At 38.2% G+C, this 117322-nt stretch overlaps 7 protein-coding genes across 13 annotated transcripts; 6 read left to right on the top strand and 1 right to left on the bottom strand.

Moving 5' to 3' along the window:
• Window positions 1-1588: 1588 nt before the first annotated feature.
• Window positions 1589-5986, top strand: alkbh6 (alkB homolog 6). The gene is made up of 6 exons (XM_065266814.2): window positions 1589-1847; window positions 1926-1994; window positions 2083-2143; window positions 3103-3254; window positions 3368-3466; window positions 5142-5986. The coding sequence occupies exons 1-6, from the start codon at window positions 1785-1787 to the stop codon at window positions 5409-5411; spliced, it is 714 nt and encodes a 237-aa protein (XP_065122886.1). The 5' UTR covers window positions 1589-1784; the 3' UTR covers window positions 5412-5986.
• Window positions 5987-6234: 248 nt separating this feature from the next.
• capns1a (calpain, small subunit 1 a) lies at window positions 6235-14209 on the top strand. The gene is made up of 11 exons (XM_065293521.2): window positions 6235-6383; window positions 7063-7135; window positions 7364-7400; window positions 9362-9454; window positions 9548-9605; window positions 9692-9756; window positions 10075-10143; window positions 10384-10462; window positions 11448-11564; window positions 13467-13525; window positions 13687-14209. Exons 2-11 carry the CDS (start codon window positions 7089-7091, stop codon window positions 13711-13713), a joined length of 651 nt encoding a protein of 216 aa, XP_065149593.1. The 5' UTR covers window positions 6235-6383; window positions 7063-7088; the 3' UTR covers window positions 13714-14209.
• Window positions 14210-14350: 141 nt separating this feature from the next.
• LOC135748848 (uncharacterized) lies at window positions 14351-17866 on the top strand. Its single transcript, XM_065267141.2, has 4 exons — window positions 14351-14500; window positions 15854-16027; window positions 16154-16618; window positions 16770-17866. Exons 2-4 carry the CDS (start codon window positions 15898-15900, stop codon window positions 17213-17215), a joined length of 1041 nt encoding a protein of 346 aa, XP_065123213.1. The 5' UTR covers window positions 14351-14500; window positions 15854-15897; the 3' UTR covers window positions 17216-17866.
• A 7979-nt stretch (window positions 17867-25845) lies between these two features.
• dlb (deltaB) lies at window positions 25846-37844 on the top strand. Its single transcript, XM_073814800.1, has 11 exons — window positions 25846-26165; window positions 26304-26543; window positions 26852-26918; window positions 27015-27272; window positions 27765-28126; window positions 28558-28774; window positions 29443-30094; window positions 31618-31888; window positions 35779-35859; window positions 36040-36072; window positions 37241-37844. Exons 1-11 carry the CDS (start codon window positions 26115-26117, stop codon window positions 37403-37405), a joined length of 2397 nt encoding a protein of 798 aa, XP_073670901.1. The 5' UTR covers window positions 25846-26114; the 3' UTR covers window positions 37406-37844.
• A 109-nt stretch (window positions 37845-37953) lies between these two features.
• Window positions 37954-60107, top strand: exoc3l2a (exocyst complex component 3-like 2a). Of its 2 annotated transcripts, none has more exons than XM_065293523.2 (14): window positions 37954-38039; window positions 42349-42565; window positions 44730-45265; window positions 47322-47542; window positions 47837-48629; window positions 48915-49029; window positions 49116-49226; window positions 49402-49502; window positions 49658-49768; window positions 53060-53195; window positions 53281-53403; window positions 53493-53648; window positions 53746-53867; window positions 56871-60107. In XM_065293523.2, exons 3-14 carry the CDS (start codon window positions 44745-44747, stop codon window positions 57187-57189), a joined length of 2829 nt encoding a protein of 942 aa, XP_065149595.2. In that variant the 5' UTR covers window positions 37954-38039; window positions 42349-42565; window positions 44730-44744; the 3' UTR covers window positions 57190-60107. The 2 variants fall into 2 exon arrangements, with proteins under 2 accessions (XP_065149595.2, XP_065149596.2); XM_065293524.2 differs by having other exon boundaries at window positions 37965-38052.
• Window positions 60108-76488: 16381 nt separating this feature from the next.
• Window positions 76489-101742, top strand: mark4a (MAP/microtubule affinity-regulating kinase 4a). 6 transcript variants are annotated; one of them, XM_065267075.2, is made up of 18 exons: window positions 76489-77181; window positions 79593-79790; window positions 85379-85432; window positions 87658-87706; window positions 87841-87906; window positions 88253-88323; window positions 88424-88480; window positions 90472-90708; window positions 92405-92524; window positions 92847-92946; window positions 93817-93926; window positions 94977-95151; window positions 95237-95448; window positions 95607-95710; window positions 95804-96088; window positions 99108-99194; window positions 99579-99623; window positions 100375-101742. In XM_065267075.2, exons 1-18 carry the CDS (start codon window positions 77131-77133, stop codon window positions 100715-100717), a joined length of 2364 nt encoding a protein of 787 aa, XP_065123147.1. In that variant the 5' UTR covers window positions 76489-77130; the 3' UTR covers window positions 100718-101742. The 6 variants fall into 6 exon arrangements, with proteins under 6 accessions (XP_065123147.1, XP_065123142.1, XP_065123146.1 ...); XM_065267074.2 differs by having other exon boundaries at window positions 76490-77181; window positions 99108-99190; window positions 99579-99633; XM_065267072.2 differs by having other exon boundaries at window positions 76490-77181; window positions 92847-92976; window positions 99108-99190; window positions 100375-100571.
• Window positions 101743-106541: 4799 nt separating this feature from the next.
• Window positions 106542-112485, bottom strand: ckma (creatine kinase, muscle a). Its single transcript, XM_065293532.2, has 8 exons — window positions 112329-112485; window positions 110924-111131; window positions 110670-110824; window positions 108770-108902; window positions 107713-107884; window positions 107411-107534; window positions 107134-107323; window positions 106542-107040 (listed from the first exon to the last, which is right to left on the bottom strand). Exons 2-8 carry the CDS (start codon window positions 111114-111116, stop codon window positions 106862-106864), a joined length of 1146 nt encoding a protein of 381 aa, XP_065149604.1. The 5' UTR covers window positions 111117-111131; window positions 112329-112485; the 3' UTR covers window positions 106542-106861.
• Between the last annotated feature and the right edge of the window lie 4837 nt (window positions 112486-117322).

Genomic DNA, 117322 nt, shown 5'->3' with positions numbered 1-117322 from the left:
TCACATTTGGACATTGAGTGGCTTGTACGATGTAGCAGCAACCTTACAAAAGCTCTGTGCAGCATCGCTGAAATTACTTAGTGTAGGACTTCTAGATTAGTACTAGATGGATGTAAACAACAAAATATTATTTTATGCATTTATAACACACTGTATATAATGGCATTAAGCATGGACAGAATCAATACTGTACACTTAATATGAAATCATTGTGGTGATCAGTAGGCCATATGATGCACTTTATCTGGACAGCTTGGAAGTAATTGGGATTAATTTAAATGAAATGTACCGTGTCACCTTCAAATTCAAGGTCATATATAATTTTTAAGGTTATCAGATGAAAATCTGCTGGGGTAAGATGCCTTTTCCTGGTACATCTTTTTAAATGACAGAACAGTGTCTTGTTTAACCGTAGCGGAAGGCCATACCGAAGTAATCTGTGAGATCACTGTAGCTTCGCTTGCTGCCTTCTCCTATAGAGGTGTCTGTTTTTCAAAGATAGTTGTGGAGGGGAGGATCTCATCATTAAATCATGTTGTCAAGGCGACAAGTTTGTGTGGAGCATGGCTTTGAGCAGTGTGTCAGAACACAGGCGTATTCCTGTCACGATTTCATCACCATTTCGGCGTAACCTTGGCAACCCTAACTCCCAGAAAGCCACACCAGTTAGGTAAATACATAGTACATTTACTCATACTGCTTTGTCAAGAGATTTAAGGTGCAAACAGTCTTAAACTGTAAGCAATTCCGATGCTTTGGTTGGGGCTATGCACAAAACATCTGTAAATGTGGTTTTATCTGTTTAAGCTGATGACTTCAACATGTGAAGTAAATGTTGGTTAGTCACATTTTATAATTTCGCAATGCTATGTATCACACTTGTGGGTCTTGCTTGATTTATTTTCCCTGTATCAACAGCATATTCTAGCCTATATATAAAAAACTGCAGTGGCCATATCAACATTTGCATGCTGTTTCTTTTCTCTTTCGGCTTCCAGTGGTCAATAGTGACGAAGGTATATGCAGTCCTGCACTGTGCCCCTGAAGTTGATGTTGTTAGCATTATTACACCTGATCAATAACTATTAATGAAGCAAACCATGGCTGATTCAAGATGTGGCTCTTGCTCTGCCGTTGCCATGGAAACCAGAGCTGCAGCGCTGCAGGCTCAAATTGGGAGTTGGAAGAAAAAGACAGAAAAGGAGAGTGGAATACGGATAAAGATAAAGAAGGAGGGAGTGTTTTAGCTGGTGAAGCACAAAGGGGGAGAAAAGTAGTCTCTAGAGTTTTAACCACTAATGCAAGTGTATTATTATTATTATTTAGTGTATTGACCACCACAGTATTTGCAAAATGCATTTCTAATTTCATTAATAAAAATACTTTATCTTTATTCTATACACGCATAGTGCAAATCATATTTTTGTGTTCATTTCCTTTTGCGTTTCATGTACTTCCTGTATTTAAGCATACTGAGAGCACCATGAGATTTATGTTGAATGCGTAGATTCCTGACGAATCATTTCGATGCTTGCAGCGCCCTCTGTAGTTGCAGTGCCTCTCCAAACGAGTAGGCGGCGACGTTGAGTCGTGTGTGTTATGCCAGGGTAACCGAGGAAAATACTACAGAGATACATCAATGGACGTTCCTGCAACTTTATCACTATATAAGCTATTTTTATGTTTTATGTAAAGTCATCTTTTGTTTTAGACGTGCGTTTCAAGGGTGTCTGCAAAGGACTTAACTATTAGAAAGAGTACAGCATGACAGGGTGTTTAAAATAATGGCATCGATGCCAAATCCATGTGATATTGTTGCAGATCTCGAAAAATATACGGTGAAAGAGGTAAACGAGATCATTTTTATTTGTGTTTAAATATAAAGGGAACGTTTTTATTTATTTATTTAAATGTTTGGTACCTAGGCTCCTCCAACTGTCTATTACATTCCTAACTTTATCACGGAGGCTGAAGAGGAGAGTCTCCTGCAACAGGTAGGACTTTACAGCTTTAGTCTGTACGTAAAGCTTCTTGACAGCCATAACATTCAGTCACTTTGCATTTTGTGTCTCTTACATAAAGGTATACAGAGCTCCTAAACCCAAATGGACGCAGTTATCAGGACGGAGGCTCCAGAACTGGGGTATGTAACTGATTTAAAAAAAAAATACTTTTATCAGTGGTGTTGTCTAGCTTTTTGTGATTTTTCCCTGCCAATCTTATACTTGTCCATCCCAAAGTGACACCCCATACGCACACTCACTAATGCATAGAGTATATATCTACATGTAATGAATGTATGTGTTGTCAACACACGTCAGTTTATTACACCCAACACAAGACTTTTACAGTTAATGACCATTACAGCTGGACTGATTCTCTGGAGTGATTTTGTGAAAATCTTACTCAGGACCAAAATGTACTCAAAAGTATTTAATAAACTGTTTACATGTTTTACTTAACACCATATCTAACAAATGTATGAAAAGCAGGCGAAAGGAGAAAAATGTTCCACTCTTTCAATAGCAAATTATCTCGGCTATATATAACTAAGATTACAATATAGTAATTTAATGATGTTAATGTTTTAAATTATTCCGCACATTAATAATGACCATGAATTACCTTGCAGTGGTTTGACATCCTATACATTAAAACCTTGAAAGTAAATAATAAGGAAAATAAAGGAAAAACTAACAGTGAAGCACAAGCAAACTTGCTAAAAGAGAAAAAACAGCTAGTGGATTATATTTAAAATCATCTGAACACATCAACATGGCCTTATTTTAGTGCATTTTTTATTGAATGTTACTTGAGTATCATGTAGACTTTATATATCAAAGTCAAATTCTCATTTTGATCGTCTGTATCACTCCTAATTTGTAATATCAAAAATCTTTATTTTGAAAATTTTTATTTTCATAATTGTGAATATCCAATATCCTTCAGAAACCTTTTATAAATGTTGTGAGTTTGTTGCCATGCTTTTTGCAGCTGTTGTAGTCGGTTAGCATTAAATCTCACATTTATAAGAGTTAAGTGAAAGGTGCTCAGTTGGAGAAGTATGGTTGATTGATTTGATCGATACTTTTCTTTTATCAGGTGGATTGCCGAATCCCAAAGGAATGCTTGCTGAGAAACTTCCTGATTGGCTACTGACTTACACAGAGAAAATATCTATGCTTGGAGCATTTTCAGGAAAAACAGCCAATCATGTTCTTATAAATGAATACAAGCCCGGAGAGGGTATCATGGTACGAAAATGGGCATTTTTGTTAACTTTATATGAGTTTAAGATTGTACATTCTAATTAAAAAACCTTTTCTAACCCATCCATCCTTTTAACATCAACTTTTCTATTTTTAAGGCTCATGAAGATGGACCATTGTATCACCCCACAGTGACAACTATCACACTGGGCTCTCATACACTTCTGGATTTCTACAGGCCTGTTTGTCAGAATCAGGTACCAACAGAAAACTTGCATTGTTATTTACTGACAAAGGCTCTATTTACACCAGACATTATGGTCCATTTCCACTGAAACAGTCAGGTGGTCAAATTTTTTAAATTTCACGAGTTCGCATTAACATGTAATCGATAGGGAATGAGATAAAGCATATTTGGCTTGCTGTCTGAGGGCAGGACTCAGAGCTTGGAATTTTAGCCCGAACCCAGAGTACTCCCCGCTCTTTTACTGGGATAGATGAAACTAGCTGAGAGTGAGTTGATGGGGTGGAGGAGGGATGCGAGGGACACGGGACAGAGATGAGGGACGGCTATTTAAAGGCACCTGTTTGATTGGATTCTCAAGACCATGCTCCTTCCGAACTTCGTTAAATAAACTTCATTTTTGGAGCAGGTGCTTATTTTATTTTAAATCAAAGACGTAATTGGCAAACTTGAAAACCCTGTTTTAGCTCAGCTGATCATTTAAAGCTGGGTGGGTGTCTTTACTGTTGCCTGGAATGCACAGAGGCAGATTAGTGTTCATACTAGAAATACAATGTTGTCAAATATGTTTTCGACTATTTTCTATCCAAGTCTGATTGTGGTTTAAAGTGGACATATTATGAAAATCTGATGTTTAAGTGCTATAATTTGGTCCCCAGTGCTTCTATTAACCCAGTAAATGTTAAAAAGATCAATCCAGTAACTTAGTTTTGGTAAACCATTCTCTGCAAGCATGTAGAACAAATTGGGCTCCCCTTGTGATGTCAAAAGGAGATCTTAGGCCTTGTCCACGCGGACACAGGTATTTTTATAACCGTGACTTTTTCCACACGGAAACGCAGTATCACGTCACTGAAACCGAACATTTTTAAAAAACCCTACCAGGGTGAGGGCAGTTTCCAGAAACGGCAGTTGCAGTGTTGTCGTGTAGACAGTACAACCAGGGTTTTTGCTTCTGATTAAAGGCCTTTCTCTTTCTCTCAGCTTTTCTCTTGTATTGGATGCCTTTTGTGCAAATGTGTGTATCTTTAACGGCGCCTTCCATGAAGTGCCATGTCCGGAGAAGGCACAGGATTTTGGGTGCATGAGCAAGGCGTGTGGACAAACTCCTCTTCACCTCTGTAACGCCACCGTTTTGCCACTTACCACACGTCCCTATTGAAAAGGAACTAAACACTTGTGGTTGCCGCATACCGTGTGAAACGGCCTTAAGGCTTCTGATTGGCCAACGTGGCTTTACAATTAGGGTTATATCACCTCCTGCTGGTGTGGCATGCACTTGACAGCGCATGATCATGTGTTTTTGCATGTTCATGTAGGCAGAGATTTCTTTTAAACCGAGCATGTGTGAAGGGGATTTTTTTTAAAACACAGGAGGAAAAACTCAGGTTATAAAAATACCTGTGTCCGTGTGGACTAGGCCTTATTATAATATCACCACTTTATCTGCACTATCAGCCACGGCTCTGCCATTCAGTGCAGAGAAAAAAATTCTTGACAGCAAAACTTAGTTTCAATTTTAACAAACCAATTTCACCATTATGCCAATCAGTTTTTTTGCATTTTATCAACCCATTTGCATTTAAAAGGACACATTGTTGCCTGCATCTACAAAGTGGCAATTTTAACATGTAATAATAAATGATCTATATATCTATATTAATTTCTTTCTTCCCATCTCCTTCCAGACTGAAATTCCTCAAACAGAAGAGAGCCGATACATGTTGTCACTGTTGGTACAGCGGCGAAGTTTATTGATTCTTCAGGATGACATGTACAAACACTACCTGCATGGTATTCAAGGAGTTTATAAAGATATTTTGTCGGAGCATGTGGTAAATCTTTCCTCAGCGGGGGCTCAGGTTGGAGACACGCTGCCCCGGAGCACCAGAGTTTCCCTCACCATTCGTCACGTTCCTAAAGTCATCCGGGCCAATTTGTTGCTTGGAAAGAAGTGACAAACTCAAGGGCTTGCCTTAACTTTATACAATGCAAACAGGTTATACCTGTAAAAACTCCCAAAATGTGTAATTGCCACAAACAGATGTGTCCACCATGGAGGGTTTTATTTTGCACACTGAAGAATTACATTAATCTAAAGCAGTAGTCACCAACACTGTTCCTGAAGATCTACCCTCCTGCCTACTTAAGATCCAACCCTGCTTCAGCACACCTGCCTGTAATTTTTGGGTAGGCGTGAAAAGCTTGACTAGCAGGTTCAGGTGTGTTTGATTAGGGTTGGAGGTGAACTCTGCAGAAAGTAGATTTCCAGGAACCGGGTTGGTGACCACTGATCTAAAGGATAACCAGTGACATTTTTCATTTTACAAAATTGGTAAGGAGGAGAAAAAGTTATGCAGTGCACTGTCAACACAACATAAAACACAGATTGTTGTAGTATTAAAAAATGTCACAATTGATGAGAGAGCTGTTGGTAAAATTGTTTAAAAGTTAAACGTTTATTTTCTTAAGGAAACAAGAACTTCAGTACAGTAAAGCAATTGGCTAAATAAATAAAGAAATGTGTGTTTGACTTGTTTTTTTTGTGTGTGTGTGCCTGCGCGTGCGTGCTTGCGTGCGTCTGTGTGTGTGTTGTGACAGCCACAATACATTTCAAAGCAGCACCACAAATGTTTCTAAGTCTATAGGCCCCAAATTCACAAGAAACAAGAGAGAGCGTCAACGTTAATGCCCCTGACATGCAAACTAGTCGGCCAGGATCATCCGCCCATTGTAAAATTCCTAGAATTGTGGGTTGGTGTTTTTGCTACTCTGTTTGCGCATCGACTTGACGGTATGATGGTAGATGATTTGCCTCCGTCATTACGCTGTTTGCGTAACTCACTTTTGGAATGAGTCGTATCCTGTCAGTTGCGTACTATACTACCGTTTGTCAGACAATAGTTTACATTATCTTCAGCTCTTGACTGGTAAGTTAATTTATCTACGCTGGTTTCATAAACATTGAGTTTATACATATGTTAACATTCAGAGTAGCGCAAATGTGGTCCATTTATTAAATGGTTTTGTAGTTATAATCGGTTTTGTCGTGTCGTGTGTTATGTTTAGCGTGTTAGCATGTTTTCGCAGCCTAGTGTACATTAGCATCTAAAGCTTACGTTCATGTTTTATTTATACAGGCACATTATTTTATTGCAAAGTGTTTATTAAGAAAAAAATAAAAAGTTGTACAATAAGTCAATATTATTCGGCAAAACAGTGCCTTTTATTTTGCATTTAAAGCACTTTTTTTTTCAAAAAAGAAAACGTCTTAAACTTGAGTAAACTTTTATTTTATTGCAAACATGATTACTAAAGAGCACACGAGAACAGTTTATACATTCATTATTTAGTCAACTGGATAGGTTTTGTATTGGTTTGATTAGTGTGGGTGGTGGATTGGGAACATTGTTGCAGTGGGTGTGTCACCTTTCTGTCAACACTAAGAGATGAGGGACATTTACAAAGCCCCTGTATGCTAATATTTATCAACTTGAGTTTCGATCAAATAAGAGTTCATAATATCTATTGTGTTGTGCTGCTATTAAAAACGTGTGATATATTGTGTAAAAGATTACTAAAGTGTCTCTTATTCTCTCTGCCTCTTAGACTGAGTGTACCAGGTGTGCCATAAGATGAATCTTGCCAAAAAACTCATTGGTGGCCTTATTGATGTGGTCAGGTAAGAAAATATTTTATAAAGATGACCCACTTTGTATGTGTAGCTTCATTTAACAGCTTATTAGACGGTCACTCTCTTATGGTTCAGTACTAATGTGGTGGTGTTACATTTGTCTATTCATTATATGGAAATATTGACCCCATAGGACATTTATAGAGCTGTGACTTCTGAATCGAACAAGGTCTGAATGATTTAAAAGCATAATTAAGTCTCTTTCTGCTTCCACAGCAACATCGACCCTAATCAGTTTGTGCCCTCAGAACCTGTGAGTACAAGGAGCTCTCATTGATGATTGTTGTCATTCATTTCTATTTCAGAAAAGAGTCTCTTAATGTTATACTGCCAATATCTCTGTTTTGCATACGCATATATACTCAAACTGGCCCCAGGCTATTAAGCCATCTTTACTGTTGAGCTTTGTAGTAATCAGTAATGTGAAATATTCATGCTGAAAAACAGGACTAGAGAAATGCTGTGCAGTGTCTTGAACAACTTTGTCCAATGTTTTATTTAAAATAAGGTATAGTTCATTAACATTAGTGAACATAAAATAAAAATGAACAATACTTCATGTACACTAGTCAACATTTGAAGTGGATCAAGACCTTTCCTAAAAGTTGTCTTAAAACCAATACCCGTTCTTGTCTTAGGACAACTTTGATAAACGTTTTTGATCCACTTCAAATGTTGACTAGTATATTTTGAAGGTAATTTTTTCATTTACAAAGAAAAATACTATATTTATTTTAAAAAAGCCTATTAATCAAGATAAAAAATTTTGTACAATGTTTTTCATGATATCTAATTTAATTTACTAAATAAATGATTGAGGTGTACCAGTAGGCATTTTTTGACACGGGGCTGTCGTGATGATTGCTTTCTAAACACTGCTTCACAAAGCTTTACAAATCTTTTGTTTTGAATCTTTTGTTCTGAGAGTGTATCAAATTGAGCGAGTCCCGTGATTTCGGTGGAAAAGGCTTTGTTACATCATTAACGTTTTTTAAACGTTTCAAAAGTCTGGTGTCAATCTTAAAGTAAACCCATGAACTAGTGTCTACTATGGTTTTCACAGATTTCTGGTCAATTTTATTATGAATGTTAATAAAAATGAAATGCGTCAGTTGTGTTTGCAGTCCTCTCTGCAGGGTGCCTCGAAATTACCTGACGTTCTGCCAGCATGTTATTTAAACAACTTTTGAGATTAATTTGCGATGAGAATGTTAAGGCCTGTCAGCAGAACATGTGCACACACGCACACACATCCAGACTAGTCTCTCTGCTATTTCCATCAACATAAACATTTCACTATGCCTAACTTTTTTTAGTATCAAAGTCATTTGTGGCCCATGCTGGCAAAATAAGTCGGAATGCACACTGTCTGATTTTAAGCTACAGACGAAAGAAAGTATACATAACGATTTTGGTCGAAATTTAGGTTTTCATTAAAATAAATACAGTAGTCCCTCGTCAAGCGATTCCAACACTGTAAATAGTCATTAAACATCTAAAATGATCTTTATTTGTATGTTTTCTGAGAGGTGTAAGTGTACATCCTATATACTTAATCTAATATGAAGATGCATTCATCCACATGCGCATCTGACATTTTCATTTGTGTTTTAAAACATGCAGTATTTTGACAATAAATTGCAGGACTTGCTTGATGTTAAAGAAGTTATTAGGAGAGATCAATTTCAGGACCTGATTGATGTTTAAAAAGTAATTAAAAGCGACAAGAATCGAAATTGATCTTCCTTGCGCTGTCTGACTGATCAGAAGCATGCACACAAATGCTTAAGCTCACGACCCCATACAGAATTAAAGTTTTAAAAATATCTGTTTTGACAAGAATTCACACAGATATAATCATGTCATAAGTGAAATAAAAGAGAAATAAAAGTTTAACATATATTTTACCTAAAGATGTTATTTTTGACTTTGTGTGTGCCAAATCTTTATGTTTTACCAGTGATTTTAAGGTATGAATGCAGTGATTTTGTTTTTGAACCTTCAAAAGTCTTTAACTCAATTGATTTTGCTGTCTCTATCAACAGCATTATTTCGCCAGCACGGGTCACATTTAGTTATTGCAAACCATTGAGATTTGCATTTTGCAATATGCACAATTGCTATTTTCCACCAATTTAGATATATTGTGCAGCCTTGTTGAGACAAATATTAAATGCGTGCAATTAGGCTAATAGCTTTTACTTCCCTCCCCAGCCACCACCTCGCAGACCACTGAATTATGCTCAGTCTAATGACACAGAGGAAGAGAAACAGTTCCGCAAAGTATTTCAGCAGCTAGCTGGCGAAGTCAGTCTTATACAAACACAAACACATATAAATATTCACATATAATTACATATATTATGGACTGGCCATTGTAAACGTTTTGTTTTGTTTTAGGATATGGAAGTAAGTCCCAATGAACTGATGAACATTCTCAACAAAATCATCTCCAAACGTGAGTGATGTCTATGTTTGAGTAACGTGATGTGTGCATTGTTTGAAGCATTATGCTCATTGTCTCTGCTTTATATGTTATTGCAGATAGTGATCTGAGGACAGATGGCTTCAGCATCGAGTCATGCAGAAGTATGGTGGCTGTCATGGATGTATCCTGCTTGTTTTTATCTATCTGAACACTTAACACACACCACACTGCAGTACGTGCACATGTACAATTAGAGTTTTAACCCGAGATAAATGTGATGGCCTTTGGGGGGAACATCTGCTGAATGGATTTATGGATAAAATTTGATTTTGATTAACAAGTCAAATCTGTTAAATAGAGACTGCTAGACTTTGATTTGTAGCAGAAACATTTTCAAATTATGCAAAGTATTTAACTTCCAGTTCTGTGACAATCTTCTGAGTACTTTGAGATTCATGTTTCAAGATTATTGGTGTTTGATCTTGACACTGGGCCGCAGAGTGACAGCACAGGTAAACTGGGCTTTCACGAGTTTAAATACCTCTGGAACAACATCAAGAAATGGCAGGTGAGTAAAAGACTTACAATAATACTCTACTGCTTACAAGTGAGCTTTTATGAGTTCATAAACAAGTGGGCTTTCACTTGTTTATGAAGCAAGTGGGGGAATTCATTTTTTATCATATTAAGCTTGTGATCATAACCATGGAAAACCTTTTAGTCAAGTGACCCTAAACTTTTGAGTGTCCTTGGTTTAAGGGTTTAAGGAATGTAACCCTGTTAACACTGAAACCCATTTTTTTTACAGGCAGTGTATAAGTCTTATGACAGGGACCGTTCAGGAACCATCGGAGCAGATGAGCTTCCCGGAGCCTTCCAAGCTGCAGGTAAATACCCATATTACATTGCATGATGAATTGACTTCATTGTTTGGCACCTTGCTGATTTTGTGGGCATAATAATTCTCATAAATTACCATTAATGGATTCACCAACATTATTGGACTTGGCAGCGTTAAGCTTAGGAAATGCTTAATTTTTTATTTTGGAGTTACATCTTACACAGCCAAACATCCTAGACCAGTGGTCACCAACCCTGTTCCTGGAAATCTACTTTCCTGCAGAGTTGACCTCCAACACTAATGAAACACACCTGAACCTGCTAATCAAGCTTTTCACGGCTACTTAAAAATTAGGGCCAGGTGTGTTGAAGCGGGGTTGGACCTAAAGTATGCAGGAGGGTAGATCTCCAGGAACAGGGTTGGTGACAACTGTCCTAAGCCCTATTCGGATGGTAATTGTTTCTCATGAGGATGTCTGTACATGAAAATCCCTGACTACCTGTAAATGTAAAAAAACCTTAGGCCTGCACGAAAAACAATTACCGTCCAAATAGGGCTCTAGACCAGGGTTCCCCAAATATTACTTTGGAGGGCCGGAGCACTAAACAGTTTAGGTCCAACCCTAACCAAACATACCCACCTATGATTTTCACAGGTGGGTAATTTTGATTAGGGTTGGACCTAAACTCTGTAGTGCTCCGGCCCTCCAGGGTAAGATTTGGGGAACCCTGACATAGACTGTAAGCTTGTACGAGCATGTTGAATGTATGCACAACTATGTTGCTTTGTGTTATACTCCATCTGACCAGCAGAGTTTAAAAAAATAAGGCAGATAGTCTGTGCCAACCCTGCTGAAATTTAGCAGCAAATTAAAAAACAAAGCATACTTCTGGCCTTTGTTCAATAATTGTTATGGGTTTATAAAAACAGGGTTCTTAACCTGTTTGATTCAATAGCTTAGTTTTTATATCAAATCAGATTTTTCTGATTTATGTACATGTTTATCTTGTTACATCTTTTGTCTCATGCAGGTTTCCCTCTGAACGATCAGCTCTTTCAGATGCTTATTCGCAGATACAGCGATGAGAACGGAGACATGGACTTTGACAATTACATTGGCTGTCTTGTGAGACTTGACGCTATGTGTCGTAAGTTCATTTGAAAACCTTTTGGGTCATAATAGAAAAAATTGCTTTTTGTTTGTTAGACATTTGGTTTCTTTAAATGTTTATTATCTCTATCCACTCCTTGTGACTATAGGACCCTTATCATTGATTATTTAATGTCTTGATTGGACACACTGCAGAGAGAAAGGTCAGAAAATAATTAAAGGGGTGACAGGATAGAGCTGGGCAAAAAGTATTTATTTTTTATTCTAACTGGGATTAGTCTCTGCGGAACAAAAAAGGGGCGTTTCCCAATTTTGCGTTGTTTTCAAACTGGGATCAGGCGTCTCTTGAGGAAACAAAAAAGGGGCGTTTAAAAAAGTATGGAAGCCCTGAAAAGCCATACATCATTATTTTTAACACCAATTTCAGTTTGAAAATGCCCCAAAATTAGGAACCACCTATTTTTGGTCTGCAGAGACCCCCGTCTCAAAAAAATCGTCTGCAATTCTAATGTGTGTCTCATCAGTAAAGCCAGTTTGGTGATTAGGAGTAAATTGTCATCACCTGCTTTCAGATGGAGCGGCATTTACTACACGGAGCCGCACAGAGAAGCTAGGCAAAATCGCATACAATATCGGAGCCGTTTTTCCACGATTATGAACGCGATTTTGCGATCTTCTCTTTGAAATTCGGATCTGAAAATGTTAAAATCAGAACAAATGTATGTAGTTCACATGAGCACTACAGAGCATACCACAACACCAAAGCTCTAAATCTAAGATTTAACCTATTTTGAAAGACTCGCTATCACCTAAATTCACCTATTTCTATACTAAATAGTAGGCAAGAAGCAGTTGGTGCGAATTCATAGTATTCGAAAAGTACCCGAACAACCGACTACTTCCGGCAAGATTTTGAAGTGTGCAGTCGATGGACACTTTGCTATCCCTTGAGCCCCAGGGAAAGGAGTAACCCGATGAAGGAGAGGGGTTGTCATATTAAAAACTGTCGGAAAGCGGTAACGCTGATACAGAGAAAATAAGTTCTCTGTATCAACTTGATACATCAATGTCGGAAATTTATTCATATTATTTATATTCATACTGTATAGAACTTATGGTTTTAACCGTCGATGAGTAGGTACTTCATCTAATTCAGTATGTACTGTCACAGTGTTCTTTTGTGTATTGCTATAAGGCATCCATGTTTTATTTATACGTATCTATTTATAAAACTTGAAGTAAGAATTTTAAGTGTTATGGCTTTTGATCCACCCTGTTGCCATCTGTAAGTGTATTTCTTAGAATTCAGTAAATTAACATTTCAGTATATGCATGCATTTAAAATCTCTCAAAATAGACTAAATATCTTACATTTGTTTGTCTAATTAAATGCTCTCTGGAATTAGATTTTTGTCCATAGTCCATACCGTGTCTTTAGCAAGAAATTGCATCGAATCATTGTATCAAATTACAGAGCATCGCTGTCATAAACCAAAGACTGTGTTCCGCCCCAACTTCCAGATTTATAGGAGTAGGAAATAAACCAACAAAGATAGTGGCATTTGTCAAGCCTAATCATAGGTCCATCTCTTGAGGCTACTTTTTCAAGGCTTAGTTTGGTACATTGCTCCCCCTACAGGCTCAATGAAATTTTCTGTCCATTTTGTTTGTTGGATATTTTAAAGGGGTCATACAGTTTTTGTATCACTTGATTGTTTTTTCTGATCTAGCCCAAGATAACTTGGAGCATTAAACGGCCACCTCTCTCTGACCCCTACAATTCAATGGATCGTTGTTTTAACATCTACAGCTTGGCATTGCCAATCTTTGGGTTTTATGTGTATGCCATCTTTGCACATAAACTAAAAGTTATTATCAAAAATGTTTAGTTTTTATTTGTATTTAAGATACTAATTCATTCCATATGGATTCATACCAGGTGCCTTCAAGACTCTTGACAAAGACAATGATGGCACAATCAAGGTCAATATTCAGGAGGTAAGGAAATCATGACTTACGATTATTCAAACCACAAAGCTGTGTTCTCTTAAGTATTTTCTTTTGTCTCTTATTAAGAGTTTAAAATCATTAAGATAAGTTTTCTTTAATATATATATATATATATATATATAAACAAAACTAAATCTGTCTCTTCACAGTGGCTACAGCTGACCATGTACTCCTAAGATATGTGAAGGTCTCCTATGCTGTTGAAGACGGTCATCCCAGAGTTATTATGCAATTATGATATGCTTTTAAAAGTTCATTTTATGTTCACATTATAGCACTATTGCTCGGGAACCTCTGGCATGAAGCTGGTCTGCCACTGTGGGATGCATCATCACTTGACTATGACATTCTGTTTATAAGTTACACTTTTTCACCTATCTTTTTACCATCAGTAGCATTGTACATTAAAAATTAACCAAAGAAAATAGAAAGTTAAATAGAAAAATTAACCAGTTTACTATTATGAAGAGTCTAGTTTTAATCACAAATATGCAAATCTAAGTTACATTTGTATGTGTGCAATAAGTGCCATTTTTAGTTTGTGCCAGTTCTGCATGAAACGAATGGGAGATGTAAGATATGCAAATCATAGCCATCAAAACCGAGCTCAGTATGAAAATCAGGTGCCTGATAAAATTTTATATTGAATAAAAAGATATGAACGTGAGAAAATTGTCTGTGCCTTATTCATTGTCTTTGTTTTGTAACTCATACACACAAATGTGTTAATTGTATTTACCGCCATGTTTAGTTAAAAGTGTGTTTAAGGTAACGTTAAACCAATATCATGAGCAATAGCGCCACAAATACATAAGTGGTCAGACGTAGCAACTGCACCCACCCATGCACGCCACAGAGAACAGGCGAGCCAGTGCGACTGCGCGGCGCATACGCTGCTTTCTACGAAGTTTCGGGATATTTGCTTTCAACGCAAAATACTAATTGCATTTGGACTGCTTTGAGGTATTTATGAAATACATTTGCAATCATAAAGTACTTTAACGCGCTTATACTGTTTCGGGATCTAAAGAATAGATTAAAAAACACCGAAAAAGTGACTGTATTGACATAAATAGCTAGCTAGCAGAACTAGCTAGACTGTGATAATTTAGCTCCTAGGAAAGCGAGGGCAAACGCGTAAGAATTTTTGTTTAAAAATAAGAAATCTGTGAAGATTCTCTAAACAGAAAAGCAAAATGATATGTTTACTCGTAAAACATCTAACTTACGTGCCGTTTGGGCATGTTTGTGTTCACGTTCATTCATATGCGTTAACACGATAGCGAAACAAAGAGAGAAACTGTGAACGTAATATCGCTGAATTTACAGAGCATGCACGTGTACAGACACTTATTAGTGTAGCAGCTGAAACACTGAATGAATGAATGAGCCGGTGTTTTTATTTGAGACAACAAGTGTTGGGTTGGACATCAAGTGAATTATGCATCTGATTGGTCTATTAATCCATAACAATATTTAAAATGCTTCTAAAGATGTTTAAACAGGAAAACACGTAGATCCATGTGAATTTATGTAGCATTAAGGAGTAAATAGTGCTGTAACTGCATAGGAAAATCAATTTCGGTTTTACAACAAATTAAAACAAAAAGACCATCAACCACAAATTACCAATGTTTTAACCATAAATTTCGTTTTCTCACTGGTAATCAATACGCCAAAAACGTGGCTCCTACTGAACTACTAAAAAAGCAAGGTTAATTTTCATACGTGTGAAAAAATACATATTAGTAACCAAGTTCCTATTGTTCGTTACAGTATCAAATGGTAAAGTTTGATATTCTGCGTATTTTCATATTGTGATACAGTTTAGATAATCAAAAACTAACATGATTCAAATCAGTTGTATTTACTTTTTACGTAAGCAATACGGTAAGAGAGGCTGTGCTGTATCGTGAAATAAATAACGGCTGAAGGGCGTTGTTAGGCACGACGCAAATAGGGGTAACACGTTAAATATTTATAAAAACACTTTTATAAAACGGTTACCACACAATATTAAAGTAATAAAAAAATATATAAGTGCAACTTTCATTAAGTTAAATCAATAAAAAATTCCTTCCGCTAGATAAAAGTAGTCCCTGACCTTGAACAACATGACCTTGAAGTTCCAATGTGTAATATGCATGAAAGCTCAAATAAAACAACAAACTGTTGCTAAGGGCGCAGTGAAAAATAGAACCGTTGGGTGAAGCTGTCCTAGCAGTGTTTTATCGTCAATAATAATATTGACCAATCAGAATCAAGGATTGAAACTAACCGTTTTATAATATTTACTATTTAATTGTTTTTGCGCAGACCACTCACCCCCATAGCAGGAGAGAGTGGAATTTGGAGAAAAAATGTCGGAGTCTACGCTCTACCTCAACCAAGAAAACCTAGTGCGCTTCAAAAAGAGGAAAGCACGCTTCACCTTCAGTGAAGTGCACATACTGCTGGATGAAGTACGGAAAAATCGCAAAATTGTTGTGGGTATGTTTTGCCTGCATTTTTCACCCATACACCCAAAAAATATACCACATAAACTTGGCAAACTACTTTTACGTACCACCATTGCAGGTGAAAATGTTTATAACACTTGAATCTTTGTCTACATAGGTAAGTTTAATGGAGGCGTTGCATCTGATGTCAAGAGGAGGAAGTGGGCAGAAATCACAGCACGTGTTAATGAGATCGGAGAGTGCGACAGAGAGATCATGGAGGTGATTAAGAAATGGTCTGACCTTAAATGCGACACAAAGCGCAAAGTGGCTGCCCTGCATAGCGGTGGTGTTCTCTCTCAACGGTTATCCCGTAGCAATATCGAACTCTCTCCTGTAGAAGTCATAGTGGAATCCATTCTCGAATTGGACAAGAGACCATGGGAAGCTACTCAAAGATCCAGATCTCGTGGTTACAGTGATGAGCAGGAGGTTGGGGGCGAGGAGGAGGAGGAGGAAGACGGGGCGTTTATGGGGATGGGGTCAGTACAGAGTTCGCCGGGCGGAGGTATGGATATGGGAGGAATGTCTGGTGCAATAAGCGGAGCTCCTGAGATTCAGTATGATGGCACCAAAACTGGAGGTAAACAAGCTGAACATGCATATATAGTTTTATTCTGTAGGGAAAATATGTTCTCACAAAACATTTAAATCTGCAATAACAACATGACAAACAGTAATACATATTTGATTGTTAATTTCTATATAGATTTCATTGCATTGTTTGATTACAGATCCCGAATCCCACTTGGTTGAATCAGACGAAGATAACCGTGACCTCCTTCCATCATCCTCTATGGCATCTGTCAATAACTCTTATTTGGAAAAGGATGGAGGTGCAACAAGAGGAAATACTGGACTTGTCTCCTCCACAGCCATTGCGCCTACTAAACCAGCCTCTTGTTTCTCAGGGGCGGAGTCAAACAGTTCTCGTGAGCAGTTAGCGCAGAACGCGAGCCTAAGTGTGCAAGAGCAGCATGCCACCAATGAACTTCTGTCCACGGTATCCCGTTCACTAGAGATCCTTGCAGAGTCAATGCAGCAGCTAGCCGAAACACAGCAGGAGTTTGCGCGCGAATCGCTGCAGCTGCAGAGAGAAACGGTGCAGGTGTTACAAGACTTTGCCTCTGGCGCATTAACGTTACTTCAAGAGAAAGTCAATGGAAAACCGACATTATAAAAGTTGTGTTTAGCATCACAACAATACCCTTTTTGTCCTGATGATGACCAACAAACATCACAGTGTTCAGTTTTGTTTGCTGATGGTCAGCAATTTTTTCTATAATTTACAGAAACAACAAAAGTACAGCTTCTTCCTGAAATGCTTGTAACGATTTCGTTGGATAGAAGGAAGTTGCATGATAATAAGCCAAAAAAAACATTTGTATCATGTATCTGTTTAGTAGTATGTTGAAATTTTGTTTTTTTTAGTGAAAGATTAAAAATGGAACAATAAATAGATTTCAGAGCTGTTGAAAATGGTAATATTTTATGACTACCATAGTAATGTGATCTTCCACAACAAAACATAATAATTATTTCAGGTTGTCAGGTTGTTGAGACTTTTATGTGAAAATTCACATTATGAGGACCGACTTGACATGTGTTATGCAACACAAACCATTGGTTTACTTTGTAGCTATTACAAAGTCCATCTCATAATAATAATAATAACAAAATCAGGTATTGTGTTTGTAATCCTGTGATAATATGATGATGATGATCTAACACTTCTGCAGTTTTGAAAAAAGTAGATGTATTGTTTGTAGCAAGTTTATCCTCTTACTGCTAATGTAAACTAAAAAATAAATTTTCCTGGGACATTTACACACATCATGTATGTTTCATATTATATATGCGTTGAGATGCTTTGGTCTTATTTTGAAACTTTTAGAGACAGGTTGCACTACATAGGAGTTTAGTCACATTTTATGACGTTTATGGAGAATTTAAATAATTTGTGGTTTGGTCAAACAATCAGTACACAATTCAAATAAAACGTTTTGAATAAAAAATAGGATTTTGTTAAAATAAAGGATGTTATATAGTCTTTTAGGAGATTCATGTAATGAAACGGAATTCCTTTCATGAGGAATTTTCTTTTGGTATTTCATGTACAGTACGTTTATACATTAATAAAGTGTCACAATGTAGACATTTAGGGTGTTTTTACACCTGGTTCGTTTGAGCCCTCCAAACGCTCTTATAGAAGTTCAGGGTGTATTTGTGAACAAACCAAGTGATCTCAGACCCCCCTAAAAGGACCCAAAAGCGAACCGAACTCAGACCACGTCTGGAGGTGGTCTGAGTACGGTTTGCTTTTGGGTTCTTTTGTGGTTCGATTTCTTTTTGAGATGTGAAATCAATGAGGTCCCGGTCCTCTTCGCGTATAGTTTTGACATAGTATCAAAATAAACTGCTGCACAGAAAGCTGGGGTCTGAGTTCTTATGAAGTTGTGATGTGAACAAGAAAAGGTCTGAGATCACTTCAGTTCTGAAGAGGACTAAAAAAAGAACTGGGTCCTCTTTTGAGTCCACTATATTGTGAACACCGAAAGGACTGTGGTCACATTCGGCTAGTTAGTTTTCTGGTTCACTTTAAGTGAACTGGGTTTGGTTCTTTTAAAATGAACTATATGTGAAAACACCCTTAATTTCATATTTCGAGCTGGTAATGTTGTTACTCTGTCACTAGAGGGCAGCACGCCATTTCATTGAAGCTATGTTCCTATTGATTCTATTATCATTTACTGCATGTGCTTGTTGAGTCCTTTTTCCTGCTGTCAAAGTTGCACGTTTGTCTTACAAATAAAAACAGCTCAACAGGTGAAACAGATATTTGTACATCTGCAATTGTTTAAACATCTGCTGATGTTCTGTATGGATATCATGGCAGGTGAATTTTGTGTTGTCTTTGGCTGTACTTTGTGTATAAAAACTTTACAAGAAACCACAACTCTTTCTATCTAAGTTTAGGGCAGGATTGAAAAGGAAGTGATTAGATCATAAGCATTGTTCTCCGGCTATCCAGGATTGCGGGGTTCTGCTTAAACAGCTGCCGGTGTGTGCATGTTTGTGTGTGCGTGTGTGTGTAATGAAGAGGGCTATCTGGTGTGTGTGCTGATGTAGAGCTGCGGTTGGAGAAAGCTTTGTGTAGATGGCAGCTGGTAGCTCTATTGTGTGGTTAGGGACCTCTGCTGAAAAGAAATGTACTATATTGTGTCTGTGTGGAAAGAGATTGTGAATATGTCTGTATAATGTATCAGCCATTTATCATAAGCCATCTTGAGTGGACAGACACACAGTATCACCTGCAATTTTTATACATTTTATTTTTAATTTTAGAAAATACAGGTAAAGAGAAACATGTTCTGACCATTTTTTGTTGCCATTGTTTAAGAAACAGTGAAGACCCTCACACAATACTTTAAAAATCATCAAAATCCTTACTGTGTGATATATCTACAAAAAATAAACCTGTGCCAAAAATAACCTGTGCCACTTTGCTCATTTTACCTGTTTACCTTTTTAACCTTTAACGTACGTTTTCACGCTCATCCTTCTTTTGTTCATGAAAGACAAAGTAGATTCTGCCTGACAAAATCACTGTTTGTGTGCATGGATGTTTTGATGTGATTGCTTCATGAAACCGGCCACACATCAGCTGCTATCTGGAACAAAAGAGACGTTATTGTGAAGCAAAAGCGGATAGATTTATCGATCTTTGTTTTTCAAGTACAACTCTGTCTTTCCTCCCCTTCTTCTGTGGGTCTGCTGACCTCTTCACCTTTTCTTCTTTCTCTTTCACCCCTGCTGATTCTTCTGCCCTCTCTTTTATTCTGCATCTGTCATTCTGGGTTCTTTAATAGCCCAACGCTACCTCTTCTGTGAGGCCCTCTTTTCCTTTTCTGAGGTTCAGATAAACGGCAGGGCCCTGTGTAACTTCACCTTATTTACCCAGAACCAGCCAGTGTAGTTGTTGTGTATTTAATGCAGACCAACATTTTGCCATTTAATTTACTTTTTCTGTAAACATTGCTAAAATAACAGTGAATAGATTTAACTATATTGTATTGATTTATACACTCTCAGTAAAAAAGGTACAAAAGTTGGTCACTGGAACGGTACCTTTTAAAAAGGTCCAAATATGTACCATTTTGGTACAGATATGTACCTTTGAAGTATCAGTATTTACCTCTTAGGTGCCAATGTCTACCTTTTAGGTACTTACATGCATCTTTTAGGGACAAATGTGTGCTTTTTGAAAAGGTAAGGCCCCAGTGACAACTTTTGTACCTTTTATAGTTTTTAGCTTTTCGTCTTATTTTATTTTTAGCAGTAGTATAAAGAAGCAGAAAGTCAGGGGGAGAATGTAAACACGACCCAAGCCAGGCTCAAATCTACATCTCCCAGCCCAATATATAGCAAGCCAGTCACACCGACAACAAGTCTATATTTTGTTTTTAGTAGCGTCTGAATATAAAATATCAGTTTCTGTAAGATTATTCTGTGCACTTGCTACCTTTTGACTTTGAAAACAGCAGCTGCAAACACATGCACCCAGTCCTGCACACATTTAAGTAGTTTGATCATCATCGGGCAAAGGTCAGTATTTCCCTCAAGGCCAGCAGATTTTGTACGCGTGTGTATATGCATGTGTGTGTCTATGAAAGCTCTGGTCTGTCGTCCCCAAGGGCTCAGGGGCCAACAGATGTAGATGGACATTTAGTGTGTGTGTGTGTGTGTGTGTGTGTCCTAAAGATACTGGTTTGGTATGGTTCACTAATGCAGGCAGATACATTTTGTATGCGAAATGTCCTTTGGGAGCGAGTCTCCTCGACAAGCAGATGCCATGACGTGTGGAAATCTTTTAGTTGAGTGTCATCTATCCAGTCCAGTGAGGATATGGCGATGTGGAAATGTTCTGTGTGTATGTTTACGTCTATGTGCGCATGTGATAGCAAGGGGTTTTCTTTTATTTGTGAACAGGTGGGCAGCCATTCTCTTGTGTCATTTAATTGTAGTAATCATCTTAATTTAGCTTGACGCTATGTTGATTGATGGTTTGGTAGAGGAAAGTTTGTATTTGTCTTTTGCGGGCCTGTTTGCATGGGATGTATATTTTTCTGAGGTATCTAGATACAGGTTCATAAATATGGATGTATGCATGTGGTGTGAGGGGTGTTCTGGAGTTCCCATGCTCCTGTTACGCTTGTGTCCCACCCCAAGGGACCTCCATCCCCCAACCCACACGTTACGAGACACAAATCAGTCACTGCCCATCTGCACTACACTGACATTGAGTCAACATGCGCACATGCAATAACTTAATGAAGACCCAAACACAAACGTGTTTATTACATTACTCAGTTATGGAAAAACTTAAGACATAAGAATGAACTGGGATTGTTAACCGGTCAAATATTTAAAGGGCACATATTTTATTGCTAAAACAACATTATTTTGTGTATTTGGCATACTGTACATTTTTGTAGCTCCAGATTTCCCAGTCTTCCTGAAATGCATGGATTTCATACAAAACTCATTGAGTTGAAAAGTGCTGTGTCCCTGTTTGGCCAGCTAATCTGTACAATGTGACGCTCCTTACCATGTTTTAAAGATTCGCGCACAATACAATGCTAACAGTTAACTTACAGGCTTTGAGTCCGAAGCGGGAGGAATTATGATAATGTCTGTCTTTACTACATCACCAATCCCAGGAAGTAAACAGTTGCCTACAGTCTGTGTGCTTTTTGTAGTCCAAGAAAAGAGATTTACATTGGAGACGCGTAACTTGCATCATCGTTTACTTTGGGGTTTGTACCTTTTGCATATTGTTAACATGTACTAAAACACTTATACACCAAAGGAAATGTAAAAACGTGAGTCGGACCATAGGTGCTATTTTATAACTAACTAGCTTTTGAGACATGGCATAAAACACAATTCAGCTGACATTACAATCTCATATCCTCAGAATCAGAGATAGTCAATGATATAAACACAAATGTTCCTTTTCATTTAGTGTGTGATGCAAGTTTACCCACATAATCTGTCAATGGATCTCATGAACATATACTTAAATAAATATATTAACCCAAATAGTAAACTGTATTTATTAATGATTATTAAAAAATGTAGTCTGTCTAGCGCCAGTGTAGTATGAACATTTACTATTTAAAAGTAAATGGCTTAGAGTCTCAATGAACTGGAATATCATCTATAATTACCACTTTCATAAATCTTGAGTGTTTTCAGTTTTGTTTAGCCTACTTGTTTGCCCTCTTTACCCAAGCACTTTTAAATCCTCCTTTGGAAATTCTCCCTTTAGAGAAGTGGTCTCCTTTCTCTCAACTCTGCAGATGTCAGGAGTCCTTAATCCTATCCGCTTGTTTAATCTGACGTCAAACTGAGCTTTCGGGTCCAAACGATCTCAATGCCATTGAGAAATAGCAGAAAAATCACTCTAATACACGCAAAATTACCAAAAATGTGATTGGTCGAGCCTGGTCAAGTAAAAAAAAAATGGCGCCCAAGAAAGCGGCTGGATCACAAATTTTGTGTAAATAAGATATATTTTCACTTTTTACATATTTTGATAGCATTCTAACATGTATGGATATTTATTATCACAAGACGCTTTCTGTTTATATTTCAAAAATTATTCTATTACACTGCCCAGTGCCCATGAAGGCTGTCCAAATGCGTTTCCCAGAGCTGCCTTCATGCCGCCGAAGTCACTGCCTCATGAGGTAGTGAGGCAACAATTCGGCTGCAATCGGTTTCGGACGCAGCCCAAGTGTGACTTCCTTTTTTATTGAACCTAAACTTTGCACTTGCTACATTTAACACTCTTGTAAATTATTTTTTTTTATCAGACTCTTAATGGATTCCAGGATCCATTAAGGCCAGGAAAAGCAGATTTGAGGAGATTTGATGATCGTACATGTCGAGAGCATTCAGTTAAATGAAGTGCCGTGGAGTGTGCAGCATTATTTGATATGGTGACGTCACGGAACTATCGAGAAGACTCTTCGCCTTTTTTTTTTAAATAACTATAGCGTTTCATTTATGGCACAGCCCAGCAAAGATGCACTATAACAAAACGTAGAGGGTGGGATGCTTCCGCATCTAAAGAGCATTTGACTGGACAGGAAATTTGATGAGAAGTTGAAGTGTAGGTGTGATGTCATCAAAATTCTAGACTTTTTTTAGTGCATGTGCCAAACTAAGTTTTGAATGCTTTGTCTATGAGAATATTGTCAGTGTATTGGACCATACCAGTTTATATTAATTCTTAAGTCTAATGTATTTATACTAAACGGAAAAAGTAAAATTTTAATTTCATGGGCACTTTAATATAGTTGTCTCATTTTTGGCGGAGGTGGCTTTTAGATTGCATCTGAGCTCCTCAATTTAAATCAGACAAAATAAAATACTAAATATTTGTTTTCGATTTGATTCGAGATATGTTCTTCGTATAACAATTTAAATTCAATACCGAAAAAACATTCTTTTTTATAATTTAGAGACATTTAAATGATATATATTAGGGATGCAACTATACCGATACTGGTATCGGGTATCGGCCTCGATACCACATTTTCTAAATTACTCGTACTCATTAAAAGTCCCCCGATACCTGGAATCGATACCACGGTCTGATAAATGTCTATGTTTGAGCGGCGTGTAAGGGGTTAATGTCTCTTGTGTTGTCCAAAGAGGCAGAGTTTACAACAAACTGGAAAACTAGTCCTTTGTTTTTTTTTGTTAAATGACTAAAGCTGTTACCTGTAAATTTAAATCATGTTTTTTTATTAAGTACTCGGTATCGGCAAGTACTGAAATGCAAGTACTCGTACTCGTATTTCAAAAAAGTGGTATCGGTGCATCCCTAATTTATATATAATGATTTACAGTAAGTGCAAAAATAAAATATGAGTAAAAATGTGATATGATTTCATTAAAAGTACAGGACTGTTAGCGTTAACTTAGGATACATCACCCAAGATATTCTCTTATTGTCTAAAAATATACATTATTAAATGTTAAAAAGAAGACCTACACTTCGAAAAGTTTAATAAAATGTTATTTGTTTCTCAGAAATGAGGTCTTCTTTAAGACCTTTGACTGAAGGGCTCTTTGAGTAACGTGAATTGGTTCTTTTATGGCATGGCCGCCAATAACCCCTTATAAAAACCTTTAATTTTCAGAATGTATGCATCTCCTCACCCCCTGTCTCACATATCCACAGAAATGATCCAAGGTGTTGCAGACTGCCTTAAACATATCTGCCTGCTGTAGAATATTAAATCTTTCTATTATTATTCATCTCAAACTCCTAATCATTTTATGCTTATTGTTCATCTGCTTTCCCTTCTACCAAAGACAACAAACATCCATAAAAACAGAACTCACTTTATATCTGAGAAAACAAAGAAAACTGAAAGCAACACTGTGTCTTGAGATAACTCTTCCAACACAAATAACATAAAAAAATAATGCAGTTTTAATAATGCCTTTTTCTTGCTTTCTATATTTTGACTTCAAGTGTCCACGATTCACTGTTCCTTGACAGACTACTGTCTATACACACTTTATATGTTTATTTGCAAATGTCTGTGGTCCTTAAGTCATTATTTATGAGGTCTTTCTTTGAAGATGCGTTGTGGATATGGCTCAATGAAAAGTTCTGAGGCACGCGTCGCTAATTACCATAACAACAGCACAGCGAGCACGAGCGTGACCGACCTCCTTAAAGACGCGCACACACACGAACACTACAACATCTGCTCTGTCCTTCAAAATTAAATCAGGTTGTAGGCCTATACGAACTGATAAAATTGTAGGATATAGTTACATCTGTTAAAATTTTTTATTGCTTACTTTAGGCACATAAATAATAAACTTTATAGATAAGTTATTATAATCAATGTAGAATAGCTGTAGGTGTTTTCCCCACCGCAACAGATGCCGGTTGGGTGCGTCCGGGCGGTTTGGGGCGGACAATAAGTGACCATGTGCCGCCTGTTAACATACAGCTGTTGGCTGACCCCCACAAAAGCGTCATAATGATATTTCTCCACCCATCCTCCAGTCTGCGCGTTTCTGCATGCAGCATTGCACAACAAAACACACACACACACACACGTTTGCCGCAACAGACACAAAGAACGCTGCACATTAAAACTTGTGGCCTCCTTTGCCCACACGCGCCAGTTGGTCACGTGGCCCAAGATTATGTTGTGTGAAGAGAGGAAGAATGGAAAACTGAAACCTGCGATGGAAAAGTACAGCAAACTTATTGAGTCAAAACTTATTTTTTATTAATTCATTGAGGATATTGGTATACTCAGGGGCTACCTGTTTAATTTAAAACACATAAAAGTTATTTATTGAAGGACCTAACAGCTGCAGTTTACAATTGATCTATAATAACAATGTATAAATAAAACACTATAAAATATTAAGTCTTATTCAGTGCTTCTTCTGTAATGAATATGCTGAATATTAAAATTACATTGTGAAATGTACATTTTGACGTGCATATAGTGTCATTTACAAGCAATTGGAATTTTCATTTGTTGCCATCAAGAAAACGAGGGGATTGATGATTAATAAACATTTTCGTACAATATTTTAAATAAAAAATGGGATTCATCAAGTGTAAATACTTTTCAAACTCTGTGCCCAGCTGGTCTAAATAAGTGCAATTAAAATTTCCTGTAATAAACAGCAATGTGGCAAACTTCAACTCCATCAACACCGCTGCCACATCGAGCGGATCAATTTAATCAGGCCAATATTATGGCATATGCTGCATGTGACGTCATTCAGAGGGGGGCATGATGTATATAACGGTGCCCATTCATCAAGACATTCAATGAAGACGAACCGCACCGCGCAGAAGAACGAAGGTGAGAGACGAAGACCACAGCGGATTTTCATGGATGTGCCTAGGATTTAACAGAAACATATTTTCCTTTTTTTTATCTCCGGAGTCTACGTTACAGTTTGGAAATTAACAGATGAAGATACCTGCGCGTAAAGTTTTGGACTAACAGAGACACTCAAGCAGGATGGCACATTTCTCTTTGTACTGTCTTCTGGCCCTTTCGTTTTTGCATATGGTAAGGCTTACATTTAATTCATAGTTTCGCTTTTCTTAAAAGTAGCCTCGTGTATTGTGTTTATCACAATTTGTTGTGTGTTGCTTATGTTTGTCAAAAGAGGCTGCGCTCACCTGTGGTTTCTCTGTTGTTGGGCAGGTGGCTTCATCCGGAGTGTTTGAATTGAAAGTTCACTCGTTCACAACATCACGGCGCTTTTGTAGGAGAACGCGAGACTGTAACATCTTTTTCAGAATTTGCCTTAAGCATTCAGAGGACGTGATCTCCGCCGAACCGCCGTGCACTTTTGGAACCGGACAGACGAGTGTCCTCCGAGCGGACCAGAGCTCTATAGCCAACAGCGCAGCCATCCGAGTGCCTTTTCACTTCAAGTGGCCGGTAAACTTTATTGACTTTTGGAACATTATACAAACAATGCATAATTATTACTGTACATGCTGCATATGGTGTGTAGCCTGCTGCCTATGTAGTATGCTAATCTGATTCAAACATTACATTTAATAACTACATCGCACTCAACAAGATGCAGATGTATTTATATTAGAGCGTAAAGAATATGAAGCAAGTATTGTTTAGATGGATATTTGTAGTTAAGGTTTTGTTTCTCTTTCATGCTAAGTAAGCAAAGATCATGACCAAAGTATTAAAGATGTGCAGTGTTTTTAATAATCCAATTTTGTTTTTAGGGAACCTTCTCTCTTATTATTGAGGCATGGAATGCAGAATCGCCCAAAGAGCATCATGACTACACAGGTGGGTCGGCCTGTTTCAAAGATGCATGACAGAAAGCATGATGTTAACTTTTACAATTGAAGTACACTGGTCTCATAGCAAATTTGTTCACAACAGAGAATCAAAACAACCTGATCAGTCGTTTAGCCACACGAAGACGCCTGGCGATTGGGGAAGATTGGTCACAGGATGTTCACTTTGGCGATCAGAGCGAGCTGCGTTACTCATATCATGTTTTCTGCGATGAATCTTACTACGGCGATGCATGTTCGGATTACTGCCGTCCCCGTGATGACACACTGGGACATTATACCTGTGATGAGAATGGAAACAGGGAATGCTTGGAGGGATGGCGGGGAGACTACTGCTCTGACCGTGAGTGCCACCTGTGTACATGTCTTTGTGTCTCTGCGTCAGATGTCTGTGCAGTCCCTTGGGATAGTATGTCTGGTACGAAAGAAATAGCCCCACCCCTTCTTGATTACTCTGTATTTATGTTTAAGTGTGAATGAATATGATGGTGTGTGCTGGAACCTGAGCAGCAGGGATACATCCCCCTTATCTGATTCTTAATGTGTATGTGCCTGATGGAAGCTGAGCAGCTTCTCCAGAGCCTCTGCACTTCTTTTGTTAGGGAGAACAAAGAAACTCAACAGATACATGCTAGAGAGTCATTCTGTGTGCGTGCGTGTGTGTGTGTGCACGCTTGTCCAAAGCTCACATACAAAAGAGTGCATTACCTCTGTCAGCTCACCAGCTGCTGGCCCGACACTTAACACACCCATTCATCTGCCTTCTCCGGGGGGGCGTGGTTTGTCTGTGTGTGGTGTGTGTGTTTGTAACCCCCCTCTTTCTCTCCTCCCACAGCCATCTGCTCTGCCGACTGCAGCGAGCGACATGGTTACTGCGAGTCACCTGGTGAGTGCAAGTGTCGTTTGGGGTGGCAGGGGCCGTCCTGCAGCGAGTGCGTGCATTACCCAGGATGTCTGCATGGGACCTGCTCGCAGCCGTGGCAGTGTGTGTGTAAGGAGGGCTGGGGTGGCCTCTTCTGTAACCAGGACCTCAACTACTGCACCAACCACAAACCCTGTGCTAATGGCGCCACCTGCACCAACACTGGACAGGGCAGCTACACTTGCACCTGCCGACCGGGGTACGGTGGCACAAACTGTGAGCTGGAGATTAACGAGTGTGACTGTAACCCCTGCAAAAATGGAGGCAGTTGCAATGTAAGTCTAACGTCACGACATATGGTCATTATGAGATGGCCATATGTCCTTTAAAAAAATTGTGTACAATGGAGTTTAGATAGACAATGTCATACATTTGATGGCCTGATTATTAACCTATAAATAGTGCATAATTAAAAACGTCTTAATAACATATATTTTTACTTTTTTATTAAATCAATACATTTTAGGCTTTTATACACCACTGATTATGTCTATTATTCATCATAGAAATACCATGTTTGCATTTAAGGTGCATATCCATATTTTAATCCAGGATACTTAAAATGCGGCATCTTAAAATTTATGTTTCATGGATCTAGTCAAATATGTACATTTTGAATAAATACAGAAGGTCAGATGCGGTTTATTTGCAATCATCAAAGTTATTGAAAACCTAAATATATGTATTTTTCTCTCTTTCTCTGTAGGATTTGGAGAATGACTACTCCTGCACGTGTCCTCAGGGATTCTACGGGAAGAACTGTGAGATCATTGCGATGACATGTGCAGATGACCCTTGTTTTAACGGAGGGACATGTGAGGAGAAATTCACTGGTGGCTATGTTTGCCGCTGCCCCCCGACCTTTACTGGATCCAACTGTGAGAAGAGACTGGACCGCTGTAGCCACAAACCATGTGCTAATGGTGAGATAGAGGGTTTTTACACTTTTTTTTAGCAAAAACATATTTATTTAATTATAAATTTAATAATAAATTTAACATATTTATTTAATTATTAATTTATAATTGAAGACTGAATTCACTAACAACACTTAATGGTCTCGGTTCGAAAGATTTTTATACCACCACACAGTGGCGGTTCGTGACTGCTCATCCAAGGGGCGCTAATTCAAAATAAGTGTTCGGAGTGTCATGTGTGTGGTTCCTTTTTCCAAAATATGTGTTCTGCGCATCCAGAGATCCTGTGTGCATCACGTGTTTCTTCAAAATAAGTGCCTGCTGCACACCGTTTACGATAAAAGAGACGCTCCTGTTCACAAAATACACGCAAGACACTCCCTTAACAGTAAACTTTGATTACGCATGAGATTAAGTATCTGGCAAACGCAAGCGTCTCTTTTATCATAAACCCTTTAGACGCGTCTGCAGCAGGCACTTATTTTGGCACTCTCAAAGCGCAGAACACATATTTTGAAAAAAGGAACCACACACAACGGCTACATACATGTTGTGACGAACTTCGCATCGAGCGCCCCCGAAAAAAGAAGTCACCGGCCCCCACCACACTTTTCAGATGCTCGGTGATGTTCATCTCTTACTTTGATGTAACGTTGGTTTCTTTTCTGTTGTAGGTGGCGAGTGTGTGGATCTGGGTAGTAGTGCTCTGTGTCGATGCCGCCCTGGTTTCACCGGCTCCCGGTGCGAAACAAACATTGACGATTGCGCTCGCTATCCGTGCCAAAACGCTGGTACCTGCATTGATGGCGTTAATGAGTACACCTGCACCTGCACGCTGGGCTTCACCGGTAAAAACTGCAGTCTCCGAGCAGATGCTTGTCTCACAAACCCATGCCTAAATGGGGGAACGTGCTTCACACACTTCTCAGGGCCGGTGTGTCAGTGTGTGCCCGGATTCATGGGGCTGAGCTGCGAGTTCCCTGTGCAGGGAAGTTTGGAGCTGATGTCACCTAGAGCTGCACGCGCCTCGCCTTCAGCGATGGCAGTGTCGTGTGTGTTAGGTGTGCTGGCTGTGTTTTTGGGAGTATGTGTGGGGCTTGTGGTGATCAGAAGAAGGAGACACAGGCTTCGTAGACAGCAGCTGTGCGATTCTGTGTTTAACGATTTGGAGACGGTGAATAATATGGATAGGCAGCATTATCCTTATGACAGAAATTCATATAGTCAGGGGAAACCCTGCAACACTGAGGGCAGACTCAGTCTTTCATTGGGCGGCTCTAGCACGCTGCCTGCAGGGCAGGACTTCCTGTGGAGTGCCGGAGGAGGGCTTAGATGAAACAACACAGATGTGTATTAATACGAAACTAAACACAAACACTCTCGTGCATACACATGGGTAGTTGACTAAAAGAAAAGTGGAAAGTTGACATGTCCTGTGGTCTGACCTACAATACTCCATTTAAAACTATATTAAACAGTTTTTTTTGGTAAACAACAGTACACTATATTAAACAGCATTAAATTATTTTATAATTATTATGTATTATTATTATTATGAAGGTACTACATGGCTTATCTGTATATAAAAAATAACTCGTCACATTGCAGGATTATTTAAAATAAGTTAATAAATTGGGGAAGAAAGTCACTGAACACATTATGTGTCAACTACCCACTTACTAATGTACACACATGATGCACAGACACACACAAACATGCAGGGATAAGAATTTGGATGTAGCACTTGCTTTTGTCTTAATTTTTATGAATGATTGAATGAATGGATGGATGGATGAATGATGTATTAACAACCGAATAAGGGATCTTCGCCATCTGTATGGGTGGACAACTCTGTAAACCAAAAAAGAAGAAACCAACATGCACATGTGTGCATAGCTCTGTAAATATCTGTTTTTATGAATACAGACATAGAGCCCAGAAAGTTGAACTGCCTTAGGTTACAGATCTCTATAGACAGAGAACTAATATCTTTATACAAAGATTAAGGGATTAATGAACTCTGTACAAAGAGAACTAAGTAAAGGAAATACCTCTATTCAAAGAGACATGAAACAAAAGTAAAACAGAAGAGCATTACTGGGTTAACTGCATTTCAGGTGAACTCTATTATAGGCTCAGTCTGTATAAAACTAATGAAAAACTGTCAAAGACCTTTTTCTTAGAAGGATGAAAATATCACCTTCATTTTTTTATTTTACTCAAATTTTGCCCGAATGTTCCTCTTAGCTTGATCTGCCAATGTTGTCATTCTCAAAAATCTTAAAAAAATTAATAAAAATATGTAGAGAAAAGAAGCAAGCAGAACACAGTCAGGAATATGAGAAAACGTATGTTCTTAAGACCAAATGGAAAGGTTATGCTTCAGTTTTGTATTGCGTATTAAGCAGTGTGTTTTTCCTCTAATGATACGGGGAATCGTTTGTCATTGAATCTTGTTAAATTACATAAAAATCAGATTTTTCAAAGGAGTTTATGTCTATTTCTTTTGCCAGATATTTCCAATTAATTTAATCCTAAGTTTACACCTAAGTTTCTATTTTGCATTTTTGTACTTTTGCTTTCAATCATTGTCTTGTCTTTGTAAAAAATTTATGTTAATTTATTTTGTATATCTGCTTTGTTACTTTAATGAAAGTCTGAAATAAATTATATAAGAAACGTCTGATTCTCTGTGTTCTGTCTACACCCAATATTTGATTAAAATGTTGCAATTCATCATATTTATTGTAGCCTAAGTTTACATATTTTGTTTATTATCTTTAAAATCCGTTTCTAACTTTATATCAGACAAAGTGCTGAGTAAGCAATGAATTGTTGTCCCATTACAGTGAATGTCCAATCATCTCACAGACCTCGCGCCACTCTGAGCTCAGCCTCATTCCGCGCCCTCCTCCACGCGCTCGCTCATTCCCGGACAACATGGCAGAGAAGACACATGACAGTCATTCCCCGGGTTTAAGTACCGCTCGAGACCACGGGCTGCACCTGCAGAAGAGACAAGCTCGCGTAACGGTGAAATATAACCGCAAACAGCTTCAGAAAAGGCTTGACGTGGAGAAATGGATAGACGAAGCGCTCGAGGAGCTGTACGAGGGGAAGGTGAGTACCCAGGTACAGGTGTGTTGTTGACGCCGCCCTGGATTGGAAGATGGTTGATTAGATTTGATTAACCGGGTTGTTTTGTAATGGAAAACTTGGAAATGTATACGAATACAGATACATCCATAGGTGTCATTTAAACTGGGGACGCTGGGGACATGTCCCCACCACTTTTTGAAATGGCTGATTTTGTCCCCACCACTTTTTGAAAGCATTTGGTTAAAATGTTCTGAAAAATCAAATACCTGTGCGACTTACACTGCAAAAATGTCTTTCTTACTTAGTATTTTTGTCTTGTTTTCAGTAGTAATATCTAAAAATTCTTAAATAAAGATGATTTTCTTGATGAGCAAAATGACCTAAGAAAATAAGTCTAGTTTTTAGACAAAAAATATACAATTTAAGTGAATTTGTGATTAAAACAAGCAAAAATATCTGCCAATGGGTTGTAAAAAAACACTTCATTTAAGCAAAATTTTCTCACACCATTGGCAGATATTATTGCCTGTTTTAAGCACAAACTCACTTAAATTGTATATTTTTTGTTTAAAAACTAGACTTATTTTCTTACGTCATTTTGCTCATCAAGAAAATTTATCTTGATTTAAGAATTTTTAGATATTTCTACTGAAAACAAGACAAAAATACTAAGAAACAAAGTCAGATTTTCAAGAAAAAAATTCTTAGTATTTTTGTCTTCATAAAAAATATCTAAAAAAAAATCTTCAATTAAGATGCTTTTGAATTTTGTGTTTACAAAGATTTTTTGCTTACCCGATTGCCAGATTTTTTTTGCTTGTTTTATGCACAAAATCACTTACATTTGGTATTTTTGGTCTTAAAACTAGACTTATTTTCTTAGGTTATTTTGCTCAAGAAAAAGCATCTTAATTTAAGAATTTTTAGATATTTAACTGAAAACAAGACAAAAATACAAAGAATTTTTTTTCTTGAAAATCATTTTTTGCAGTGTACATCTGGTTTTGTGGTCCAGGGTCACATATGTTGAAATTATGATTTTTACAGTATGGTGCTTTGGCACTGTTTGGTTGAGCTGGTGTTGCAGGGACTGTTTTATGTGCAGTCAACATTGTTGAGGGTTTTATGCTGAGTAGCCTACACTATGCCCATTTTTGATGCGCCATTATTCAATATTTTTCCCGTTCTGCTGTAATGTTTTTTCATCTGATCTTTTGTCCCCACAACTTTTCAACACAAACTGACGCCCCTGGATACATCTGTCATGGTTAAAAATGCACATTCGTTTCCTTTTTTGTAAATATATTTCTTTGTGTTCAGTTTGGGTTTATTTAAAGTGCCCTTGGAAGTCAGAATTGTAAATGAAATGTTTCTATAAAAAATAGAATCAAAGTCTGCTGCAACATTGGAATAGGCTATTTGATTGTCTGATAAATAAATAATACGCAATTTGTGACCCTGCCTTTAAAACCCAGATTAAATAATTTTTGGAATTTATGTTTTCTAAAATCATTCTGCATAATGTAAAGAACATTCTGGTAAAATATAACCTTGATATTAATGCTGACTGAAAATGGCCAAGTCAAAAATTGAAAGGAAATGTTGATTCTCCTAATCTCATAATTAGGCTACATTTTAAGACTTTATTCTAGACTTCACAGGCATGGTCACATTTTACAAACATGTTTTTGAAAAGTCTGCATTTGTGTCCTGTTCCCATAGCTGAAGAATAATGGCATCACTGCCTCTTACAATGGAACAACCTTGTTGTCCAAGTTGAACCTTATAAATCTCTTCATAATCAACCGTTTTGAAGTCTTTGTTAGTGTAAGAGTGTGATTAATGTTGTACCATACATATATCAGAGAACGATATTTAGATTTAGATGCTGGCTGCCCATAAAAAGTGAGAAAGACCAGGCCTCAGGAGGTACCGGGGGAGGTTCTGCTTACTCTCCCTCAATTATGGTCCGGGATCACTTGGTTCTACTGCTACCTTACATGGACTCCCCCTGAGAAGCAGTCAGCAACTGCAACAAGCCGGAAGTTAAAACATAAGCTGTTTGTATGAGGCTGTCCCACAGTAAAACAGGACTGCGATGGCCCTTGGGAATTGTGCAATGTGATCTGTTATCTCGATTTCCTTTTCTGCTCATGGGATTCAGCTGATGTGTAGAAGAAAGTTTTCCATTGTAATTATTGAAAACTCATGGAAGTTTGGAACTTTAAGATGCCTTATTTATGAGATACATAAAATGAGCTTGAAACGTAGAGATAGCTGACGGTGGCGATGTGTACATGCACAAAATTTTGTCAATCCAGCTGAATTTAATCTGATTGAAGGATACGACAATACAGGTTACAAGCACCCTAAAAATTGGAATCTGATTAAAATGTTTGTTTACAAGTACATTCTATGGAATCCGAACCAAACCTCTGCGCAAGGGTTACAAGATTCGCGTATGAAAACCATCCCAATGGACATTTTGATAGTTCGTCTGCGCATTTAGATCTCGATGATAAACAAACTTGGCTTGCTGTCCTCAAAGAGTTCTGAACCTTTAGAGAGAGCGAACCTGAGGCTTGGGCTCAAGACCTAAGCTCAAACAGAGGATTTGGCAACGCCACGCTGCCCAACACCATCTCTTATCAAGTTCACAATTTATCTCTGGATTGAAGTCAAAGCTGAGTTGGAGAAAGTCGTTCTTAAGAAGTTTTCAGATATAGGTATTGTGTGTTTCTGTGATGAGAATCATGTGAGACGTAAATATGAGGTAAATATAAGATATGAACTTGAGCACATTGAGTATTTTTGCACCCGATTGAGAAAATACAACGATTCACATGCGTACTTTCTCCTGATGATCCGATAACAGATCGGACTACACCCTTTCAATAAGATCGAAATTTGCATCCGATCGACCTCAATTGTACTGGTTAAGGTGTTTACATGAAGGCTTTTTAACTCAATTTAGCCATTAATATGATTACAAACAGATTATTATGTTGCATGTAAACGTATCTAGTCAAAATGTTGGAATTTGGTGGCTACTTGAGAAGTGGTGCCAACTCTGTGTTTTGGATGTGATTACTACATTAGACTAAAGTTAGACCCTGTCTATGAAATCTCGGTTAAAGTCTCTTAAAAGCAACACCAAAGAGTTTTTTTTACCTTAAAATAACGTTTCCAAAAAAGTTTCAGTGGTTCATCAACTCAAAACAGGGTGAATGGCACTTTTTACATTCGCTTTGCAGCCCTCTATCGGCCAAAACCGCACTAAAGAAGTTTCCAACCGTCGGGTAGTGGTCCTGTAGTTCGAGTGAAAACTACAAAAACTTGCTTTATGGCAGACCTACAATCCAATCAGAGCCAGCTATGCTGCTGTATATACGACGGTGCTAATGAACAATTATGCATCTAACCTGTAGGGGAAGCAAAGAGCAGGAACTCTTTAGTGTTCCTTTAATTTAAAGTTTGATTTCACTCCTTGATTTTTGCATTTCAAACATCTTTGACATGGCCTTACTTATATCAAGGTTATATTTTAACAGAATATTTTTTGTGGTTTATGTAGAAAATGTAACTTAAAAATCCAGCTAGCACCAGGATAACCTGGTAGCTGGTTTAAGGTGGCAGTAGCTGGTTGAAGCTGGTCCTCCCAGCCTGGCAAAGCTGGTCAAGCTGGTGGGTCAGCTGGTTACCAGTCCAGTGCAGGTAGACCGGTTTATAAAGTGACCAAAACACAGCTTGACCAGCTTGCTACACCAGCAATACCAGCTAAAACCAAGCTGGAAGACCAGCTAAAACCAGCTCACCATTCTTAGCTTTAGTTGAAGTTATATTTGTCTTTTGTCTTTATATTCTCATGCTTGAAGTTATTTACAAGTGTTTTTTTATGTTGTTGGTTTAAGTTGAAGGACATGCCAGAGGAGGTGAGCATTGATGATTTGTTGGAGCTCCCAAGTGATGAAGCGCGAACGCAGAAACTACAGGTCCCATAATCCCCCTTCTCACTCACACTAAATTATGTGCTTGTGTTTCTGAGCACCAAAGTCTAAAATGCTCTATAATTAAATATTTTTTTATTTGTATTATTTGCAATGTTTTTCAATACATTAATAATATACTAATATATTCAAAATAAAAATGAATGCGTTGTTGTTGTTTTACAGGTGCTTCTGCAAGGCTGCACAAGGAGTACTGAGGTACTCTCAGACTCTCTCTCTCTCTCTCTCTCTCTCCCTCATTCATTCTGTCCCATCTGTTCTTTAACCTGTACACACTTTCGTTGTTACATTTATTGTGGTATTTTTTTATTCCCTACCCCTCTCGTTTTTTATCTCAGGGACATTGCAGTGACTGACACTCATTTCCACGTTTTTCTCACAATAGTCGTTTGTCCCTTTTTGTCTTTCTCTCTCTCCTCGTCCTTTTGCCCTCTGTTTGTACAAAGACATTCTTTCATTAGGACTCTTTAACAATGTTTACTGTCAGCCTTTCGGTTAGTGTGTGTGTACACAATTGTAACTGTGTGAGTGTGTGTACTTTATGTTAGCACAGAATGGCGCCTGTGTGTGTGTCGCTGGGTAAGCTATAGTGCTGAGGTGCTGACGCATCATGGAGACTCAGCAGAGAGGAACGGGGCACTTACACAAACTTACACACATAGAAAACACTGTCGTCTAAAGAAACATGCTCAGCTTTCATGTGTGAGACAAAGCAGTGCAAAATTCTTACCATTTCCAGGTTGACTGTTCAAGACTTTGAGGCTTAACAGTATAAACATTTAAAATGCTGACCGGTACAAACACATAAATCTGTGCATTTATGTGTTCGGTTTTTGCTAGTTTAAATATCTCATTACTACCTACAATTAAATCTTTTGTTATGTTGATACACTTCATAACCATTAGTATAAGGCATGGTTTTGTTTATTTTAGCATGTTGTTTATTTTTTATAATTATTGGTTAAATATGACATCTGATCAAACATGACATCAGAGGGAGCGGAAACACGATAGGGAACATTGTGTCAAACCCTATGGTAGAAGACCTCTGTGTTGGGTCAACTAAACATATCCCCATGAATTCTAGCAGCAGCCTTGGATCCATCAACATGTTTCATCTGGAACCTTTGTTGTAAGACTGCCAAACTTCTGAATTCTGACATAGTTTAATTATTGACATAGAAAGACATTTCTATATGTGTCCTGAACAACCCGATGTCACAAACTACAACCTGTGCTTTAAGTGAACAAATTACAGTCACTCTTGTATATGTTTTAGAGGATATTCACATATGGGTCCTCTCATTATCTGACCAAATGTTACTATGCTCAACCAGGGTTAATCTGCCTATGTGTATGTGTTTAGGGCTTCATTGCTGAGTTATTGCTGAAGCTGCAGGGTCTCCACAAACAGGAAGAGTTGCAGAATGAGGGAGTCGAGCATCCTTGCCTCCATGCGTACCCTCATCACCATGGTAACATCCATCATCACAGAGACAGCCATCAACAACGAACCCATCAAACACTGTGATTGTATTCCAGCAGTTGTGGTCAATGGACTGAGCTCTCTTACACACAGACTCTGGACATGCATACTGAATATCCAACTAATACAGCAAGTCCAGATGTGTTTGTTTACAAACTCATATTAGTAGTAATTAACTGAATTAAGTTGTGAATTGCCATCACTGTTTGTAAGTGAATATATGCTTGTATAGAATATGTGTACATTGCTTCTAATAGTTTTGTGACTAAAGTTTGATTGACAGCAAACCTGCATACTGTTAGTCTCACTGTTTCGAGCTAAATCTGTAAAATTATGATTGTTATAAAGTTTTTATTCTCTGCAACTTCACAATATAGTTAACACCTTAGCAGTTGTTATGTATGTATGAAAAATTTACATCTTTAATTATTTTTTATAAACTGTTTGATTTATAAACTAAAAGTTAATAAAAAAGTAACAAATATTTTGAATCTCAGCGTTATTAATGGCAAAAGGATGTGTTTTATACTATTTTTTACAGTCTATGGTTTTACATTAAGCAGGTTGCGCTGCAACTCGTCGTCCACCAGAGGGCAGAATTAACACAGAAGAAGAGTCGCACTCATTTCTCTGCACTTTTGTGAACACATCACTAAACTACTAACTACTTAACTGTAAGGTGAGAAGTAAAGGTAATGTGATTGTTTTTATTTTGCTCGTGTTAATAATGTTTCTTAAAAATATATTTACAATAAGTTACCACGGAAATACGATAAATATCTTGACTATAGCCTAAACTTTTAACCTGTTCATTGTTTTCCAGCTCGTTTGTCACACTTGTGTCGCAAATTTTGCCTTTTATATAAAATGACTTTGTCTGTGAAATGCAGGCTAATGTAATAATCGATTTATGATTTTATGACCATCAAAGTTTTTGATTACATGCACCAGCATAAGCTAGTTTTAGCTGGCCTCTCAGCTTGGTTTTAGTTGGTTTTTCTAGTGTAGCAAGCTGGTCTAGCTGTGTTTTGGTCACTTTTTAAACTGGACTTAGCTGGTCAGGAGGGAAGACCAGCTGAGCTGACCCACCAGCTTTGCCAGGCTGGGAGAACCAGCTTAAACCAGCTTAAATCTGGTCTTAGCTGGATATTTCAGTAGGGTGTTTTTACTCAGTAAATCATTATTACAAAAAAATCAAGGTTATATTTTTATAGAATGTTTTTATTTTGTAAGATGATTTTATTTTGGAAACCGTAGCAAAATCACACAAAAACTTTCCCTGGTTCACAGGCAGAGCCAGACAGCTTCAACATGTTTCATTGATTATTTCTAACATCTTCCCACGTTTAAAAAACTGTAGTATATTATAGTAAATACACTTTGTTAATGTATCCTACAGAATACATTACACAGTTCAAAAACACTATGTATAGGAAATTCGCTACAGTAAATACTATTCGGATTTGTAATGTGTTATAGGCTGCTGAATTTCTGAATCAGCAAACTACACAAAATCCTTTGGTCAATATCTAAGTAATTGTTTGGATTTAACTGAAAAAAAGGAGTTGTTAATAGGTACTGGTCTTTTCAACCCATTTAAAGGGCACGTATATTATGCCTATTTTTACAATATGTAACACAAGTCTAACGCCCCATTCAGACAGCCAGCGTTCAGCAGTAGCAGAGCGACGCAATCTCATTCATTTCAAATGAAACCTGGCGACTCCCAGTGACATGAAAGAAAGTGACCGTAGGTGACCGTATGGAAGTGTTCAGCGACGCGAGAAAGTTAAGAAAAGTTTAACTTTATGCAAATGTTGAGCGAATTTTGGGAGCGACTACCAATAAGAACGAAGCAGTGGAGTCCAAGTCATTCTTCTCTCGTCAGTTACTGGAGTGGACAGTACTCATTTGTTTATGACAAGCAGATTTAGAAACGCCTCATTGAAAGAGATGGACGACACACAGCGATAACGTGCTGGCTGGCTGAATGGGGTGTAAGGTATGCCCATGAGTCTATATAGTTTCAGCTCAAAATACCCTTTTAAATCATTTGTTATAGTATGTCCAAAATCCCCTATTTGGGTGGGAGCAAAAAAGCGCTGTTTTCATAGGTGTACCTTTAACCTCCAAAGACCTGGATGTTTGCACCATAATACTTAATTCTTTGTAACTGGAACCTGTTGTACACAAACATGAAAAATTACACTGCTTCATGTTCATAGAAAAATATTTGGTTATATATTTATTGATTCTTCCTAACCTCAAATAGCTTGAAGAAATCAAAGCTCGGTCATAGGAGGTTAAATGTAAATGAGTTACTGCCCTCACTGCCTTACCAACAGACAATAAGTACTTTGGGTTAAAAATAGATCTGATTCCTGTGAATACAGTCCCAGACAATAATATCTTTAGCTGCATTAGTGCTACAATGTGCTAAATAAAGCTTTTGGGTAAAATTAACCAGTCAGTCAGTGGTCACGAGTGGGGCTTTGTTAGTGTGACTTCACGTTAAAGCAGACATATCATGCTTTTAAATCTGTCCTTTTTACATATAAATCATCTATTTGTGGTCTATATAAAGCAAAACTGCAATGCTTGGGTCTGAATTCCTCATTTTTATAGCCCCACAGGCCCCCTTTTTTACCCCTTTTCTGATGTGCATCGGAAAGCAACTCGTTTTGGTACTGTCTTTTTAAATGCACGTCATACCCTGCCCCCTCTCCAGGTTGCAGAGATGACACTCAGTTAAACTCCACCCCGTTCGGCCATTTTTGTAGTTTTATAGCAGAGATACGATTATCTAGCGGCACAGAAACGTTTTATTCACTCGTTATTCACAAAAGTCAACTAAATCAAGACTTCCATCCAGCCTTACATGTTCGCGCCAGAGTCGGAAATGGAGCAAGATGAAAATGAAGACGACGAACCTGCAGAACAACGTCTTCATATGGAGGTATCGCAATGGTCTGTTAATGCCGGCTGTCTTATTTCAGAATATTAACAATTATAAAGTTGACTATTAATTTTAGTTAATTGTAAGTTGTTGTAATATGCTATAACTTAATCCCGGGTTGATGACCAAATGCGACATCCGCAGGCTGCAGCCTTCGGATTGAGAAACAGCACTGCTAAACCATGACCACCGTGTACTTTACTGTTTTTAAAGTTATTTACAGCTTACCGAAGTGCTCTGCTCGTCGTCTCCAAAGATAGAAGTAATTGACCCCTCAATCAGACGAAGTCTATCGGCAAATCCTACTTTATACTGGTGGAGGTTGGTGAAATAGTTATCCTTGAAGTGCTTCGCGCACTAAAAAATGACATTTCTGTGAAAAATAAAACTTAACCGGGCACAGGTTCAACAACCAAACATTTTGATTTACTCTCTCGTAACTTCTGCATCCTTGAGCTTGGACTACAATATCGCAGCGAGAAATTGAAAATGGCGGATTGCTCGTAGTGTTGAGCTGGGAGTCGATGTCCTTATTTAGCAGTTCCGCTGCAAATACTGTGACGTAATTGTTCAAAAAACGTAATAGATAATAGAAAAATCAGAACCGGTTGGAAAATATGACCAAAACAGAATATAAAGATATCAACAAAGCACCTGAAGAGACTAATTTCAACTTTTATGTACTTCTAAACACTACAAATATACAACAAAATGCATTTAAGAGCTAAGAAAGTGGATTTAGCATGATATGTCTCCTTTAACAAAATAATCAAAACAGCATAACTCCATTCACACAGCATTTTCATCCCAGAAAATTTCAATCAAATTGGCAGAGAGGCTTCTATGTGAACATAAACATATCCCGCAAATGTTCTGGGATCGCTCCCGTAATGGGGACCTAAACATTGCCATAACATTTACGGAAAGTGTTGTGTGTGAACAATGACACAAACAATACCGTAAGCGGCGTGCGTTAGTGAGGACACGCCTGTCATCGCAACAAGAAGTTATGGTTCAGCTCTTTAAAATGAGGGATTTACATGCAGATAAACACTCACAATGAGAAATGTCTGCAAACTGGATGGAAGCAGAGATCAGTGAGCTCTTTACTATCCAAGCTGAAGCTGAGATCATTCACCAGCATAAAAGAATAGTGCTTCATACACTCATATGATCTTATAAACAAAAATGCATGCGAGTCATTCCAACAAGATATATAAAACAGGGGTTTCTTTATGACATGCGTGTGAATGCACGCACAGATTCTGGAAAATCATTGGCAATGTGAAAGAACCAAAAATCAAATGATCCCGGACAAATCCTGGACGCATTTTTGTGTATTTTCCGTAATGTCTGTGAGAAAAGGGCTCATCAGACTGCTTTGGTATAATGGGGGTTAAAAAAAGAAGAAAGGGGATTTTTTTCATTGAGGGGTGGTTGTGTTCACACACTACCAACACACATTTATGTCCAAACATTTCGTAAAAGTGGATTTTCCATAATATGTTCCCTTTAAGATTACATTTCTGTGTGAATTGCTCATTAATGTGTTCTGTATTAAGTGTTGCTTTAATGTTACTTTGATTTATACAGAAATATATTCTGATTCTGTGTAAATAATGGCGATGTTCCTGTGGTGGTACAAAAGCCAAAGTCATGTGCCACATGCGCAGTTTGCCTACTAATACTATGCAGTTAAAGTTTGTATTGTTTAATTTATGGCAAAGTAGATACATTTGAAGCAATTTGTAAAAAATAACTAAGTTTTGGGACACACCAATGCATACTTACTTAAGATGACACAGACGCTTTGGAAAATGAATGTGCTTTATGGATCTGACATTACGTGAAATAAAAATGCTCTTTTATTATTATCCTCATTGTGAATCACTGTTACCTCTGTTTATGTGTGCAAGGGGGAACTCATTTATATATATTGACTGTGCATGTCAATGTATACATGTGTTGCATGTATACTGTTTTTTTGTATGTGTAAATGACAGTGTGTATGTGTGTGTGCATGTTTGTTTAGGGAGGGTGTCTCTTTTTCCTGAGGAAAATGCCTCATCATCTGGTAGCAAAATGAACGGCTGCCTCCGACATTCCAGCAGAAGGCCCCAAAATCTTGGAGAGTGAAACACACACACACACACACATACACACATAACTTTCTCACTGTCTTACTCTCTATCACACTCGCAGACACGGGGATGGATTTGCCATGAGCTGACTGCCCACTTCACTCTAAGGTAAGATGTTTGTGTTATTTTATGTTTTAAAATCAGAATAAAAATATTTATTGTGCTTTTAGTAATTAGTTTAATGTCATAGCAGTCAATGAAATGTTAGAACATAAATTCACTTTACAGTTTTCTGGTCCATTCGTGAGATCTTTGTTTCAATTAAAAGGTTTGCATATGTACAAGGTTTACCATCATTTATTAAAGTATTATTATTAATATTAATTATTATTAAAGTTAATATTAACAGTAAATTAAGAATAATAAAGGAATATAAAAATCAACACACATTTTTTTTTATAAAATGGATTTTTGGCAATTTGTTAACCTTATCTTGAAAAGTAAAGTTTTTACCAAAGGTTTTTAATCATACTGATATCACGGATGTCAATATTTGGTACCCATGCAAAGTCTCTGTTAAAGTTTTTATATCATTTTTTTCTTTGTTAAATAAGGGCAAATAACAGAATTGTCACGTCCATAACAGAGAAATTTCATGTCCATAACATATTTTTTCCTCATAAATGCGCACACAAACTTTTTATTAGAAAATTATTAAATATTCTTTGAAAAGCCATCCCGTCCATTTATTTGCTATTACTGTTTCTAGTTTGTGCCTTTCAATTCACATATTCCTACAAAGTATGGATTTACTAAAACTGTTTTGTCACATTCAAAATGCATGCATGTTTCCCTCATCTAAAATAGAAAACAGGACTGATATTTTTCTGATGTCTGGACTCTATCAGCTGCTGTTTAGGTTATTTGAAACAGAGGGTTCAATATATTGATAAAAATGCATTCTCTAAGAATTTATACTTTAAGTTTTGACTGCAAATTTCACATCCATAATTCTGGAATAATAATATCATATATATAATTATATATATATATATATATATATATATATATATATATATTAGTATTATAAATATATATATATATATATATATATATATATATATATATATATATTAGTATTATAAATATTGTTTTGATTTGTATTATTGATGTTTATAAATATAACAGTAATGATTATTAAATTCTTAATTAAGTCACTGATATATTGTCAATTACCTAATTAGCACCACTTTAGAAAAATAATGTTCGTTATGTGGCGTGACTTTTGTTATGGTGAGAGGGTGTGGTAACATTTTAAGCTTTACGTTAATCTTAATATAATTATGAATTGTGCATAATAATGTTGTGTAGAATTGCATTGTTTTTTGTTTTTTTTTAGAAATATTGTCCTGGTGATACAGAATTGTCTTTAAAAAAAAATTAAATCACACAATGACTACACGTTGTTCACTGTATGTTGTCTATACCTAAACAAACTCATTACCCCCTGGTGCCAAAAAAGCCCCTCTACAGGCGAGACACGTGGACATCACTGCGCACTGATTAATATGCTGCAGAGTGTATTTATAGACATTTATATAATCACAACCCACCCTGTCTCTACAGGGTCATTACAAAGCCCAGACTCTAGTATTAATATAATTAATGTTTACGATCTAAAACTGATTATATGTTAGATTCGATTGTTATGTTTTGTTGTGCAATGTTGAGCAGTCAAATGTGCACATCACAACACATCTATCTACTAATAAAAACATTGTCATGATTTTACTGTATTTGCATTATTTATCGTACCGTATAGCACTGACAGAGACAACTGTGGGATCTTTAATCTGTGAATTTTTGTTTAATTTTAGTTTATTTTAGTCTCTTTAACCACCATCATTGGATGCAAAGCAAGGATTCTCTGTTTATAATGGTATAAATCCCATGAGACATTTCAGAAAGTGAGTGTTTGTGAGAATCTCTGAGGACAGGAAACTATTCTGACACATCTGGATGTGAGATTTCTTTTTAGATGATTAAAATTGCTAACCCATAGACAAACACACACAAATATGCTGTTAATGCACTCCGCTCACCGGAATACCGAACAATGAGAATGCAACAAGGCAAAGTCATTTAGGAGTGCCTGAAAAGGGCGGTTTGAACAGGTCATAGTGGACTATCAACATGATTAGTGAACATGATGTAAACATTTCTGTAACACCTAACCCTAAATGTTATATGAATATGTATATAATTATATATATTTTCAAGATTACTGACTGCATTACTGATTGTGACCAATGGTGTCAATTTTGTCTTTTAGTTAACCAGTGCAAGAATGCCCATCTTTAAGAAGCTGCCCAGGAGGCTCAAGAATAACCAGAGCAATGGTGATCTCATCCAAAAGAGTAACCTTGCTAACGGTGAACTCATCCTTAAAAGTAACCATAGCAACGGGGAACTCATTCTGCCACCATCCGATCTGAATCCGTTTGAGGGGGCGTGGGCAGGTATAGGGTGGAATAATGAAGAGAATGGGGTTTGGGAAAATGGACAGGACTACCAAAGATCATCTCAGGTGAGTGAGGCGCTGGAGAATGAGGCAAACACAGAGCAGCGTGGAGGGTCGAAGGTTAACGAAGGATCGAAAGAAAAGAGAGGAACTCTGGAACGGATTTGTGGCTCATCACCATTGAAGACCCTGGGAAAGTTAGGGAAAGGACTTCGTATCACTGGAAAAAATGTTTGGGGTGCTGCCCCTTCGACGCGGAGTGCCACCCTCCCGGCAACACCTTCCTCAGGAAAAAAGAGAAAAATTAATTATAGACGAGCCTCAGAGGAGATCATGACTTTACTGAGGTGAGAGTCTGAATGTTGCATGTTTTCTCCTGTAATTTGCATTATGCAATATTACTGTACACTTAAAAAAAAATGCAGTATGAAGGTAAAACGGTTAATTCAAGTTAGTATTTTAAGTTTTGTCTTTTTCTGATAAGTTGACACAACTTATCATTTTTTGACAGTGTAGTTACTTTAATGTAACTTTACTGGTTAAGAATGACACTAAATCATGGGTTTGAGTTTAAGGTCTTATAATGTATTTATATGATTAGGAGCATCAAAGTTTCATTTTACTCATTGATTTCACATTTATTTTAAATCTTTAAAGGAAAACACCACCGTTTTTCAATATTTGACAATGTTCTTACCTCAACTTAGACAAATTAACACATGCCTTTCTTTATTCAATGTGTGCACTTAATCTTTGTACAGAGAGTAGTGAATGTGTTAGCATTTAGCCTAGCCCCATTCATTCCTTAGGATCCAAACAGGGATGCATTTAGAAACCACACTGCAAAAAAATTATTTTCAAAAAATTTTTTTTGTATTTTCAGTAAAAATATCTAAACATTCTTAAATTAAGATGTTTTTTCTTGATGAGCAAAACGTCACAAGAAAATAAGTATAGTTTTTAGACAGGAAAATCTAATTTTGGTGATTTTGTGCATAAAACAAGCAAAAAAAATCTGCCAATGGGGTAAGCAAAAAAATATTGAAAATTTTTCTTAAACACTAAATTCAAGAAAATTTGCTTAGCCCATTGGCAGATTTTTTCGGCTTGTTTTATGCACAAAATCACTTAAATTTAATGTTTTTGGTCTAAAAACTAGACTTATTTTCTTTAATCATTTTGCTCATCAAGAAAAACCATCTTAATTTAAGAATTTTTTAGGTATTTTAATTGAAAATAAGACAAAAATACTAAGATTTTTTTTTTCTTGAAAACCATTTTTTGCAGTGACTTCCATGTTTTCCCAATTTAAAGACTGTTACATGAGTAGTTACATGAGTAAGTATGGTGGCACAAAATAAAACGTGGCGATTTTTTTATGCAGAAAAATTAGAGCTATATTGTATTGCGGAAAAGCAGTTTGCAGCACTTCAGCCTCGGCGCAGTAACATCATCACTCCTGACTACCCCCTCACTGCAAAGAAACGAGTTTCTTACTTAGTATTATTGTCTTGTGTTCAGTAGAAATATCTAGAAGTTCTTAAAATCAAAATGTATTTTCTTGATGAGCAAAATGACCTAAGAAAATAAGTCTTTTAGACAAAAATGATAAAATTTAAGTGAATTTGTGCTTAAAACAACAAAAATATCTGCCGATTTTTTTCTCACCCCATTGGAAGATTTTTTTTTGCTTGTTTTAAGCACAAATTCACTTAAATTGTATAATTTTTGTCTAAAAACTAGACTTATTTTCTTAGGTAATTTTGCTCATCAAGAAAAAGCATCTTAATTTAAGAATTTATAGATAGTTCTACTGAAAACAAGACAAAAATACTAAGGAAGGAAGTCATTTTTTACCGTGCTCTCGCTCAAATTTCCGCCATGCAATATAGTTCACATTTTTTAATTGCTTAAAAAATCAGCACGTTTCATTTTGTGCCACCATACTTACTCGTGCAACTACTCATTGAACAGTCTTTAAATAGGGAAAACATGGAAGTGTTTGGTGGCTTCTAAATTCTTCCCTGTTTGGATCCTAAGGAATGAATGGGGCTAGGCTAAATGCTAACACATTCACTTCGCGCTGTACAAAGATTAAGTGCACGCATTGAAAGAGATAGGTATATTAATTTGTCTTAAGTTGAGGTAAGAACATAGTAAAATATTGAAAAACAGTGGTGTTTTCCTTTAACACGACTTTAATCAGTCAATATTACAGAAATCAAGGTTATATTTTCATGTAATGTTCTTTATGTATGATGATTTGATGTAGAAAACAGTAAATTACAAAAGAATATGACTGTAGTAGCTGGCTTTTCACAGGCTGTGTCGACACACTAATATTCAGACATGATAAAATGCTACATAGTCATTTTTTCTAAGATTAAGTTTTTTACTCCTTAGACTGGCAGGCCGTCGTAAAGAGAGCGAGCGCAGAGATAGTCTGCCCACAGGTGATCTGACCACCGAAGACGATGAAGACAGTTGTCGTCGTCCCTCATTCCTACGTATGGTCAGTCTGAGCAAGCTCAAACGTGACTCACTAACAAACAACAGTTCCCAGGGGTCCGAGCAAGAGCTGGTAGAGGAAGAGCAGCCAGTCAAACGCAGGGAGCCGCTATCAGGTAACATTTAACCTCTGTACTTGTTTGTACTTTATCAAATGAAACTTTTTTATGCTCCGAGTCAAAGGTCTCAGTGTTTTTCCCATATAAAACATTGCTTTTAATGACCAACAACATGGTCCAAAAGTCTTTGTGAGACAGGAAATTGCATACCTTCTTTGTGCTGCAGATCCTACCTGATAAGCTCGGTGCAAGAAGAGAATATCGGAACTGTGTACTTATCAACACACAAGTGATCGAACACATGGCAGTATAAAAGTTAACACAAGTCTTTTCTCACTTTTGCATCTTTAGTGTTGGAGATCTTGCAGTTGGTCAATCAGAGAGACCTGCTGCTTGCCGACACGCACATTCAAGAGCTCGAGAGGGAGTGTGAACTTGATCCCTCCCCGTTGACACAAACCACACCCACTTCAACCACACCCAGCACTGCAACAACGCCCTCATTGGCCTCATCCCCCTGGTTCCCCCTGCTTGCTGGTTCAGGCAATGACGAGTCCGGTCCAAGCATGTGGGATGCCGGGCTGCGTAAAGTGAAAGACGTAGAGCTGCTTTACGAAGCCCTTCAGAATGAGATGTGGGATGTGGTGAGGGAGTCCCTACGTCAACCCTGCACCGGGCCTCAGCTGGGTCTTGTGGTTCTGGTCATACAGCAAGAGGAGCAGGCTGACAAGGTCTGGGCACTGCACCAAGAGGCCCAGGCCAACCTCCAAGCCGAAGATAACTCGGAAGACCGGCCAATCTCGCGTGAGATCGCACGACCCTCCAAGCGACCCAGGAGGCTGCGTCAGGGATGGGTGGAGGCCATGGGAGAGGCAGCCGACTGGTGTCTTCCACAGCCAGGAGGCATCGCCGCAGGTCAGATGGCCATGTATTTGGAGCGTCTGAGGGGCAGGGTGGTGGAAGATATGGACGCAGCCCGTCGGAACGTGGTGGCGGTGTATCCTGAGGAGTTTGGGGTGTTTCAGGTCTACATGCAGAGTTATCACAGGGCGGTCGCCAAACGGCTGAAGAGCATCACTTGTGGACCCATTCAGATCACTGATATATACTCGCTGCTGGATTGGATCTACAACATTTACAACAGGTACACGCACACGTGTAAAAATAGAAAGCGGAACGAGAATGTGAATGGAATGTGATGTGGGTTTTACTTTTTTTAAACATCCTCCCTTCGGGCCTTTTCTCGCAGTGATTCTTAATCGCCCCGTGGAAGAATTAGCTCAGGTCTATTAATAACAACTGCATTGTTTATCGTGAACAACACTGCTGCCGGATACCTGAGGGAAATACCGTATATACACAAGAAAACAACACAAACACACAAGTGAATTAAACACGTATGTATTCTAATATTGTGAATTTGTCACAGGGACGTCTTGGCTACAGTTGGAGCAATGGGCACAATAGATTGTGAATCTCTAGATCCTCTTCTGCCAGAAGATGTCATCGATCGGCTGGAACAGGACTGTGTCGACACTGTTTGGGTAACACTAGATCAAATAGCGAATTGACTGCTAACCTCTGGAATTAAACAGTTCAAATAATTCCCATGATGCTTTGTGTCCTCTAGGAGAAGGTGACCACAGAGCTGTCTCAGGTTTTGGAGGATGAAGAAAAGCGATGGGCACAGACGTTGCACATTGAAGAGTATCAATCTGGCCTCGCCCGTTCTATTATACAGGTAATATATACTCACACACCTACACACGCTACATAGGATCTATGCTTTAGTAATTGCTTCCATAAGATGAATCACTTTTTGTTTGTTTGTGTATGCACTGTATATTGTGTTTGATTTCTCTTCAAGGGTCTTTGTGAATGTTTTCCTTATATCTTTATGTCTCTGTCTGTCCCAGAGGTTGAAGGTAGATTTAGACAGATCAACTGCTGTCAGTCAGCCATTAGGAGCCAGTATTGCTCGCTGCACCTTAAATGGACTTGCGGATTTCCTGCACAGGTGAGATGGAAAAGTAGATCATATAATGATGATTCGAATGAGTAAAGATCATTAATGATATTAATAATCTGAACATATTTCAAAACTTTTAAAGCTCCTAAAACCCAGAATATATACTAATCAAGTGTGTGTATGTGTTTGTGTGTGATATTTAGCTTCCAAAGAAAGGTTGAGGTGTTCCATAACACACAGTCGGAGTTTGGAGATGGTGGGGATGGTTATGTCTCCAGGACAATCGCTCTTGTCAACTGTGTTCCACCTTTCAGGTTTTTATCTTTATTAACATATCACCCTCATTCAAGCATTCTCCACCTGTTGGATGGGAGATTGATTGTATCTGTGCGTTCACACCAGACGTGGAAGAGGCGGCAAAAATGCGCTGTTCATGCTTGTTGGACACTTGAACATTTAAAGTTTAAATGCTTCATTCGCTTGTGAAATTCTAGTTATTCGAGATATTCAAGCGTAAATTCGTGTTATGGGAGGGTGCTTATATAGCTGAAATTGAGCAAACTTACCAGATTGTTAGACTCCTCACTCTTCCAAACAAGATCCTTTTAATTCCTGTAAAACTACAAAGATGTCTCATGTAGTGATGATGATTGTCCTCCATTGTTGTTTTGTTTTTAAGCCTCCGCTTGCTTCCTATAATCAATAAACTCCTGATTGGTTAACGCAGCACGAAAATCCGCCAAAGTTCCGATTTTTCAACTCGCGCTGACCACGCCGCAGGATGCCTATTTGGAGGTTTGCATTGACTTAACATGGAAATCGCGTCTGGTGTGAAGGAAAAATAGTCTTTAAGGTGCTGTGTGTGGATTTTAGCGGCATCTAGTGGTGAGATTGCGAATTGCAACAAACAGTTCAGTCGACAGCTCACCCGTTAATTTTGAAATGCATTCGGTAGCTGCCTCAGGACAAACATGTCGGACAATATGGATGAATTGAGCTTTGTAGTAGACCTGTTTGAGTCGTGACTCACTCGGGTCTTTCACCCGGATCTTTAAATTATGCTGCGTTCCAGGCAGGTTTTTAAACCCGTGAATTACGACTTCAAAACCACGACTCTATGCGTTCCAGGCAGCCTGTAACCCGTGTTTTTACAACCTTCTACCTGTGAAAGTGCAATGGAACGGCAGTCAAACTTGTGACTTCCCACCGTGAACTCGTACTAGATCGATGTACTCCCAGTGCAGAGTCGTGAGTCGTGGTTTTGAAGTCGTGATTCACTGGTTACAGGTTGCCTGGAACGCAGCATAAACTCATGAGTCGCGAGTCTCTAGTATCATTAACCCGGATCAGTTGAGTCCTACTACAATTCAATGTAAAACCATAAACAGCGCCACTACACACACAAACCTCTTTCAACATTATTAATGAGACTTCGGTCGCTCTACAGATCCACTCGAGAGACATGTGAATCTGCTCTGACTCAAGAATCTTTTAACTCGTAACCGGCTGATCTGTAACCGACTGATCCGCGCGAACTGTCTCTCGAATCAGAGCCGGAAACACTGCAGATTCGCAGATCTGCCGGAAACATTGCAGACTCGAGACTCTCCGGCTCGGGGGGCTACATAATCAGGACACCGTTTTTTCTATATTTTCTCTATATTATTATGCTATTATTATTAGACCTATTTTTTTAAATGGTCGAACATACACACCAAACCTAAAACCTATAAGCCTGTTATTTCAGAAGTGAAAGGCTTTTGTTGTGGATTTGCTTTTGAGGAGACTTCAGTCGCTCTATAGACCCACTAACCGGATCCGGTTATTGGATCTGTAGGGCGAGAAAAGTATCATGAGTCCCAAGGTCTGCGAGTCTGCAATGTTTCCGGCTCTGAGAATCTTGAGTCGCGTGGATCAGCCGGTTACAAGTGGGTCTGTACTGAGTTTCCTTGGTGATTTAGCAATACTGACTCAAGTGACTCACACAACCCGGCTCACTTTAGTGAGTGACTCACAATAACCCGGATCCTTGAAAGGAATCGAGTTTGCCACGCCTACTTTGTAGAACAATTTGTCCATTTTAGGGCTACTGTAGAAACATGGCGCCGCAGTGGATGTAGAAAAACGGGTCATTCTAATATAATAAAAACAATACAGTTCATTGTGTAAGGTCTTTATACACCACTGATAATATAGTTATGTATATTATATTATATTGCATTTCTGTTAAGAGATCCTTCTAAATGTTACACATTGCACCTTTAAGGGGTGTTTACATGACACAAATTTTAACTAAAATATTTTTTATGTATTTTGCATGTTTATTTATCTCACAACATCATTTTGGTGGCCTTAAAACGAAAGTTTAAGTTTTTGAAAAGATGTCTCTGTGTAACTACAAAAAATGGAAATTTGTGAAAACAATGACATAATGCACATGTGTATTGTAGTACGTGTACAGAAAATTGTTTGACATTTGCTCAACGTCGTGCCATGAATCTAAAAACAGAACACATTATTTTCTGTGAATGTACGCACACCGGCGGCGCCTGGCAGCATTTTTTCATAGTTTTACATTAAATAACATCATATTTGTCCCAAATCGTTAGCAGTTAACAGTGGCTGCTAACGTATATTTTTGCATTTTGAAGTAGACACTCTCTGACTAAGCTTGTGCTATTTAATGTGCACTTCCGGTGTACGATACCTCCGAGTTGTCCTAGACGCCAATCAACGCGGCACTGCGCTTCTCACCCGGTGTGCCTTTAGTGTAGTTTTTAACGACCACCGGCTGAACCAGTTTAATCCGCTTACCCGCTTCCTATCCCTACCGTGTTTATATATATAAATATATATTAATCTCTCCCAAGGGTTTTTGTCCTCCTAGGAGTTTTCCCATTATTACTACGCTCGCTTGTACGGTTTATTCTTAGCCGCTGTATTCTACTTCTTATATTATCTATTGATTATTCTATGTTTTCCACTACATCTACTCATGTAAAGCTGCTTTGAAACAATTAACAATTGTGAAAAGCACTATATAAATAAAATTGAATTGAATTAAATTCAACTATAATGTATTTTAAATGTGATCTACATTTTTATTTTGAAAAAGTAAACTTTTTCTTAATATATATATTAAAGGCATTTAAAAGGCATTTATTTTCAGTAAAAATGAAGAAAATGTTTAAAAAGTGAAAATAATGTGCCTAACGGGTATTTATTAGGAATAAAACTATTTATTTGGTACAGTAAGGGGTCGGTGTAAGGGAGGGCTTTTATTCTCCCAATAATAAAGCATCCATTTAATCATGTTATTACTGCATCCTATTAATGTACAAAAATGTTGAGGTGCAAATAATATCTGTGAATATAAAGTATCATCTAATTACTATTTACACTTCTTTTACATGGTATCTAACACTATATGCACTTAGTGTAAATAGCCGCTGCCAACATTAAATGAATTGGTGTCTAACATATGCAAAAAAGTCTCTCAAACCTCTCCTTGAAATTTTTAAATAAAATTATTATGCCATAAACTACAGTAAAACACAATGTAAGATGTAACTATAATATGATACTTACCGTTTTGTACTGTATAGGAGTTTTGTGGAGCGCTGTCATATGTGTGACCCCCTCGGCAGTGAGGACTTCTCGCAGCGAGCTCATTCCTCTCTAGAGCGAATCGTCAACCACTCTGTGCGAGTACTCGCTGACATACTGTTTGAAAATATCAGGGTGAGATATACAAACGCATTCACATTCGGCACATACGCTCTGGTTCCTAGTGCTTTAATTGATCCATTTTCTCTCATGATCCCAGCCATTCTTTGATAAGCTGGTGAAGAGGAAGTGGCTGGAGAACAATGAGGCCTTTGAGAGCATTGAGACGTCTATTAAACAGCACTTTAAAAAGTTTCGCAGAATGGACTGCCCTCCGTATCAGGTATGACACACATCCAAAACCCATACATGATCTTATTAGACAAACACTTACTGGTGGGATTGTTGGTTGATTGTATGATTGATTGATAGACACTGGTGAATGAGGTGCACAGGCGGGTCCTGGTTGAATATGTTCGTGCCATCATGAGGGGGCGGGTCATTTGTACGTCACTCAAAATGAGGAAGAGAGTGGCATTCCGTCTGCAGGATGAAGCCAAGCAGTTGAAGGCTCTATTTAAGGATCTGGTGTGTGGAAATAAATCGATATGCAGTCGTCATTTGTTGAAATTGTTATTAAAAATACTAAATATAAACTATTTCATCTCCTCTCTTTGTTTCTCAGGAGTCAACTGCTTCCTGGTTGGACAGTCTGATTGTTCACCTGGCTGACATCATAGTGTTAGAAGACACACCTTCTATTCAGATGGAGGTTGGAGTTTTGGTGAAGGAGTTTCCAGATATACAGTAAGACCAGCGGAAAAATAAACACTATTTAGGATATGAGGTTATTAAGAAATATGAGGAAAGATCAGGCCGTAGGAATCTGCAATGAGTAAAGCTATAAAAAAATGATACAATTGATATCAAATTGTAGAACAGGATGCACATTTAAGATAAAGGAAGGAAAGAATTGTTTTAAGCTATAAAACTGTTAGCAGGCATGTTACTTTTTAGTAACAATTTTCTATGTTGAAGTTTGTTTTGAGAAAAAAGTTACTTTTTATATCATTTTTTACAGGAAAAAGAGTTTACTAGAAGTTCCCTAAAGGATTAGTTTACAGAAAGATGAAAATTCTCTCAAAATTTACTTACCCTAATGCCGTCCCAGATGTATATGACTTCCTTTCTTCAGTTGAACACAAATAATTTTGTTGGATATTAAAGTGCTGTAAACATGGTGAAGACCTTAAAAGCGAAACTCCCATTGTTAAAATAATTTAAATGACACCAGTGGGATAATATACAGTGGCAAGAAAAAGTATGTGAACCCCTAGGAATAAACTGGTTTTCTACAGTGATTTACCATAAAATGTGATCTGATTCTCATCTAGGTCACAACAACCAATTAATACCTATTCAATTTTTTTATTGAATTTTATTTATATAGCGCTTTTCACAATTGTTAATTGTTTCAAAGCAGCTTTACATTAATAGATGCAGGAGAAAAAAGAAAAATTGATGGACATAATAAACAGCAGAATACGCAGTGGCGATTCTAGGGAGGGGCCAGCGGGGGCCAGTGCCCCTGTGACAACAAGCTTGGACCCCCTTGTGGCCCCCCTAAATGTGGGGTGTGAAATTATTTGTACAAATTTTTTGCGATCGTTGTTTTTTACACCCGTAATTAGACAGTAGCATAAACATGGTATTTGGCCTGTTAATGTCTTTAGTGCACACTTAGTATTTTTGTCTTGTTTTCAGTAAAAATATCAAAAAATTCTTAAATTAAATAGCTTTTTCTTGATGAGCAAAACGACCCATGAAAATAAGTCTAGTTTTTAGACCAAAAATATCAAATTTAAGTGATTTTATGCATAAAACATGTATTTAGGGTTTAAGAAAAACTTTTAAGATTTTTTTCTTACCCCATTGGCAGATTTTTTGCTTGTTTTATGCACAAAATAACTTGCATTTGATACATTTAGTCTAAAAACTAGACATATTACTAGACTTAATTTTTAGATTAATTTTAAAATCAAGTGCAGTGCAATGCAGAAAATAATATGACAAGAATAAGGTCTTAATGCAACTGGCCCCTCTAACAGTACAACTGGTCTAGATCCACCAATGAGAATACAGCGGCAAAGATTAAACTGTACTAGCGAGTGTAGTAATAATGTAACGTATAGAAGAGGGTGCTAAGTTAAGCCAGTGTCAGCTGACTTCCCAGGAGTTGAAAAAACCTACTTGGAGAAAAACTCTCCTGGCTTTTTAGAAAAAAATCCTAGGGGAAAAAAACCCTCAAGAGAAAGCCAGACACAGCTGCTTCTATAGAGGATATACTATATATTAGATACTATTTTATAAAATTTTATGGGAAATAAAACATTTAAAATTATATTTATATATACATGGATAAATAAATTAAACGGGGGCAGCCGGTGGTCGTTGGTCTGGCCGGGCATCAACATCGGTTCACATAGAGGTTCCCATTGCGTATCTATTGAAACATACAAATCAGCGTGAAAAGTTCAAATTTGGCAGCACACCAATAACATCATATTTTGTGTCTTGACAAAACACTTATATGACATTTAGAGACAACATTTTTTGTTTTCAAATGAAAAAAAAGAAGTCATTTAGATGGTATATGCGGGATTCATTCGTGAGAGATTTTCCATTTTTGAGTGAACACCTTTGTTGTTTCAACCCAAAATATAAACATTTTGTTGGTTATTTTACCCAAAAGCAGGGTTTGTCACTTTTTGAACAAATGCTGGGTTGAAAATAATTCTGTATTTTTATGAGTGTATTGGTCAAGTGTCTTGTCAATCTTAAAATCCCTTCAAAATTGAATCTTCAATCTCTGGCACTCAGCGATTTAATTTACATCACTTTGCTCTTTATTAAACAATTGCATTAATACAATTTTGCTAAAGACTTTTAGACTTACGGAAGGGTAGAGCCTGAATGCTGTCGTCTTAAAATGCTTTCATTCAAGAAAAATCTGACATGTTTCCCTTTGACTTCCGGGTGCGATTGAGGACTATTTTTCACAACACCTCTCAGTTTCCTGAGGTCATTCTAAGAATGTCTGTCTGAAAATAGTTACTGAGGTGCTTCGTCTCTATGCCAACTTTCCTTTATGTGGAAGGGACCCAGTGCATGGGAGGGAGCAGCAGTCAGTAAACAGGGGAATAGGTGAAATGTGACCCCACTTAGTCCAATGTTTTTGTTTGGATGAAGGGGAGCATTTGTGTGTGCTCAGTCACTGGCTGGCAGTGCTCCTGCTTGCTGACGCACAACCCTCCTCGGCAGACAGGAAGTGGCTCTGGAGTACTTCCTGTTCCTGCCAGGTCACAGGAGACTGACTGGTGCCACGCTCCTATCAAAAACACACCCACACAAACTGAAGATCAAAAGCAAAAAGTGGAGGCTAGTTAACTTTACTTTGTGCTTAGCACTGTTTCCTGTTTTGGGCTATCTATGATATAGTCTGTGACACATTGTCACATTGTTATCTATATTTGGGACAAGCCATGTTTGCAGTATATAGTGCTGACTTGGACTATATGAGCCATGATGACCAGTGGTGAGGGTCAGAAACATTACAAGTAATCACTTTGGCCTACTGTAATCAGATTACATCTACACTTTAAAAATGATGGGTTGTTTAAAATATTAAAACTTTGAATGAAACCAAAAATGGTTGACATTGCTGTGAAAAACCTTTTAGGCACCTTACATAATTACCTCGCACTGAGTTTACGTTAACCATTACTATCTTTTTCTGTCTACATCTCTCAGGAGAAGACACATCTCTACTGTGTTAAATGTCCGTGGGATGGTGCATCAATCAGACCGTCAGGAGATTCTAGCAGTTGTTCGGGATTTAGAGAACAGCGACAGCTCCATTAATCTGCCCAGGGATCGTGCCCTCTTCTCTGAAATCGCAGTGGCCAAAGACATGCCCTGTCTGGGGTTGGTTCTGATTCGATGCGCTCTGACTGTGTCATCATGGGTCGCCAGCGCCCGACCGCATCGTAAACACAGCAGACGGAGCCGGAACGAGAAGCATGCGGACGGGAGAACCCAGTCGTTGCGTACAAAGCGTTCTGACAGATAATAAAATAAGGCATAACTACAATGCACATCATTCTTAAAAAAAGCACAATTAACTATATAGAAACAAAAATCATAACACATACAAAACTAAAAAAATGAATGTATTGTTAGGACACAAAAACAAGTAGGGAAAGATCTATGTTTATCAGAAAGTTGAATTTATTGTTGTCAGCCCTTATAGATGGTTTCAACATACAGTGACAAGAAAAAGTATGTATATAAATTTGTCATAAAATGTGATCTGATATTCATCTAAGTCAAGTGTATTGACAAACATAATGTGTCTAAAGTAATTAGACAAAAAATTTAGATCTTTCATGCCTTTATTAAACACACTCATTAAACATTCAAAATGGCAGTGGAAAAAGAACCCTTAAAATTAATAATTTATTGACACTCATTGTCAGGAATAACCTCAACCAGGCGCTTCCTGTAGCTGTGGATCAGCCCTGCACATCGGGGAGAAGTTATTTTAGCCCATTCTTCCAGATCATCTCTATTGGGTTAAGATCTGGGCTCTTATATTGCCACTCGAAAAGGTGGATTTTGTTATTCCGAAGCCATTCTGTTGTGGACTTGTTTCTGTGTTTTGGTTCATTGTCCTGTTGCATCACCCACCTTCTATAGAGTTTCATCTGACGTACAGACATTCTCACATTATCCTGAAGAATTGTCTGATATACTTCGGATTTCATCTTCCCCTCAATGATTGCAGCTGGCCAGGATCTAATCCAGCAAAGCAGGCCCAAATCATGATGTTTCCTCCACCATACTTTACAGTTGGGATGATGTTTTCATGATGATATGCAGTGACCTTTCTACGCCAGATGTAGCGCTGTGTGTTTTTCCAAATAGATCTTATGTTCATCAGTCCACAAAACATTTTGCCAATACCGCTGTGGAGTGTCAATGTGCTCTTTTGCAAGCTTTAGATGTGCAGTAAACAGTGGCTTCCTTTGTGGTGTCCTGCCATGGATACCCTGCTTGTTCAGTGTTTGTGTATTGTAGACTTATTCTAGTTCTACTGATGCCTTTAAATTTTTGGCTGTCATTAGGGGTTGTTTCTTTACCTCACTGATGAGTCTTCGTTGCACTCTTGATGTCATTTTGACTGGGCACCCACTTCTTGGTAGAGTAGCAACAGTCCCAAATCGTCTCCATTTGTAGATTGTTTGCCAAACTGTAGACTGGTGAATTTCTAAAGTCTTTGAAAAACTTTGTAACCCATTTCAGCTTTATGTAAACCAACATTTCTTGATCGTAGCTCCTCTGAAAGCTCTTTTTGGCGAGGCATGGCTCACATATAAGCGTGTTCTTCTTGTGCAGAGCAAACTCCAAAAGTTTGAGGGTTTTTTTATCAGTCAAAGTAGCTGTAGTCCACACCTTCGAATGTATTATCTTAACGAGACTCCAGGTGTACTAAAACTTTACTCAAATTAGCTTTTTTAAGGTCATTAACTGAAGGGTTCACATACTTTTTCCACAAGCGCTATGAGGTTGTTTGGTTGTTCTCCATAAAGACATGCAAGATCAGATATTTTATTTTATTTTTAGACATTATGTTTGTCAATACCCTTGATTTAGATGAATATCAGATCACATAAGTATATCAGGCATTAAGTAGGAATAATTGATGACAGGCATTTGAATTATTCAAAAATAATGCACTCCCAAGGTGGTAATGCGGGACGAAGCAAAGGGTAGTTTAAGACACTTGACAGGTTATGTGTGTGTTTATCGAAAAACAATGCATACCCATTTCTTAACCAATCAGAATTAAGCATTCAACAGCCCAGTGGTATAAACTCATCTGTGTAAAATGAATGTATACAATGTTTAACTACAGATCCTCAAAGTCTTGCCTGGCTACCAGAACCGCACAGTAGTGATCCATGCTCACGGTCTCCCTTCGACTTTTGGAAACCGAAACATTTTAATTTTTTAACAAGGTATTTGTTGCAGAGGTCAGTTTAGGCAATAGCCAGACCAATAAACAAGCACAGACAGGAAGTTAGGTTCGGGCCAGGAGCGTAACTGCAGCAACCCGTGTGCATCTGATGAAACCGTCTATAGGAAATAGATTACATTTATTGCTCAGGCTATTCACACTCAGTCAATCAACTAGATGTGTTTGGGCAGAACCTGGTCAAGGGAGACCAAGATGAAAAGTAATAAACAACAAAGCATGTCCTTCAGAACACAGCTGCGGTTGAATCAAATACTCGGCACTTAAAAAGACAGGAAATCTCTGGCTTTTATACAGGCTGTTAATAGGCTGCTGTGTATTGTGTATAGCTTGTTTGAACAAACACTTGATTTGAATGAGTGGCAGAAGCCTCACTGCTGTAAAGTTGAAAAGCTAAGAAATTCAGCATGAACTTATATAGGCTGTGCTCAATGCTGTAGACAACAAGACTGCTTAAAACTCCTAAAATGGTTTTTATCTGGCTGTATGGTTCCATAAAAAATGTTTGATATTCACAAAAACTTTCTGTTACACAAAAGGTTTTTGTATTGGAAAAGGTTACACAAAAATAAAAGAATATGACAGAAATCATTATTTTAAGAATCTTTCTATTTGTCTTTTTGGAAAAGATGTGAGTGTGACTATAAATCACACAACAGAGCAGATATATGTAGTGATGTCATCAGGTACAGCTCTACAATACATACATCTTTCAGGTGTAAGTTTTAATTGATGCCATTTATGAAGAGCAAACGCTTAAGTGGTTTAATCATGACTGATTGTGACATTTTAAAAACATGTTTATTTGTTGCTGTTCTTTTTTTGTTTTTCTGTTTAATTTTTATACATATTTGAGCAAAGACATTACAGATGAAAAATGATGATGTTAATGTACATTGATATTGTTTCAAGTAAATAAGAAATAAAGACCCATTGACTGGGAAATTATGTAAAACCTAATTAAAAGTCTGTTGTTTACTTGTCGTTTTCTTTTTAATATTCCATGAATATTTACCATTAATCATTATTTACATTACATTAATGCATTATGCATTTGGCTTTCTCCAGTTCATCCTTTGATTGAAATTACTTAAAATCAATATAATCTATGTCTTTTAATCAGTTAAGTCTCCCTGAGAATTGAAACCATGATCTCGCCATTGCGTGCATGTTCTAGAGCGACAGGATGCCTTAAGAAGACTAACAGTCCTGGGTGGGTTTAGCACAATCACTTGCTCTCTAAAGGTTAATTTTAGTTGTGTGGATTTATGTGGGTTCAGGTTAAGTTGAGGTTAAGCTATGCCGCCTGTCAGCAGAGGGATGTTTTGGGTAACGGCTCTATTCCTGTTGTTCTAAGAGGTGCCAAACGAATCCTCTTATCAGAGCCAACACACCACCACAGGCAGTCGCTTCCTTTTCAACACAACAACTCCATTTTAACCCAAACAATTTTGCAGTCACACACACACACACATACACACACACATTCTGGTTTCCATGTTTTGTGGGGACATTCCATGGACGTAATGCATTTTATACCATACAAACTGTATATTATATTCCCCTCCCCTAACCCAAACCCTAACCCCAACCATCACAAAAAACTTTCTGATACCATAGATTTTCAAGAAACATCATTTTGTTTGATTTATAAGCTTGTTTCCTCATGGGGACATCAAAATGTCCCCACAAGGCCACAAAAATACTGGTATTCCTTGTGGGGACAATTGGTCCCCATAACGTGATAATTACCAGATACACACACACACACACACACACACACACACACACACACACACACACACACACACACACACCACACACACACACACACACACACACAGGCTACATTTTAGGTCACTAACTCTTTCTTAACACTGCTTAACTTTATGTTCTAGGGGTGAAATTAAATTGTGATTAAAGCAGATTCTAAATAATTAAAACTATGTTTTATTTTAGCATCTTATATTTTATATAATTGGTTTTATATAATCTTATATAACCAATAATTTGACCCTGCCTATAGAACTTGCAAAAATTTACTAAAATCCATTTTATCAACAAGATTCTTGAAATATCATCTTGAGATGCTTTTTAAACAGTATGTTTAAGTTCACCTCTATTCTTGGATGCTTTCCCTTAATATCCAGTCTCATGCATTTTGCAAATTTATTAATGTTTATTTTACATTTCTTATAAGAGAAATGAATATGTTGGCAGAGTTTTGTGTCTACAAAAATTATACTCTCATTCTGGTGTAATAATCAAGGACTTTGCTGCCGTAACAGTGCCCAAAAATATTCCCATCCCCTGCCATTGAAAGTTACTAAGGGGACTATTTTCAGCTGCTGTGTAATATCATTGCGCCTCCTGCAGCCTTGTTACAGCAGCAAAGTCATTGATTATTACGCCAGAATGAGAGTATAGTTGCAAGCCATATCTGACTAGAAAATCGCAACTTTTAATTTCCGTCAGTCTTAGTACACGATGTGACTACAGAAGAGTTAAGTTTTAAATAAGAAAAATATCGAAACTCTTTGGTTTTTTTAGCACGATGCTAATGGTCTAATCAGATTCAATGGATTGTGCTAAGCTATGCTAAAAGTGCTAGCGCCAGACCCAGAGATCAGCTAAATGGATTCCAAAAAACAGATAGAGAAGAAATGGAGAGCTAAATCTAAAATATAATTTTTCTAAAGTAATTAAGTATTAAATATAGTATTTAGTATAATTAGTAAAAAAATTGTTTTTAATAGGATTTAATGTTTATCCTTTTATTGTGGATTTATTGATGTGGACTTATTTTGCTTATGCACTGAAATTATAATTTTTTTGGATCAATTGTCGAATTATGTCAAAGATTCTGGGGGGTTCCCTAGACCCCATCCACCCCTCCCTGGCATTAGTCATTATAGGATCGCTGTGATTTTACAAAGATGTGATTCCTGGATCAGCATTTTTAGTTGGTCCTGGTCTGATCAACCCCAATATTATCCTTAACTCAAACCCTAACCATTATTACCCCTCAAAGTAGTGTGCAATAATAGTGTAGGAATTTTTTAAGCCCTTAACCCAATCCTAAATTTAACAATCTGTCAATTGTTCCAGAACAAAACATTTTTATTACATTTATTTTACACAGAAATTATTTGGATTAGTTTGTTGTGAAATTGGGACAGTATTGCGTTGTGGCTGCGCAGCACAAGAACTTTAAATTCATGTAGTATTTAAATTTTAGGAAGAACTAGGGGACCCCCCATTTACATTTTTGTGCTTCATAGGGGTGCCCTCAATGCTTATAGGAGATCCAGGACCACCCCAGCCCCCCCCTCAATTCGAACACTGATTTGAATGCTTTACAATGTTTGACTGATAAAATATGTCATGTTTTTTTTGCATTTGACTTCGGTAACTGAAGAATTGTAATTGTTAAAATACAATGTGCATTATAACAAATTAATATTCAGGCAAGACAATTATATAACATCTTTCTACATTTTTCACCATTAGTAAGCATTGTTGCAAAATATTAATTTAACCCTGGAGAACCCACGGGTCAAATTTGGCCAATGTTAATTAATGCTAAGAAAAGGGTTCTTGGGTTCTCCAGGGTTAAGACATAGCTTATACCATAAAATGTATCCTCGTCCTCTCAGATGGACCTGTGCCATTGACTCCTGCTGACAGCAGTTAATTACTTCATCAGACATTCCAATCAGTGGCCGCAAGCAGTGCAACTGAGTATAGGGATATTACAATGGATTTCCCAGAAGCAGCTTTCCTTTCATTATGGGGAGCTTTGGAAGAACCATCAGTACCTAACCGCTGTTTGTTTTGGGAGTGCTGCTCACCTTCAAGCTTGGTCATGAACTCTCTTCCCACCCCCTCCCTATATCCCTCTATCTCCACTAATACCCTGAGACACACATACACATTTAGTTTGTTTGACTTTTTGGAAAGAGATTCATATCAGAGCCCCAGGAGCATATATATATATACATGGCACTCTGCAAAGCAGGAACACACAAACTACCTTGTTGAATAACATGACATAACAACACAGCCAAATGCAGACTACAGTACACACACAAACTCACACATGTTGGCATATGTAGTTTATGGGGACATTTCCATAGACGCAATGCATTTTCTACTGTACAAACTGTTATATTCTATTCCCTTTACCTACACCTGTCCCTAACCCCAATGTCACAAAAACCTGTTGCCAGTCTTTAATCTATGAAAAACACCCATTTAGTATGTTTTATTAGCATTTCAGTTTAGGGACATAACCTACACACACACACACACACACACACACACACGCATGCACTTCACTCTCCTTAGTATGAAAAGTCAGTCAGTCATTCACCTCTGTGGCACCACTTATGTTGAACAATGGAGGTGTGTATTCAAGCAAACAGGACATCCTTATTTATCACAAAAAAATCACTTACACACATACACTCACTGACACACACACTAGCTTTGTTACTGGACAATTTGTGTTTTTTTACATTTGCACACCTTTATCAGACTACAAATACTATACAAGTCTGAATCAAACAAATCAAGTCTTACTTCTAAACTGTGAACTAAAAATGAACAAACTATTGTCAGTTTACATATTTTCCTAGCAACTGTTTCATCGTAATGTAAAGCCTACTTCACAATTTTTTTATAAAATTAAAACTACAATTGATTTATTTTCATGGACTTGTTTTGATGTAAGAACCTTTTGAATTTGTGCTTCCTGTGCTTTGAATGCATAAGTTGCATCCCTTCTGATGTATTTTTGAGAGACAGGAATATCACTGACTAATAGCAATAAATCAGATAAGAACTCCATAAATACTGGTGGTGATGTCAGAGTCTTCATAAACAGACAGTGAGGTGGCTGATGTGCCTTTTCCTTTTAATAAACATTTGTGACATTTGAATAACCATGGGAATACAACGCACAAATGGTTTATGTCTCTGTGTGCGCACAAAGTGCTTTATTTACAACAACACATCCCTTCCCTCAAAAAACCTTTATATACACACACACGCACATTTAAAATATGCTGTGCACTTTCTATTTTAGTACATACACAGTAATTATACAACAATGAATGAACACTATAGTATAGGATGCCGTAGATTTTGCAACAAAACAGTTTAAGAGGTCCAAAGAAAAACGTAAGGATTCTTTAAATGGATAATGTGTTTGTGTGTTTATAGGTGGACAGAAATTCATTTGAATGCTTCCTCAGAATTAACAAAAAGGGGGAACAATTGCATGTCAAAATATTGTTATTGCTTTCCCTCACTCTCTCTCTTTATTAGTTCTACTATTACAAAGAGCAAAAGATCAGCTTAAATGCACTGCCCTAAAGTCAGTTTCACATTAGTTTAAAGTCAACAGGAAATTATTTAGGCCTATTCAAGGAGGTCAAAATGTGCTCCAGAAACTCTCATTTACACGTACTGGTGCAACTTCCCTTGTTCTCTTAGTCTCTAAGAAAACATTCACTTGACTTTTCTCCTTTTTCCTTTCTGTGCTTTGACCTTTGCCCTTATACACCTGTAAGCAGGCTTGCTTGTATAGTGTTTGTCCCAGGGTGTCAGTCTACAGGAAGAAGATTGACTGCGTCATCAGCACATCTCAGAAACACAGAACAACTAAACTGACAAACCCACTGCTCCTCAGAGACGTTCGGCTCACGATATGTTCAGCAAATTCAGACCATAATATTTCATTACCAGCATTACACAATACCCGTGCGGTTATGTATTTGTTGTTATGCAAGAACAACCTTTTGTTCCATACTGATGACATTTACTTTTTATTCACACAAGTATTGCATTAGAAGTTAAAGAGACACTCTTTAACCCTAGGGTTAAACATTTGATTTTTACTGTTTTGGCATCCATTCAGCTGATCCCCGGGTCTGGCGTTAGCACTTTTAGCATAGCTTAGCACAATCCATTGAATCTGATTAGACCATTAGCATCACGCTCAAAAATAACCAAAGAGTTTTAATATTTTTCCTATTTAAAACTTGACTCTTCTGTAGTTACATCATGTACTAAGGCGACGGAAAATTAAAAAGTGTGATTTTCTAGGCCGATATGGCTAAAAACTATACTCTCATTCTGGCGTAATAATCTAGGACTTTGCTGCTGTAACATGGCTGCAGCAGGCGTAGTGATATTACGCACACCGCCCGAAAATAGTCCCCTTGTGATTACATTCAATAGCAAGGGGACTATTTCACGTGCTGCGTAATATAATTGCGCCTCCTGCAGAATGGATTCCAAAACAGTAAAAATCTAATGTTTATCTCTAGGGGAGCTGGAAAATGAGCATATTTTCAAAAAAGTGGAGTGTCCCTTTAATTGTCATACTTTATATTAGGTGTTGTCCTTACTGAAGATAAAGCATTAAATACATTGTACTCATAAGTACACTGTATACTTATGTGTTGTTTTGCACTCTTATTTTCAGCAGCGTTGGGTCAAAAAAGGATGAAAGCATTTTATTTAATTCAAGACTGGGTTCAAAGTAACCCAATTTTTTTAGGGGTTAGGGTGGATTTTGGGTTAGGTATAGGGTCAAGAGTGTAGGGACAATGTAATAACACATATGTACACAATAGTTACCTTGTGTATGTGTTTTCTTATTTAAGTATGTATAGCTTAACACACAACATAAAGTAGGACCAAATTAATGAACACGTTTGTTTTAAAATCCTATTACAATGTTGCTTTATGTCATTTAACTATAGAGTTATTTGTAGGTTGTGTTTGTTCTGTCTTGGCTGGTGTCTCAAATAGGTTGGTATATGTTTTTGTTTTAATGCCTATGCATATTTAAACTAGTATGTAAAATGTGTCATAAAATCTTCTTTGGCTGTACATACTTTATAAATAGAAATGTTTTTGTGTGGGATGAATTTCTGGGAATATATAGGATGCATTGTTTATACTAAGGTTACAATCAAACAGAACTAACTAAGTGGCTATGCTTTAAATAGCCTACATTTTAGATAAACATCAGGAGGTTATGTGTTAAGTGCTCTGAGAGTCGTTAATAGCAGACCAAAATCACAGAATTCTGTACTTTAGTGCATAAACAAGACTCGCTGAGGAAACTGATAGCATGTAGGTTAAAAAATAAGTTATGTGGTACATTTTAGGTTATTTAAAACCCATTGTGTTTTGGGTGGTTCTTTTGTACTGTGTTTTGTACCGTCCAGGTCCCATTATTTAAATATAAAATTCCAAGAATCAGCTCGGAATAGTTCTTATCCTGACAGAAACCTTTTGTTAAGGTGCCTAGTTTGTTTTTGAGCGTCTAAATGCATACATGTAACAACACAAACTAACCCAAACGCATACATGCCATTTTCATGACCTTTGACAGCCCACCTGAGAGCTGAGCGCAGCCAAAAACATGTCATTAATTTATAATGTCTCTAGGGCAGAAGGAGAAGGGAAGCCTTCCTGAAAAGAAGTGAGGAGAGCGAGGAACAGGGAGGACATGGGGGAGACGACGAGAGAAAAAGAAACAATAGCACGCTTGTTGAAATATTACATTGGTTTTCGACCTCTGCCCCTTCACATAGGACTTCATGGATATTTACGCAAACAGACCCTCGCTACTTCGGTCAACCAGTCAGGAGGACGTCCCGCAGGAAACAGTAGCGTGGGTCTAAAGCAGAACAAAACCACAAGACATCACACACATACTCATACTGTACAGGGTTTTGACATTACTCTTTAACATTACAACACAATAAATGCACAATAAACAGTTATCACACATCAAGCAGAACAGAAGTGGTTCATGAAGATAAAGCTGATAGCACCAAGGTCTCGATTACACAGACAATTCTTTCAATCTTCATTATCAAGTCAAACATGAATCACCATCATAGGGTTGCCCAGATGGGCCCTTTGAGGATGTTGACCTTGTGTTCCCATAAAGATGCTGGGTTTGCAGGCGAGATGGGTTGGTGCTAATGTCACTGCCCTTCCTCTGTTCACTGTCATTGTGCCCCAGACCAACGCACTTGAGCCTTAGATGTTTAGGGGGTCTTCCTGCAGGATAGCCATGTCATTACTCATGTAAGTAACCCAAAGAAAAGAAGGTCAAAATATGTTTCTTCCTCTTATGCTTTTTCATTTAACTGTAATGATCTGGAGGGACTGTACTCTGAAAGCAGACCTTTTTGTTGTTTGCTGTCTCTGGTGTGCCTATAGGTGCCACCCAATAACCCTGGAAATGTGTTGTACTTACATAACCCCACTTTCTTCTGAAGAGCTACCAAAATGGGAACTAGCTTTGTATATGTACCAATGTGAAAAATAACTACAGATGGTGCATTAAAAAGATAATCTTGCATTGTTGCAGTATACGTTTTATGGTAATTAAAATGTTAAAGGGCATGTTCTTTCTGATCCCATTTTTTAAACCTTAGTTAGTGTGTAATGTTGTTATAATAGTATACATAATACCTGTAAATTATAAAGCGCAAAGTTTACTGCAAGGCCATATGTGACCAGTCACGGAAAGTAGGGACACAAGTCGGATCTGGGCATTTTGAGTTATTCACAGATTCTGAAAGTGCAGTTTCTAAGCTTTCCAACGATGTCTAACACATGGAAATCTGATAAGATTTGGAGAAGTTGTGGCCATTTGAATATAGGAACTCAGAAATACTCAAACCGAGAAAATCGAGACGAAAGGGACTCTTCTTTCCAGCTGGGGGAGACAATAGGGCTCATTTACATCTCATTTAGCTAAGCCATACCCCCTGTAAAGCCGTTTTGAGATGTTCTAGCATCATATGTAGTATTTTATGACCAAATGACAACCCGCAAAAATAAACATGACTCTTATACCTTTGTGGGGATCACAAGTCGAATCCAGTCTGTTTCAGATTATCCAATGCCCATATTTGTCCACAAATGCGTATAATCCGTGAAATATAGATTGTTTACATCAGATTTCGCATGAATGTCTGGTAATACAATATAATATATAACCTGAAGACTATTTAAATCGTAACATGTAAGGGTATATGAGCTTACAATCCGTTAAACACATGAACCCGCCTTCAAAGTTTGTATTTAAAATAGGGAAGTAGTATAATAGATCATCCAAACAGCGCCGTCGAAAACGTGACATCCTTTAGAGATGTTACCAATGGCTCGCTCGTTCCTCCATCAGCCAATGACTTCATGGAAAATATTGATAGACAAAACATGTAGCCAATTATATGAAGAATACAACGATATCTGTGTAACTTCTGTGTGTTTGGACTCATGCTGCGCTGCAAGAACTGACATACAGATGACGTCAAAGTACCGCGAGAGCGAGTCGAAATTAAACTACTCCGTAAGATTTCTTGAAGAGCTCTCGCGGTACTTTGACGTCATCGACTGCGGCGCCGCATAAAGTCAGTGACGCGGCTGACGTACGATGCGGCTGACTGTTATTTGTTCCGCCCCAGCTTCTTTTATTTTTCTTTTGTTTTGTGAGCCCGATCTTTACAGTCTGGGGAGACGCAGGCTATAAGTTTAAAAAAAAAAACTTAGCAAACATGTCTGAGGAACAGGGCAGCCGCGTCACTACAGTCACGTGACTTCACGCTCGAGCCGGAAGAGAAGACAATGCTGAATAAAGTCGTAATTCTGCAATTTTTGGACCAAACTGTATTTTCGATGCATCAACACAATCTTACTGACCCACTGATGTCACATGGACTACTTTGATGATGTTTTATTACCTTTCTGGACATGGAAACCATACATAGATTTTCAATGAAGGGGATAGAAAGCTCTCGGACTAAATCTAACGATAAAACATCTTAAACTGTGTTCCGAAGATGAACGGAGGTCTTCCGAGTTTAGAACGACATAAGGGTGAGTCATTAATTACATTATTTTTATTTTTGGGCGAACTATCCTTATTTAGTAGTCACGCTGTTCCCTTTGGGGGCGGAGGCGAAAACAAAAGCTTATACAGTATGTAAATATACACACAGACAATGACGCCCCAGCTGCACGCTAGAATCTCCGGAAAAACAAGCCTATTTCAACCGCAAAATGTACGCTTTTAAATATACAAAAACTGCTATCTCAAACATGGAGAGGCTTCTTCGTGATCTCAACTAACAGATTCTGCAATAAAACGAAAATCACTAATTTTGAAAAAAAAACTTTGTTTCTCATTTTCTCGAAACTTGTGCTGCCGACTTGTGTCCCTGGTTTCCGTGACGGGTCACATATATATTCTCTTTAACAGAATTCCCCCTTTAAGGCCTACAGCGAATGGCCGGTTTGGACTACAGCCCTCTACTTCCTGCTTTAATGACATCCGTAGAACAGTTTTTTGACTAAACTCCACACACAGGAATACGTCAGTCGCCAGCTCAGCTAATGGCAATTTCTGATATCAAGAATTAAAATTTTAACTATTGAAAATTGAATTGTTGATATCAAGAACACAGCGAATAAAAGTTAAAACGGCTTGCCATACATGATACTAGTGGAAATGTAATTTTTTATATCAACAATTACCATTGTTATGTATTGCTGGTAACATACATTATTTTATTAAACTATATATAGTTTAAATGAGCATATAATGAGATGAGTGCCATGTCTATATACATTTGACACGTTTATTATCTTCTTACTTCCCTGACCTGGGTACCTGATGACCTTTATTCCTCTCTCTCTCTCTCTCTCTCTCTCTCTCTCTCTCTCTCTCTCTCTCTCTCTCTCTCTCTCTCTCTCTCTCTCTCTCTCTCTCTCTCTCTCTCTCTGCAATGTCTAATGACCTGCGCATTCTCGAGGACGTTTTGAAGTTGTCTTTGACTTGACGCGAAGCTGCTAGACCTCGGAAGATAATGCGCATGGTATTAAAAACGCGTCGTGCAATTTCGTACTTAAAGTCGCCATGAAACGGAAGTAGCGATTGCCTTATTTTCCCCGTGGTGACGTATATCCGAATGAAACGGCTTTTGAGATGAAATAAGGCAGGGCTGGATTTGAATTTGTCCATCGAGATCTGATTGGATCGTTTGAAGTTGGGTCGTGTTGCTAATTGCTAATCACTGCGATCTTCTCCCGGACCCCGCCCACCTGCCATACTTTTGACCGGAAGTGAAGAGAGATCGTTTTGAGGAGGGGAGGAGATTTGCATTTTTGATTAAAGATTATGAGCACACACGAATTTTTAAAAAATAATGAAGCTCACAGATAAGTCATTTGTTAATAATACCACACTATTAAAAATACATATATAGTTTTTCATTTCAATTTCATTGCGACTTTAAGAGCATGAATCCTACCTTTCATAGAAATGAAACACTCGCTTCGCGTCAGTGAAAAGTGGTCGCTTAAATATGACCAGGGGTTTCTTTCATAAGATTTGAACTGAGGCGGGTCTGCATTAGCGCGCGCCTGTCTCGTCCGTCTCCATGGTTCTTTTTGCGCGTTCCCCCGGGCCCCGCCCATTTACATCCGTTGCGCGTCTTTATCACCTTGCTTTTTAAAATATTTTTTTACTCAGTAACGGATATGATTTAAAATGTAGCGAAGTACAATACTTTAAACAAAACATACGTAAGTAAAAGTAAAAGTACAGATTTTAAAAACTACTCAAAAAAGTAAAAATACACAAAAAAACTACTCAATTACAGTAACGTGAGTAAATGTAATTCGTTACTTTCCACCTCTGTTACTAGTACAAATTTAATTTCTGATATCAAGCATTAAAATTTTAACTAGTGAAAATTGAATTGTTGATATCAAGAACACAACGGAAAAAAGTTAAAACGGCTTAAGTTGGCATACATTGTTACTAGTGGAAATGTAATTTTTTTATATCAACAATTACCATTGTTACTAGAAGAAATGTCATTTCTGATATCAAGAATTAAAATTTTAACTAGTGAAAATTTAATTGTTGATATCAAGAACACAACGAATAAAAGTTAAAACGGCTTGCCATAGACATCAGCCCGTTTGAGGACAGTGAAAACAGCGGCAGATAAGTAAATTGTGTGAAAAATACCACGTTTTTTACACGTGAAATATGAACACATTTTATATTGCGCACTGTAAACACAATCAAAGCTTCAAAAACACAGAAAGAACGGGACCTAGGCTACAAGTTAATGCTTTATGTGGTCGAAATTGTTACTCCTTAAACATTTTAGTTTGGAACTACTCCTGGATTTTAGTTGTATTGTATTGTTGTTCATTAGAAAAGTTCTTTATGACACAGAGAAGATAAAGGTTCTTTGAGGATCCAAAAAGGTTCCTCTGACATCACCATAGAATGTTTTTCATGGCACATTTTTGTGAAACTGTAAAGAGGTCTGTTGAATGTTTACTTTTGTAATCAAACAATCAAAAATCAGTGTTCATACAGGAAATTGCTTAATGAGATGAACACAATAAACAGGAATGACCTGTTCTCGAATGAACAACAGTGATTGTCTTTATCTGTGAACAAAAGACAGGAGGCTGAACCAAAGTCAACTTCTGGGATGCTTATTTTTAACGTGATGTAAGAGCCCCATCTAGTGGTGTTTTGATAGTCAAAAATGTTCTTTAAAAAGAGTAACTAAACCCTAATCCAACTTTTTTTAGTTACTTTTCTTGCATTTTTCAAATATTGCCAGTGGGTGGAGTCAGGCTCTGATCAGGGGTTTAGTTACGCTTTAAAGGAAATAATTTGGTATGGCCCCACTCCATACTCTTAGTTGCCTATTAGCTTACATATTACATATTAGCTGTTTGTTAGTACTATTAGTATTACTTATAAAACACATATTAGGCATAGCCCATACCTACACTAAACTTTACAACAACTACCTTACTTAGTATGTTAATAAAGCAGTAAATTAAGAGGTTATTGAGGCATAAATGTATAATTAAAGGTGGGGTGCAGGATCTCTAAAAGCGAATGTTGATATTTGAAATCACCTAAACAAACACGCCCCTACCCCAATAGAATCTGGACCTTCTTTAGACCCGTCCCACACATACGCAACCCAGGCAACAATGTCGGTTAGTAGTCACACACCTTACTACTGATTGGCTACAAGTGTGTTTTGGTACTCAGCATGACTCCCTTCTCCAAAGTGTTTTTTAAAAATCATTTAATAGTGAATATGTGTTACCTGTTACCAAAAAATTATTTCAAATTAAATGTATTCCAATTTTTTTGATTTTCTAGTTTCATGTTTTAGTTCTAGTGATTAATATTTCAGTTAACATGTCTGGATGTTCAGGTGTACATTGTGCATGTCCAGGACACAACTGTTGCATGAAAACCTGATAAGAACACCATTAAAGGGATAGTTCACCTTAAAATGAAAATTCTGTCATCATTAACTCATCCTCATGTTGTTCTAAACCTGTATGAATTTCTTTTTTTCTGATGAACACAAAAGAAGATATTTTCAGAAATGATGGTAAACACACAGCAGTGACCATTGACTTCCATAGTAGGAATAAAAAATATGATGGAATGTAATGGGTACCATCAACTGTGTGCTTACCATCACTAATCAAAATATTTTCTTCATCATTTTTCACAATTCTTCCAAAATATTTGTCCTACTATGAAAGTCAATGGTTATTATCTGCTGTGTGTTTACAATCATTTCTCAAAATATCTTTATTTGTGTTCATCAGAAAAAGGAAATCCATACAGGTTTAGAACAACATGAGGATGAGTAAATGATGACAGAATTTTCATTTTAAAGCAACACCAAAGAGTTTTTTTACCTTAAAATAAAGTTTCCAAAAAGTTTCAGTGGTTCATCCACTCAAAACAGGGTGAATGGCACTTTCACATTCGCTTTGCAGCCCTCTACCGGCCAAAACCGAACTAAAGAAGTTTCCAACTGTCGGGTAGTGGTCCTGTAGTTAGAGTGAAAACTACAAAAACTTGCTTTACAGCAGACCTACAATCCAATCAGAGCCAGCTATGCTGCAGTATTTACGACAGTGCTAATGAACAATTACGCTTCTAACCTGTAGGGGGAGCAAAGAGCAATAACTCTTTAGTGTTGCTTTAAGGTAAACTATCCCTTTAAAAAAAGGCCAAAGTCTTTTTTACACAACTTTATTTGCTTAAGGTCCTGAATGATTTTCTTGACTTGCACCTCTTGATTTTTATGACTTTTTGGGTTAAATGATCTGTAAAATAAAGAGCATTGCTGATTATTTGCTCTGTCAAGCATATCACTCTCTTCAGAGACATGTAGTCCTGTGATGTCCAGTAAATAAATGTTAAATGAAGAATGACTTCAGTATCTGAAAGGGTTTCTTGAAGTTCCTCTGATGTCTAAAGTATGCTTGTATGCTGCAGCAGTGGAGGAACATGAAGAGACATTTTCGGATGTAGGATTGCAGCGGTCAACCTGTGGTGTATAGCTTGATGAAAGATTAAAGTCGCAATGAAATTGAAATGAAAAACTATATATGTATTTTTAATAGTGTGGTATTATTAACAAATGACTTATCTGTGAGCTTCATTATTTTTTAAAAATTCGTGTGTGCTCATAATCTTTAATCAAAAATGCAAATCTCCTCCCCTCCTCAAAACGATCTCTCTTCACTTCCGGTCAAAAGTATGGCAGGTGGGCGGGGTCCGGGAGAAGATCGCAGTGATTAGCAATTAGCAACACGACCCAACTTCAAACGATCCAATCAGATCTCGATGGACAAATTCAAATCCAGCCCTGCCTTATTTCATCTCAAAAGCCGTTTCATTCGGATATACGTCACCACGGGGAAAATAAGGCAATCGCTACTTCCGTTTCATGGCGACTTTAAATGTAATACAAGGCTCGGGTTTAATGTCTTAGCAGGAATTTATAGAGATTTAAAACTATACAGTAGGTTATACATGCACTCGTTTGATCAGTGCTTCCAGCAAAGCTTCCTAAAATGATTTCCCCTTCTGAAATACTTTTTATGTGGAATCTGTCACATATAACCCACTAATTTTATATAGCCAGAAATGACAATAGTTTAAAAAAAAGCAAACTCCAGCAAACTCCAGTCTGGCATTACACAATTTCAAAGAGTCAGAATGCACTTTTCTACATGCCAGAAAACAGTCAGGTTTACATGGTACCAAGCAGATACAAAAAGAGTAAATCACTGAATTTCATAAAGTTTAAGGTTTGTGGCATGAAATGTATATGTTGATTTCTATTAATATAATTTGTGGTGCTTAATAGCAAAATAATGGGATATTGTTGAACACATGTACATTTACCTTATGTCCGTGAAATAAGACTTACCTAGTCCTGATAAGTAAGTATTAACCTCTTCAACCCTGAGGACCCTGTCCCGGGTCCAGAATTTCGTATTTTGACTTAATATAAAATATTCTTTTAATCTTTGATGCTCCATCATGGACCCCAGTAACACATATGAGATACTGTTTGAAAGCTTAGAGTCTCTACTTTCTGCAGATATGCATCACTTTGACATATCTTTTACTGTAAGAAAGTTATTTACACTTAATTTACACTATCACCCCCCCCGACAATTTATTATATGATTTAATATTCACATATTTCATATTTGTCAAATATGACAAACATGGGCAAGTCTTATATCAAATGAAAGCTCTCACTCTCAGGAATAAGGCTACACCGATATTTTTGTTCTATTATCAACACATATCCAACAATCATCGAATGAATAATAAGGTAAAAAAATGGTCTTTTGTAAACATATGTGAAACTTGAGTGTGAACTGCCTCAGATTTCACATATTGCCACAAATGATACATCATCTTTTATTTTAGGTCCTACTCTAAACAATGAGTCCATTCACAGCATTTTCTTTGGTTGTGTGCATAATTAATCCCTTGCTATTTATTATATGTGCAAAACAAAAAATTAATATTTATATGAAAAATGTATTTTCGCACGCTTCAGTAAAATAAGAATATCTTTTGAATGCGACATGCTAAAGAGTTCATTCTTTTTTTATGTGTTTACTGTCTGCTGCTGGTAACAACCAGAACTGTCTGCAGTCTGCTAGAGCACCCAGAACCAGAGTTATACACTATCAAAGACAGCATTTACAACATAAAAAAAGAAAATTTGGTGTTTCATCATATGAAAAACAACATAAATAACAAAATTTGTCACAAACAGCAGCTTTTTGTGTAACTTCAAAGGGTTTTCTGCAAAATGATATAAAGATATTGCATTTATTCCACTGTATGTGGTTATGGGAGCACTTCAAATGTTTTTAGGCAGAAATTGTATACAAAAAGGGTATTATTCCTTCCATCAGTTGGAGTAAAATAACTTTTGCATAGATTATGATAGAGAAAAAATTCATTTTTCCTCTGTAAGCTGACAATTGCTGGAATCAAACAAAACTGTCTGCAGGGACCTGAGATACCCAGGGCCAGAGTTATATACTTTCAAATAAAAACTTTAGAAAAAAACATCAAAAAGCGCCTATTTATTTTTGTGTTTATTAGAGGACTGATATCACATACAACCATGTTTAGCACTTTCAACAGTGTTTTATGTAATTTCAAAGGGTTACCTGTAAAATGATACCAAACTTTTGTATGTAAACCTCTGCATGTGGGTATGGGAAGCTTTTGAAATTGGGTAGGCCAAATCCAGGCGAAAATCCCCAAAATAGCTTCAGGGTGTAAGAAGTTAAGTCTAATTTAAATGAAATTATAAAGTACATACTCCTAAAAATAGGATTATTTGGATGTGAATTGGACACTGTCGCCATCATCTGACCAAAAGCTATTACAGCACACCAGCATGTAAAATATAATATTATTCAGAAGAAAAAATTTTAGGTTATCCAAAGCCTATACATGGGCTACTTATTGATTTACACCTGTCTATCGTATTATATCTCATTATGTTTCATATCCACAAGATGAACGTAGGGACTGACCTAAATTTTGGATCAAAAACCATTTTCAAAACCATGCACAACCTGGTGCTTAATTTCATAGCTATATAGGATACCTTTCAAAGAAAATAATCAGTAACATTTCAGAAAATGAATACAATTATTGAATGTTATTTGAAATTGCACTACAGCAAGGGACTCAGTAGCTGCAATTACAAAATTTCAAGAATGGGGTCATAATGAACACTTTACTTTTAATTCACGGCACCAAATTAGTGTTTAGACTCAAGAAAAATGAGATCACTTTGAGACAAGTTCATATAAGCTAAAAAAAAAGAGAAGTTTAAGATTTTGCTTCGCCGGTGCGGAGATCTTTAAATTCTCCATCAATTCTGTCAGGGCTCGGGCTGCGCGTGTGCGCGCTTGAGCGCGTGTGTCAGTCAGTCAGTGAGCGCTAGAGGAGGCAGCAGTGGCGCATCTCACATATCCGCTGCTGGAATATAACGGCCGCCTTTAGGATGTGAACGGTTTTCGGCCTCGCCACCGGCCAAAGCTTCCGTTATCCCATGACAAACGGATGCGAACAGAGAGAGCGCGCGCGTGACAGCGAACGGTACAGAGAAGCGGAGAGATAATCGTTTTTATTATGAGAAAAGAGGACGGGGCTGTCGGAGCCGTATTTGTTTTGCTCGCGGAGATGAGGCGGGGGGTAGCGAGTCGCTACAAAATCGTTGGGCTCCGGCCAAGCATTGTTCTCTTTTAGCACACATATATACCCGTTTCCATCGACCACAGACGCTTTTAATCGTTACGGTTTGCATCACATCAAAATAATGCAGCTGTCTCGAGGACATCTGTGAGATTTGCGGACTGCTGGTACCGCTGCCATGACAGACGCAGGCTTTACGGCTCAACCGGTTACCGAGCAGGCGGTGTAAGGGAAGCCCGGCCCCAGCTGCAGCAGCACGGCGGATGTGGGCTGCCTTTAAAGGGGATATTAAATCTGTAAATACAGTTCGCGTTATTCATCGCTAATCGTTTGCAATCTCAGGGAAAATGTCCTCTCGGTCTGCTTTACCGTCTGCGAACGACCGGAGCACAGATCATGTAAGTGTCATCATTTACAATTAATTAATTTAATAACAGCACTCCTTAAATATCCCACAGAGATAAACATTACTGGTCAGGGCTATTTTAATTTCAGATGCACGGTTTATTTTGCAGCAGGGGTTGAATTCAGGCCTCGCTAGATATTGTTCATGGGAGGATGGAGAGGCAGGATACAGTGGCCCGTGTAAGCGTAGCAGGTTCTTTGGCAAAATGGGCCGCATCCTTGAATGTGCAAAACAGCAAATGCGCCGCTGCGAAACGCGCACGCAGCCCATCCGCATAGTGTAGACATCAGCGCATCGTCTGTACACTAGCGCCACACGCTCACATCATAACCCACTCCTCTCACACATAGCAGTTGTGCCTCATTGGTAAAATTTGCTGTAGAAGATTAAGAAAACACCCCGTCTTTCTTAACGAAAATGTGTAGGACTTAATTTCAACCTGGGACACTTAAATCATTGAATGCAGGAGGATAATAGCATAATTGCTACGTTCAGCAATCTCCGTTCGCTTTCAATGGTGTTTTAATAGCAATGCTCCATAAACAGACGCACCGGTTGGCGTAGTGGCCTACCATTTCTACACCCACCATCACATTTTTGTGTTTTATGAACTAATTAAGGCCTGTATTCAAAAATGTAACAAAATAAAAATATATTGTTCCAGCAACTTTTGAACCAAGTTATATCTACAAACGACACTTAATGTTTTATTTAATATAAGAGTCCTTATAATGTAAACTTGCACATCATTACAGATTTATTTTATATGCTGTATAACTGCTTGATTCTGGGTTAAAATGATTGTTTGTTGTATGTCATTTGTTTGTTAATGGAAAATGTTATGCCAAAATTTTTACCCCAAGGATTAGGTTGTTGACATTTTAGTGAAGAATTAAGATCTGAGCTGTGTCTTTGGAGACCAATAATCTCATTGTATTGGTAACCCTGAATGTTTCCTGTGATGTGTAACACTGAATATGCAATATTGTTTTCAAAACTGTATATTGAAGAAAGCAAGGCCTTTGTGTTGGATGCCTAAGAAAAACCCATCAGGTTTTATGTACTGCAGATGTAAATAGCAACTTATTTATTTTAGCCCCAACCATGTACACAAACATGCTTTTTCAAGGCCAGGATTCCTTAAGAAAAAGGTATATATTCTTTTTTTATGTTTCAACGTCATTACCCGTTGTATAGGTAAAAGTGAGAGAGAGTTTACAGTATACTCTGTGTTTGGAGCACAGTGAGTATAATTTTTTCAATCCCTGAGCTGTAATCCTGTGGTCAGCGCTGCAGACGGGGTCCTGGGCATGATTTTAATGTTTACCCCTGGGCTTTAAATGGTACAGTTGGATTTTAGTTGCTGTTTAGTAAACTTTACCAGACTTGTGCTTATAAGTGTCCAAATCGAGTTTAAATTTGCTGATCTGGCAAAGTAAGTTAATCCTGTATTATCGGGCAGAATTACTCACCCACACACAAACACTGACCTCTGTTTGCCCGCATACACTTTTCTGATCAAACAGTATGAGATTTTAAATGAACATACATGTCAGTCACCATATTTGATTTAGTGTATTAGTTTTTCTTAGTTTTCATGTTGATAACTAAGAAAATTAATTATTTTAATTTCTTTTTTTTCTGATTTACATATTTTTGAATAATTTTCAGGCACAGTTTGTTTATGTAGCACTGTAAAAACACCAAAGAGCTTTTAAATTCTGAGCTCTACTAACACTGTAGCACCTTTTATTTTAATTGTGTGTGAAATCAGTTCATTAAATGAGTGAGAGATTTCCTAAGTAAAATCCTCACATTGAAAAATCCATTATTAAAATAAATCAGTGAGACAAAAATTGACAGTAAGAGTGTTGCAGTTTGACAAAATAGTCAAAATGAAATACGGATAACTACTAGTCAACATTTTAAGTGGATCAAGACCTTTCATAAAAGTTTCATAAAACCAATCCCTAATACCCGTTTTTTGTCTTAGGACAGCTTTTGATAAATTTTTTTGATCCATTTTAAATGTTGAATGGTATAGTTACTGACGCTGATTCGTTTGCATACATTTAAATGAAGACTGATTTTTATGTGTGTGTGTGTGTGTGTGTGTGTTAAGAGGCTTAATGAGAAACTTAGGTTTTAATTCAGAAATCTTCTGTAGTCAGTGCTTTACATAGAGTTTCACTATGATCTCACATAACTAAACATAACTATTTTAAAATCTGAGCTAATGGCTTGTCAGTCTCCTGGGCTGGCTAAAGTCACGGGCAGATGGCCTGCCAGATTCTTGGAGAGTTTTTGCCTCACCAGCAAAACTTATTCCCCTGTTTGACCCAAACCAATTACAAATTTAGCTCCAAAATTAATATAAATCCTTTTTTTTCTCCCTGTGTGCAGCATGCGTCTCTGGTCTCGAGTCGTTCAGAAAAAGGGACAAATGTGTCAAGTCGTTCACTGGGCGCAAGGTGTCGTAACTCCATGGCCTCTTGCTCAGAAGAGCTGCCACATATTGGAAACTATCGCCTCCTTAAAACCATTGGCAAGGGAAACTTTGCTAAAGTCAAACTAGCACGCCACATCCTCACAGGCAAAGAGGTAAGAGAGAAATAGTTTTTTATTTAAATAGGCTTCGTTTTAAATTTAGTCTCATTCTCATCAGAATGCTTGTACAATGTTCATCTTTGGGTGTATTTTTAAAATGGTTCAACTAAAGTGTGAAACGCCCACGCTTACTTTTTCTATACCAAACCAGATATAGTGCAAACTTCTTAGTAGGAAGCAGAACACTCTTATTAAGCTATAATAGAATGTAAATGTGTTTACTAGGCCAGCATACCTACATTGTAAGAATAAGTTAAATTCTAAATTTTAATAGCATAATAGTGAGTCTCTTGCACATGTTTAAAGGTGCAATGTGTAAATTTCAGCAGCATCTAGTGGTGAGGCTACAAATTGCAACCAATGGCTCAGTCCACTGCTCACCCCTCACTTTTACAATGTATAGAGAAGCTACGGTAGTCACTGCTGGAAAAACATGTCATCGTCGGAGACAACTTAGTAAAAAAAAGTTTGGCGTTTATGGGCTTCTGTAGAAACATGGCGGTACAAAATGGCGACTTCCACGTAAGGGGACCCTCGGTGTATGTAGATAAAAACTTCACATTCTAAGGTAATAAAAACATAACGGTTTATTATAAAAGGTCTTTACACACCCCTGATAATTTAGTTTTGTATATAATTTTGCATTTCTGTCAAGAGATCCTTCTAAAAATTACACACTGCACCTTTAAGTGACATTATATGTGGTCATTGATAACGGGCCATGAATACACTCATGAATACATAAACTAAGCTAAGCTAAGCAACCTAAGCTTGACCACCTGACATTTGGCCAAAAACCATTTGAAAGCTGTGAAAAGGGGCCAATTTAATCAGTGTAACCAGGTTGAGTGACCACTTAAACTACCCTAGACTGGTTTAAGCTATAAGACAAATGCATTTGAATGTGGGAGTGCTTTCCCTTAATTATCATTCTGTGTGCAAATACATCAAGTCACACCCAGATAATGTTTATACTTAATGTTTACATGAAGGTATTTCTTTATATCCTCTATTCACAATAGTTTTGAAAACTAGTATTTTACAGGTACCAAATCCATTCTTTGGTGCTGAAGATAGGATATCACAGTCATAAGCTGCATGAATGGTGGCCTCAAAGTTTTTATTGTTTTGTTACAATAAGCAGATAGACTTGTGATTTTTCAAACTTTTTATTAAGCAATGTAATAAAGAAAGTCATACATAGACAAATTTTGGTTTCCGGTTTATGTTTATAGATTTTCTATTTTAATTAACTTGTGTCGCAATGAATGAATAAATTAAGTTTTAAATGTAGGTTTGGGAGGAGCCTAAACTTTTAGTCCTGTCAATCATCATTAGGACCATATATAAGCGCAAGTCACAGTGGCTCAGTGCTGAGCGAAAACTTTTCAGCCATTTATTTGTTGACCCCTTTCCCAGGGGCTCACAAGATAGTAAAGTGTCCATCAAATGCACACTCCAAAATCTTGCCGGAAATAGTAGGTCATCTGGGTACTTTTCGCCTACTTTTTTTCAAATACTATGAATTCTGACATACCTTGCCTACTTTGTTCACTTACTATATGGTAAGGAAGTAGGTGGTTTCGGATGCAGCAATTGTGATAATGGTGACATCATGCATATTATGCTCATCATGTTTTACATATTGTCAGAATCCTGCCGGATCCTGTTGGTATTTAGATCTAGTTTAGCATGGCAGGGTTCTGACAGTACATATGTTCTATGTGGGAAATGTGTGGTTGTAGTATTGGTTTATTCCGACCACGCATTTCCCGGGTCTCGTCACTTTTTCCCCGATCCCTTACTCGTGATTATTTTCAGGTGTATGTAATTTACTTTCTCCCTATTTAAGAGTCCTTGTGTTTGTTGTCCAGTGCACGTTCGTCTTGTTCCATGCTTGTCTCATGCCCTGTCGGTTCCAGTAAGTTTTGTATATATCTTAGTCTTGATCTGTTCATTGTGTTGAAAGTTTATTGTTAGTTTGGTTAAAGTTTAGTGTTAGTTTAGTGTTGTTTTCCCCCTTGTCTTGTTTTGCCCCCTCGTGGGTTTTGTTTTCCTGTTTTTTCCCCTGTTAAAATAAATCCCTTTGTTGTTTACGTCCGCATTTGGGTTCGTGTCTTGTGTCCTCTCAAATTCCTGACAGAACGAACGTGCCATAAAAGAACCCAGCGGACATGTTCACCGGTACTCGCCTGGCGAGACGGGGAAAGGGTTGCCGCCCCGCATACGAGTCGGGTTACGAGTTTTTTGACCCGCTCGTATGCGGACCCGAGGTCAACACCAGGCGGAACCCGACCCGAACCGCCGAACCCCATCGACTCTCGTCCATCCGAGAGGGAAGGACCGTTGGGATGTGGGGGTTCGGCGACCCTGAACTCTCTCCTCCGGCTCTAGAGAGCCGCTCCCCGCCTCTGTCCCTTCGAGGGAAGCGTGAGAGGAGGGTCTCCTGGGAGTCTTCATCTGGGGGGTCCTCCTCCGACTTAAGAGTTCCACCACACCCTTTATCTGCTCCGTGACCCCGAAGGAAGAACAGGAGGAAGGGGGAGATTGTTCAGCCACCAGAACGCCCAGAGCCGTCGCCGCAGCCGCCGACGCGGCCGCCAGAGCGCACAGAGCCGTCGACGCGACCGCCAGAGCGCACAGAGCCGTCGACGCGACCGCCAGAGCGCACAGAGCCGTCGACGCGACCGCCAGAGCGCACAGAGCCGTCGACGCGACCGCCAGAGCGCACAGAGCCGTCGACGCGACCGCCAGAGCGCACAGAGCCGTCGACGCGACCGCCAGAGCGCACAGAGCCGTCGACGCGACCGCCAGAGCGCACAGAGCCGTCGACGCGACCGCCAGAGCGCACAGAGCCGTCGACGCGACCGCCAGAGCGCACAGAGCCGTCGACGCGACCGCCAGAGCGCACAGAGCCGTCGACGCGACCGCCAGAGCGCACAGAGCCGTCGACGCGACCGCCAGAGCGCACAGAGCCGTCGACGCGACCGCCAGAGCGCACAGAGCCGTCGACGCGACCGCCAGAGCGCACAGAGCCGTCGACGCGACCGCCAGAGCGCACAGAGCCGTCGACGCGACCGCCAGAGCGCACAGAGCCGTCGACGCGACCGCCAGAGCGCACAGAGCCGTCGACGCGACCGCCAGAGCGCACAGAGCCGTCGACGCGACCGCCAGAGCGCACAGAGCCGTCGACGCGACCGCCAGAGCGCACAGAGCCGTCGACGCGACCGCCAGAGCGCACAGAGCCGTCGACGCGACCGCCAGAGCGCACAGAGCCGTCGACGCGACCGCCAGAGCGCACAGAGCCGTCGACGCGACCGCCAGAGCGCACAGAGCCGTCGACGCGACCGCCAGAGCGCACAGAGCCGTCGACGCGACCGCCAGAGCGCACAGAGGCGTGTACTCAGACGTCGGCGCAACCCCAGCCGTGGGCGCAGTCAGCGCAACCCCAGCCGTGGGCGCAGTCAGCGCCACCCCAGCCAGGTTTTGCCGATCTCGGCCAGAACTTTCCCTGGACTCTCCCGAAGTCCACCCAGACTCTTTCCCCACCCTCCCACCCTGGACCACCCCCTATGAACTCTGTTGTTCCCCCACCCCCCCCTCCCTTGTTTATTATTTTTGTTATCCCACCCTAACCCGTTTGTAATTCTGTCTTGTTTGCCCTTAATGTTATTTGTTATGTTTTCTTGGATGTTCTCTGTCTGTCAGTCGGTCTTGTCCCATGTTTAGTGTTCCCCCTTCGAAGGCGTCTAGTAGCCGCCTTTTGGAGGGGGGCGTACTGTCAGAATCCTGCCGGATCCTGTTGGTATTTAGATCTAGTTTAGCATGGCAGGGTTCTGACAGTACATATGTTCTATGTGGGAAATGTGTGGTTGTAGTATTGGTTTATTCCGACCACGCATTTCCCGGGTCTCGTCACTTTTTCCCCGATCCCTTACTCGTGATTATTTTCAGGTGTATGTAATTTACTTTCTCCCTATTTAAGAGTCCTTGTGTTTGTTGTCCAGTGCACGTTCGTCTTGTTCCATGCTTGTCTCATGCCCTGTTGGTTCCAGTAAGTTTTGTATATATCTTAGTCTTGATCTGTTCATTGTGTTGAAAGTTTATTGTTAGTTTGGTTAAAGTTTAGTGTTAGTTTAGTGTTGTTTTCCCCCTTGTCTTGTTTTGCCCCCTCGTGGGTTTTGTTTTCCTGTTTTTTCCCCTGTTAAAATAAATCCCTTTGTTGTTTACGTCCGCATTTGGGTTCGTGTCTTGTGTCCTCTCAAATTCCTGACACATATGGCCAGACACTAGCATTTTTACCAAAATCAAGGTCAGAAGGAGATTCACTCTTTTTGAACAGTGCACGGTGGAGTTTTGTATAATGTTCTTTATTTAATTCATTATTTATCCTTTAAACACGCAGAAGTCGCGCTAGCGCGTCACACAGCTGGTGCAAGAAAAGAAATTGTGGTTTAAAAGTGTTTTTTTATTTTTCTTGCCGAACATGACAATCGTTTTACTGGATAAGACCCTTGCGCTAGCGCATCACACGGCTGGTGGAAGAAAATAAATTATGGTTTAAAAGTGTTTTTTTTTTCTTGCCAAAAATGACAATCGTTTTACTTCATAAGACCCTTATGCCTTGATCGTGATCATTTTTATCCCTCTGAAGCTCCATTGAAACTGCAACTGTATTTGAATTGTAAACTGTTGGGGTCCAATAAAGTCTAATAAATTAAGAAAAATTCTGGAATGTTTTTCTTAAAACAAACTTAATTTCTTCCCAACTGAACTAAGCAAAGACATCAACATTTTTGATGACACACTCTAAAAATAGCTGGGTTATTTTTGTCCCATAATGGGTAAATATTGGACAGAACATGTGCTGGGTTAAAAATTGAACCAATGCTGGGTTATTTTAACCCAACTGCTGGGTTATTATAACCCATGGTTGCATAACAACAACCCAACATTGGGTCATTTTTAACCCAGCCCAGCACGTGTTCTGTCCAATATTTACCCATTATGGGTCAAAAATAACCCAGCCATTTTTAGAGTGCATGGAGGTAAGTAAATGATCAGGATTTTTTTTAAGAGTATTAAGTAATCTTTAAAGGTTTTACCAAAAGTATCAGGAATCAATAGAGTTTTGAGGTTTCATCACAAGCTCTTTTCAATACTTTTCTTTTTTTAATTTAGCAAAACCCACAGGCAGACATAAAGGGGCGGTTTCCCAGACAGGGATTAGCTTAAGCCAGAACTAGACCTTAGTTTAATTAGGAAATATAACTAGTTTTAACAAACATGCCTTACTAAAAAAATTACTGGGATGCACTTTGAGTCAAAACAAAGGTCACTGATGTATTTTAAGATATTTCAGTGCAAGTTGTTTTCAGTTTGGGCAGCTCTTACATTTATTTTAGTCTATGACTAGTCTAATCCCTGTCCGGGAAACCACCCCAAAGAGATATCAGTACTAATAATTTATTGAAATAAAGTATAAAATTACCAAAATGGAAATTCAAGGGTTTTTGTTGAACAGCGATGACATGTTTTGCAATTCTGATGCTGTTAAATCATACTGTTTATTTTATATTTAGGTTGCAATAAAGATTATTGACAAAACTCAGTTGAACCCAACCAGTCTACAAAAGGTAAGGTTTTCATGTATGTATATATATACACACACACACACACACATATTCTGGTTTCCATGTTTTGTGGGGACATTCCATAGACGTAATGCATTTTATACCATACAAACTGTATATTCTATTCCCCTTACCTACCCCATTCCCTAACCCCAACCATCACAGAAACCATTCTGCTACTTCACATTTTCAAGAAACATCACCCTGTTTGATTTATAAGCTTGTTTCCTCATGGGGACATTAAAATGTCCCCACAAGGTCACAAAAACACTGGTATTCCTATCTTTGTGGGGACAATTGGTCCCCACAACGTGATAATTACCAGGTACACACACACACACGCACGCACGCACGCACACGCACACACATATGCATACATATAATAGTAACTGATAAAAAAGCAATATCAGAAATGACATTGCAAATTCAGCAGCTGAGCTGATTATGTGGATTGTGAGGCTTTGTTAGTACTACAAGCCATTCAAAGTCATTGCAGTGTTTCCTCTGTGTCTGAGTGTTTAGCATCTGTGTTGAGTCTGCGCTCTTTGCTGTGTACCAGTGACTCATCTGTCTTGTAATAGATTATCACTGAAGCCCACTGCTCTTTTAACGCTGTATAATTCAGTCCGATATAATGCATCAAGTTATCAGTTATAATTAATTTTATACATCTGGATTTGAACACAGTTGTGAAATCAGACTTAATACAAGTAGCTACCCAGCACTAAAAATTCAAAACATCCCTCATACACAGGATAAAAATTCCAATCAAATCCGTAGCCTAATGTGAGCTAATTTATAGTTCATACTGTATAAGGCTGGTCACTTGTGGGGATCACACACATTTTGGGATTCCATGACATCTTCCCTTTTCTTGAAAAGCCTCTCTTATGGAGCAGTTTCCCAGACAGGTCTCATCCTAGTCCCAGACTTAACATTTTAATTTAAAAACACCTTGTAGTGACATATCTTAACATATATCAGTGCCATTTCTTTGTCTCTTACATGTCCTAATATAACTAAGACCTAGTTTTGGATTAATCTAAACCCTGTTCAGGACACCACCCCTATGTGTGTTTGTGTCTGAAATATTTAATAGTTCAAGATGTTTGATGAAGATGTTAGCATGAATCTGATAGGATCTTCAATGTGGCTCCTGTTTCTATAGATGTTTGTGATTGTTTAATGTTGAGAGACTCTTATTACTGAATCTTGTCTACTTGTATACTGTACATTTTCGTGCACTGTACTTCATCTATTGATGTTTATTGTTTTCCTGACTCTCTGGACTTACAGCATCATCTATTCTAATCTGGTCATAGGCAGTCTTGTTTTCAAAATGCATCATTTGTTTGTGTGGTTATTATATGTGTTGGAGAGGAGAGGTCGACAGCTGCAGTTCTCCACAGGCCCAGAATGCCCCACTGTGATTCAATCCCAGCCATGTAACACACACACACAATTGAATTCACACAAACCTTAAACCTCCCTTATTGAACATAAGTCACGTTTGGCTTTTTGATCAGTCATATGGCACTGTGGTGTTATTATAGTAATATAAGAATCACTGCTCAGTGGACCCTTTGCTTAGGTGAACAAGTGTTTATCCCAACCCCTCTTTTATTGGATAAATGTTTAAAGATGTGTAATTAATTGGTTAAAAAAATGTAAGCAATCTATGTGTTTCTCTCTACAAGGAAAACATAACATTCATCTATTAGTCATGAGAAGCAGAAAGGCAGAGGTGAAGTGGGGCATGTAGGAAGTGATGATGACTTCTTGTCATGGGTGGTCAGTCTGAAGTTAGACTGATGGAGATCTGGATCTCTTGATCTCAGCGTGTGTGTGTTTGTGTGTGCACTCATGTAGATGTGTATAAACACGTGGATGTGTCATCTGAGAAAGGCAGTCAGAGAAATGTGGATTGTGACCTTTCAAATCCATTACCTTGAAACACGTGCCTGTTGGATGTATTATGAGACAGATGCAGATTATCCTTCTGAAACAGGTGCAGGACTTCATACTGGGGTTTACCATAGCAACAGGAATTGTATTGGCTACTCCATATGGATCAAGAGAAAGAATCAATATATGGAATAATCTATTATATAAAATATCTGTTTCTGCACATTATGTGGATATATGTGTTGATATAATATTCATATTTTCTGGAATTAATTCTGACTGAATATACAAAATGTTTTGACACTAGCTTGTTTTTCTTGCAGCTGTTCAGAGAGGTGAGAATTATGAAGACACTTCACCACCCTAACATAGGTAAGATAAAATGAAGTTTTACATAATAGTTGATTAATATAGATTTAGTTGGTGTAGCATGTCACATCGCAGAACTTTCAAAACTATTTCAAGTCTACTTCAAAGCATTTTAAAACTACACTTGTATGTTACAGTGCAACTTTTTGAGGTTATTGAAACCGAGAAGACGCTTTATCTTATAATGGAATATGCAAGTGGAGGTAAGTTACGTAGTTCATGCTTAAGTTTGCACTTTTACTAAATTGTGTTAGCTCTGTGTGATGTACAGTATGAGTTCACTGTAAGGTTTTTATTAATGAAAAGTGGTATCTATCTTCCTTTATGCTTTATGATTATATTTTATTAAATGGAGCCATCGGTATAGCAGTCAGGGCTTTACACCATTATTTGGAAAACACAGAGTTGTAGTACAATAATGGCTCCAGTACCTCAGACTTGATTTTGAACAATGCTGTGATGCTCAATGAGTATGCAAAATGATACTTAACCTAATACTTTCCGGTGGAACTTTGATCTCTGAGATACTTTTCACTTGTGCTTTTCCAGGTGAGGTATTTGATTACCTGGTGACTCATGGGAGAATGAAGGAGATTGAGGCTAGAGCCAAATTCAGACAGGTGAGATGTTAATACCACAACCCACTACTGATGATCAATATATTTACATTATCACTTAATGCCTCCAGTTTTACAATTTTATGCATATTTTTTATTTCAGATTGTTTCAGCTGTTCATTACTGTCACCAGAAGAATATAGTTCACAGAGATCTAAAGGTATAAGCGGTCTTTACAACTCAGTTTTCTGCCTTTGCTATTTTGTTTTAAGTACCTGTCCAATGTACCTTCCACTGTCCTTTATGTCATTCATGAAGGAATGAAAAAGAGAAAAACATTTTGATTTCTGAGCAGTTCTTGACATTGTTGAGAACTCTATTGAAATTTAAAGAGACTTATGACAAATCATCTGTACTGATCCTACTAGATCTATCTGCTGCTTTTAACACTGTCAACCTCAAGGCTATGGGTGTCTCTAGAATGGTGCTACTGTGGTTCAGGTCTTACCTCTCAGGTAGGTCATTTAGAGTATCCTAGAGAGGTGATGTCTCTGAACCCCAATGTCTCAGTACCGGGGTACCTCAAGGCTCAATACTCGGACCACTGCTCTTTTCCATATACATGACATCTTTGGGTTCTGTCATTTGGAAACATGGCTTTTCTGAAACACAACTCCACTTGCCGTTCAAACCTGACAATCCGACAGTTACTGCCTGCATCTCAGCATGCCTGAGTGATATCTCATTCTGGATGAAGCATCATCATCTCCAGCTGAACCAAAGACAGAACTGCTTGTCATTTCATCTGACCCTAAGATTTATCAGAATCTTTCTGTTCAACTAGGTTCTTCGACCATTATGCCTTCCAGAAACATGGGAGTGTTCATTGATGATCAGCTTAGTTTCACGGAGCATGTTACCAGAACCGCCCGCTTTTGTGGATGCATCCTCTACAACATAAGGAAAATTAGACCTTTCCTATCTGAGCATGCTACACAAGTCCTAGTCCAAGCTCTTGTCCTGTCCAGACTGGAGTATTGCAATGCGTAACTGGCCGGACTACCAGGCTTAACAACCAAACCCCTACAGATGATCCAGAATTCTACAGCAAGAGTGGTCTTCAATGAGCCAAAGAGGGCACACGTCACTCCTCTCTTTTGGCGCTTTTCCATTGCATAGTACCCCACGGTTTAGTTTAGTTTGGGTCGGGTCAGCTTACTTTTGGGAGCTTTTCCATTGGGTGCAGTACGTAGTACCCGATACTTTTTTTCGTACCACCTCGGTTGGGGTTCCAAGCGACCCGAGCTGATACCAAACGTGACGCGAAAACACTGTAGATCACTGATTGGTCTGAGAGAATCGTCACGTCATCGCTATAATGTAAATATTAGCTTTAGCTTACTGCTAGCTTGCGCTGTCTCAAGCAAACATGTTGTTATCTGTGTTCTGCTATAAGTTTCCAAACACCCTTTTAGCGATGAAAAACATCCGCAGGTTGAGAATCCGGGACACCATAACTTGCAGACTTGCAGTTTGTGGCGGCACATTCGCGACGTGCACGTCCGCATTATATATGGTAGCGCTTTAAATAAAATGTATTATTATTATTATTATTATTAGTCTACCCGCATTCACTAACATACAAAAAGTGCTAGACATGCTAGACATCTCAGTCTCATAGAAATTTTCTCTTTTAGAAAAGTCAGCCAGAAAACGTCCCAATCTGAAAAACTGACGCTTATGACATCACAGGCATCTCACTGCCCCTCCACTTTAAAATAATTGGCTACATTTTTTGAGTGGCAGCAAAGTCAGCCAATCGGTAATGAGATTGCAAGTTAAGCCAGTAGGGGGAGCCAAATAGTTGCAAAACCACTTGTTTAAAATCCCCCACCCTAATAGAGCTATCTGAGAGAGGTTTTTAGGAAGCTTCTAAGGCATTACAGACCCAAACAAAAAATTTTTTGTCTACATGTCACATCACAGAACAAGGATAAATACCCCGTTCAATCATTCTATGTCACCTTTAAAAGATAACGTCCTTTTTAAATAAAGGAGTGTTTTAGTAGCATTTCAGTCTTTTATGTATTAATGAAATTGGTATTGACTAATAAACTTTTGCTATCATGTCAACACTAGTTTCTAGTATGTGTTTCTGTATCTGTTATGTTTGTGTCTCCTTTACTCTTTTATTTCTCTCTGTCTTTGTAGGCTGAGAATTTGCTGCTGGATGCAGATTCTAATATAAAGATTGCTGACTTCGGCTTTAGTAATGAGTTTACATTGGGGAATAAGTTGGACACGTTCTGCGGTTCCCCGCCTTACGCAGCTCCAGAGCTCTTTCAAGGCAAGAAGTATGATGGTCCAGAGGTGGATATCTGGAGCCTAGGGGTCATCCTGTACACATTGGTCAGCGGGTCTCTGCCTTTTGATGGCCAAAACCTCAAGGTACAGTTAAACGATAAATTATCATATTGTCATACTCATCCACAATTTTATGTGTTTCATGCATATATTTAAGGGGCATATCATGAAAATCTGACTTTTTCCATGTTAAATTGGGTCCCCATTGCTTCTATCAACCTAGAAAATGTGATAAAGAACAACCCAGTAACTTAGTTTTAGTAAACCATTCTCTGCAAGCATGTGAAAAATTAGGTCATTGAAATTTGTTATGTCAAAAGGGGATCTTATTATAATAATACCACCCCTTAATCTGCACTGTCCAACCACAGCTCTGCCATTTAGTGCAGAGAAAGAGAGAGAAACACAGAGAGAGAGAAAATCATTTACAGCACAATTGAGTTCAGTTGAATTCAGTTTCAACAAACCACCATCATTGCAGCACATTTTTGGTTACGCTTAAAAAGTAGCAGTTTTAACATGCTATAAATCTATATGATATTTTAAGCTAAAACTTCACATTATGTACTCTGGGGACACCAAACATTAATTGAAAATTCTGTAACACTTTACAATAAGGTTGGATTTGTTAATTTATTAGTAAATGCATTAGTTAACATGAAGTAACATTAAACAATATAGTTTTTAAGCATTTATTAATTGTTTTTATTGTTTGTTTATGGCAATGCATTTGTTCATGTTAGTTCATTGTAACTAATGTTAACAGTTACAACTTTTAATTTACAAAAATGTATTAGTAAATGCTGAAATGAACACAAACTTGTTCATTGTTCGTTTTGTTCATTGTTCATTTTAGCTAATGCATTAACTAATGTAAAAGAGCACCTATTGTCATTCACATTTTTACATTTTCTTTGGTGTGTAAGTGTGTATTAGTACATGTTAACGATATGCAAAAGGTACAAACCTTAAAGTAAACAATGACTGGAGTTATCGTCTTCAATGTAAATCTTTTCTTGGACTACAACAAACACACGGATTGTAGGCAACAGTTTACTTCCTGGGATTAATGATGTAGACAAGACTGACATTATCATAATTCCTCCCACTCGGACTCAGCCTGTGAGTTAACTCCTGTTAGCAACCGAATCTTTCAAACATGGTAAGTAGCGTCACATTTCCTGCTGACGTCAGAGGTATTCAGGCCAATCACAACATACAGATTAGCTGGCTAATCAAGGACACAGAGCTTTTCAAATCCATGCATTTAAACCACGTGAACACGTTGTATTACACCAAATACACAAAATAACATTGTTTTTTAGCAATGAAATAGGTGCTCTCTAACAAATTCAATCTTTTTGTAAAGTGTTACTGAAAAATTACTGACTCTTATGCCATCCCAGATGTATAACTTCTTTACTTTAGTTAAACACAAACAATTTTATACTAAAATGCAATCATGTTATCCTCTTAAATGGGGATCAACATCAGAAACTCAGAAACAATTTTTTTAGTTAACTGTTCCTTTAACATTATTTGGTATTTACAGCAAACTATATTGTACCTAAAGTTTGTTATAGTTAACATTGTCTTCTTAAATCCATGTTGACCTATTCACATTTACTTTATGAATATAAGTTTTAATAGAAACACTTTTAGCATATTAAGCAATTTTAAGCCAGTTTAGCCTTTTTAGCATAGCGTTTTTCATTCTACAGTATCTTGCTATGTAATGAAAACACTGATGTTTGTAGCTGCATGTGTACGTGTTTTGCAGGAGCTGCGTGAGCGTGTTTTGAGGGGAAAGTATCGCGTGCCCTTCTACATGTCCACAGACTGTGAGGGGATTCTGCGCAGGTTTCTTGTCCTCAATCCCACCAAACGTTGCACTCTAGAGGTGCGGATCTAAACACACACATTTTACCATACAGTGCTTCTGTACAGTGTTGTATATCTGTCAGCAATAATCCTGTCAACGAAATAAATGACGAAAATGCTCATTGATTTCATCTCAACTCGGGCGTGACAAAAAGATGGATGGCGATGATAAACAAACTTAATTAAGTTATGTTGATAAAAAAATTAAGAAACAGTAACATTGTACAGTATCAGCAATGCATTAACATTGTTTTTAATAGAAAATTAAACATAGTCTTGATTAACTTTAAAAAAGAGTAATGTGTGATGTTTCGGTGTATGCTGCTGTGTTCCTTCCACAGCAAGTGATGAAGGACAAGTGGATGAATGCAGGGTATGATGCTGATGAGCTAAAGCCTCACATTGAGCCAGTGGAGGACTACAGTGATGCCAACCGCATTGGTGAGCATCTGGGTGATTCTAAAATTGCAGGTACTTTTGGTGTCCAATGTAAATTTGTTAATCTTTTTTCAAATAAATTAAAATTTTTGCTGTCATGGATCACAAGTCTTGCTGAAAATCATGATTTCCTAAAAAGTCAGTGTCAATTCTGTTACCATCAAAACCTGTTACTAAGTAACAGTGTTGACAGTCGTGTGTGTGTGTGTGTGTGTGTGTGTGTGTGTGTGTGTGTGTGTGTGTGTGTGTGTACCTGGTAATTATCACGTTGTGGGGACCAATTGTCCCCACAAAGATAGGAATACCAGTGTTTTTGTGACCTTGTGGGGACATTTTGATGTCCCCATGAGGAAACAAGCTTATAAATCAAACAAGATGATGTTTATTGAAAATCTAAGGTACAAGAAAGGTTTTTGTGATGGTTGGGGTTAGGGAATGGGGCAGGTAAGGGGAATAGAATATACAGTTTGTATGGTATAAAATGCATTACGTCTATGGAATGTCCCCACAAAACATGGAAACCAGAATGTGTGTGTGTGTGTGTGTGTGTGTGTGTGTGTGTGTGAGAGAGAGAGAGAGAGAGAGAGAGAGAGAGAGAGAGAGAGAGAGAGAGAGAGAGAGAGAGAGAGAGAGAGAGAGAGAGAGAGAGAGAGAGAGAGAGAGAGAGAGAGAGAGAGAGAGAGTGTTTTTCTGTGTATATGACTGCTGGTTCTGTTACATACTGTTACTCTATCTTGGTAACAAAATGTACTACCTGCAATTATATAATCACCCATCTGTTATAGGATCTATTTGCTTAGATTCTTTACAGAAGACAATGATTGTTTGTGGAAATAGTTTCTTTTCTCTCAATGATTCTCACTCTTTTTATAGAGATTATGGTCGGGATGGGTTTTACCACAGAAGAGATTAAGGACTCTTTACTCAATCAAAAATATAATGAAGTCACGGCTACGTATCTGTTGTTGGGCCTAAAAACAGAGGTAACACACACAAACCTTAAAGGGACACTCCACTTTTTTTGAAAATTTGCTCATTTTCCAGCTCCCCTAGAGTTAAACATTTGATTTTTACCATTTTGGAATCCATTCAGCTGATCTCTGGGTCTGGCGCTAGCACTTTTAAGATATCTTAGCATAATCCATAGAATCTGATTAGTCCATTAGCATCGCGCCTAAAAATTTACCAAAGAGTTTTGATATTTTTCCTATTTAAAACTTGACTCTTCTGCAGTTAAATTGTGTACTAAGACCGACGGAAAATTAAAAGTTGTGATTTTCTAGTCAGATATGGTTAGGAACTATACTCTCATTCTGGCGTAATAATCAAGGACTTTGCTGCTGTAACATGGTTGCAGCAGGCACAATGATATTACGCAGTGCCCGAAAATAGCCCCCTTAGTATCTTTCAATAGCAGGGGACTATTTTCAGGCACTGCGTAATATCATTGCGCCTCCTCCAGCCATGTTACAGCAGCAAAGTCCTTAATTATTACGCCGTAATGAGAGTATAGTTCCAAGCCATATCTGCCTAAAAAATCACAACTTTTAATTTTCCGTCTGTCTTAGTACACGATGTAACTACAGAAGAGTCAAGTTTAAATAGGAAAAATATCACAACTCTGGTTATTTTTAGTGCAATGCTAATGGTCTAATCAGATTCAATGGATTATGCTAAGCTATGCTAAAAGTGGTACTGCCAGACCCGGAGATCAGCTGAATGGATTCCAAAAAGGTAAAAATCAAATGTTTAAATCTAGGGGAGCTGGAAAATGAGCATATTTTCAAAAAAAGTGTAGTGTCCCTTTAAAAACTCTAAATAAAAGTTTTTTGTCAGAAATATTTGTACAATATTAGTTGATTTGAGTTATTGAAATGAAAACCTGACAAATAGTTTTGTAGATTTTACTCTAATAAAGTAGAAAGAAGCTCTACTTGGACGGCTAGAAAATAAACCAAGATAGCATGAAGTGGCTTGACATGCTTTTAAGGAACTTTGGTTGAGCAAATGTGACATTGTTACTATGGTTACAGGATGGTGCTGAGTCTCGAGTGAGTGGCAGTATGACATTGCCACGGGTGCGCCCAAGCCCAATTACCAACGGAACCAACAAGCACCCCTCTTCTTCATCATCTTCCTCCACCTCACACAGCAAGACTCAGCGCAGCGCCTCTACCTATCATCGTCAGAGACGGCACAGTGACTTCTGTATGAGACACTTAATGAAGTCTGAACGTACAAAATAATGTAATTATACTAATTAATTACTGTAATAATAATTATGCATGCACAGGTGGTCCCAGCATGCCTGTTATGCACCCTAAGCGCAGCCCGACCAGCGGCGGAGATCGCGAGTTGCGCGAGAGTCGCATGCCACCTCGGAAGGCCAGCTGCAGTGTAATGGGCAGTCGGACGCTCCCCCCATCCAGCCCGATGGTCAGCACCGCTAACAACCCCAACAAGGCGGAGATACCTGACCGGCGCAAGGAGATGACGGCCACCACTGTGAGAGAGAAGGAATGAGGGAGGGTTTAAAGGGAGGGTTATAAATAAGACTTGAGAAACAGAGAAAGCGTCAGATTGTCTTAATGATCACACTTAGTTGTATTAATACACTATTTTATGTGGGGTCTATTAATAAAGAAATGTTGTGTATGTTGCAGAATAATATCCCAGGAAGTACTATGACCCGCAGGAACACCTACGTATGTACAGATCGTTCTAGCACTGACCGCCACTCGCTGCTTCAAAACGGCAAAGACAACAGGTGTGACAAAAACACGAACAGACACAGACTTACAGTGCAATTGTCCCGCTTGCTGTCTGTCACTTCACTCACTCTGTTTCTGTCTCTCTTCAGCTCTCTGTCTCACCGCCTCCCGCCAACCTCTCCCTCCACCCTCAGTATTGTCGGAGCAGGAGCCTCCTCATCCTCTTCCTCAGGCGAGCGCTGTCGGCTGACACGTGGATCCACAATCCGAAGCACCTTCCATGGAGGTCAGCTCCGTGATCGCGTGCCACCCACGTATGGACCGCCACCCACATCACCCACTCTCAGCCATGATGCTGGAGCCTTGCCATCCAACGCCCGCAGCCGGGCCACTTCTAACCTGTTCACCAAACTCACCTCCAAACTCACACGCAGGTAAGAAGAGAAACATAAACACATTATTACATAAATATATTCACTGCTGTGCTTCATATTGTAGAAGTGAATGGTGCCCCAGATCTGTTTGGTTATTTACATTTTTCTAAATATCTTCATTTGTGTTCAGCAGAACAAAGAAATGTATACAGGTTTGTGAGGGAGAGTTAATGATCACAAGTTAATGAACTATCCCTTTAAGGCAACTATCACACGTCACATGAATGAAAAAACAGCAGTAAAATTAAAAGAAGATTCACATGTCACATGAGAGGAAGTGATGCAATGTATCACTGACATAGGAGATTAGTCGCAGGCCCACATTGAAGTGATCCTTACGTGGCTTTTTGCTTTAAAAAAATACATGAACAATTTCTTAAAACTCCAGTGATATTGATAATAACTTGTCAGCAATCTGACATTACAGTGTATTTGCATTATTGTTTAATAAAAGATATGTTATGTTCTATTAACATTGGAATGGGGCTGTTTTACTTTTTTATTAGTGATAAACAGCTCAGATTGGTGAGCCAGTGCAGCATTATGATTTAGTCTTCATTGGAAAATCACCTGTACCTTTAAGTGAGCAATATATGTGTTGCCACAATAAGGGAAAAACTTTAGGCATGCTAGATGAATTTATTATGGTAAATTAATTACTTGTTAGAAGAAAATGAGTAGTTTGTCTTTGTTTAGATTACCAGATCAGATGTTCATCTTCAGCCATGTGTTATGTGGCAGTTCCTAAGAAAGTTACTGGTCAGTTGTTGAAAACCAGTTTTTATTTGCTTTTTGTGCTTGTTAAAGGAATGTTCCACTTTCATAAAAATAAAATCCTGATTATTTACTCACCCCAGTGTCATCCAAAATGTTGATTTGGAAATGATTTTTTTGTTCTTTCAAAGATAAATACTTTTTTTTTTTGATGAAAACATTCCAGGATTTTTCTCATTTTAAAAGACTTTATTGGACCCCAACAGTTTACAGTTTCAATGCAGTTTAAATTACAGCTTAAATGCAGCTTCAAAGAGCTCTAAACGATCCCAAACGAGGCATTTGGGTCTTTATCGAGCCAAGACATTGTCATTTCAGCAAGAAAAAAAATTCACTTTTAATTTAAACCACAACTTCTTGTCTAGCCAACGCGTACGTATCGCGTATCGCGTAAGCACATTGAAACATCACGCATGACGTATACGATACTACTGCCCCAGTGTGTACAAGTGTGGAGAAATAGGGCTGTTCCGACGTTGTTTTATGTGGAGTGATACAAATTAATGTATTTGTGTCAGTTTATTGTTTAAAATGGTCCGCAAATGTGCGTTTCACATATGTGGCGCGTGACCTTTCAACATGCTAAGCAAATACGTGAGGTTGCGTTGTCGCTTCACACGGCTAGTAGCCTGACGTTGTCATACTCAATTCTAGTCAGAATTTGAGTCTGATACCGCTCCATTGGGCTATGTTTATAAGGCGTGTCTCAACCGAAAAATGCCTCTGCACCTAATTGGATAGACCTACAACCAATCAAAGCAATGGAGTGTGTGACATATGTTGAAATGACGTCTTTTGCAGCCTGACCGAACTGATAGTTATTTTCGCTACAATGACACTAACATTGTGATTATACTAAGTCTGAGTTAGCGAACGTACATCAACACCTACTATGTTTACAACATTTCATTTATTCACAACATTAAATATTTACTAAGTCATACAGTAAGACTATCTCTTGGCATTTGTACATTAGTTGAACTTCATCCACGATGATACCCATTACGTTTGCTTGAAAAATATCGGAGCCTAGCATGTCCCACCACTTATTCAGCAGCCACGATTCTGGGGTTCCGAAAAGAAGCTGGCAACAACCACTAATTATATCCATCTCGTCGTGCACGCCGAGTTGCATCACCGTGACACTCATTTCAGTTGCTTCTTTAACTTGGTCCTCCATAAGTGCGACCAACTTTTGCCGACGGCAAAAACATCTTTCCGATCAACAAATGCCTTGCTGGCGTTTCTCTGTTCCTCTTTTAAAATCAATGCTCTGTCGATATCTTTTAAAACAGACTCAATGTCAGAATCCACACATCTGAATTCTATAGCGGCAGCCATTTCGTTGTTAATAGATTCAACACACGCGCTCTTTGGTGATGTGGTTGATTACGTTACTGTTGATCATCTGTCCATCATCGTATAAAGCCCGCCCTGACAATTTGATTGGTCGACCAGCTCTGGGTCTCCCATAGTAGCCCCTTAACGGAGAAACCCCAGACCGATCTTCCCGTCCTCAAAATTGTTGTGTGCGGGGCTAAGATCGGCTGGCACCCGGGCTACCCGGCTAGTGCAAGACTAACAGTTGTGGTTGAAATGTTGTTTTTTTTTTGCCGAAAATTAAAATTTTTTGCTAGATAAGACCCTTATGCCTCATTTGGGATTGTTGAGAGCCCTTTAAAATGCGTTGAAACTGCAATTTTAAACTGCATTGAAAGTGTAAACTGTTGGGGTCCAGTAAAGTCTACTAAATTAAGAAAAATCCTAAAATGTTTTCCTCAGAAAACTTAATTTCTTCTTGACTAAACAAATAAAGACATAAACAACTTGGATGACATGGGGGTGAGTAAATTATCAGGATTATTTTTTATGAAAAGGAAATATTCCTTTAACTTTGGACCTTGGATGCCAGACTGAGTGGTCATCACTTTATCAAAAAATCCTGATGTCTTTAGAAACAATGCCTGACTGACAGACCTGGAGACATTTTTTTAGCAATACTAGGGACCAACTGTAAATTTTGTTTATCTTAAAAGTTTGTTTAAAAGTCTCTCTGTACCTTATTCCACCTCTTTGTAAGCTGACCATGCTTAGAGATTCATACATTTTTTTAATCTTTTCCTCTTTGTGCTTATCTCACTGTAACTTGGACTGTCACTCATTCTCTCTCTCTTTCTCTCTCTGTCAATGATTTTCTTCATCTTCTCTCTCTCTCTCTCTTGCTCTATGTGTCTCTCTCTCTTAGGGTCAATCTTGACCCCTCTAAACGCCAGGGCTCTAATAAATCAGTGTCGGGTTGCACTCTTCCACAGGGATCCAAAACAGTTAGTAAGTTCCCCACCTGCCGCTGTTTGCCTGTCTGTTGCACGTCTCTGTCTTTGCACCTGGCATGTCTGTATGCATGTCAGTACCCTTTGAGACCCTGCTGGTAAACGGGATGTAAGAGTAAGAAAAGTCTGGATGAAGGTGCATGGAGGCTTTGTCTATTATTGGTTTGCATAGACCCTTAAATGCATCCAGCAACATACAGTATACACAGAAAATCTTTTTATCAGTTATACTTGCTGATTAGATTGTTGGATGATCGTCAGACAGGACTGAGTATGTACTGTACGTATGTTTTTTATGGTGAAGCGAGTTTTTGTTGCATGTTTTTTTCTGTTCTAACCCGGCTTGGGTGAAGTAGATCATCTCAAAATGTATTTTTTCTTTGCAGGGTCACAAATGAATCTGAGGGAATCTGCAGATATTCGGTCACAAGGTGAGCATTTGTTACCAAGTCATTTTTTGTGATTACTGTTTTCTATGCAAGATCCTCCTATATAATGTAAAGAAAGTTTTGTGAAATATAACATTGATATCTTTAATATGGACTGAGTAAGGCCATGTTGATTGCAATTCAACTTTGATGTTCCAGCCTGGATTTTACAGACAGGGATGCATTTATAAATGGGATAGGCAAGGCAAGTTTATTTATATAGCACATTTAATACACAGAGGTAGTTCAAGGTGCTTTACATAGAAATGAGAAAACATACATGATACATGACAATAAGAACAATACATTTAAGTAAAAATATAATTTTATAAAAAACAGATATAATAGTGACTAAAGAATTTTCAATTGACAGGTTAACTATTGCTCAGAATAGGACCTTTGTTAAAGCCAACTTAACCCCAAATGCTATACATTGACAGGCAATTTACAGATGGTGAAGGGCCTTTTTAAAGGAAAACACCACAATTTTCAATATTTTGCTATGTTTTTACCTCAACTAATACGAATTAATAAATACCTATCTTTTTTCAATGCGTGCACTTAATCTTTGTACAGCGCATTGTGAATGTGTTAGCATTTATCCTAGCCTTATACATTCCTTTGGATCCAAACGGATGAATTTAGAAGCCACCAAACACAGTAGTAGTTTTGCATAGTGCCACACACCCCTATGTAACACATCCAAACCTCTCTCTGAGTATTAATGCCTCTCACATTTTCTTTTTTCTACCAGTGGCCATTTATTTGGGGATCAAAAAGCGTCCCAGCCCTGGGCCGGGGGAGGGGGGTGGGATTTAAGGAGTCATCTCTCCCGTCCCCCCCGGGCCCCTGCAGAAGTGGTACTGGCCTTGCGTGAGGCAGCGAGGGGGTGTGGCTGCCAGGTCCGGCACGCCGGCCCGTTTCTGCTGTGCTGCAGTCATGGGGCGGCAGGGTCAAAGGTCGCCTTCCAAGCTGAGGTGTGCCAGCTGAGCATGGGTCCTGCAGAGGCAAACGGAGTACGCTACACACGCTTGTGGGGGGCTCCCCTCGCCTTCAGGCACATCGCTTCGCAGATCTCTAGAGAGGTGGAGCTTTGAGGGGATGGGGGAGGAAATTCGACTTGGATACGCCCCCGCACTATATCTATAGCGAACTGACTTTGACCTGCCCACCTATGTGTTATAGACTTAAAACAACATGTGCTCCCTCCTCCGGTCAACAGTGAAATTGTTAAGACACACATTTACGTAAGCAAACACAGTCACTTGAAAGGCACGGACCATCTAAACGACAAAAACAAGCACACCCCCTTAACAAGAACACACACACACATACACCCACACTGAGAGCAGCCTCATTCACTGGATCCAGATTGAATCCAGTTTAGTATTTTTATTCTCATTGTAGTCATGAAATTCTTCAATAATTGATGTCATATTCTTTTTTTAACCACTTTTGTATGTTTTCAAGCAGTCTCGACATTTTAAACGGGTCATCGTCGTTTTTTTATGTTTTGTGATTAATGTGTCTTACATTTGTTAACACACAACTTATCGAATCTTTGAAAAAATGTAGAACTGTAGCTGCCAATGAACTATATGCACAAATATGAAGTTGGCAAACATCATCATAGCTCACCTAAATTTGCCGGTGTCCACAGATTTGATGAGGCTAGACGCCGATCCATCACAGACTCATAGTGGGACACGCTACACCTTGTTCTTGAGTTCGCGAATTTTTCCTCCCTAGAAAATGTGTTTTCTGAAGTATAGTGCCAGTTTACTTATTACCTTGAAATGATTTATTATTCAGATATAGAAAAGAGACATGTAATGCCAAATGACTTGACCCTTCTCAAACAGGCTTTGTGATTGGTTGATACCTCTTTACTTGTTGACAGTTGACATCTTTTTGATTAGGTATATACGGGGTTGAGCTTGCAGCATGTTTGATTGTGTAAAGTAAGGAAGATTCGGCTCTAAGCAATCACTGTTATTAAAGACGTACCTCCTGCATTGTGGATATCTAAATAAAACTTTCACATATTATTCAAATGTCAAACAAATCCAAACCAGAATTTCTATTGTGTATGTGCACTATTTAACAAAATGCACCTACAGAAGCTATCTTAAATGCAGGAAACTGTCATGCAGGAGTGCAGGGAACGGTTTAGTGCTCTTACTGCTGAATAGATTTTTGTGTAGGGGCAAATGCACCAACGGGGCTCGGAAAAGTGTCTGTACAAGCTAGTCTTTAGTTTTGCTTCATTTCAGCCTTGTCCTATCAGTGCATTATAACTGAGTTACCCTATTGTTGCCCATCAAGGAGTCTTACTGGCTTAAAAAAATATATTTGGGTACCCGCTATGTTTTTGTAACCGTCTCGGAATCAACTTCCTAGTGATGTAGATGTGAGACCTGAATAGAAGTTATATGCTGCTATGGATTTTAACTGCTTAACAATCTTTTATAAACTATTATAAAAGGACCCTGGTTTTTGCCAAGCATTAAAATGAAACGATTTTACTATTGGGTGTAACAAACGTGTTATTATTAGTGGTTGTAATGGTGCAATAGCAATAGATGTTATACTGTTATAAAGTCGTTTGTGTTTTATTTATAGCCATGCTTAGGCCCTGTTGGTGCTGCCATGGACAGTATAATATAAGAGCGTATGTGAGTAATGAAACAGATTTTCAATCAAGAATTGGACAGCAATGTCAAACAGATATATATATATATATATATATATATATATATATATATATATATATATATATATATATATATATATATATATATGATAGTTCTTGTTAGTTCAGTTATAGTTCAGGATTGTTGTGATGGGCAGTGACCCTTTGATTGGTTGAAGTTGTCACTACGCTGTCATGTGTGACAATACTAAAGATTTAATCGTTTACTTGAGATTCTAGTTTGTGTTCGATATAAATCATTGCTTTTTGCAGCAAGTACGTCAAAGGCTACAGTGTTCTTGTGCTGGGCAACAGCGATGACCGACTTTACAGGTCATTTACAGGTCTCGCTGTGGTGCTTCACCTTGACACTTAGCCACATACTGGCCGTTTCTCGATCCAAAGGCTGATCTGATACGTCATCAAGCCTGATTTATTTAAGTTTACTGAGCAACTTACATTACACTCATATTACAACAATTTATGATGAACTAAGAATAATAGTCAAGTGTTTATATTCTGAAATAGGACAGGCTTGATGATGTCGCCTTCGGATTGAGAAACAGCCAGTCCTCACCATGCAACTCTGTCATGATCCATTCTCTTTCCAATTCACTTTTTCTGTTATCCTGTTCACCTTTTCTCTGCCTTTGTGCTGCACATTTGGAAAGACACCCGGTTTCTCCTCGTCCGCTTGCTGAATCAATGGAACCCCCTTGTCATTGTTCTGTCAGTTTTGGACTCCTGTTGTGGAGACACTGAGCAGCGTAACAAGTCCTGGACCAGGTCTGGACTGCTGTGTCTGGATCTTTATCTCTTAGATGTCCATTAAGACCTCTGTGCACTCATGTTGACTTGAATCAGCTGCATCCTACAGCTTTGTGGGTAGTACCCATATTTGGCCACCGGAAGGCGCCAATGTCTTAAATGTGAACACTTCGATTTGTGTATATTTGCACAGGTACTTAATTTATTTTCTAGAATAATTATCTTGGGAGAAAAAATATGTGGTTTATATCAGTCAGAGTCATGGCTGTATATAAAGATTATGATACTGATGATTATATTGTGAGTATAGTATTTAAAGTATCTTAGAACTCCAGGTTAACTCATAGCTAGAGCAGAGAGCCTCTGCTAGCTCTTCAGACGTTTCTACTGTATGTGTACTGAAGTGAAACACTAACCTGCAATCCTGCATGATTCAGAGAAAGGATGGAGAAAATATACACGTAAAATAACAGAAAGAGCAAAAGAATAACGGGGAGGGAGAGAGCAAGCGCGTGTTTGCTGGTACGTGTACGCGTATGCATGTATGTGCGAATGAGAGGCCTGTGTGTGAGTATTATAGCCCTTCTCTCTCTCTCTCTCTCTCTCTCTCTCTCTCTCTCTCTCTCTCTCTCTCTCTCTCTCTCTCTCTCTCTCTCTCTCTCTCTCTCTCTCTCTCTCTCTCTCTCTCTCTCTCTCCTGGTAGTAAAATGTTTATGTAAGAAAATTAAATTATAACAGACCTTTGGTTTTACAGCCATACTTGGCCTGGAGTGAATAAGCTTAAGTGTGCTGGTACGAATGAGCTTTATGATGTTTGAGGCATTTGAAAGAATATTATAGACACAAATGAGAAAGTTTTGAGTCGGCGTGTTCTGTCTGAACAGTAAAATCTCCAGCTCAGTGTTTGTGCTATTCGTCATGTGAATCGTCTGCTATAATGTTGGATTTCTCATGATGCATTCAGCTAATATGCAATATGATAGAAAGACTTCAGGTGGGCAAATTGTGTATATGAGGGAGAGCAAGGGAGAGACAAATTCAATACTTGATGCTGTTTGCAGTAAGTGATTTTTTTTCCCGGAGGTGTTTGCACCTCTGGCCAAATATTAAAATGGAAACTTGAGAGAAATAAACTTCACTGATGTTGGCCTCTTGTGTCTTGCTTGTGTTCGGTTATTAGGCTACCTTGGTATATGGTCAAGGATTCTTGTGGGCATATAATTGATCCTAACTACATATTTAACAAATATACTCCCCCTGAATACCATAGTTGTGTATTGTTTATTGTTATTTAACAGTACATGGTGTTTTTTTGGATAGGGCTTATTCTTGTCCCAGACTAAAATGCATGTCTTAAAGGGACATTCCACTTTTTTGAAAATATACTCATTTTCCAGCTCCCTTAGAGTTAAACATTTGAATCTTACCGTTTTTAAAATCCATTCAGCTGATCTCCGGGTCTGCGCTAGCACTTTTAGCATAGCTTAGCACAATCCATTGAATCTCATTAGACCACATTAGCATTGCGCTAAAAAATAACCAAAGAGCTTTGATATTTTTCCTATTTAAAACTTGACTCTTCTGTAGTTATTTCACACTGCCCGAAAATAGTCCCCTTGGTTACTTTCAATGGCAGGGGACTATTTTCGGGCAGTGCGTAAATCACTACGCCTGCTGCAGCCATGTTACATCCATTTTACATATGGTTACATCAGCAAAGTCCTTGATTATTACGCCAGAAAGAGAGTATAGTTCCTAGCCATATCTGGCTAGAAAATCGCAACTTTTAATTTTCCGTCAGTCTAAGCACAATGTAACCACAGAAGGGTCAAGTTTTAAATAGGAAATATATTGAAACTCATTGGTTATTTTTTGGCGCAATGCTAGTGGTCTAATCAGGTTCAATGGATTATGCTAAGCTATTCTAAAAGTGCTAGCGCTGGACCCGGAGATCAGCTGAATGGATTCCAAAAAGGTAAAAATCAAATGTTTAACTCTAGGGGAGCTGGAAAATGAGCATATTTTCAAAAAAAGTGGAATGTCCCTTAAATTTTTAAAACATCTCACCCTGACATATCTTAACATATATGAGTGTCATTGTTATCTCTCAAGATGCACACTAGTATTGGTTTTTGTAAGGTATGTTTGTAAAAATGAATTTCCCTAATCCCTCTTAACCCAGATATTATCTTTACTTTAACAATGAAGTAAACATCACTTAATATTTTGAGATTTGGACCAAACACTTAAAAAGTATACTTCATTAATCTTTTAATTGTATAAAATCCATTAAACTAAATGGATCAAGTAAATCGAACTTAAAATTATTAGTTCATGTTGTGAGAAATACCCATAATCCTTTGCGCCTGAATATTTTCATTATTTTCGGCTTTTTCACAGAATAAATCTGATAAAAACGTTCACTACTTAAATATTTGTTAATAAAATGTCATATAGGTTTCGGCTTTTTTATTATTGATGTTGTTTTGTTGTAAATTATAAATTTGTGATGTCACCGTTCAGGTGATCAGTGTTTTTTCGTACATGAACACTGTTCAGAACATTATTGTGTTTCTCTCCACAGTACTGACAATGCATGTCAAAAGCACAGTTTTGTGTGTGTTTCTGTGGTGAATAACATTTATTCAATGACTGACTTGAAGTCATGAATTTTTAGTTATAATACCATTCATAACACCTAAAGTAATATAGAGGATTTTAAAAAATGGCAACTTGATTTGTCTGCTACACCAACTAAATGTTCTATGTTAATACAACTTAACCTGTTAAGCTTTACCCTGTGTAAAAACTAAGGTTATTTAGTGCAACAGGTTTCACCACAAATTTATAGTAATGTCAACTAATCCAGGTTAAGTCTATTCAACTTAAAATTGTTGTTAGAACAGCTTATATGTTTAAGTAAACTTCACACAAGCTGTTAAGTAATCCTTACTTAAATTTTTTAACAAGTTTGCTTCATTTTTTAAAAAAACTCAATTTATCCGGGCTTACAGATATAACTAAGGCCTAGTCCTGGATTAACCTAAACTGTCCCTATATGTTGCCACATAAACTACCACAAAGTACACGTAACAATTCTTGGTTCTCAGGTTTCAGTGATTGATTCGTTAAAGGGATGGGCCACCCAAAAATGAAAATTCTGTCTTATTTATTCCCATGTTGTTACAAACCTGTATACATTCCTTCTGCGGAACACAAAGTAAGATATTTGTAATAAAGCAGGAAGTAGTCAATGGTGCTCAAAAACAGTTTGGTTACAAACATTGCCCAAAATCTTCATGAATACAGGTTTGTAACAACATAAGGGTGAGTAAATGACAGTATTTACATTTCCCTTTCAATAGGTTGAATCAAACATCTAATAAGAACCAACTAAAAGAATGAAATAATATTTAACTCTGCTCACATAAAAGTGATGAAATATAAGAAGACATAGGTGGTGTGTTTTATGGGGTATTTTTATTTAAATAGAACTTGATTGATTTACTTTTTACAACCAAGGCTACAATTTAGGTGAAGCCTCGACGACAGGTACACGCACACCTGTGCCGGGAATCTGATCCCAAGAGGTTACCGACTGAACGGGAAACAAAGTGGAAAAAGAAATGGTGAAATGACATGAAAAATAAAGAAGGGAAAAAGGAAAGACAGATGCAAAGTCAAGACTGTCTTTTTGAGCAGCAGTTTCCTCTGCATTGCTGTCAGGGTACACGATGGACTGTAAAAAAGATGAGGAAAACACAAAGCAAGGCCTCCCGCTTTACTTCTGGGCAGGGATCATGCTGTCGATAGCTTCGCCCTTCTCCAGCTTCTTCTCCATCTCAATCATCAATTTGACACCATCAACTACGCACTGCACCTGTTCCACCTCAGAGGAGCCGATACGGTCAGCGTTGGAAATGTCAAACACTCCACCAACGGAAGCGGTGTCTACACCACCTGAGAAAGAGAGACAAAGAGAGAAATGAATTCCATTGCGTGATTATGGAAGGAATGATGGACCACAAATGGTTGATGTAGGCATTTGTATACCTGTGCCACGCTTCTGCAGACGGAGTCTGGTCAGAATCTCATCAAACTTGGGGTGTGTGCTCAGCTTGGGCAGCTTGACGTGGACGCCACCACGCAGGCCTGTGCCCAAGTTGGAGGGGCAGGTCAGAATGAAACCAAGATGCTCGTTCCACATGAATCCGTGATTGTGCTTCTTGAAAATCTCCTCGATCTGTTAAAGTAGAGCACATACATGACGTTATACTGTAGTGGAGAATGGAGGCTTATGTGTGTGTGCGTTTATATGTATTCTTCGTACCCTTTGAAGGCCAACGCAGAAGCGTCTGAACACTTCCTTCATGTTTCCACCCTGCTGCATGGAAATGACACGCAGGTGATCCTCCTCGTTCACCCAGACCAAGAAGGTCTTGTTCTCATTGTGCCTATGGGAGAAAGTTGGTTGAAACAGGCTATATTTACATTGTCTGCATTAACACTGACCCATATCCCTACCTTTCGCTTATACCACATTATGTATGTTAAATATGCTTTATCCTTATTTTTATAATAATATCAAATTTGATGTTATATAGCATTACATAATACTGCACTTTCACTTACCAGATGCCTCTTGCATCAGGCCAGTCGCGGGCCATACCAGCAGCCAGCAGCAGGGGAGAGACAGGTTTGTCAAACAGGAAGTGGTCAGCGATCAGCTGCTCCTGCTCGGCATCAGTCATGGACTTCAGGGGGTAGTACTTTCCCTTGAACTCTCCATCCAAGCTGCTTAGAGCTGGAGAAAAAGAAAAACCCAGAGTGTTCACTCGAAAGATATATGAAAGTTATTCAAAAGATGTCATTGTTATTCTTAAATGTTTTATGTGAATTACTATACTTACTAATTGTTTATTTCTCCTATTTGTAACTAAATTGTAGCTATTTTGGTCATTTCAGTTGGGCCAATATAACTAACGGGTATTTCTGTGTGTGCACTACTTGATTTGTAATATGTTCACTTATATGCGACCCGGTCTGTGAGAACCCTGCTGATGTAAATTCTGTTTTCTACATTAAATGAACACGCCGACTTTTTGCTTTTCTGCTGACGCACCCATGGCTAGCCTAGCTTAGCACAAAGACTGGAAGTAAATGGCTCCAGCTAGCAAACTGCTCCCAATAAGTGACAAAATAAAGCCAATATTTTCCTATTTATATGTTGTGATTTGTATAGTCACAGCGTGTATAAATAACAAGGTCATATGAGACACAGCCATCTTTTAACGGTATACATACTGGGATCTATATTCTCAAGGCGAAGCACTGCTACTTGGGCGGAGTGATTTGCTCGCAGCAGCTGAGAAGCCCCGTGGTGAGAATCAGAGAGTTCGCGCAAGTGTTGATGAAAAAAGATGAACGGAGATGAAAAAGGTATGTGTGGACTTATTTAACTCTGGGGATATGGTTAATAAGCTAAAGTCAGAAAAGTCGGCGTGTTCCTTTAAATTAACCAACATAATGTGAAAATATAACCTTGATATCTTTAATATTGACAGAGTATGGCCATGTCAAAGATTGAAATCAAAATTTAATGCACCAAATTTCATAATTTGATTATGAGACTGTAGTCAGGATTTTTACATACGGGTTACATATACTGACTAATGTAAAGATTACACACCTTCAACAGACAGCTTCTCCACAGCTCTGCGCTCTCCACGGCTGTTGTGGGGGGGCAGGGCGTATCCCTTGATGCTGCGGCCAGTACGCACACGGCTGCTGAGAACATAGTTGGGGTCCAAATCGTCACCACCCTAAATGGATGGAAATTTTAATTTAAAAATACGTCGTTTTTAAAATAGTCCACAGTGTTGTTAACAAGTGTTTAAAAGTTTAACTAGGTATTTTTTTATTTTTACAATTTACACATTTGGTAGAGGCAGAGGTTTTCAAACTTTCTGTAAGCGAACCCCCTGACCTAAATAATTTACCTCAAGTACCGCCTGATATTTGAAGTTAATATTTAAATTGTTTACTAGCACTGTAAAAAATTTCAAAAACATGCATTTTTCATTGGTTTTAAAGTTTGTATCAGTAGTATTTTACATAATTATTGTTATTATTAACTGGTATCTAATAGTTTTCTTTTATTGGTAGCATAAATAACACATCTGTCCATTTTTCATGAGCCCTAAGATTTCTGATAACAGGCTTGTTCGACGTCTTGCGGCGCCGATTGAAAACACATGCAGGCGATGTCAAAGTACCGCGAGAGCGAATCGAAATTACACTTCTCCATATTATTTCTCGAAACGAACGCGCGGTACTGTGACGTCATCCATTTGTCGTTCCCTCGCTACCACTACGGGTTCACGAACTACAGGTCTGTCACTGTGTTCAGCCCCGACAAAACGTTGCACAACATTTTTGAAACAGAAACGGTGACCCTTTTCTGATGATGCAATAAGGAGGTACGGTAATTCTTTGTGTTCTTTTTGAAATGTTTCCGGAGCTCGATGAAATCGTTATAATTACGTGTTTAATACAAGGAAGGGGCAACCTCTCTGATGAAGGCAGTAGGGAAGTGACTTAAACTGCAATTCATCGACTGGCCACTAGAGGGTGGCTCCAAAAGGGAGTCAATTCCCATAGACCTCCATGTTAAAATCTTAAATTTTGAGTAGAAAATAATATGTTTACAGCCTGGTACAAAAAGTGAGGGGGTGAATTTTTTTGTAACTAGTTAAATTATATTAAGCCTTAAAGTTCTGCATAATTAAGTGCGTGGCCACTTGGGTGACGAACAGCCACTGCTGTCACTAGAATTGAGCTAGGTAGAGGCTTCACCCACGTCCCTCCTCTTTCCACTGTAAAAAAAATTTCTGTAATTATGCAGCTAGTTGCCAGTATCTTACTGTAGAAGATAAAGACTGAACATGTTTCATGTTAATTTAACTTTAAACAAACTGTTGCCAGTAAATAACATAAATATAAAATTTTCAGTTTTCTGCGAGTGATGCGCAGCCAAGATGGTGTTGACAGGCACTGCCTACTTTATGCTTCATAAAAGCTATTCACAAACCAATGGGTGACGTCACAGACACTACGTCCCTAAATTTTTTACAGTCTATGGTTAAATACTTTAAAATACGCTCGATGTTACAGTTACTGCCCTTGCCATCCAGTATGAAAGAGAACATTCCAACTTGGACCCATTGTGCGACCTGTCTCTTTAGTACCACATGGTTTATTTAACATGTTGCTGCTGATTGGACTGCAGGTCTGACACTCCCACCAGAGAAAACCGGTGCATACCGTTTCCAGGAAACAGGTGGTTCAACCCGGAAACCGTTGCAAAAAAAAATGTTGCGCATCAATTTGAATTTGAACGTGCCTCATTTTGGCAAACTCTGATCTAGAGCGACTTGTGCATTCAAGGTACGCATTTTATCAATATGTGTCTTCATGGGATCGACTCCATGACCTTCACGCTGCTAACGCAATGCTCTTCCATTAGCATACAGCTTTAATAAAATCTTTTCAAATTGCTATCAGTGTTGCCTGCATGCAGGTTTTTGCACCTTCAGGTTCTCGAAGTTGAGGTCAGTCTTGTGCTTGTCAGTTGCCTTGTATCCATTATGGCGGTCAGAAATAACTGGGTCCAAGAGATCCTTGAACACTTCATAGGACTCCTCATCACCAGCAACACAGCCGACGGTCATGATGAAGGGGTGACCTGGAGATAAACGTAGGGTAGGAAATGATTCAAGAGTCATAAAAATCAGTATATATACGTATAAAAACAGATTTTCTGAAACAGGTTTAGATAGTTCACCTGGGTTATCAACACCGGTCTGGATGACGTCATCCACGGTGAAACCGGTGGGTGTTTGCTTGTCCCTAAGCTTGGCATACATTTCCTTTGTCAGCACCTTGGCCATGTGGTTGTTGTGCTTGGTAAGGTCTGGATACTCATCCTCAACACTGTAGTTGAGTTTGAAGTTGTTGTGGGTGTTTCCAAAAGGCATGATTGCGATTCTAACCTTGAGGATTAGACATGAGAAAGATTTAAGTTTAAGAAAGTTTCCATTAGCATGGATAATAAAACAATAGCATGATTGTTTCATCAGCAACTACATACATCAGACCAGTTCAATCCTGTTTATATTACACAAAGTAATAACAAATAACTTGACCATGAATCAATCAAAATTGTTTTATTTAAGTCATTTGATAACAATTTATAAGTCACAGCATGCTTACTTAATAAAACAATATTTAGTACTTGATTAAAACATTGGATATTATAGCGCCCCCTATTCATCTTCATTAAAAAGTGATGAGTGCTACAGCACACGTGCAACAGTTTAAAACATTAAAAAAGTTATTGTCTGTTTGATATCTAGCAACCTGCACTTGAGGTCAACATTTGTAAAACGATATGCCCAATTGGGCCAGGAAAAGGAGACACTCTCAGGTCTATATGTAGACTGATCTATTTTTACTATGGTATCAATCCACTCCCTCCCTTAGTTTTCCACATGATCTTGAATCTCTTCCAAAGAACCACATATATTTTACATACAGTCACGAAACACTGCAACAGTCAAAAGAGAATTAAAGAAAATGCTGCAAGCATATAACTGAGCTGCTTGAAATCTTCTCTGATCAAATCAAATAAAGCTTTGTGTCCTGCATGTGCGATTTTATAGACCAAATTGTCCACATACAATTAGCATTGACTTTGTATTAAACTGAACTAAGGAAATCTAACTCAATATCTGAGAAATATAACGTCCAGAAGCTCATTGGTTGCGCATGGTTGTCACATGATCACATTTTAAAAATAGCTATAAAAGGAAACCTGTCCCGAATGCTTCTGTTAAAGAAACAGCAGCTGAGTCTTTATAGCTGTATCTGATTCAGCTCTCAAAGCAGGTGAATGTCACATATGTGACCTTTGAGGATTCATTTGACATCAACTTGCCCAAAACATGAATACCTGCTCTAGATTAATATCGAACATATACACTTATATAGCAAATCCATATGCATTTCACAAATACTCCAAATGTCCTATTTTTGCAATGATATAAACTGTGATCTAACCATTACTGTTTGCTCCTTTAGGGGGTATTTTACTAGGAAGCATTATACTTCCTCAGTTATTTTATCAAATTATTTTGGCTAAATTAACCTAAAATCTAATGATTGTTGATCAAGGATAGTAATATCTTTACCTGCACACAAGCCAACAAAAGAGGTAACAGTCCTTGGGATCAGATCCTGTTCACCAAAGCCGAAATAGGGGTCACCCAAGCAAGTAGAATCCAGTTTGGGTTTATATACCACCAACCCCTGCAGCCATTGGATGGCCCATTTTAGAGATAGCTGAATTCTGATTGGCTGGGCACTGTCTCTTATGCCCTGTTTAGTTTACGAAAAGGCCTGTATTTAAATCACAGGCATCTTATATGAGACGGCAGCTGTGGGTTGTTCTCCCCCTCCTTCCATATCCTTTTACACTAGGGGGTGATGGGCCTTGGTGGTCCTGCCATGCTAAAATGGCTGAGCAGCACTTTTGCCAAACATACCATGAATATCAGAAGTGCTCACGTCAGGCAGATGGCTGTGGTTAAAGTCACCCGGTAGGCTGATCCACAAGTCCATCACATGATTCTTAATGCAAATTCACCATTAAGTGGTAAACCTTGCTACAGTGCAGAATGCATTCATTTATATGTTTTATGGTTTTATGTATGATGGGGTACCCACCAGCTGTCACCTTAATTGCTGTAACAGTTGTTGATATATTCACAAATACCCACCAACAATTCTTACCAATACAGTATTTTAACTGTATATGTTGTAACTTTTGTATACACTGTGACTTTGCATACTAGTTGAGAAATAGTTTGGTGGTTGTGTTTTTATCTGTTCCATCGGTTATCTGATGGAAACAATGTGTGTGACAGTGGTCGCCAAGGGGGTGCACGGTGCAGTACCACAGGTCCTTGAATTCAGGCACCTTATGTCTTTTCTTGAGTAACTGCAATATGTGAGATATTTTTATCTTTCTATTTTCTCCCATGCACACACATACACACCCATGTTCTCACGAGGGAAGGCCCTGTGTGTACACCACTGTTGTTTTCAGTACTAGAATTAATCCCACACTGTGATGTTACACAGGGATGTTAACAGGTAAGAGGTAAAAAATGTGAGCGCTTTTGCAGGCAGCGGCCTTATTAACCCTTGCAAAATCAGATCAATGTTCATCTGCTACTGTTTATCTCCCAACCCAGCACCCAAAACATTTTCTCATCGGATCTACCCGATTCTCATAGGTGACCTATTTTGATCTAAAAAAATGTGAATTGTCACCAAAAGTTGAGGAGTTTGCATCTTTGATTATAAGAATGACATCCCAAAGTATCCATCTAGCAGTCAACATTTTTCCTTTACTTGTACTTCCTTACCTTCTACCTTGCCTGCTTCAGATTTTAAAGATCATTGTTTGATACATTTTATTAAAGGTGCACTCTGACTGTTACTGGCACACAAAATGGAAACTGAAAAAGTTTTTAGAAGCCAGTAGCATTAGTCAGCCATGAAACCATTCAGTAACAGGGGAATTAGCTAGATAAACAAAGAAGCATATAACAGGGTACCCATGGATCCTCGCAATCCTTGAAAGTTTGTGAATCTTGGGGAAAAATTCAAGGCCCTGGGAAGTTTTTAAAAATATACATGCATAGATACAGGTCATTGAAAGTGCTTAAATCTATTTTATGCAAGAAGTTTTCTTAAAAAAAATCCATATTATTCCCTGTGTAGTGTAGGATAATATCATAAAAATTCTAGACTTTTTAAGCACACGTGCTAAATTGTTCGCTTCCAATGCTTATACTGTATCTTCTGTATGCGAATGTTGATTAATACCAAAATGCTTTTTTGCTTGTTTTGACACATGAGAATGTCTCGGGTTACGTATGTAACTGTTGTTCCCTGAGAAGGGAACGAGACGCTGCGTCTCCGTTGTCATACTTCCTGTGTCCCTGTAACGCCGTCTTTGGCAATATTTCAGATAGCGATATACTTTCTGGCTCCCGCGTCACCCTGTCTTTGTCGTTAAACCTCACCATTGGTTGAATTTGATATATTCAGACGCACTTACCGCTGGAGGCGTCCCCAAAGTGTCACCACAGTGACGCAGCGTGAGTTCCCTCGGAAGGGAACTGTAACGATCTTAAAAGGTAACCTTGCTCTCACCTCTGTCCCCACATTTAGTCCTTAAATTTGAGGGTATTGGATCTGGAAAGTCCTTGAAAGGTCTTTGAATTTGAAGTTAACTAAGGTGTGGGAAGCCTAATATAAACTGATCAAATAATCTCAACATGTCTGCCTCCATAAGGTGACCCAGTCCATGTAATATAAAACTTATATTAAATTTACATTTTTTTGTTTACTCACTATTTGGGCCAAGTAGTTAACCAAAATCAGCTTACTGATTACCGGTAATATCAAATGTTTTAAGATCAAAAAATCTACAAAAACAGAAATCAGTTGAACCAACTTAATAATTATGATTATGTAATTTTTAATACAATACATTTCGGAGTTGACTTAACTTATGTCGACCCAACTCATATTCTAAATAAATGTCTAAGTTGTTTTTTTTTACTTTTATATCCTTATATTATAACTTGACCTCAACTATGTCCCCTCAACCTCAACATTTGAACATTTTGAATTAGAATTTTTTTTAAGTAAAGCATTGTTTGTTTGTTCCTCATATTGTATATATGTTTCATAGCACTGAAAGAGGGACTCTAATTCTAGTCGTATCGTCTCCATCATAGCAACACTTGTGAATAACACGCCTGTCATGGCTTACATCCTCACCAGCACCTGTCACACACATGCACAGCTTGTCAGGGAGAAACAGTTTGTCTATTTTGCTCTCTCTTCGTTTTTTACTTAATTCATTACTCAAACTCCAAGATCTGGTGTGGCTCCAGATGTACACTTCAAACAGATTTAAAGAGTGTAATATTTGAAAACTGTCTGGTTGGGGTGGTTGTAGTGTGACCAGCTTCAGATATGCGAGGGGGATGGGTCTTCACTGTGCCCTTGCCCTGTGGTGACACTACATGGCCCCTTACTGCTTACACTCACAGCTGTCTTCTGTTTGTCCTGTACAAACAGTATAGCGACCAAATTTGTCCAATTTTTGGTACATGCTACACTGATCTACATGAATACCTTTATGTACTCCATCCATATTTATATGGTCTGAAATTGAGTATTTTTTACATTATTTAATAAGAAACGACTCCATGTAACTTCAAATACTTCATCCTAAACTGTATTTAATGCTTTTGCTTTTCTGTTTTTTGTTTCTATTTCATGTGTTGCATTGGTACAATGCACAATTGTGAAAAGAGCTATATAAATAAAATTTATTTGATTTGAACTGAATTGTGCCAGCAGATCTTTATGACATTAAATCATGCCTTTTTCTATCTAAATAATTACGACATGACTACCTCAAAACCTTATTGCACAGGTGTCATTTATTAAATGAGCAAAAAGATGTGATATGAGCCCTGAAATCATTCAATAATATTTATTTTATTGGGGTGTGTAAGAGCCAAGTTGTTTCTTTCTAGGTCTAGGAGGTGGTGTCACAATGGGAGGAGCAGGTTGCGTAACATGATGAAAGAGCGGATTCTGGTTACAGCTGCTTTTACTTACACGGGACAGTTTTGCAACCCACAAAAGTAAGGACAGAAAATATTTTTTTAAATCAAAAGGCATAAGATAACCTTAGGTGTCTTCTCATTTCTTGCACAAACGTACTTGATATAAACATGATATTCAGGCACCTGTTGAAATGCTACAGTGCAATCGCTTCTGATGTCAATAAATTCATGGGGACCCAGCCCCCATTCACCCAGGGTCAGGACATGTTTAGTGGACTCCACTTGTCACAGGGGAATGTTCCTGGTTGTCCCACTTTAAAGACAACTCTGCTGTTTTGCATGATTAAGGTACACTATTAGAAATAAACGCACCACAATAAAAATAAAGATTAAAAATTAACCACATTTGGTTTTCCGAACAACCTTTAAAGTCAGAGATTCTTTAATGAACCATTTCTTTCTTACCTTGTATATAGTATCATGTCTTCTCTACATGCACCCTATATAATTAATAATTTTCCTCTTTTTTGTGTTTTATCATTTAAAGCTACTTTGAAACAAACCAACATTGTATGCTATAGGAATAGATTTGACTGGTAGAATTGAGTTAAAGATGCAATATTTCACGTACAGAATGCAGAAGTGGAAATGAGACTTGGAACTGAAGTTCATTTCATATAGAAATAAATGTCCTGTGTCTGTATGTTTGTGTTTTCAGTGGAAGCTATATCATTATCATGTTCTGTAGTTTGGGTAAGAGTAGCAAGTTAACTTGCTGTGGCTAATAATATAGTTGACTTTTGGAAGCACTGCAGCAGGTAACCTGAGTCCAAATATTACATATGACCTTCAGCCAAGGCTGCTTTTTAAGGAAGACTCATAGAGGGTCTGTCCTAGCTAATACTTTTCTGCACAATGCTGTAAAATTGTGCTGCAGCACCTCTCACATCACATTATAATTAATCACTTTTTAAGAGTGGAAGCAGATAGCAAAGGAAAAGCATACAACTGTCAAAAGAGTTCCAGGATGCACTCGGTACATTCACATGAGTTGTCTGGCGTTGACCTTTGTAAGTGTGTGTGTGTGCGTGTGTGCACGTGTGAGAGTGTGTACATATGTTGGTATTAATTGCTTTTGTTAGAGTTCCTAAAAAAAACTGAAGATGAGAATTAAATCTTAAATCTCTTCCTTTGTCTAATCCATGTATCTTGACCTCCAGCAAGCCTACGTTCCTCCCTCCCTCTCTCTCTTTTTGCTGTAGGGGTTTGTATTGCATTGACTCAGCAAAGAACTCAAAGAGTGAAGTGAATATTCATTTATTCTTTTTTTCATCGTTCCATCTATTAAATTGTTGCAAATCTGCTAAAAGCAAATGAAATGTAAATCTTCTTTAGATGTCAGTTACACAGCTAGTTCTGTAAACGGTCAGTTTAAGCAGCAAAAATTACTTTTACACAATGAGGTAAGACTTATGGTTTGTACTTATATGTCCTTTCAGGCATACTTCGGTACTATTTAATTGTCAGTG

The sequence above is a fragment of the Paramisgurnus dabryanus genome, chromosome 5, assembly GCF_030506205.2.
Source record: "Paramisgurnus dabryanus chromosome 5, PD_genome_1.1, whole genome shotgun sequence".
Classification (NCBI taxonomy): Eukaryota; Metazoa; Chordata; class Actinopteri; order Cypriniformes; family Cobitidae; genus Paramisgurnus; species Paramisgurnus dabryanus.
The sequence above is the reverse complement of the archived record's forward strand: the minus strand, read 5'-3'. Positions and strand labels throughout refer to the sequence as shown.

Bases quoted from the DNA above. Each gene is read 5' to 3' on its own strand.
- alkbh6 (XM_065266814.2), top strand. From the start codon at position 1,785: ATGGCATCGATGCCAAATCCATGTGATATTGTTGCAGATCTCGAAAAA. The intron at 2,144-3,102 runs GTATGTAACTGA...TTCTTTTATCAG, and splicing joins ACGGAGGCTCCAGAACTGGG to GTGGATTGCCGAATCCCAAA. The intron at 3,255-3,367 runs GTACGAAAATGG...TCTATTTTTAAG, and splicing joins AGCCCGGAGAGGGTATCATG to GCTCATGAAGATGGACCATT.
- capns1a (XM_065293521.2), top strand. From the start codon at position 7,089: ATGAATCTTGCCAAAAAACTCATTGGTGGCCTTATTGATGTGGTCAG. The intron at 9,455-9,547 runs GTCAGTCTTATA...GTTTTGTTTTAG, and splicing joins TTCAGCAGCTAGCTGGCGAA to GATATGGAAGTAAGTCCCAA. The intron at 9,606-9,691 runs GTGAGTGATGTC...ATGTTATTGCAG, and splicing joins CAACAAAATCATCTCCAAAC to ATAGTGATCTGAGGACAGAT.
- LOC135748848 (XM_065267141.2), top strand. From the start codon at position 15,898: ATGTCGGAGTCTACGCTCTACCTCAACCAAGAAAACCTAGTGCGCTTC. The intron at 16,028-16,153 runs GTATGTTTTGCC...TTGTCTACATAG, and splicing joins AAATCGCAAAATTGTTGTGG to GTAAGTTTAATGGAGGCGTT. The intron at 16,619-16,769 runs GTAAACAAGCTG...GTTTGATTACAG, and splicing joins TGATGGCACCAAAACTGGAG to ATCCCGAATCCCACTTGGTT.
- dlb (XM_073814800.1), top strand. From the start codon at position 26,115: ATGGCACATTTCTCTTTGTACTGTCTTCTGGCCCTTTCGTTTTTGCAT. The intron at 27,273-27,764 runs GTGAGTGCCACC...CTCCTCCCACAG, and splicing joins GGGAGACTACTGCTCTGACC to CCATCTGCTCTGCCGACTGC. The intron at 35,860-36,039 runs GTCCCATAATCC...GTTGTTTTACAG, and splicing joins CGCGAACGCAGAAACTACAG to GTGCTTCTGCAAGGCTGCAC.
- exoc3l2a (XM_065293523.2), top strand. From the start codon at position 44,745: ATGCCCATCTTTAAGAAGCTGCCCAGGAGGCTCAAGAATAACCAGAGC. The intron at 45,266-47,321 runs GTGAGAGTCTGA...TTTACTCCTTAG, and splicing joins GAGATCATGACTTTACTGAG to ACTGGCAGGCCGTCGTAAAG. The intron at 53,868-56,870 runs GTAAGACCAGCG...TACATCTCTCAG, and splicing joins AAGGAGTTTCCAGATATACA to GAGAAGACACATCTCTACTG.
- mark4a (XM_065267074.2), top strand. From the start codon at position 77,131: ATGTCCTCTCGGTCTGCTTTACCGTCTGCGAACGACCGGAGCACAGAT. The intron at 90,709-92,404 runs GTACAGTTAAAC...CGTGTTTTGCAG, and splicing joins TTGATGGCCAAAACCTCAAG to GAGCTGCGTGAGCGTGTTTT. The intron at 95,449-95,606 runs GTGAGAGAGAAG...TGTATGTTGCAG, and splicing joins AGGAGATGACGGCCACCACT to AATAATATCCCAGGAAGTAC.
- ckma (XM_065293532.2), bottom strand. From the start codon at position 111,116: ATGCCTTTTGGAAACACCCACAACAACTTCAAACTCAACTACAGTGTT. The intron at 107,885-108,769 runs GTGTGTAATCTT...CTTTTTCTCCAG, and splicing joins GGAGAAGCTGTCTGTTGAAG to CTCTAAGCAGCTTGGATGGA. The intron at 107,041-107,133 runs GTATACAAATGC...TCTCTTTCTCAG, and splicing joins TCTGCAGAAGCGTGGCACAG to GTGGTGTAGACACCGCTTCC.